Source organism: Centruroides vittatus, unplaced genomic scaffold, assembly GCF_030686945.1.
Source record: "Centruroides vittatus isolate TY-2023 unplaced genomic scaffold, ASM3068694v2 contig_1506, whole genome shotgun sequence".
Lineage (NCBI taxonomy): Eukaryota > Metazoa > Arthropoda > Arachnida > Scorpiones > Buthidae > Centruroides > Centruroides vittatus.
This window is the reverse complement of record NW_027120931.1, coordinates 7,165-120,671: the sequence shown is the minus strand read 5'-3', so window position 1 is coordinate 120,671 and position 113,507 is coordinate 7,165. Positions and strand designations below refer to the sequence as shown.

Here is a 113,507-nt window from a genome sequence, read left to right as displayed (position 1 = left end):
CTCCACCATCCAGGACTCTCTTCACACCGACCGCCCTTCCGTTGACAAACACACCTTAGAGTGTGCCTTCAACAGGAACTCTGCGGTGTTCCCCTGTCTCGCACCCGATTGTAATAAGGCATTTTTCGGCCTACACTCTCTCATGTCGCATTCGGGCATGGTCCATAACTTAATCCTCAACCCTCACTGGACTTGCAACACGTGCCAAATCTCTTTTAAAACCCGTCTGAAACTTCTGGACCACGAATTCTCCGCGCACCAAATCGATTTTCCTTTTGCAGCAATCCCAATAACTTCCGATGAGTTACCGATGGGTTCTCGGGCGGTAGATTATTTCGTTAGAAAAGGTGTCACCAAATTCCCCTGTCTCTTCGGCTGCGAAATCGTCACCGACAGGAAGGACTCCCTCATCGGGCACACGCTTACGGTTCACGAAACTCTCCTAAGAATAATTACTAAGTGTGATGCCTGTAGCTTTAACACCATCGACAGCAATGAATTCTCTAGCCATAAAGCCAAACGCTGTCCTATAGCTATCCGGTTTTCCAAATTCGGCCCTAACTTCGAATCGCCTAAAAGTTCACCTTAGGGATGCCGTCGGCCTCGTCGGTTGGAATCTAATTAACGTCAGACACTTCCTCGAACTCCGCGATCTGCACTTGGTCCCCGAAGTCATTAACAACGGCCTGAAGTGTTTGAGAGAGACGTCAGGTGCAAACATCCCTTCCAAAAGAAGCAATATGGCAAGATGCCAAAATCTAACCAAGCCGCCAATAACCATCCGATTGGAAGCCAAATCGTAATCTCCAATGCCAACAATGCGTTACATGGTGGATCCGTCACCACACAGCCCGATTCGCCTCCGATTCCTGCACCCCCGGCCCAGGATGCCGACTCTCGCCACATTTGTGCTGTTGCTACAACGGCCTCTGGGACGCAGCTCCCACACTCCACGGCTTCTCCTCCAGCTCTGACTCCGTCCAACCTTGACAGCGCTGCCTCTTCCTGCTCCGTTTTAGCTGCACACGTATCGCCTACTGTGATCCCTCCACCACCGTCACCGGCCGTCCTCGTTTCTCGTTCCCCCCAGTGCTACTCATCGCAGCTCCCCCTCGCCACCTAGGCCTCTTAACGCCTCGGTTGTTCAGTCTCTCAACAATCATTCTAGGAGCTCCGCCACTCCATCCCCCATCCGCCCTCAGGATCCGTCTTCCCTCAATGGTGCTCCTGACTCCCGCTGGCAACTTCGCAATCCGATCCTCAAATCCGCCGAAGAATGGGAGACGGCTTGCTCTGCCATCACTGAGTTAACCAACGCTCATTCGATCTGCGAGGAAGACTCTTGGGAAGAGGTGGAGCGGAAGGATCTTGTTCTCAGAGACGCACTTTACAGCTACATTTGGTCCTTAACACATCCCGCCAGCCAAACCGTTAGTTCCATCCCCCGGCAGAATGTTACTCATTCGAGTCCTACTCCGCCGGTCAACGGTTTTAGGGATGTCAATCCGGTTCAGCAAGAAATCATGGACATCAACGCTCGCTTAAATCAACGGAACCTGACCTTTCGGCAGAGAGGCGACTTGCTAAGAAGACGCAGGAAACTCCTCTCGGACCGCTCGGCCTCATTCTGGCGCCGTAAATTCAACTTCAGGCCGAAGCAGGTATTCGAAGAGTTGATCGCCGGGTCCACGTCTCCTCGTTGCCTCCTTCCTTTATCCAACATAGAAGAGACGTTCCATGAAAGGTACTCCATGGAAATCGGCAGTAACACACAATCTGCGGAGTATATCAGCGATGGCCTTGTTCAGTTACGCCCCATTTCTCTCGAAGACGTCGAGCACGTCCTGAAGAAGACCCATGGAAGTTCCAGCGCTGGTTACGACGGTATCCCTTACTCCATCTGGAAACGCTTTCCCTCACTTAAATCGTGGCTACTCAACCTCTTTTGCTAGATGCTGGAAAGAGAAAAGAATTCCGGAGGCCTGGAAAATCTCTAAAACCATTCTGTTATACAAAAAAGGGGACCTTAACTCTATTAACAACTGGAGGCCCATTACCATTCAATTGACAATAGCCAAACTCTATTCTGCCTGCATCGCCCACAGCATCAGGGAATGCTGTATTTTAAATAACATCATCTCCAGTAATCAAAAAGGGTTTATGCCGACCCCCGGTTGTATCCAACACGACTTCCTGATCCACTCCGCCATTCGAAAAGCAAAAAGATGTAAGTCATCTGTATACATCTGCTCTTATGACTTCCAAGATGCGTTCGGTTCCATCGACCACACACTGATCCGTAAGTCGTTGAGTAATCTAGGCTTCGACCATGAATCGACTGATATCATCATGAGTCTATACAGTAACATCAACTTCTGGGTAGAAACCCCATCGGGTAAAACTCACCTCATCCCTCAGAATCGAGGAGTTAAACAGGGAGATCCATCCTCTCCACTAGTCTTTAATCTGGTGTTGGAGAATATGTCAAGAGCTCTAAACAAGCTACCGAAAACCAGCCAGGGGATCAACCACCTTCTGTATGCCGACGACCTCACCATCATCTCGGAAACACCTCAACACTTTACTCAGTTACACGATTCTGTTATCAGCTTTACCACCAATTCCGGTCTCTCCCTGAATGTTCAGAAATGCAAACTTCTCGCCTGCAAAGGCACAAAAAATTCTAATAAAGGCATGCTCTCTAGTCGGGACCTGGACATCTCTCTAAAAGTCGGCATTTTCACCATCAGGCCTATCCCCTCCAAAGACTCTTTCCGTTATCTCGGCAATAGTCTCGGTAAGCTGAGGAACGGTATCTGGGCCTCCTTTTGGGAGCTGCTGAAAGACACAAAGTCCCTTCTAAACAAAACTGCCTCCAGCCCTCTGCTGGTGCATCAAAAACACCACCTTCTCCGCACCTTCCTACATCTGTAAGAGACAACCATTCTTTGGTCTACTCTACGGTTGATGACGAATCACAACCAGCGTCCGTTATAAATGGCACCCGCCACGGGTGCCATTTATAACGGACCGTTTCGGACCGATCAACGTGACGTTGATCGGTCCGAAACGGTCCCGAAACTGGCATCGGAACTGTCGTTTCGACTACAGATCTCACTTCAGTCCCTACATGCCATAGTTCAAGAAGGAAGAATTGCGCATCATCGAACTCGGCAAAGGGAAATGGAAATAAAACTACAGTTACGAACTTTCTCCCCTCTCTACCGAGCGTGAATAAACGTAGACAACGAGGAAGGCCGATGAAATCTGCACTCTAACACCGAGATCGACGACTCTATCATTCCAATGGTCCCGATTTTGTCCCATGACACTAACTACGACTGGTACGTCTTGGTTATCGTGGAAAGATAGTAACTTTCTGAGGGGTTTGGAACCAAATACAGTACTTCTAAGGTACAGTGGAACCTCGGTATACGACCTTAATCTGTTCCTGATGTTTGGACTTATACCGAATAGGACGTATACCAAACCAATCTTTCCCATAGGAAGTAATGTAAAAATGATTAATCCGTTCTCATGTAAAAAAAAATCCCTCTTGATATGATATATTAATGGGGTTGTAAAATAATTTAAACACTGTTTGAGCACATTAATAAAAAAATAAATTTTATTATAGATTTTTAAAGTTATTACAGTATATTGTATTATATTATTTAAATCATTAAATCAAAATCAAATCAAATTAAACTCTCCCTAATACTAATAAGCCTAGAAGAAGCCTAGAAGTTTGTAAATTTGTACTTGTAAGCCTAGAAGTTTGACAACGGTGTTTGGAATGTCGAGCATGATTCCACTGACTATCCAAGCACCATTGTAAAACTTCTAGGCTTACAGGAAAGCGCCGCTGAACGTCCGACATACACGTTTTCGCGTTTAAAACTTCGGCCTCGACCTCGTTATTCCCTCGCGACGTGATTCCACTTCGGACATCGCCATTGCAAACATAGAACCCAACGTGGTGATCATCCGAAATGGCACGTTTCATGCCGTTTTGTCCGTGGAGCTATAATAGAGAGGTTGCGGCCGAAGTTCAAACTTTAAACTTGTACGGCAAGCAGAGGTACACGTTTGACGTTTGAACTCTAAGAAAAACACGTTGCGCCACAGTTTCACGTCGCGCACTGATTCATAGGATATTGTTGAAAAATGGCAGAAACATTCAAGAGCGACCAGCGAAAGTAAATAAACAAATTAAACTCTTTCTAGAAATTTACAAACGAATTATGTTGTTGATGCCGATGGTAGATGCCGTGAAAGAACAAACCTACTTCCACAGTGTTATGGTAAGCTATTATGAACACAAATATATAAAAAATCTGTAGGCAGTTTACATCACTTGCAAAAAAATTGAATAATTAAATAATTTCTGGATTAAAATCGTCTGTTTCTTTACATTGTTACTTATAAATGCTTACATAATCATTATTTTAATAAAATACATCATAATTTTAACGAAAAACACAGAAAAATGCAGACATTTAAACCGAACTTCTACTCGCCATGCTCGACATTCCAAACGCCATTATCAAACGTCTAGGCTTACAAGATGGAGGCGCTCGATGTTCGACGTTCACGTTTTAGAAATGAAAACTTCGGCCGCAACCTCTCTAATAATACTGGAGCGGAAGCATCTGGAATCAAGTGAAGCCAGTATATGCGCGCGCAGGACGGAAGTCTCCATCTTGAGTGTGGAAAAAACATAATAGGCTCGTTGCTTAAAGTTGTAATTCGGTGAAGTATTTCTGTTTTTATTTATATTATTAATAATTGCATTATATTATAAAATTGCAAAATGGTTAAGTTTGAGGGTAGGGATGAGATTTTTTTTATTGATAAATTTAAGTGCTACCAATAATAGCTAGTAAAATCGTTATTAAGTCTGTTTCCTCTCTAAATATGACAATTGACTACACCTCTATCTCCTCATCCCTTTGACTTTTAACCATCAAAATGTAATTGCATTAATTTCCCTTTTATACAAGCTATTACCACGCTAAATTTCGTATCTTAATCATTACCTCATCCTAAGATATTAAACGAAATAGACGCCAACATGCGCTGTATTTACAAAAAACTCGGAGGGTAAAATTTGACACGATTCCAATACTTTTCTTTGTTATGTCGGCTATATGTAACAGCCGGAAAAGTAAAAAGTGCATTTGAGTATTGTATCATATTGAAAAACATTCTTAAAATTATCATTAGAAAGGATAATTTCAAGAATATTTCCAGTATGATCCTCAATAATCCTTTCCAGGGATAAACAGTGGAGTGGCCGCCTTGGTTTCTCTACCGACTACCCTGTAATAGTGGATAGCAGCTCAGTGCCCGATAATCGTTTGCTGGATAGTGGAAATATTAGATCGATCAACTCCAATCCCAGTCTAACCAAAAAACGTACGTTGGATCACATAGACAGTTTATCTGGGAAGAAGAGCAACCGCGTTAAGACCACTGATCCTACTCCAGTCCCTACACGCCGTAGCACAAGAAAGAAGAATAACACCACTTCAAGCTCGGCAAAAGGGAAAGAAAATAAAACTTTGTGTATTGCTACTTGAGGCGTACTCTATAATTTTCAAAGTGGTATTCTAGAGATTCTTACCTAAAATTGCTTCAAATATTGGAATTTTTGTTTCTCTTCCTTTCTTCTTTGTTAAAGCAATAAAAAGTTAATAATTTCAAAAACATTTTAACAATAAATTAAATAATTTATAATAAAAAATCCGTTTTTCATTACTTGCTCTGGGGACCATCCCTGTGAAATCCCTGGGAGTCTTTGTCCAAAAGAAAAAAAAAAAAAAAAAAAAAAAGACAGAGAATCCCAGGAATTTTTCAGGGAGTGATCCGTCTGGATACGTCGGGCCCTATCCGTCACCTCCCGGCCGCTCAATTGTTGGCCTAACCGAACCCATAATGGGCTTGCTAAAACAGGCCATCTAAGCGTCCTCAGGGCGGAAAGAGTTAGGGCGTCTTTCGCTACTCGCCGTTCCCGTTGTAGGCCTGGCTGAATGAATGGAAACAACAACAGCAAAAAAAAAAAAAAAAAAATTCTTTTATGAATCACGGGATAGAAAGAGCTTTTTAAAAGACTCTTTTCGTCTTATGGACACTAAGAGTATCTTTTTAAACAAGCCCACTATGAGTTTAGCCAGGCACACAATGGGGCGGCCGATGATAAGGGAAGGAGGGACCCGACATATCCGGACGACCATTCCCGAAAAATTTCTAGGGCTTTTTGACCGTCCGGATTTTATTCCAGGTCCCTCACAGCAGTAAGCCTCCACCTTAACCTATCGGCCATTCGGTTGTCTTACGACGGAAGAGCTAAATAAAATGCCGAAAAGTTACATATTTTAATTTAATTTTTTAATCAAATTCTAAGCTTAAAATCTTAAACAAAAAATGACGAATACTCCTACTAAAAAAAAAAGAAAAGAAAAATGTACAAGTTTTGCAACTTGGCAACATTTCGCACTTAACTAATTTAATAACTATTAATTCCTGTAGACGGCGGAACGATCGATTTAAAAACCAGTGACTTTCAAAACGCTTATATACTTTTATTTTAAATTTATTTACTTGCAATATACAATAAAAAAATATTTTTAAACGCATTTAATATTATTAAGTGAAAATATTATAAAAATATCGAACTCGATTAAAAAAAAAAAAAAATGTTGTTTTAACGTAACCATAGCAACAGAATGTCAGTCGTTCAGTGTAGAAGTTGGGAGCTAACTGAATTATAAATAAATTTGAAAATATTTAATTATTTTAGGTGAGATTCGCAGAAAATGCTTTATAATATATAAGCTAATAAGTCTAGCAAGTATTTATTAATTTTATATTAATGCTATATTCGATGCGGATGGATTTCTCAGAACGTATAAAATGACGTTTTTAATCCATGTTTCAGGTCATTGACATATTATTTATTTATTTTTCTGTATTTTTACAGCTGAAACATTATACAGAATGCAAAGGGAAGAAGTTAAATATGTTCAAAGGTAATTGAGATGATTTCACCTCAGAATTTCTGTATATGAAATGCAAATAATTAACATTTGCATAACATTCATTATTATAAGTGCACACATACAAAGCTAGGTAAATGACACAGATAAAAACCTTCAAACCGTACTGGCAAAAATATAATTTAATACGAATACTTTTCGATCCGAATAGGATCCGCGTCGGGTGAAAACGTTCCGTAGAATTAGAATGGCGAGCCGTCAAATTTAGATATTTTGAACTGGTTGGAATGGTAACTATTAGAACAAGTATACAAAAAAACACACCTAAAACGTTAAAATGAAAATTAACAGATATATTTGTTAACAAATGGTGAGCGAACGAATTGATTAAGAAATTGAATTGAAAAAGTCATTTTCTTGGAGAAAAAAGTTTAATCTTAACGGTCTGGACGGATGCGTTTACTGTTTTTATGGTCTTTAAGGCAATTTTATCCAAAGGCAGGGAGGTAATGACAAAAGGCAATAGAAAATCAAGCTAAATTGACAAAATGTTAATACTTTAAACTGGGAAATCGGTTGCAGGATGAATTTTCTGTTACGTTATTTTGATAATTTATTGTTGTTATTCGATATTTGCAATTTGCAAGATAACATTGTTTTAATTTTATGAAAATAAATCTTTTAATTTTTTATTTTAAAATGCTCTTGTGTGTAACTTTTGAAATTTGTAACAATTTTTTGTCATGTACTGTATTTATGTTTCTGTGTTTGTTGTTATGAACAAACTTTTTCTGAATAACTTTAACAAATTTTAGATAAATTTTATTTCAATATACATGATGATTATGATGATACGACGTTGTCTTCATTATTTTATTTTAGTTGTAAATGAAATGAAAAATGGTATCATGTTTCACTATGTCATTTTTCACTTATGTAATGATGTGTTCTTGATCGTTTAGTCCCTGCTGTGAATGGCTACTAGAAATATTTGAAATGGAATTGTCTCAAAGATCCATAAAATGTCTTTTTTCTGGGTTCTTAAAATACCCACCGAGGAGCACAAAAGCAAGAGTTGGTGCTTCACTTGCCATTACCGAGATAAAGGAAAACTTTTTATGGAAACTGTTATTGCAGGAAATAAAATATGGGTTTACAAATTTATTTCAGAGTCAAAAAGAAACTCCGTGACATGGAAACATCCTTATTCATTAACCGTCAAAACTTTGTCAATCATCTGCAAGATAAACAATGATGACTGTGTTCTGGGATTGTGAAGTCTTCCTGCTACATTTATTTTTTCTGCCAAATGCAACCATTAACAGTAACAGATACTGTGAAACTCTTGACAAATCATGTGAAGCCATTAATTGAAAGGGATCAGCATGGTTATGTGCTGGAGTGAGACTTCTACATGACTGTACATGACCTCACACAAACCAGACAAAAGCTTGGTTAGATACTATGTAGTCCTGATCTAGCTCTAACACATTTTCATCTGTTTGGCCCATTCAAGAACTTAGCAGGAAAAAGATTCAAGGACCAAAACATATTGCAAACCACAGTTGTGCAGTTCTTCACAATGCTTGGGCAGGAAAACTACTTGGAAGGAATGTTCGAACTTGTTAAACACTAGGGTAAATGAATGCTTGTGAAAAAATAAACATTAGTATGTAATGTTTATTGAATTTTTCCAAGATTTTTTGTAATAAATATATTGTAATTTGGATCTGTACCTTAATTATCAGACAAGTCTTGTATTTATTCATATAGACAGATATATATGATATATTGGGTTGATGCAAAAGTTTCTGGAATTTTGTAGAGAACTAAAATATTTGAAATTATTCTTCAACAGATGGCATCTAGAAGTTTCTTCAGAGGTACATAAATGAAGGGTATTGAGATACACAGTCATAAGGAGATATTCTGTGTGGCAATACTAACTTTTTAAATGTCAAGTTTGCCAGATTATTCTTGTGATAAAATTTGCACATGTATGCTATATGATTATCAATTTGATATAAACCTTCATTTCAAGAGATGAAAAATGATACCTGTATGTCATCTTAAAGTACAAAAGGTTATGGACCTCAGTGTTATGGATATCAGTCAAACAGCATAGGCAATGCCAACACCAGAATGGCATCAGCATAAGGTTATGCTCTGTATTTGGTTGGATGTTTACAGACTAGTTCATTGGGAGATTTTTCTACAAAGTACAACTATAACATCTGAAATCTACCACACTCATCAATGAAAATCATTATTGAGACAAAGATACCAACCGGTTTGCCTACTCTGGGATACTCAGATTCAAGTTTGGATTATCATTGTTATTTCTAAGGGCGGGTTGGTTCAGATACATTTAGTCCCATCTCTCACCAGGTCTTTTCAATTGTGGTTCTGGCCAAATGCATGATGGGGATAGAATAAGATGGTCTTAATGCCTGTAGTGTGGAATTAGTTAAAAGAGAAAAAAAGATTTTCACTCATTAGCATTATTTGTCAATAAATGCATATGTTTACATTGTGTAAATAAAAAATATTCAATGAAAAATGAATTTTATATCTAATTTATAAATAAAATTCACTCTCTAAATATTATTTAAATTATTATGTAAACAAACCGAAGAATAATTGATTGAATTTATATGTATATATATATTAAAACACTGTTTAAACTACAGTGACCTTTTTAAATTCTAAAGCTGGCATGGTCTACTTTTTGATAGTAAAGGACCTTATGATACTGTTTTGATATGAAATTAGAACAGAACACTAAAAAACATTGGGTTTTATGTAAAGTATACATTCATAATGGAAATCTGAATACTAGTTTTAACACTTACAGCCTTAAGACTTCTGTTTACTAGGCTTATTGTAAACTTCTTATGTTTAAAGCTCCAGTAATGTAAAGGCACAGGTCGTTTATGCCTGTTCTAAAGAAAAGAATGCTTCTTAAATGTATTATCATCTTTTTAGTTTGTTTGTGATTTAATATTTTAAACTGAATTTTTTCTATTGATTTAAAAATGTTTCAAAAATTTTAATTTTTAGATTTGTAAACAATTATCTATTCTGTTGTAATTTTATATAAATTAATAATGCATTGATAATAGTTTTACCAATATATTAAGTAAACAACTTGAAGGGACTCTGTCATTGGCTTGCTTACATTATCTAGACATATCCATTATTTTATGCTGCATTTTTTTCTTCATTGTTTCTAGAATGAAAATTGTTTTTTATTTACATATAAATGACACAAGATAATCAGAAAATAATCAATTTTACATAAAATTCTCTTTTGCTATTACATTCAATTTTTTTTTACCATATTTACTAGTAATAGTTTGTTATATATAAGTTAATACATATAGTGAATTGTTTTATAACATCTAGTTTTATTATTCAAGTTAATTTATTGAAATTTTTCATTGCTAAGCTTTAATATTTTTTTTTTATATTTTATTAAATATAATAATAATATATCTATTTCTTTACATAAATAGACGAGTACGTCCTGGAAGCATTGATGTACACCCAACAGAGAAGGCTTTGATTGTGACGTACGAGTTAGAAGCTACTGTAGTTGGAGAATTGGGTGATACTATGTTAGAAGAGACAAAAGAATGTCAAAAGATGTAAGTTTTTCAATGATTATATTGTTTAGATTTTATTAATGGGAGCATTTGATAAAATATTTAAGTTAAAAAATTGATATAAAAAGATAGAAGAAACACATTTGAATAATGATTAAATAGCCTTCAATTTCAAAATATTGAAGACTGATAGTACATGATTAATTATATGCTTATTTTCAGTTGTTCTAATTAACATAAAATGTGCGATTCACATCAACCAATTAACCAGTGTGAATATGAATAACATTTAAGTGACGAACGTTTTCGTAACCCCTTCTGGGCTCTTCTTCAGGCTTCTTAATTCAAATTTAGGGAGGAGAGGTGTCTGTTGATTGCATGCTATACTAGACAATGGTATTTAATTTTCAATCATATTTAGAGGGGAATGCATGTGCAGAAGTTCTCTGCATTCGAACTCATCCTAATGTTCGATCTTATTTAAACATCTTATGGAGAACATGTGCACATATGGTATTCAAAATTCTTGCCGTTTGATTTATATTCGAATGTTACCTGCCAGCCTGTTTTGAATTAAGAAGAAACCTGAAGGAAGAGCCCAGAAGGGGTTACGAAAACGTTCTCCACTAAATGTTGTTTGTATTTACACCAGTTGGTTGATGTGAGTTGCACATTTCATATACATCCCAGTGTGTGTGCAGTTAAGTGTTCTAATTAACAATTCATTCAAGAAACTGTTAAATAAGATTGAAAAATTATACAGTCAAATTCCACAATAGTAATATTTATCAGAACAAGAAAAAATTGTAAAGAGATTTATTATCATTGTGATTAGAAACATCCCTTCCTAGTTAAACATTGACTGTAAATGAGGTTATTTCTATAAAGTTAGATAATGTTAGAACAGAAAAACATATAGTATTAGTCTCCTCTACTACAAGATTTAACCCCATATAACATTATATGGGGGAATGTCTTAGTGTTGCAATTTTCATAAATTCTAAAGTATGAGGATTTATTACAATTATTTTTATTTAGTAAGATCAGGTTCTGGCAGATTTCAGGTTTGGACTATAATGTTCTGACTTACTACTATTTATAATTTCTTGAAAAAACTGGAAATAATAAATTTGAGCCTAAAAAATGTCAAAAAAGGGTGCTAAACTGCTCTAGAAAAAGTTAAAATTGGATTATTTTGTTTACTGTTAAATGTTATCAAAAAACTTACTCAAAAGCTAAAAAAAGGACAAAACATGATAATTTATTTTAAACACTAAAACTCACACCTTTAAAATCCAGCAATGAATTTAATAAAATAAGAATGTTTTCAACCAGTTTCACTGACCTTCTTCAGTATATTGATAAACAGATTTATCACAGTAGAGGATAGCATTCAATTGGGAGAAGTTTTATGTCAAGCTAATATGAATTGTGTAGGGAACTATATTTCTTATTGTTCTGGAGGAATTTACTGTTATATCAAAAATTGCTGTACTGAGATTTGACTGTATATACGTTATTTACTAATTTTTAATGTTAGATATTTAATGATCTTATAATTTTGTATTAATGGAATTTTATTTTCTTTAGAATAAGGGTTAGAAGTTTAAATGAATCATCTGATATTTCTGCACTTGCTCAAGAAATTGTAGAAAAGTTTCCAATTATTCCACCTATTAAGGTCAGGGAAGTGGAACAGTTATTGTATTATCTACAGAAAAGAAAAGAAATTTCAAAAGGTATTTGTTTTATTCTACCATTTAATAAATAAAAAATGAATATATCATAGTGTAGTAATTTCTCATTTACAGTTAATTTTTGATCATTTAATAATTCTTCTTAAGCATGTAAAAAATTACAACACAATTAGAAATATAAACTTTTATTGATTGAATTTATAATGAGTGTTTTCTAATATTTTTTAAAATTTATTTTGCCCTCTAGTTACTAAGATGGTCTTTTTCTATGTCTATTGAGGCTTCAGTGAAAGAGACTCCACAATATATTTGAGATAGACATTCCTTGTTTTTGGCCATCTGGATTTAATCCCAGTTTTCCCAGAGTGATAGGCTGATGTCTTAATCACCATGGCCATTTGGCCGGCATGATATTTAGCTTATGAACTTATTCTGTAATTTTTAATTTGATTTTGAAACAGTAGAAATAATAAAAAATTAGATATGATAAGGTTGTCAAAAACACACAATATTATGTTTGCAATTCTTATAGAAATATAATTTTATGAATATTCTAATAAAATAATAATCCCTTATGCCAGAATGTATCAGTACCTAATACAGGCTTTATTATAGAATATAAATGCTTTATTAAATATGGACTAGAAAGGCTATAATAATCAATTGAAGTGTTTGCTTTTTAATTAATCTGGATATTTGAGATTCAAACTTTTGAAAGTTAACTGTATATGGTTTTAATGATGATAGGTTTATTTTAACGGTTAGCTAAAAAATTTTTACGTGTTTATTTTGTAGTTGTTATTAATTGTTTCTGAATAATTAAAAGAATTTTAGTCTACAGTTTTGTTTATTAAATGTTAAAATTTTAATTTCATATTTTGAAAGATAGATTTATTTTATTTATTGACTTATTCTGAAACCATGTCTTCTTTTAATTATTTTTTACTTCACAACTGGGTGTATAGGTAGACACTGGGCATCTTTAACATCACTCTTTATTCAGGAATATCTTACACACCGATATGCGTTTTGGTGCATAAGATATTCCTGAATAAAGAGTGATGTTAAAGATGCCCATTATCTACCTATACACCCAGTTGTGAAGTAAAGAAGATTTATTTTAATTTGATACAATTTTATCACATTAAATTGTATTCTTTATTACAGATTCCAAAAAGTCTGATCTAGATGGAAAAAATCATTCAAGGAAAGATAAGGAAGGATTAGAGAGCACTGAAGTGAATGAAGTAGCAAGTATAAACCAACTGGATAACTACATTGATCTACTGTATGAAGAAACAGCAGAAAAAATACGAGGTTCTGCATTAGTGTTACAACTTTCGAGAAATCCTGATAATTTAGGTGTTTTATCAACAAATGGTAATTGATCTTTACATATAAATTTAATGATTTTTTTTTCATTTATCAATATTAATTTCAATTATTTGAGATTTAACTAACTTTATAAAATAAACTCATAGAAGTGATATTTTCCTCATTAACATCTGCTGTTTTATATAAAATAAATAATTCTATAAAAGATGTAATTAATTACATTATTTTAAAAACATTCTAATGATATACATATTTAGGATTAACATATGCAGAAAAGCTCTTCCATCATTATGAAACTTTTTTTCATATTTTACTAAAAATTTCTAGAATATGTGAAAAAAATCTGTCATTTCAAAACTAATTTAATGAGTACTTCATTAAAACTGTTCAAACTATTACATTTCATTTCAAAAATAATCTTAGAGTAAGTTTATTTTTTCTTGCCATTTAAATAATTGCATTTATTTACTGAAATGTTTACTTTATAATAATTACTTGTGTTTTATGCTTTATGAATTTCAAGTTTATTGTTTGTGTCAAATGCTAAGAAGCATTTGTAATCAAGTTAAATGATCCATTATATCTAAAAATTTTCAATTATAAAAAGTTTCATAATAAATTGTAAATACGTTTTAATGAAATTAATTCAAATATTCTGAAAGATGAAGATTATTAGTAAATTTTAAAGTAAAAGAAATTTATACACTAAATTGTATTTAGTAACATATAAAAAATATATAGAGTTTTGGCTTAATATATGTTACCTTGTACTGTACGTTCCTTTGAATGAGTTAAACTAATTGATAATTAAAAACTTTAGTACTTTTACCAATACCACTTTCTTTATAAATATTAGAAAATTACTGTATATTTACTTTTCAATCCTATTATTATTATTGGCCACACACAAATATAATACTATTAATAAAAAATTAAATTAAATTAAATTATTATTATTATATTTGTTAAATTAATTTAATAAATATAATAATAATAGCATAAAATTTATTCATTTTTTAGAATTAGTAACATCTTATTGAATAAAATGGTACAAAATTATGACAAAGGGGGCATACTTCATCTTTACATTTTGTATTAAATAATTTCTTTGAAACAAAAATGTTCTTTTCTTATATTATACAAAAGAATATTATTGTATTGTATAAAACGATTGAATTTAAGATAACTAGAACTTAACTTTATGCTATTTTTTATTTATATCTGTATGTAGAAACTCTTTTGGGTGCACTTGCAAGAGTTCTAAGAGAAGATGGCAGGAAAAGTATTGATCTGAGTACTAATATTGTGTATATTTTCTTCTGCTTCTCTACTTTTTCACAATTTCATTCAATAATTGCACAATTTAAAGTAAGTTTAATATGATGATAAACTTGTAATTAAACATTTAGTTTTAAGAAATTTCAAATAATACTTTTAAATACAGTAGTTCTAATTATTGATTTTCCAAGGTAATATGGATCAATGTGTTTTGGATAATTAAAATCTTGGATAGTACAGAATGTTTGATACAAAGTAATTGACAAAATACAAGAATATTATTATAAAATCAGTTGTATGATGATTACAATTAAAATTTCTTTAATCTTTTTTCAAATTTATATTGTTGTGCAAAGTTAATTCTTTTTACTTCTAGAATACTTTTCAAGTACCCTACACATTTTCTGGCTAAGATTCTTGAAATAAACTGTACTGTACTGTACTATATTCTCTTGTCTTGTTTGGCAAAGTATGCTTTCTCAATTAACTGCATTATCTGAGGTGAATTGAGGAATGCAGAACCTTGGTTAATTGGGACATTACTGTATAATATTTCTTAAAAATAACTTTTAAAAGAATTCTTTAATAGAATGTAATAAATGTATTCTGTTAAATGATATATCTTATTGTATTTTTATGTAAAGAATCTTTTCATCAATAAATTTTATAAGATGGTAAAATCTATTCAGAAATAATAAAATTATAATTAATATTAAAAGCAAAAGCTGAAAGGATAACTAAAGTTCAATTAAATAACTTCTAAAATTAATTATAAGGTTATAAACAAAAGTATGAAAACAGTGACCTAATTATTATCTATGATCTCTTGAGAAAAACGAGAATTTGAGAGCCAGTTGACAATAATTTGTCAATTTGGTTTTTATTTTATTCAATTCGTTATCTTTTACCATATGTTACATTTCCTTTGTAATATTTTAAATTTAATAATGTAGATTATTAAGATAAAAATTAATTCTAACTAAAAATAAAATATTATAATTTGTATTTTTATTACACACTAATTAAATCCATATTTAAATAAGCAAATTGTAGTTCATGTAAGAGTAAAATAAAATAATGTGATTATTCTGTTAATGAAATGCTCTGATCTTTATAAAGTTTTGCATCTGTATACATATAGATGCAAAATTTTATATATATGTGAATCTGTGTGTGTACATATGCATTTATACAGAATTTTAGAAAATATGTAAATAAATTGAAATTAATTAATTATTGCAGATTGGTTCTTTATGCATGGATCTAATTGATTATGAATTGAAACGACATGATCAATGGAAAGATGACTTAGCCAAGAGAAAGAATGCTGATATCCTTTAAATTATTTTAATTTTTAAATAAATAAAATAAATTTAGTCAAAATAAATGTTAAATATAACATAATAATTGTATTAGAATATACATTCGTTATCAACATTATATTTATAATACAATCAAACCTCCGGTTTTGAACAATTCGGTTTATGAACAAAATTTCAAACTCTTTTTTTGCTCCAGTTTCCACAATAATGGAGTTGCTGAACAAGCTACTCAGCAGAACTGGCTACTGATTGTCAACTTCCTATACTCCTTTGTAACTTCCTCCTTCAAATAGAATATCTATTTGCCTCTAAATATTTACCTCTAAATAACACACACGTTAAATAACAGATGCAATCATCCATAACCTACCTTAAAAAAAAAGTCCCACCTTCAATATTCTGAAATAATTAATTACATACAAAATATTTTAGAACTAAAACAAAGAATCAGTTCAAATACTCTTTCAGAGGACAAATTTTGATCTTAGGTGCCAAATAAAGACTGGCTAAAAATAGGAATAGCAGAGGAGGACAGGTTGTGAAAAGCTGAACAATATTCATTATCTGTTAGAGAAGATTAATCTGGTTAAGTTGTCAATCATCATTTATTGTCATACATATTAATGTTATTAAACTTATGACTTATTGTTGGAATTAAGCTGATGGTACCAAGAAACTAAACTTTTCCTTAGTTATTTATTTGTTTGACAAGAATCTTAGTACAGTACTAATAAAAAAGAAACAGTTTTAAGGTTAAGACTACAGTGTTTATTTGGTGAAAGTTTAAAGATTGTGTTATGAAGGTGATTTCCTAACCACTTTAAATTGTAGGAAGATATTTGGTTTTCTTGAATTTATGACATAATTTATGATCTTAACAGCTTTGTGGTGGCTGAAGTAAATTGTAATAAGTCATTTATTGAAAAAAGCAAAAATGTTTGAAAAATTACATCTACTCAATAACTACAAAGCAGACAAATCATCATATTGATTTTTATTAGTTGCTTAGATCAGGGATGGGCAGCCTTTTTCTATGAAAGAGCTGCATTTCAAAACTTTTGAACTGACACGGGGGCCACACATAAGGAAAGAGGGGGGGGTAAATCACAATTCTTTATTCATATATAATTATAAATTAGCATAGGTATACTTAATATAGCTTCTGGCACTGATCTAAACATAATATATTGGAAATATTTGGTTAAATATTAGTTACTGCTAGTTTTAAATTAGTTTCGATGTGTCTGTTAGCCTGTTTCTTGTTTTAATTTTTACTAAGTTTATTGTGGAAAAACTATTCACAAACATAAGTTGTAGAAAATAACGTTTGAATTTTTGTTGAATACTTCCTTAAGCTGGGAATTAGATATATTTATACGTATTTTATGCCACACAGGCTGCAAAAAATATTACTGTGGGCCATATGCGGCCTGAAGGCCGCAGGTTGCTCATCCCTGGCTTAGATCATAAATGACATTATAAATGCAAGAATATCAAATACATTTCTTACCCCTTGAAGTGGCTAGCAAATTGCCTTTGTAACTTGACATTTGAACACTCATCTCCTAAACCCTTCTGTTCATAATAACAGTTTCATTTTTCTTTTTCATTACTTCTGCTCAGGTCATTTTTGATGCGTTAATAATTAATCAATGCACATCTTAATCCACGAATCAATGTTTACATTTTGTCATAATTTTTATGTTCCATTTAATTAACATATCCTGTACAATCTGTTTTCTATTTAGAATTCAATTAAAATGGGATTTTTACAACTGAAAAGATAAATAGCATAAAATAATATACTGTATATATATTTTAATTATATATTCTACGTATAATTTTTGGTAATTTTACATTCCTAATGCAAATTTGATGTGTTCGTAATCCATTGTATTCTTCACTTTATAATGACCAGATTAAAGTACAATATGGCTGCCAGCACGTATCTCTAAATAGTGGACAAACTTTTTCATCCTGACAGTGTCTACTATTTGGAGGTTAAAGCATTTCTTTAAAATTTTTAAAATATTTTTTATTTTCTACTATCTAATTTTATATATATATAATCCTGAATTATCAAAATTCTTCTAAGTTTAGCATTTAATTAGGCTGCAAATTCCCATTGTCATCCATCTGCTTGTCCTTCCTTAACCTCGAGAATGGTTTTAGATAGATGAAAATCGAGACTAGATATGGAAAGTCTAGGGGCATGAGGCCCTGATTAACTATATACAAATTTCTGGTCTAGACCAGAAGTCACAAGACTTCATTTAACATACAGTAGAGCGTCGATAAGTGGAACCAATTGGGGACTGGGGTCCTTCCAGTTAATGATTTGTTCCAGTTTCTGACTTTGTACGAAAAAATACATTAACCTGTCCGATGTTCAAATTTTTCTCCATTGCGTATCGCTTCGTGTTGAATTTTTCTCCGTTGCGTGTCGCTTCGTGTTGAATTTTCGTCGATTTTAAGCCTAACGAAAATTTTTATAATAATCATCGAGGCTATCGTATCGTTAAAAATTATTTCTGCATTTTGTACAAACATGAAAATTATACTTTAGAAGTAAATTTAGTATCAAAAACATTCGATTCAGCACGACACAGTCCGACTGAAAATCGTTCCACTTTCCGGCCATTCCACTTACCGACGTTCCACTTATCGACGCTCTACTGTATATTATTATCTGTGAGGTTACATTAAGTTTTTTTTTCCCAATTCTTTGCAACTCTATATTTTTTTTTCTTTTTATTGTCGTTGGGAATACATATATATGCAAAGTTGCAACTATTGGGTTGTTCGGAAAGTAATTTCGTTTTTTTCATGGGGGGAAAAATAATTTTCTTATAATATATAAATATTTTATTGAATTATATATTGACCATTTTGATCAAATACCTGTTGCCATCTTTCTAGTAGTAGCATGATTCCACATTCATAAAAGTTTTGATTTTTTCTTACAAAAAACTGATCCAAGTGATTTTTGACATCCTCATTTGAAGTAAATGTTTTACTGTTTAAACACTTTTGTAAAGACCGGAACAAGTAATAATCCGAGGGTTCCAGATCTGGCAAATATGGTGGGTGTGGTAGTACAGTACATCCCATCCAAGCTGTAACAGTTTCTGACAAGTTACCAAACTTGTGTGAAATTTGGCATTATCATGGTAAAACACTACGCTTTGTTTGTTGATCAATTCTGGCCTTTTCTGTTTGATGATATTACTCAATTTGTTTACTCGATGGCAGTACACTTTCGAATCAATTGTTAAATTGTCTGGTAAAAGCTCAAAAAATTTTCTTTAAAATCCCACCATAGAGAGCATCTCCCTTTAATAACATGTGAAACCCATATATTGAGCTTTGAAACGAAACCAATTCGTTTCAAGTAATCATAAACGGTTCAATTCAACAAATTTAATCTCTTAGTGATTTCAAGTGTTGTTATTCGGCAGTTTTCTTCAATTGGTACCTTTATTTTGTTTTCATTGGCTTCAACAGGCCATTCATAACGTGGTTCATCTTCAATATTGAAATTGCCAGAATGAAATTTTGTGAACCAGTTTTGGCACTGTCTTTCTCTCAACACATCTTCTCCATACATGTACCGCAACTTTTTTCTTGCTTGAACAGCATTTTGGTTTTTTGGTTTTTTGGTAATAAAAAAGCAAAATATGCCAACAATGATGCTTTCGATTTTCCATATTTGATGGGACACCAGAAAAAAACAGTTGTACATAATCAAACAAAATTTTTTACAAATAAGCCTTAAAATGTCAGCTGTCAAAATATATAATGAAAATGTGGTTTAAAATGAAATTGGCTGGTAAAAATACAACTAATTCCACTAGTAATAAAAAAACGAAATTACTTTCCAAACAACCCAATAGATTGGAAATTGGGAAGTGAGCGAAAATTGAGTTAAAGATTTTATCTAGACAGACAGACACTAAAGAGCATATAATAAAAGCAAAAAAAGTGTACTGTAAGTTTTTGTATCTTAATTATATGATAGAAATAATTTGAAAAAAGACATTATTTTTCTTAATAAATTTATACTTGAAGCTGAAAAAGATAATCTAGCTGCAAAAAAAGATTATGAAAAAAGTATTAAAAAATATCAAAGTTTAGTAAGAAAACAAGATCAGCTTTTAAGAGGTAAGATTTTAATAGAAATAGTTTGTTAATATTTTTATTTATAAATTTTAATATTTGTATGAAGTTTTTCATTATTATCAATTTTAATTTATTTAATATTTTTTCAATTATTTAAGAATTTTATGCATTAAATAATTTTGATAATTTCGTTTTTAATAGAGGGAAAGATGCTGAACATAATGTGTGTTTGTTATACATATACATATCATGTTTAACAATTTTCTTTAAGATAATAATGAAATTTAATTATTAGACTATTGTTATTCAGTTCATACCAGGTTGTTCAATAAGTTTTGTCGTTCAATAAGAGATGGCGCTATTAGGTTTGTCATTTTATTACTCTAAAAATAATACTACTTTTTTATAAACACGTGTGAAGTTTCATGTAGATCTGTCAACTCATTTCTATATTTGCAGCTGTTCAAAGTTGACGTGTCAGTGTATTTTTTTACAATGGAAAAAATTGAATATTGTGCAGTGATAAAATTCTTATTTTTGGAAGGTGTAGCACCAAAACAAATTCATGAACGATTGGTAAAAGTGTATAAGGACTCTTCACCTTCAATTAGAACAGTAGAAAGATGGGTTGCTGAATTTAAACGTGGCTGTACAAGTCTTGAAGACGATCCACATGAAGGACGTCCAAAAAGTGCATCAACACCAGAAATCGTAGCAAAAATACAGCATATGGTTTTGGAAGATCGTCGATTAACTGAGAGAGATTTAGTAGAAGCCCTAGGGATCTCATTAGGCAGTGTGAGCAATATTTTGGCTGATGTTTTGGGTTACAGAAAGCTGTGTGCACAATGGGTGCCGCATTCGCTAACTATGGAGCAAAAACACATTCGAATGCAACTTTCTCAGCAACATTTGGAGCGTTTTAGAAAAAATAAAAAGGATTTTGTGCGTCGTTTCATTACTATGGATGAGACTTGGGTCTACCATCATGATCCTGAATCAAAACAAGAGGCTAAGGAGTGGTGTGAACCCGGTACTTCGGCTCCGAAGCGAGTTAGGGTCCAGAAATCGGCCAAGAAGGTGTTAGCATCAGTTTTTTGGGATGCAAAAGGAATTTTGTTCGTGGATTATCTCCAAACTGGTAAAACAATAAACTCAGACTATTATTGTAATCTTTTGGACCAGCTGGATGTAAAAATTCGTGAGAAAAGACCTGGTTTACAGAAGAAAAAAATCATTTTTCATCAAGATAACGCACCCTCTCATACAGCTCAAAAAACCATCGCGAAAATCAGCGAATTAAAATACGAATTGTTGCAACATCCTCCCTATTCGCCAGATTTAGCTCCCTCTGACTTCTGGCTGTTCTCACATCTTAAAAAATTCATGCGTGGGAAACGATTTTCATCGAACGAAGAGGTAATAGCAGCCGTGGAAGCGTATTTCGACAGTCTTCCGGATTCTCACTTCAGGGATGGAATCCATAAATTAGAAGATCACTGGAACAAGTGTATTGAAGTTCAGGGAAATTATATTGAATAATAAAATGTATTTCAAACCATAAAATTGTGTTTTTTTTATCGAACGACAAAACTTATTGAACAACCTGGTATACTGTACAACTCCTTGACAAAAAATTAGAATAGTCACCTAACTGAAAGTTTAGTGTACATTTTCTCATGAACAACACAGAGTACGAAAATTATTTTTGACACTACATAAACAATGTCTATGTATATTTATTATACCCATTAATCAGATAAATTAACTTAAACGTTTTTTTTTCTTACAAATGGAAATGAAATGACAAAAAAGTAGAATAACAATAAAGAAATAAATTTCTTGTATAAACAATACATACAAAATGTTTATACAATCTGTCCTTTCTCACGCAGATGAGGGATAAGACAGTTCCACGGCAGAGTCGACCTTTTATTTGAGGCTTCTCGTCCGCCTCGTCTTATCTCTCGTCTGCGTGAGAAAGGACAGATTGTATAAAGACATATTTTCTATGTATTATCAGTTTAACAAAATGTAAATAAAATTTGAGAAATAAATTAATTGCCTATGCTAAATTTGAGAATAAATTTATTTTCATGTCTTTGATATGCTAGTCTCAATCAAGTATATATAAAAATTGTGTGTCAAACATACTATCAAATATTTTATTCTTGAAATTACATATTTTATCAGAAATTTTTTATCATCATCAATATAGCATACATTTTGTGAAAATGAAAATAATATTTTATATACATCATCTGTAATTAAAATGAGAAACCATTAATACATTTATTGTAAAGAATTAATATACTAAATAATAAATAAAACTCTTGTTGTATATGATTAGTAATATTAATTTTTTAATGTGTTTAGTTTGGCTTTTAACATTTCCATATAATCAGAATTCAACATTTAAGTTCAACCTTGTTAATTCTTAATAAAAAAACTAATTACAAATAGTATATTAGGAGTGTATAGTTTAACCAACTTATTAATATTGAAACTGATTTAAAAAATAGTTTATTTTGCAATATAAAAATATATTATTTGTATAGATACTTTCCTAAAAATTAGTAAATTTCAAATTGATTAATTATGCTTAAATTTTTTAGTTTCATATTATCTTCTTCTGAACATTGCCGAAGACACAAAAGTGGAGATGAAAATGGTGAATAAAGGAGTAGTTCCACTGTTGATTCGAAGTCTAGATCGAGATCTTCCCGAATTACTTATTCTTGTTGTCTCTTTTCTGAAAAAACTTTCCATATTTGTAGAAAATAAAAATGAGATGGTAACATATTTTATGTCTATTTTAGTGTATTTTAGTAAAAGATTTATCTGTTGTATAATGAAATTTTCCTACATAAAAAATATTTAAATAATTTATAAACAAATAATAAAATACATAATATAATTTTCCTATACATAATATGAATGATATGAATTCAAATATATTATCCATGAAAAACTTTACTTTATAAATGATTTTATTGTAGATTTATTTTAATGATTTATAGTAAAAATTACAAAAAAAAATCCTCAATTATATTTTAAGTTAACATAATCAATAATTTTCAGATAAATATTATGATTAACTGTCACATATTGATGTTTTTAACGGATATAGAGGGATATACTTGTTTTATGTAAATTATTTTTACAAACATGATGTGTATAGAAAGAAAATTATGAATATAATTTAGCTACTATAAGACAAGCAGAATAACATTGACTAAAATCAAAATATATTGTTATCCATAAAAAAAAAAATATTTTTTTTTTCTTGTAAAATGTTTTAAAGATTTGAACAAGGTAAAGTTCTATAGAATTATATCTTAAGCTATATACTTCAAGTAATATTAAGTTATTTGGCTCATATAGCTTTATAACTTTTCAATACAATAATTAAATATCTAAATGATAGACAAGAAGACAATGATGAGTAAGAAAGTAACATAAAATTATTTTTAAAAATAGATATGATTAGATAGATACAGAGAAGAATAATTAACTGAGAAAATTACTTACGTTCTTAGAATAATAGTAGCAAATAAAACTCTTGATAAATTTTACTCAGTGAATTCTATGATAGTGTAATGAAACAAAGAGAAAATAATATTCAAGACATAGAATTTAAATAAACATTTTATTTTGAATTAAAACCTGTTATAAAATAAAGACATAAATTGAATTGAAATAAATAATTTTTTCTAATACAAATAAATGATAAATATTATTAACAGTTAGTAAAGAATTTACTTTGAATTACTAAAATGTAACTGAAATAAAACTTGCATACAATTAAAATATTTTATTTTTGATTAGGCTGAACACTGTATCATAGAAAAGGTGGCACGGTTGGTGCCAAATGAACATCAAGATTTATTAAACATAACTCTTCGTCTCCTACTTAATCTCTCCTTTGATTTAGATTTACGAAATTCAATGGTGAAGATTGGCTTGTTGCCGAAACTTGTAAATTTGATTAGTAAGTATACACTATATATAATTATTAACTAATTAACAAATTAACAGCAAAAGTTTTGTTATAGTAATAAAGATTGTACTATACGTTTTCATATGTATGTTTTTGAAATAATAATGCCATCATAATTTATTTTCTTACAGATGTTGAAAGACACCAAACTGTTGTTCTATGTATACTAAATCATATTAGTATGGATGATCGATGTAAATCTATGTTTACATATACAGATTGCATTCCAATTGTAAGTGTATTGTTTTCTTTATAAAACATTTAACAAACTAAATTCCATCTGTGTAAATAAAAAAGTTGTTATAAATAAAGATTCAATTCAGTTTAATTTTAATTTTTTGACATAGTTTTTTTATGATTTGAGTAGATTATCTTATTAATAAATTTGAGAAAAATCATGAAAATTTTTATAAATATTTATATTTATCTACTTCATAATAAAAATTATTTTTAAAGTTATCTATCGGAATTAGACTTGCATTCACTTACATGAGGCATTTATTCATACAGAATAATTCTTCTGTATAATTCTAGTAGGATATTAATGCAATGAAAGTTTAAATCTGAATGATAAACACACTGATTCATATTATTCTTAAAAATCTAATCACAACATTCTGTAAAGTGTTAAAAATTCAGAAATTAATCAAGAAATAGCATTAACTTTTTTATTTATATTGTAATCAGGTATTTTTTATATTCACAATAACTTTATATTACAATAATTTGAAATAAATTCTTGTGTATATGTAAAAACAAATTTGATTAAAATAAGAAAAGTTTCAGAAATAAAATAAAAATTTTTAAAATATAATATAAATTTTTATTTTTATTTCTTCTTACATGTAGATATGCCATCAAAAAGAAAATATTCTTATTATGAACAACAACATATTTTTATTAAAATGGTAAAAATTGAAGTTTAAATAAGATAACATAATACATGAAAAAGACATGGACATTTACAATGCTTATATAATTGTATGAGAACCTTGTTAGGTACATCAATAAAAAGGAGTGCACAAGAATTAGAGGACACCTATCATTTTTTTAGATATTATTTTAAATTTCATTACATATGCTTCATCCAATATGCTTGAACTCTTAAGTTCTCTTAATATTAACTTAATATATAGAAAATCTAGTTTGCATTACTTGAATTAAAAATTATTGATAAATTTTTGGACTTTAATAAAAATGACTCTAATGTATCTAATTTTTTATTCTATTATGAATACATGAACTTATTTGGAAGTAATTAATTTTCTTAAGGTTATGAAGCATATATTAGAATCTCCAGAAGAAAGAATACTTCTTGAATTAATTGCACTGTGTATCAACTTGGCTGCTAATAAGAGAAATGCACAATTAATTTGTGAAGGAAATGGATTAAAACTTTTAATGAAACGAGCATTTCATTTTCAAGATCCTTTGGTGATGAAAATGATTAGGAATATTTCTCAACATGATGGACCAACAAAAGCTCTCTTTTTAGTGAGTAAATTTTGTTTAAATAAATTTATTCTGAAAATGAATACATTTTCTTGTCCTACTCTAAAAGGTAAAAATAATTTTGAAATTTTTAAATTCACTTTTTATGTGAATAGAACATTATTAATTATATAAAATTTTGTATTTAAACTAAAATATTTACTGAAAATTTATGTAAATAAATACATAAATTTTTATTATCACTATATAAAATTGAAATTGATGAACTTGAAATTCATTAAAAATAGATTTAAAAGCAATTTTTAATGAACACATATAATTTAATTTTTATCGAATTAACAGTGAATTTAATGTATATCTATATATATAAAAATGAATGTATGTCTGTGTGTGTGTGTGTGTGTGTTTGTCCTTCATGCATTACCATACCATTTATCCGATTGCCATGAAACTTTGGGAAGTTGTTTAATACATTCCCGCGAAGGTTTCTGGCATATGTGAAGACCACCATTTCCCCCCTTTCAAAAATATATTTATATATGGATTAAGGCTTTTATGTCCAACAGATGGCGCTAACTTCAGACGACCTAAGTTTGCTTCTCTGTGAGGCATTATGTTTTGCTGTGAGAATGGACTAAAGCAGATCATTTTCTATCTATCTATATAAATAAAATATAACGTTCATTTGTTCCTACCGATTCCTTTGAAATTTTGACACCACGTTGCATTCGAATACGCACGTGTTTTTATATAATATACATGTCGAAATTCCCCCCACTGGGGGAGAGTGACGGGATTAAGGCTTACTGTGAAGAACTCGGCTTTTATTATACTATTTTAGATGCGTTTTTGATTGCGTTTTAATAGGGTACGTCAAGAGAATGTACACTAAGAAGGGATTTTTTGAAATTTCCCCCACGGGGTAAGTGTTATACATTTATAATAAATACATTTTGAGCCACAACAACGTGTGGCCGGGTCAGCTAGTATAATTATAAAATAAAGTAAGATAATTATATAAAATAAATCTTGTTTACTTAAAGAAAAAATATTTTGTTTATTTCAGTTGCAATGTTGTAATTTTATTAAATGCAATTAATAAAATTTCATTCAAAAGGAATAAACTACCGTACCTGTTTAAGTTAACATTTAATAAATTTTATAGATAAAATTAATACTTAATACAATTTAATAGTTCTACTTCATTGAATGATACAACTATATATTCAAATATTACAATTGAATGTTTTGCAAAAACTATTAGTTTTGGTATTTTAAAATGGGTCAGTAACCTTTTTGTTACTAAGGGTGCAATAAAAATTTTAAAAACCATTGAGGACACAGTTTAATTTTCAAAAAAAAATCACAATGTTGTGATAAATAAACAAAATAATTATGTTTTGAAATATGTGTGACCAAAGGGTTGGCACTACAATACAATACAATACTTTTATTCAATCTTTACAATGTACAATGCCAGCACCGCTGGGCTTAAGATGTAGTATAATACATTGTAGGATGTTTAATTTACATTAAAGTAACAAAGTTGAGAAATTACAAATGGTTGGAAAGATAACAAGCCACAACAATGATTATTATTTACAGTAGAAATTATAATAATAATGAATAACAATACTATAATATACATTATGCATTAAGCATTATAATGCTGAATAAGGACTTCTATATATGATTAAAGGCAGAATGTGCGTAAGAAGCATTGATGCTACATTGCTGATTGAATAAGAATGCACATAAGCTGAACCAGTAGCCAATAAGTAAAGTTCAATGTCTCAGACATGGAACAGTGCTGATGTTGTAATATTTTTTAATCAAGTCATGGAAGTATTTATAGTTTTGTTTCTTAAGGAGGTTCTTGTGTCCCTCTTGCCAAACGTCTCCATTTTCTTCTACTGATGTTTTTAGGAAGAGTCTCTCTCTCTCTCTAGTCCAACACAGTTAAAGATGTAATGCTTGCTTCCATCAGGGACGCTGCAAGTCGGGCACAAGTTTGAATGATGTAGTTTAAAGCAATAGAGGTATGAATAGAACCTTTTGTGACTGGTCAGGAATTGAGTGGCGTAGTGGTTGATGTGCATCCAGTCATTGTGTAAGTAATCGTCAATAATAGGTATAAACTTAAATGTTATTTGATTATGGTTATCCATCCAATCAGTTTGCCATTTCTTAATGAGTTCCTGTTTTAGATTTGTCTTGATCTGCCTTATTGAAATTTTGGAATAATCAAGCTGCAGGTCCATGTTCTGAGCTGCAGACTTTGCAAGCTCATCTGCTCTTTTATTTCCTACCATGCCAACGTGAGCCTTGGTCCAATTAAAATTGATAATATTGGCAGTAGTAATGGTTTTTTTGATAATGTAGTTTGCAAGCAGGTGATATGTTGAGTTTTGCAAAAGATGTAGGCTGAGGCACAGTCAGTAAAAATAGAGAGTTGAGTGTTGCTGAATTTGCTGTTGCTCCATTGTAGGGCCCTAAGAATGGGTAATAGCTCAGCTTGAAAGGCAGAGCAGCTAGGCTGTAGCCTGTAACTGTTCTTGTGAATTTTGACATTTTTTTGATAGGCCACGAAGCTGCTTCCCACACGTGTCTTTTTTGGAGCCATTAGTAAAAATACTTATTTCTGTATAGTCGTTGCAGTTAATTGTAATTGTTAATAGATGGTTGGGGCTGATGGTATCCTTGAAATCTACAGGTTTCTCTATATCTCTTGCTTGGAAAAAATCATTGGCTATGTTAATGCTATCCTCTCTGAGAATATTCCAGATCTTTGCATAGTTCTCTATTAGAAGGTTGATAGAGGCTTTTTTTGTGATGACTTGCAGGCTAGTCCTAGTTGGTGGCAAGTCCTGTAGCCTTTGGCAATGTACAGAAGTGCCCTCCTTTGCGATGATATTAGCTTTCTTGAGATGTGTGATTTGTTAATGGCTGTTGCCCATGCACTGCAAGCATATGTGATAATTGGTATATATACCATGTCATAGATGGTGGCCATGGCTTTCAAGTTCAAACCCCATGTATTCTTTGCAAAGCAAGCCAGGTTTTGAAATATTCTTTCTGTATTGTTAGAAATATACTCAATATGGTTTGTCCAGAGAGGCTTATGATCCAACAGGATTCCAAGATATTTCCACTTAACAGCCTTTAAGTGATTTTTTAATTTTTATTGTGTTTCTTAATTTAATTGTTGGGACTCTCTTATGAAGGTGTTTTTTGCCAGGTTTGGTAAATATAATGCCCTGCGACTTGCTGGGATTGAAGTGTAATTTATGCCCAGAGCCCCAGTGCTCAATATTGCAGATGATCTTGTTGCCTCTTAACTCCAGCTCTGTTTGGGACTTGGCCCTATAAGAGTGAAGACGTTGTCCGCATAGGCAGCGGTGTTGTCCTGCCCGAAATCCCGAGTTAAGAAATTGTCAAATAGCACGTTCCAAAGAAGTGGGCCGCATGCTGAGCCTTGCAGACACCCCCTGGTAATTTTACGTTCGAAGTAATTATTGCCAGATTGTAGAATGGCTTTACGGTTAGAAAAGTGATCTTTAAAGATGTTGTAAATATTTGTGGGGCATTCAAAGTTACAGAGTTGATGGAACACAAGCAGAATCAAATGCCTTGCTGATGTCCAAACTTATGCCCATAATGTACTTATTATTTTGCAGGTATGACGAAACATTGTTAATGACCATTTTTATTGCATCTGTTGTAGATTTCTGTTTTCTAAAACCATACTGTTTTTTGTTTAGCTTGTTGTTCGTTTCTAAGTTGCCAGTTTTGCTTTTCAGTCAAAAGTTTTTCCAATATCTTTCCCATCATCTTTCCCATCACCGGAAGAAGTGAGATGGGTCTTACACTGTCTGTATTTGCAGTCTTGGGAATAGTCACTAGCCTAGCAATCTTCCAACAGTTGGGAAATGTACCATTTTTCAAGCAGTTATTGTATATATCAGATAAAATTTGAGGGTGATTGTCCCAGATTGCTTGAGCTATATACTGCTGTTATACTGTCCACACCTGGGGACTTTTCCTTGTTTAATTGTTTGATGACAGTATTAATTTCTACATAAGTAAATGATGGGTCATTCTTTGTAGTATATGGTTTATTCGTTTCTGCTCTGATGATTCTATGCCATTCATTGTCATCCGTTTGTATATCATCCACACAAAGCTTGTTGAATTGAGCATTTGTGGTTGAGGTAAGGTCGTGAGTATAATTGCTTCCAGTATGAATGGTATGTATGGCATTGTTAGTTTTAAGCTTGCTAGTGGATAGCTTAGTAATAAATCTCCAAGGATTTTTGGAAGCCTTACTACAGTAATTTCTTCATGAGGTGAACTTTGTCTCTTTAATTGCCGATTTATAAATTTTCTGGTGTTTGAGAAATTCTCTTTTTAGTTCGGTTCTATCTGGTTCCTGATGACATTCCTGATAACTTTTCTTAAGCTTGTTATTCCTTTTCCCGAGTATGGTTAGATGAATGTTCCACCAAGGAACGGGTTTTTTGTTCATGCATAAAACTTTTTGATAAAATTTTCATTTGGCTATTTTATAAATAAAATTAACTTTTGTTTTAATACAATAGCCAAATAAGAAATTATGTGATATATTATGAGGTTATCATTAAGCATTTTAATATATTAGAAAAATTATATTACTTTATAATTATAATTGATTTTTTTGATACCCCTGTAATGAATAAAATAAATCAAAGCCATTTAATTCACAAGCTTTGTTCAAAATTATTTTAATGTTACATTCACAATCAGTAGATCAAACTTAACCATAATTATGCACAGATATAGTTGTTAATCAAATTGCCTACAATTGATTTAGATGTTCCTATTGAAAAATATTCTGTACAGATTCTGTATGTGAGAATTTGTGATTTCACTTGTTTATTACTGTCCCTAAAGTGATTAGTAGGGCCCTTCTTGGAAAGGCTTATTCTTAGTTTTATCAACAATAGCAATATTTGTTATTTTGAAAGATAACGGAGAAACCGTTAAGCATTTTGTATGAGTTTTATTAGAAATAATATATTTGAGAAACATAATAAAAATATTTTGATTAGTCTAAATTCTGCAGTGTATCACTGAATAAACATTAATAAAAGCTATCTATAAGAACTTAAATTTCATTTTTTAATTGTTTCCTTATTATGTATATGTATAACTTACAAGTTTATTTTTTTGTCGTCATATATGTATTTTGGAACTTTAATTCAGGTAAAGTTGTTACAATTACTTTCCATTTATTTTTATAGTAAGTCACAAGTTTTTTATTTTATATAAACAGTTTGAAGGTATACAGCTTTTGAAATTTAAACGCTTTTAATGCATTTATTTATTTATTATTATTATTTTGAATAAGATTCAAATTTGAAAACAAGATAAGATGAAATTATTCAAAATCTTACATTTCAAAAGTGAATCTAATTACAACTTATTTCTACAATTAGCCTTCGATGGATAGTCTTAATCTAGAAACAAGTTAAGGTTACAGGGAAAATTACTACAGGTGATAAAATAGAGATTTTTTTGATTTTCTGATTATGAACTCCTCCTCGTGTTGATAACCAATACACCGTTATAAAGCCCTATTAATACGTTAAGTCCAAGTAGATAATTTATAATCGAGTTTAGGGTGATTCTGTCTTGTCTCTCTTGCAAGTTTGAATGTCCACAGAATGTTGCAAGTATTGTTAAGTCAAGCTTTTAACTAAGCTTAATACACCATAAAAGAAAGAAGTTATTCTTGACAGAGGCAAAATATATTATTGTTTTTATGTACGAGAAGTTTTTACATTTTTACAAAAGGAAATTTAAATTATTAAATGTTTTATTTTATTACTGTGCTGTTTAGTTTGTTTTATATTTTATCAAGGAATGAATATTTCATATATTTTAAAAATTGTTGTTATATTTAATATATTATAATTAAATGAGTATTAAAGTAGTAACAATTAATTATAAAATGTAGACTAAACAGAATAATTGAAAATTTGTCTATATTTTACTCACAATTTAATAATTTTAATTGATAAATTATTTTTTTAGGATTTTGTTAGTAATCTTGCTGAAGCTATACAAAAAAGTAGCAATGATGAATTCGTTTTGGAATGTGTGGGAGTGTTAGGCAACATTACCATTCCTGATCTTGATTATGAAAGATTGATAAAAGAATATAATTTAGTTCCCTGGTTAAAGAACAAATTGATGCCAGGTAAATTATAACTTAATTCAATAAAATGTATGTACATGTACGCAGCTTCAATGAACAGTAAAACGTATAATATTCGTAAAAATTAAGATGTCATATTGTTTTATGTTTTTGATGATAATTACGTTTATTTTTATCTTTTAATTTATTAATTCAATTTTGTAACCATATTATTATTAGAATAATTTAACTTCTTAACAATAATAATATTTCATAATCTGTATTTTTTTTATTTATTTGAAATATTGCTGTAACATTTATTTTTATCAAGAATTTAAATTATTCTTTACAGTTGAGACATAAATTTTTAAAAGAATTTAAACCTTATGTAATTATACGAAATTTTAAAACACGACTTATGAAATTCTCAAATAATTACACTGAATAAGTTATACTTATTTAGATTTAATGTTGAAAAAAGACTTGATGTACTATGTAAGAATTTTAATTTTTGAATTTATTCAAAATAAAATATAAAAAATTTCTTTTTAAATGTTTATTTTCAGTCGTTTTAAATTATATAATGAACCACCTCTAATAAACAAAAAAAAAACTTGTCTTATGCAACTATGCAGCTCTGTAGTTAATTTATTGCTGAAATATTTATAATTTTATGACCAATAATTTAATCATATTTATTTTTTGCTAAGATAATGATAACTATGTTTAAATGTTGTTTTACTTATATTTTTAATTCTGATATAATACTGTATTTCCTTGATTAATCCACATTTTGGGTATCTGAAGTTGAGGTATGTCTTATAATTGATGACATCTTACATTTGCGATCTGAGAAACAATCGGCAGTCATCACAAATAGACAAAGTGATATGTAATGCGCTAAGGATAGACATTTTCAGCTGTACTGAAAATGAGTTTTGCCAATAACAAGCATTTAATTAGAGTTTTTTTAACATTTGAATTGTCTACAAGATGATGTGATGCAGTATTAAAACAAAAAAATCATTGTATATCAGAATAGTGTAGAAACAGAGCAAAGAATTAGTATATTTAATTTTCAATAGAACATACTAATTTCCTTCTTATGTATATACATATTAAATTGCAAAAATTTTAACCTATTTAAATTCTTTAAATTTATTGAATTTTTTTCGAAGTTAAGTATGATTAAAAAGTATAAATTTTATTAACATATGGACCGTTTATTTTGAAAGTGGAGTAAGTCCATTTTTTCTTCTTTTAAATTATTTAAAGGTTAGTCAATTCAAAAATATAAATAAAGCATACTAAGTTTGGCATTGTTTTTATGACTTTAGAAGTATGTAAGTTGATTACATAGAATTTTATGTGAATATTTAACTAACCAATATATTCTTTCTGGGTCATAAGTGGACTAAATGGACTTGCATTCATAATTATTCAACTGTAAAAGTCAGTAAATTTCAATTACCGTATATCTCGGCAGATAAGACGATAGTTGAATCATAAAAAAAGGCCCCCAAAATCTGGGGTCGTCTTATAGGACAAATACAAAAAATTAGATTGAAATTTATATAAATTAAAACCATTATAAAAAAAAACGGACAAACCATAATTATTTACTAGTAGAGAGTAGGGTATGTGCACAAAATAGAATAGCCCATACGATGTTTTTGTGAATAGTCAAGGTCATTACCCGAATGCCGAATCAGTGCGAATGCTTGCAACAGTTGCAAGGCAGTGCTGCCAGATGTAAGAGAATAAATTTGTTCATTTGAAAAATTACAAATAGGACATGATTTTGTATATGCTATACAGTATTATTATTCAGATGATGATCGCCGATCTAAACTAAATTCATAGGCCGTTGGGGGTCGTCTTATAGGACAGATATAAGCTAAAACTATAAAACTTTGATGAAAATTTATACCTTGTCTTATCTGAAGGTCATCTCATGTAAAATTCAATTTCACTTGAAATGCATTGTGTTTTATTCTGATTTTGTTTATAAATAATAACAATAAAATAAAATACTGTTGTTTATTCTCAACATCAAAAATATTTACTGATTGTTAAACTATTTTTTGATAAGTTTATCATTACTATGAGCTCATCATTAGACACTGCTTTTCATTTAGGCTTGTTATGTGGATTTTTTTTCATTTCATCTATTTCTATTCCATCAAATTATGTTTTTGTTGGTAAAATTCATAGTTTTGCTTCTATCTTATTACGGGCTGTCCATAAATGATGTCCACACGGAAGGGGGAAGGGGATTAAGACAAGTCAGACAAGGAGGATTGAGCTTCAGTGGACGTCTGGTTTATTTCGTTAAATTTTATATAGTTTTTGCATTTTATTATGTTTATTTCAAAATTTCTTGTATGTTTCATTTCTACTAATGATATCTATCATTTATAAAGTGATGGAAAGTTTTAACGAGGGTTGAGTCATGTTGGATATCCGGAGGGGAAAGGGGTTACAAAAACTTAGACAAACCGGAACAAGAGGGAAAAGTAAAAATTTCAAAAATAATACAGACATAATTCATGGACAGTGCATAAGTGCTTAATCAGACTGTGGAAAATGGACTTACACTACTTTCATAATTAATGGTTATGCAGTGTCATTTACTGACAAATTTTTAATTGATCAAAGTGTGTGGTTATTTTAAAATACTAAATGTAAATTGTTTATAAATAAAAAGTTCACACTAAATTATACATAAATTATGTGATTTTTCAATTTTTTCCAAAAATGGACTTACACCACTTTCAAAATAAACGGTCCATATTATGAATATTTCTGAATATTGCTTACAGCTCGGTAATAAAGTATAAAAATTTCAAAAAAAAAAAAAAATTGATAATCTGTAATGAATAATAAATTTATTCTATAGGAAACTGTGAAGACGATATGGTTCTAGAAGTGGTAATATTAATAGGCACTGTAGTTACAGATGAAGCTTGTGCTCGTCTCTTAGTGAATTCTGGAATTTTGAAGTCTATTATTGATCTTTTGAATGGTAATTTATAAAATTTATTATTAATAATTTATTTTTAAAATTAAATTTTATAAAATCCAGTATATTTTTAGCAAAACAAGAGGATGATGAAATAGTACTACAGATTGTCTATGTATTTCATCAAATGACAAAGCATTCTAATATCAGGGATTTGATAATTAAAGATACTCGTATCCTTTCATTTGTATAAATATAATTTTAAAAATAATTATATAAATTTCAAAATATCAGAATTTTTTCTCACTATGACTTTTTAAATTACAATATAATAGTACTTAAAAGTAATTTTTAAATTAAAGCATGAGATTGCTATGCAATTGAAAATATTTGATTCTTGAAAAATTTGAATAGTTATCGTTGAATCATTGACTCATCATTCAATAGGAAACAACTTAATATTTGATTAGAATTATTAAATAATCAAGAAATATAATTTATGTGTATTTTTTCTTATAAAAATTTATAAAATTATTTCACGCACACGCACACGCACACGCGCACACACACACACACACACACACACACACATATATATATATATATATATAATAATAATATAAATAATAAAACACTTACATTTCAGTTTTTGTTTTTAGGAAACAGATACACGACTATGCATTTCTTCTTATCTTTCAAAGATAAATAAATTGCACTAATCAGGCAACAGAGTTGGTCTGTATCCATTGATTGACTTATTTTCTATATTTGTGTATTGCAGTTTTGGTTTTGTAAAATATATCTTCCTGTCTTTTATTTCCTTTTTGCACGAGTGATTCATCTAGTATAATTAATACATAGAATTGTTCGTTTTTATAGCTTTGCCATTTAGCACTCTTTAAACAAATATGATCTTTTTATTAATAACCAAAAAAGATAGATGTTAAATATTTAATTTAATTACAATTCTTAATAGCTACTGTTAAATTTCTTATTATTTAAAAAGACTTATCAGACCACAGTTTTCAGTTGAAAAGATTTATTAAATCAATATGTAGTGAATTTTAGTGAACTTTCCAACCGAAAATTGTGGTTTGATAAGTCCTTTCAAATAAAGGCAAATTTAAAACTGATTATTAAGAATATTAATTATAAAATACAGGGAAACCTCCATTAAAGGACACACTCAAATAGTGGACACCTCACTTAATGGACATTTTTACAGTCCCCGGACCCTTCAAATAGGACATTTATGATATTTATCTCTAAATAGCAGACACTCTAAATAATGGATTTTGTCATCCATAACCTACCTTATGAAAACATAAATCCTCCACCCTTAATATTCCAAAAGAATTAATTACGTGAGAGATATTTTAAAATGGAGAATTCAAATACTCTTTCAGATGACAAATTTTGATCATAGGTGTCGAATAAAGACTGGCTGAAAATAGGAATAGGGGTGGCAGGTTATAAAAAGTCGAACAATATTTTTTATCTGTTAGAGAAGACTAATCTGGTTAAGTTGTCAATCACCATTTATCGTCATACATATTAATATTATTAAACTTCTTTCTTATTGTTGGAATTTAGCTTATGGTGCAAGAAACCTTAAACTTTTCTGAAGTTATTCATTCATTCAGCAAGAACCATAGTATAGTAGTAATGAAAGAGAAACTTAAAATGGTTACAACAGCATTTATTTGGTGAAAGTTTAGAGGTCATGTTACGAAGGCAATTTACTAGGCACTGTAAAGTGTGGGAAGATATTTGGTATTCTCTCATTTATGATCTTAACAGCTTTGTAGTGGATTAGATGTAATTTTTAATAAATCATTTTTGGATAAAGGCGAAAACATTCAAAAAGTTACACCTACTTGATAACTTCAAAGCAGACAAATTCCTGTATTGATTTTTATTAGTCACTTAGATCGTAAATGATGTTATAAATTAAGAATTCTGAATATATTTCCCACCCCTTGAAGTGGATAGCAAATTACCTTTGTAACTTGACATTTGAATGAGATTCAATTAAAACAAGATTTTTACATCTGAAAGGATAAGTAATATACTGTATAATATATTTTAATTACGTATGCTATGTATACTTTTTGGTATGTTCACATTCCTAATGCAAATTTGATGTTTTTGTAATTCATCATATTCTTCACTATATGATAACTGGGTTAAGATTCAGTATAGCCACCATCATGTACCTCTGGTTAGCAGGCACCTCTAAATATCAGGCAAACTTCTTGGTCCTGATGATGTCTGCTGTTCAGAGGTTATATTGCATTTAGTTTAATATACTTTTCTTCACTTTGGAACTTAACAAAGTGTAGCATTTAATTAATTAATTTTTTTAATGATTTGTTTACTATGTTAAATTATTTTCACAGATAATTTATTTTTAATTGGAAAACTACTAGGAGATTTCACTTCAGCAAAGATCATAACTGTTAAATAGTCCCTGTCTCTAATATAAGGTAGAAGTTATGGGAAATAAACATGTAGAACTATTGTATTACCTGTAAGGAGGAATGTTTTGCTTTCTCTCAATCTTACAAGGGGACCTTACGGTCTCGGAAATTCAGTTTGGGATGAGACTTTGCAGGTTAGTAGTATACCTCAAGGGTGTCCACCCAGAAAAATTTTAAAGCGCACTAGCCAGAAGATTCTGAAAAAAAAAGGCTCTAAAGTTTTAAACGCAGCTCATATACCAATCGATTTTACAGCATGGCAACGTAGCGAAATGGCTGAGTCTGTAGCGAACTTTCTTGCCACGCGGGTGAGCCGGGTTCGCTCCTACCGCTGCCAATTTTTTTTTTTTTTTTAATTATTTTAAAAATTATAACTTTTAAATAAAGTTAATGACCTAAAAATATTATTAATTAAATCATAAATAATTCTACTTTATTTATGAAATGACTGTTACAGCTAATTAAAATGTGAATTAAAGATAATATTTTATTTTTAAAAAGTTACATACAAAGTTTCAAATGCATTTTTAATGGAGGTAAATTAAAACTTTAATTACGACTATAACAAATTTTCGGGTAGGGTTTTATTTATATAAACATTTTTACAATATCGTCTTTATTTGTCAATTTTTTATTTTACATACAATCACCAGAATGATAATTATCATAAAAACATTGAAAACAAAAACTATTTTGACATCTTGCACAATTTTTGAAGGACGATTGTTTACACGAACAACCTTTTTTTAAAAGATCTGTTGGAAAACATATTTGTTTGTTTACAAGGAGCAACCAGTAACTTTGGTCCCCGAGTTCAAAAAACAGTAAATGAATATGCGCAAAAATATAAAAATATCGTAATAACGTCTTCAAAATCTGGGAAACTAGCAACAGGACTTTATATTGACTTTCTCAACCGTTGTTTAAAGTCTTATGTGGGAAAAGAACAGTTTCTATTATTGACTCTTGGGATGGACAAACAAAGCTCGAATTATATGACGAAATCTTTCAGCATGACGAAAAATCACCGACTTGTACAGTTAGTGATTCCATCAAAATGTACTCCTCTTGTTCAACCTTGTGACATATATTTTTATAGACAGGTAAAAAATCTAATAAAACGTATACAAAATTGCGCATATCTGATTGAAAATAATAGAGAAATAAACTCCCGTGAAGACTGTATAAAAATACAATCAATAGTGCATCATCAACTGTCATCGCCAATTTTTAATGAAATGATCCGGTATGCCTGGTAGGCTTCCAGGCTTTCTGATGAAAGAGAAATTTTTATGAATGTAAACGAAGTATCTCCAATTTAAACTAGTTTTAGTTTAGATTGGAGGCAATTTTCACAGTTTGTGAGTTTTGAATATACTAATGAATATTTTTCTATTGATGATCTTATACTTAATTACAACAGAGATTTTTCTTACTGCTGTCAAAGCAACAATATCTTGAGTCAACTAAAACTACCCAGTCCTTAACACGGATGGGCAACTGGCGGCCCCTGGGCCGCATGCAGCTCGCATTAAATATTTTTTGTGGCCCGCGTCACATAAAATATGAATAAATATATCAATTTCCCAGCTTAAGGAAGTATGCAGCAAAAATTCAAACATTATTTTCTACGACTTATGTATGTGAATAGTTTTTCTGCGATGAATTTAGTAAAAATTAAAACAAGAAACTGGCTAACAGATGCATTGAAACTAATTTAAAACTAGCAGTGATGAATATTTAACCAAATATTTCTGATATATTACATTTACATCAGTTCCAGAAGCTGAATTAAGTATACATATGCTAATTTATAATTGTATATGAATAAATAATTGTGATTTACCGGCACTTTTTTTTTTCTTTTCTCTTGTATGCGGCCCATGTCAGTTCAAAAGTTTTAAAATGTGGCCCTTACATAGAAAAATGTTGCCCATCCCTACCTTAACATACAATAATTAAAGGATAAATAATAATTATTTTATTGTAAAATATATAAATTAATGTTAATTATCCATGAAACTAAATATATTATTGATGATGATATGATGTTTTTACTGCGTACAGTTTTTGTTTCTATTTTCTGTTGGTTGACATGGGATGCATAATAAGAAACATAGCTGTTTCTATTACATTAATAGAGCCAAGTTCAAAATTGATGCTATCACTTACAACTTTTTGTAATTCAAATGAGTGTTTTTATTTCTTATATTGTAGATCAGATCTATTCGTAATGAACTGAGATTGATGATATTGCTCAATATGTGTTGTTTGTAAATCTTTTAGAAAAAATTTTGGTCTATTTTAATTTATTTTGCCATAACATTTTCAAAGAAGTTCCAGCATATTTAATTGATTTAATGCATGATAAAAATTTAGAAGTGAGGAAAGTATGTGACAGCACATTAGACATTATAGCTGTAAGTAAAAGTTTTATATATTTATTAATTAATATAATGACCATAATACACACAGCAATATTTATTTGTGGATACTTTAACTTCTTTATGTATTTTTATTTGATTTTTGTTGCACTAACTTACCGTTATGTAGCTTTAATGTGTATTTGATTATCGCAGGAAGCAAGTCGGGAATGGGCAAAGCGAATACAATTAGAGAAATTCAGATGGCATAATTCTCAATGGCTGGACATGGTTGAATCTCAACAAATAGAAGAAGGAATGGAACTTTATACTGATGATCAATTTGAACCTTACATACAAGACAGTGATTTCTTAGATAGACCAGATTTGTTTTATGGTAAGCTATCCTTTTTTATTTCATTTATTTTATATCTTTAATTCAGATAACCTTGTAGTCGGATTAGATGCAGTTATATTTTGGTCCATTTTGTACATAATATCAAGTTAACATATTGCTCATGTAAATAAATACACCATCATCTTTTGAAATTAAGAAATTTTATTAAAGATATAAAGGATATAAAATATCTTTTGTTAATTTATGAGCACAATAAAATCTTCAGAAATGTTGATAGAAGATCAAAACACTTGAATATTTGAATTTTATAAAGTATCAGACTATGGAAACTTTGATTATAGGAATGATCTGGCGTTTTCTGTTGGTATTTCTCTACATCTAATAGCTCTATGACTTCATTCATTTATTAATCTTTACAAAATCAAACCTGTTTGCTTTGAGAAGCAGGATTTGGAATAAATGAAATATAAGATGAATTTTAGGAAATTATGTTCAATCTATTAATATATCAAAATATGGACTTAAAATATATTTAAATTGTTACAAATCTTTCATATGTAAATAATAAAGAAGATAATTATAGTTTTAAAGTTTCAGTCTCAATATCCAAACATTTGAAAAAATCGTTCAAATTTGTTTTGAAAATTTCGGAATGGTGTTATAGAAGAAAGAATCCAGCCATTTTACCCGAGGAAGGACACGGAATTTGAAAAAATTTTATTCTTTAAAGATAACAACTTTTTCAATGCTTGGCTTCAGATGTAAACAAATATGATACCTCAGTGACAATTGTGCTGCCTTGATGGTCATTCTACAACTAACGGCAGAAGACTCAAAACATGTCTTATCCAAGAGTTATCAAATTGTGGAATGTCGGACGGAAAACAGTTTCAACTATAATAAAATAACAAATAACAGTGTAATCAAAATTATTATCATTTTTTTTTTAAAGAATTAATTTCAAATCCTTTCTTAACTAAATTTCAAAAATCAAAAATTAAAATCATTTTCTATAAAAAAAAAAAACTGTTCAAGACAGTGGTGCACTTATGATTTAATCTTAGGGGAGCCTAGTTCAATGGATAAAAAATGTTTAATGCAAATTCAATAAAATTTCCACCGTATGTGACTGCTAATTCATAGGTAATATAGAAATAGAACACATGACTCAATAAAAATAAAAAACATGAAGTTTAATTTGGTTAGAAAATTTACTATTGCTTATTTTCCTTTTGGATGCCAGGCACCCTTGGCTCACCTCCTTGAGCTATCATTCTAGTAACACTCCTATGTAAACACAGTATTGACACACTACAATTCAATTTTTATTTTTAGTTTAACATTTTTGTTAGAATTTCTTGTTCTTTCCACAGAATATAGATTCAAAAATAAAACTGAATTATAATTTTTACAATATTTAATAGTGTCAGACAAAAGGAAAAACTTGTGTGTGTTAGTGTTATAATACAGTGTATTGCATAGGTGTTTGTGTGTTGTAAATATTTACAGTGATAATGTATAATATATGCTTATTTTAATAAATAAATAAATTTAATTAGGTGCCCATGACAGTCTTCTCAGCGATGGCAGTCTCTCTCCAGAACTTCTTGAAACTGAATTTATAAGTAATAAAAATACAGAATCTGCAGGAAGACCAAGATCAAGATATAAAAATAGGTAAAAGTTGATTTAAAAAATTCATTGTGTATTTAATTTAATCATTCATTAACTAAATATTAACCTGCAATTGTTTGCAGTCGTGGTGATTTTCCTCACTTGCTAGTTTTTTCACAGGCACTTTTCACCAAATTGATTTACTTAACATGAGGTCATGAAAACACAGCTGTTCTGTCCATTTGTCTGTGTGAAAATTTCGGTTAAAAAATTTTTTCTGCTTATCATAAGTATTCAAAAAACCACTGTGGGAAATCTTAATCTTACTCATGTGATTGCATATAGTATTTCTATATTGTCACATGATTGTATGCATAAAATCTAACTTTTCCACTCTGACATAATTTTTGGTGTCCTGACATCATCAGAAATGATGTCATAGAGGTCTCACGATTGTCACAAGAGGTAATCGTGATGTCATGGATGCTTGTCAGCTGTGCATGACATGATGATGTGTGCTCTGCAAATCATTATAAGCTGGAATGCTTGTCTCTGTAAGTTAGCCTAGGGCACTATGCCCTTCAACAATTCAAATGTTTTTATGGGTTTATTTTGCATCTGAAATATACAGGTAAATCATTTTCTGGTCTGTCTGATAAATATCCCCGCCCTCCTGTCATTTATTTCCGGCTTAACTCATTTCATATTAGCCCATACTACTGCAAAGTTTGTAGGGCTTCCTATGGAAGCCCAGTTAAGGGCATTGTTCTGTAAACAAAACAGTATCTTATAAACTAAACAACCATATTATCATGAAATTTTGCATGTGCAGAGAAGACACATCACAAGATTTTTCAGAATTGTCAAATTTGAAGAAGGCCAATTACTTGTAATATAATTACACATGTAAAACTGTCAGAAAATCACCACCTTATACTAAGCAGCTTTGCTGAAAAACCACAGCTAATTATGGATTAATGATGTGAAACTTAAAAATCTGTGAGAAGTTTCAATTAACTGTTAATAATAAGGTTGGTAGAAGCTCAAAATAGGAAATCAACACCTTACCAGCATATAGATTAGCACTTTTAGTCTATATAGATTATCCTCAGATTCTTTGCATTAAAATGGTAATTTTGTAAATGTATTTTGTACCGATAAAAATGACCTAAAGATGACTAGATCAGACCTTAAGTGCTAATTTATAATAAACCTATATGCTAGTAACAAGGTGCTGCTAATAATAATTAAATTTATTATATGAAATTAAGTGGAAAAAGCTTAAATTTCATAGAGATGAAACTTTTTGTGAAATATCTTGTAGTTTAGTATGTATATATGATGTAGGATACATTTAATTAATGTTTAACTGCATAATATTGGACTAAATTTCCAGAAAAATTTAGTAAACAGTTTGTATTTTATATCATAAAAATTAAAAAGCAAATAAGGATATTTTCCAAAATATTATAATCTGTTTTCCATATGTTTTTGTTTGTGTTTTTGTTTTTTTTATCGTAGACCACAAGTCAGTAGTGCCAAGAATCAAATCCAGATAACATGCAGTCAATTGCCTGTGAGTATTGTATTATGGATGCTCATTTTGTAGTCCACTATTTTAAAGATGCACTCGCTTTGTTTAAAACCTTAATCTAGCTGCATGTCGTAATTTCTAAAATGTAAAATCTAAACAAAATTTTAAATATATATAAAATTGACATTACTCGGTTGCACAACTTATTGTAAGAGAATATTTAATAAGTAATTATATTTTAACAAAGAGCACTTAATTCGTTGAAATTATAATTTAAATATCTCACATTCACACAGTAGTTTTGTAAGAAATTATTGATAATGAAATAATTATAAGTTAAAGAAATTAGATTATTATTTAACATATATTAAGTCCTCATTTTATAAATATTTATTCAACAAATTTTCTGTAAAATGTTTTAAAATTTCAGAAAAAGTAACTAAAAATATTAAAAATATACTAGCTGGCTTATGCACGTACACGTACAATGCTTAAATATAGTAATATATTTTAGATTACCTTAAATAAATTATTATATTTATTATGCATCTTTAAAATATTTTCCTGACGTTTTTATCGACAAGAGTATTTTGCGATTTATCCGCAGGGGATGGACAAGAGGTATAATTTACATAAAATCTCAAATAGATGGTAAAAAAACGAATATTAATTTATCTTTATCTTGGTCTCGCACTAAAAATTCTGTAGAAAATTTATTTTAAGAAAATGTTTTTTAAAATCAACAAAAATATAATGCCAGAAATAACTTCCGGATTACGTTTTTGTAATTAAAAAGTAACAAGATGATTTTAAAGAATTGCAAAAAGAATAACAATACCATTCTAACTCAAGTGCTGTACATATCTATATACAGTATCTCTATAGAAAACATCTCAAATATTTAATGAATCATCATTAAATGTTTGCTGATGCTGAGAAATGTTTATTAAACAAACATTGACGTTTTCAACCCAATACAATAGGTCAGAGGTGGGCAAGCAAGAGTTCAGTGGGAGCCGAAATGTAGGTTTTGCAAAATGCATGGGAGCTGCAGTTCTGTACCGTCATGGCGGATAGTATAGTAAGGCAGGGAAGGATAGGGTGTCCCCCATCCGGGTCGAGAACTTGTTTTAAAAGAATAGATTTGAAATGTCTATTTAATTTATTGCACCAATTTGGAAATAAATTACTAAATATTACATATATATAATTACATATTTTCACAAAATTGTGGAAATAAAATTGTAAAAATAATAATAAAAAGCAGAAATTAACACTTTCGGCAAGAGCCGCACGTAACTCAAAAAGAGCCGCATTTGCCCATGTCTGCAATAGGCCATCTTCAGACATCTCAAATATTAAAAAAGAAGGTTAATTTAATTAATTGCTCATTGCCAACAAAGTTCATTTGAACCAATTTGAGCATTGGATAATATATCCAGAAATCTTTGTCACTGGTGGTTTGATAAGAACAGTACCCGATGGTTGTTTTTGACTGACGGCTAGATGGCCAAGCAGTTAAGGAGACAACCACCACTCTTGGAGATCCGGGATCAAATCTGGACAGGTTGAAAACCCAGGAATTTTCGGGGGGTGATCGGTCTGGATATGTTGGATATTTTAATAGGTCTACATTTCACATTCATACATTTCTAGTTACTGTATTGAAATCATCGGTGTAAATTACTATTGATATAAAGTTTTGTTTGATGATAACTTTCAAGAAATACATTCTTTTTATAAAATGAGGGCTTAACACATATTACATATATCAATATTGACTATTAATCCTAACAATTTTATCTTTAAAAGGGTATCCTTAATGCTTATTAGTATATATATACTAATAAGCATTAAGCATATATATTTATTATAAAGTTTTAAAGAACTAATATATCAATATAAATATATTTCCCAAAACTAAATTTGTACTTGAAATATTAGCATGCATGCATAAGTAAATAGAATTTGTTTAACAGTTAACTTATAAGTAAGAAAATAGTTATGAATCATTTTTAGAAATAAAAATATACTAATTGGATCATAGAAAATAACAAAGTTTGGTAACGTTTATACACAAATAAATGAATGGGATAGCTTCTTAGTACTGTGTCATTGATTCATTATATTCTTTTGCGTGTTTTTAAGTATACCGAAAAAGGTCATGTAATTCACTGAAAAAGTTCTATTAAAGACTAGCAGATATACCCAGTGCTGCCCAGGCTAAAGTATTAAAACTTTTAATATAGTTTTAATTTTAGTGTTTGTCCTTATTACTGTTTTGACCGGTTAGCACTGAGTATCTGCTAGTAATTTCATAAAAATAAACAGAAAAGGAAATTCAAAGAGCCAACATCTGTTCTTCAGAAAAGTCCAAGGGGAAAAATTACCGGTTTATCTATAAGAAAGATAAACAATAGCAAATCCACAAATGGAAACACCAAATAGGTTTAAAAACTACACTAATTTTGTTACAACATATTGAATAATTGCTTTCATTGCAATGTCAACAAATTTCATCATTGGCTGCAATTTTCAAAAATTGTAGACATATAAATTCCCACTGATGAACACCCTTCAATCTTGAGAACAGAGTTAGATAGATGAAAGTCAAAAACCAGATACAGAAAGCTTACAGGTGGCAGGCCCTGTTAACTATATATGAACTTCCAGTTTGGAACATAAGTTGTGTTATTTCAATTCAACAATTTCCCCCAAACGGAATTAGATAGATGACCGGCACAATTCTATTGTTAATAGGATACAAGACACTACTAAAACTGAGAACATTGTGACAAAAAATTGCAGTCTGGCACTGTGACAATGTCATAATTGCTCATTTTTCTTTCGATCCTCTCTTGATGAAATCAGTTTTGTTTTATTTATTGTATCTTCATAAAGACTTGTTCCATTGTATTTTACAGAAATATTTGTGACGATTAAAAAAATTTCTCTCAAATAAAAAAATATAAGATTTTTAAAATATTTTCAAAACATTCATTCATCATAAGATTTTATCCATAAATTATCCATATTTGGGCAAAGAGACACATTAACAGAAATTAAAAACAGTCGATTTTAGCCAGTCACACATCATTATTTATATCACGTGTTAATAATTAAATTGTTTTATCGATTTACTTATAACTACAGTCGACTCCACGTAAGTCGACACCCGGATAACTCATCACCGTAGGTTAATTAGTCAATTTTCTGTGGTCCCGGCCGACTTACATAGGCATTAATGTTATTAACCTTAAAAAACTCGGTTTACTCTACATCGTTTAATTCGTCACCACTGGATAAATCAACGTACTTTTTCTGTTTCACACTTTTTTGACGTCTGATAAGTCGACTTCCCTCCTGAAAAAATGAGTTCACACCATACAATAAGCTGTGTGGTGTGAACTCATTTTTCGGGGGGAGAGTCGACTTATCAGAATTCTAAAAAGTGTGAAACAGAAAAAGTATGTTGATTTATCCAGTGGTGACGAGTTAAACGATATCGAGTAAACCGAGTTTTTTAAGGTTAATAACATTAATGCCTATATAAGTCGGCCGGGACCACACAAAATTTACTACGTAACTGACGAGTGATGAGTTATCCGGGTATCGACTTATGCGGAGTCGACTGTATTTCCAAAATGGAAGTAACTGAATGTGAAGTTAAATATGTTGGGTTTTTCATTGGCAGTTGGTCTGCATGCGATGTTGCAGATTCGTCTGAAAGAAATCTGTAGGCTTTTGTAAATTTTTGGATGTTACAATTACACAGTTAATTCATTCCTAAAGTTTCCACACAAGTTGATAAACTGTAAGTCACACAGAGCAATAATGTTTACTTTACTCTCTGTACTGTAATGTGTCTTTTCTTACCACCGTGGATATTTTCTCTGCACTTCATATTTTTAGGTATTATTAACTAATATAAATCTTAAATATAAGTTCTAAGTATAAATGAGAATCTTTAAAACGTTTGACGATGCTCATTCTCTTATTACGGTATATTTATTGGAACGAAAACAATATTACAATGTACAGTGATTGATCTTCTAATTTTATATGTAATTACCAAGTTTGTTAAACATTTGTTCTGGCACTATACGAGTCTTTTGATACCATGTCTGAAGAAATCTCGGCCCAGTCTCTTAAAGCATCCCCCCACTGCAGCTTCCAAGTTGTCGTTTGATTGGAAATGTTGACCTTGCAGAACATCCTTTGGCCGAGATTAAAATCACTGGACTGTGTGTGTGTGTGGTGAATGGTCCAGTCATTCCCAAGTGAATTTCTTTGAAAGTATCTTAATGTTTTTGCCAAGTTGTTAAGTAGGATCACACCTTTGGTCAACATAAAGACATTTTCTTCTGAATAGCCACCTTTAACTTTGTCAAAATTTGACAGTTTCTTTGCCCACTCATAGCTTGTCCACGGTGCATCCACTTTTTCAACTTGTTTGTCTCTATCTTTGCAAAAATTGTGCCAAGATACGAACAAACCCACTTTCCACACTCATGGTTGCAACTTATATCAATTCTATTTTATAGTCTGAAGGCATATGAGACAATTATAGGAAGGATGTAGCTATATATCAGCTGGCATTAGCTATATTGCAGCTGCATATTTATGAATCCACATAACTTGAATCCACGGAGTTACTACATTTTAACAAATAAAGATAATTTGAAATTTTTATCTGATGAATCCAATTGGTATAATAATGTAGTATATTTATCGGCATTTATTTTTATTAAAAAATGCTATGTGAATTAGCCTCGGGCAGTTTGCCCACCTGCGATCAAGCAAATAAATCTGCTCAACCGCCAGTAGTTGGTTTCAGATTTGTGCCTGACCGTATAGAGTTTTCTGGGTTTTCTTTGTGTCCACTTTCCCATAGAAAATTCTCTCAGAAGGCGCACCTTTGGCAAATTGCCATTATGTTGCCTTATCCCATCAACCAATCTAGAGAAGAAACAGCAGAGGCATAGTTTAATTATAGATATCATATATATGTTCATCCAGGTTTTATTGAAAAAGGGACGAAAAACAGTTAAGTGAGCAACAAATGTTTATTAACTCAAAACTGCTTAGAAATGACTGGCTCGGTTGAGAAAAAAACTTCTTTATATGATTTTCAAGCCAATTAAGTTACAGATGATAAAACAATTCATGCAGTAAATGACAATACTGTAATTATTTTTACACGTAAGCTTAATCTTATTTAATCGAAAGAAAAGTTTAATTAACTAAGTACTGTCTTCCAGAAATTAAAGTGAGACTTTTTAATGAAATCTGTAAATAAATTAAACATAAATTTGTTTAATTTCACATTAATACTGGAAGACGGTATTTGAAGTCACAGTGTTTTGTATATCTGTAAGAAACCATCCTGAAATTTTATTGATTTGAATAGTATAAATGCTCAAAGTTTTGTGAGAATATAATTTTAATTTAATTATAACTTTTAAGAAAATTATCTCTGAAATTAAAATCCATTCTGGTATTTATATTCACGATAACAGAAAGGTTATTATATAAAGATCTTTTATGCTTTTACTTAGTGTCAAAATGGAAGAAGTACTGCATTACCCATTCTACCTTTCAGTAAAAACAAAGCTAAAGAGAATAGCAGGCAAGTTTGAAAAATGTAGTGACAGTAGTTGTAGTTGTGCAATCGGGAAGAATGCCAAAACGATACGTTCGCAACAGTAGAAAATTACGACACGACGGGTCCTTAGCTCTAGTATGCACTGCATGCTGTCTGGCCAAATCGTTCACCATAGAAAATTTAATATTTTAAATTAGCAAAATGCACAGTTTATCGTAGAATTTGGTACGATGCTCGTCTGTTAAAACAATATTTGGTAAGATCGTCCGATCGATACGTAATTGGATTACTCTCGAACGTGTTAACTTCAAATAACTGCTATAATCAAATGAATCCAATTGTCTTGAAATCTTTTGTAATTTCCAATTTAGATTTTTCATATTTTTTATATGAAGAAAAACAAATTTAATTCAAATCTTGAAAGAATATTGACATATCTCGGTTCCTTAACATACAAAATTCCTCAAAAATGAGAAAAAGTTTCTGTAATAGAGTAATGAAAACACTTGAAAGCTCAAATGCTTTCTGTCCTTAATAAAGCAATTTTATTTCACTGCCAAAACTAAAGAAAGAAAACACTTCTACAGATAATTAAAAAGTCTGGGTTAGCTCGGGAATTTTCGGGGGTTACCCCACCCAATATATAAAATCCCATTCTTTGTCGCTGGATTTTAAATCTTAAAATTCAATTGGATTCAAATTAGAATTAGCATATAACAAAAAGATATCTAATGTCAAAGTTACACACGAGAGAGAAATATATGGTGCATCAAATACAGCCGACCCTTGATAATCCGACATGCTCGGTAGTCCGACACACCTCCCGTCAAGGTCACCGTAGTCCCCGTCCCGTTACGTGTCTGCTTGCACAGAAGGATGTCGTGACATGAATCTCCCCACCCAATTCTTACACGATGACACACATTTCTTGTGTTTTCCGTGAGCGGTTAGCAGTTCTGTACATACTGTGTGTACATTTATTGGCTTCCATATTTCTTTTAATAAACATGTTTTAGTTAACCGAAATGGGTGTTTCATTTCCATATTAACCTAGGCAGCATTTTACTCATAAAATGTAGGGATATTGTAGGCTACTTCTAGCAAAACAATACCAAATATGTAATCACTTTCGGTAATCCGACACCCCTTTGGTCTCATACCTGTCGGATTATCAAGAGTCGGCTGTATGAAGCAATACCGATTATTATATATATATATATATATAATAAATAGCCTGAATATTTTTTTACAGATATAGTGCCGATCTAGAGACGCTTCGTGAGCACATGGGTCAAACTCCATCTCCTAGCATGTTCTCTTTGCACTCGCCATCCAGATCTCTCATGAATGGAAACACTATCATGGATATTAATCCTCATCAGAACAGATTATTTTTTAATTAATTAATTTTTATTTTTTTAATATTATATGCATTTCTAATTTACTAAAGGACAAAATTGTTAAATTTATTCAAAATCTATTACAATTATTATTGTTATTTTTAATAGTTTTTAGATATTTACTATCCGACATTTTCATCCGAATCGTATTTTAATATTTATTTTGCTGTTTTTCACGGCCGTGCTGCGTCAAGAAATACGAAAGATTGATTTATAACCGAACCGTGGATAACACGTAAGTTAACGATGAATTTTTATATTGTATCCCTCTGCGATATTTTAAAGTTTTATCTAAAAATTGTTTGTCTCGGTAATTTTAAACGACGTAGTAATGTGTCGTCGTTACTTTACTTTAAAATTTACGGCAGAGTTGCTAACAAATTGTAATTATACAAATTGTTTGTGTGATTTTGTTACCAAAGACCGATATTGCAGACAAACAGAATTCAGACCAAATAGTTTATGAAGTGATACCGATAGGGCTCACGGAACATTAAAACAGTAGTATAGAAGTGCAAGTTGTAACGAGCAATCTTGAAAAAATGAAAAAAAAATGGCGACAGAAACAATAACAACTCGCCATCTTCTCCATTTTCTTTTCATAAAGATGACGATAGAGAAGATTTCTGTCTTCTCTATAAAGATGAATGAAAGGAAAATGAAGATCTAGTTCAAGCTGTAGCTTTTGATCTTTCCATCCTTCCTTTGAGGATATTATAGAACCTGCATTTCTGTGCTACTAAAAACTGATATGGATAAATTAATCGGTAAATCTTTCAGATCAAATATCAAATTTCAAAATACCAATTCTAAGATGATAGATTTTTAACTGCATAACATACCAGCTTATAGTTATTTTATTGTATAAAGTAAATATGTTAGTTTACAATACCGAATAATGATAAAACTGTACGCTTAAAGTGAACGAAAAGTGTAATATTGGTTGTGACGTTATAGTTTGTAAGCGAAAATCTATTTATTTAACGATGCACAGAGAGATAATATCTTCTATCGTGCATTTTTCTGTGATATTAAGATTAGTATTTAAGTAGTATTTTATAATCTGTTTGAATACAGAATCAATATCCTCATACATTATTATATTTTTAAAGTTCCTTAGATGCTTATGGAAATTTTAGAATTCCCTTTTTGCCTCGTACCCATATATAAACATAGAACTAACAGCAATTAGGAATAAGATTTATAAAGTTTGTAAGATATTGAGTTTAGACGAACGACGACGACTTTTATAGTTTGATTATGACGATCCGATTCACGCCGAAAGATTGTTTCAAACCGTATTAGAATTTTGGATACAAAATGAACGTGTTCGCAACATTTTGTATTAAAAATATTGTATTTTTGAAGAATACGAAAATTAAGCTGCGGGTGTTTTACATCAAAGTAATAATTCGGCTTGTTTTTTCCGACGTACTTAATTGGATAAATTATGTGTTTAATTACCGTACAAATTTTTGGAAATACTTGAATTATATATAATATTTTGATTTGTTACGTACAACTTGAACAATTTCTTTCAATAAATTGTGAATTTCAAAAAGAATAGGTTTTTTGTGTTTTTATATGTTATATTTATCAATCTTTACAAGAATCCTAAATTCACAAATGTGCAAATTATAAGAAAATTTAAAAATTGAAGTTTTAGCCTGCTATACCAAAAGTGCCTTAAGATTTTGTCGTGGAGTCAAAATATATATGATTTACATCAAATAACCCAATTAATTCCTAAAATAAAATGCTACACAAGTGCAACTAAATGACATACTAGATGTTACACACACTTATTCCACTGACATTCAAATGAAGTTTGAGCTTTTTTCTGTGGGAAGTCTATAGAAAAAATGGAATCCTAAAGATTATTGAATCTGTAGAAGAGGGCAAAGTCTACAAACATTTGATTCCAAAAGGCTATACTCACAGAACATACACAAATATGACACCAGTTTAAACTCAATATAATAACACAACTAAATGCAAAACACACACATTTAAAGCAATCGACGCGTATGTTGTCTAAGTACTCGTATTCATTTGGAGTTATACGTCGACTGCACGCAGAACTAGGACGACGACACCAAAGGAAAAGAAAAATACAGACAAAATAGTGCTTCAAAGGAATATCGGCTCTTCTTTGTTAAGATGACGACAAGGTCTCACGGTTATAGGAAATCTTCACTAAAATACAGTGAAAGTTTTTCTACAGAAAACAAGAAATATCACAATTATACAAAACAATAACTCTTGCACAGACAAAAACAGTATGGCACTGATCTAGATCTAGATCTAGATCTTACACAGTACACAAAGCAGGCAGTCTTGGGCTCAGAAGGAGCTGCACACCCTAATGGTCTCGGCCACACTCACATTGACAGAACCGCGTCAAACCACTGGCCGACTCAAGGATACCTTTTTGGAAAGTCGGAAGTGTCTGCAATTACAAGATCGTCATAAATAAACAGAATACAAAAAACTACAGAAAGCATGTTTTAAAAGATGCAACACTTGTAGGTAATGCTACATCGTGCACAAGACGTCAAGTTTAGCGCAGACCGATTACTTAATCAAAATAACTTACAATACATCAAAAGCTCATGCACGAACAAGCTACTACACACCCAGGAACCACACTTCCAAAATATACTTCGAATGTGCCATAATCACAGATAAAACAACCAATTACGACAGACACAAACAGAACAAAATCACATATCATAGATATAGCTGTACAAATTATATAAACACTCGCAACGTACAGAATATATACATGGAACTCTGCACTTAATTGTTTTCAAAGTCTTTAAATCTTTAGTTAGTACTTTTCTAATCGTTAGTCAAACATGTAAAATTTGTAAAGAACATTAGAATGGAAAGTTTAAAATTGTAAATTAAAATACGGCAATTGTGTATGGCGAAATTACCCAGGCTCAAGAATGCAGTTTCGAAATGACGCAGCGTTCTTCCGACATATAAAACACGAACGGGTGAAAAATTGTAATTTAAAAAAATTCATTTTACATCTATTTTTACAAAGGAAAAAATATTGAAAATTTATTTCATCTGTACAATATATATATATATATGTGAGTGTGTGTGTCTGTGTATAAATATATACAAAAGGCAGTTATAAATTTCAAGGTTGCTCCTCATTGGTTAAGACGTACAACAGTACATCTCCTTCCCGCCGCTGAAGAATGGTTGCTCCTTCCTCTAGAACTATCGTATCTGCAATAAAATAAAAAATTTCGTATAATAATCTGTAATACAAATGTAGTTAAAACCTAAAATCCTGAAAAATATTGGCCGCGCTTGGTGGATGGTATATATATATATATATAATATATATATATAAAGGTTGAGAAATACTGGGTCCCGTTATAGATACAATGCTTTTGAGGATTGAAAAATTCATTTTAAAAGCTATAAGACAAGACACAAATAACAACTACAGTAGAGAGTCGTTAATCGGAATCGCCGGTAATCGGAACGATTTTCAGTCGGACTATGTCGTGCTGAATCGAATGTTTTTGATACTAGATTTACTTCTAAAGTATAATTTTCATGTTTTTATATTCTTCAATATATTTATTTTGTTTGTACAAAATGAAGAAATAATTTTTAACGATACGATAGCCTCGATTATTATTATAAAAATTTTCGTTAGGCTTAAAATCGACGAAAATTCAACACGAAGCGACACGCAATGGAGGAAAATTTGAACATCGGACAGGTTAATGTATTTTTTTGTACATAATCGGTAATCGGAACAAATCACTAATATGAACAACCTCAGTCCCCAATTGATTCCGATTAACGACTCTCTACTGTACTATTAACTCAATGAAAATATTCATAATCTTAATGTAATTTGAAGTCTGATTCTCGTACCACTAATATAAAAGCTGTCGTCTGTGTGCACGTCAACTTCAACTTATAACTCCTGCAATTTTTGTCCAATCCAGACGAAATTTTCGTTTTATTCATTTTATGTTCCGACGGAAAGTTAAGCTACTTATTCTGCGGAAATATTAGCTACAGAATAAACATTTTATCGATTTCAGATCGGTGATTGCACTTACATTGCAGTGACATCAGTGACCAAGTTATCCAATCGGAAGTAACAATCTGACGAGCCCATTATTTAGAAAGTGTTATCATTCATATAATTAACGTACATACAATTTGTCTTTGTTTTATTAACATGGAAATTAAAAAGACTCACTATTTTGTTGGGAGAGCGTACGAGTAAAATTGGTCGGGTAAATTCTAGATCTAAAAGAATAAGAATGACAGAGACCCCGAAGGCCGTGAAGTCTGACTCGAGCAACGTCGAGTAAGAATGGCGTCTCGAGGACTACAGAAACGGCATCACAGCATCAAACTTCAATTCTTCGATCACTACTTTCTCGTAAAAAATATTCCGTCATGCTTGACGGGAGAATTTCTAGTACCGATGCTAACAACATCAACCTTTCCTTAAAAGATCTTCCTTGCATAAAATAATATAAAATTGCTTTTCCTTTTGAAAAGCAATTTTATATTATTTTATTGTCTTTCCAATGTCAGGATCTTGTAAACATTGGAATAAAAAGAACGTAAAAAGTGTACACACATTTTAGTGTTCAAGTTATGTTTAAAAAGATTATTGCTTGCCAGAATAAAAGAACATGCAAAAAAAAAAAAATACTTTTGACAACAACAGTTAATTTTGAAAAAAAACAGCACAGAGCATGCATTTAATATTAATCTGTTAAAATAGTACATGGGATGATCTAACGTAAGATAAAGTGCACATCTTTTTGATGGCTGATCTACGATGAAACTAACAGATGGGGATTTAACAAGTTACTTGGGGTCCTTCTGGGATTAGGGGTCCCGAGAAACTATTTTGGATGTAGTATTATTAGGCCGTGAAGGGGTACCTTAACAGCTCGAGCCTCAGTGATCGGGTATAAAAGCCACAGGTCTGCCATCATTGCTTTTGTTTTGTGCGAAATATTGAAATATAAATACTTTATATGATAAAAAATCTAGAAGTTATACATTTTGATAAAGACATTATTTAAACTTTTTGGACACGCAAGTAACCTTTGTATCGTGTGTGACACGAGTTTCCTCTAAAACGAGGTACAACCCTTCCAATTAAATATTTCGGTACTCAAAGACTAAATCTTTTTTATCTTTATACAACTTGTCAAATAAATTTGGAAAATTAAAATAATTAATGCATATTACTACGGGATGATCATAATTAAAAATTAGGTCCTAGAACGCTTGTTCCTTAATTATGATCGTCCCTTTTATTGCCTTCTCATAATAATAATTTACTAGGTTTTATAAACATCGAGAACTTACCTTGATCGAGATTGTCCGTATCGGTTATATCCGATAATTTACTTGTATTAAGTACGATGTGATGTGTTCCTACTGGTAAATCCTTTCCAGATATAACTATTTGTTGACCGTCTTCGGTTTGTGCGACCAAGTTTGTATCGTTCTGTTCGTTAGATAACGTAATCTGAAACTGTTCGTTTTCACTCATTTCTTGATTTGGAAGAGTTATTTGATATTGATTTGTACTGGCTAGATCCTGTGATGTGTTGTCTACGGTCACTTCGTATTCATTATCGTTAGAACTGGCCATCTGTTGGTCGGACAGAGTGGTTACCTCGTACTGTTCGTCTATGTTGCCGTACTCTTCCGAACGCATTACTTCGTAGTGTTCTTCGACGCCGGCTACGTCCGACAATATTTGATAATTCTCCTTTTCTCCATTATTTGAACCGCGTGTTTTGTCTCCCGTCTCTTCTCTTTGTAGAGTAATTTCGTATTCTTCTCCCATATTTGCAAACTGGTCGAGCGGTATCGTAATACCGTGCAACTTTTCTGCGCCGTCGACTTCCGACTGCAGAGGTAACGTTATTTGATATGGCTCTCCTTCTGACCGCACCACGCCATTAGATTCGACTGGAAGTGTAATGTATTGTTTACCGTCGTCCGAACACATAACTTCGACGGGACACTGAAGTTGTTTCTGTATAAAATTATTCGGTAACGTTATATCGGTACCACTTTCTGTAGTTAAAATAATTTGGCCGTCGTTAGTGATGTTATCGTCTTGTTCGTTATTAAAAGGCACTGATATTTCAAATGTGTCGGGTGAGGTTCCTTGCTTAATTTGAGCTTGACCTGATACGAGTGCATCTTGTAATTCCTGATTTCCGAGACCAGCAACCGCTAGTAAAACTTCTGCACCTAAAAAATACATTAGAAGATTTATATTAGTAGTTAAAGAAATTTATAAATTTTAAATAAAAGAAAATAAAGAAATAATAATTCACTCTCAACCTATACATGAGTCTGATTAAAGTTTTGTTTGATTTTGATAACTGTTTACGGTACACATACAGAATTGAACTGAGGCTAAAATTCAATGCATCAATTGTTAATCAATGCTAAATGACACCAAGTTGTGAGTCATCATGCTGCAGCTTGCAAACTGTGTGGGAATTAAGTGTCCGGTATATACTGGGCAGTCTATTACCCGACATGTATAACATTGTCTCGATATGTCAAACATTCCCTCCAAGCCAATTGCTGTTCGAACTTAGGTATATAGGCAGGGAGTAGCTGTGCAGCTTATAGGAAACAATGATAAAGAGAAAACTAATATTTATTATTAACACTTTTTAGTAAAAAATATCTGCTATCACAATCACTGTGTAATTTATTTTTAATTCTTAAAACTTACTGTACAATTGCATAGTCGCACAGCTTAGAGGGAACCGTGTTCTCCGTTCGTTGTATTGGTAAAAGTTTTCAAACGTTGCTTACCTTGGGTCGTAGTTATGTCGGGAATTATGTACGATTCTGAAGAAGGATCCGTTTGCTTTGCAGTATTTTTTGTAATTAACATCGCATTTACAAAATCTGCTTTTTTCCATTCGTTTTCAAATTCACTATGTTTCTTCCTGAGATGTCTCTTTAACGAATGTCTCAATTTCAGAGAAAGGCCACAATATTTACAAGAATAAGACTGATTACTGTGAAACATCCTGTGGTGACTACGAAGCTGATGTTCCTAGAAATAATAAAGATAATTAAACAAGAAAACAGACAAAATAAATCACATAATAGTTTAATTACTTATTTTAAAAAATGACTACAGCATTTCTTAATATCTAAAGAATTAAGAAGCCTTTAATTCTAGTTAAAAATTAATCACACTTAAAAAAGATTCAAAAGAATGGAAGAATTGATATTAATTCTTTTTTTAAATTTTCTCCGTCCTGCAGTCACAAAAAGGAACTTTTTCATGCCCATCGTGGGTTTGTCGGGCTCGTAGTAAAGGCAACCACGTAATTGAGGGACAAGTCTCAACACGTCGGAGTCAATTTTTGAAGATTCAATGCTGGCCCGAACACAAATTGAGCAGCACCTTGATATCTTTGCATCAGATATATACACAAATGCTTCATATAGCATCTGTATATCTGACATTAATGAATTTTAATTATAAAATAATGTATAATGAAGTGCATTAAATAATTAAACAATAAAGGTAAGTTCAGTCACTAGATTTAGAATAATTCTAGATACTTTCGAGCCAAAATAATAAACATATACCCTCTACTTTCAATTCATAATGAATTCAAATGTACATGATTCCAGCTTTGAAATTTTTTGAGTACAAAAACAGATATTTATTTTATACATATTTGAAAATATGATTTGAATTCAATCTCACAAAGTTCCAAATTGTAGTGAGGGTGAAAGAAGGAATATATATTATACATCATCCATTCATTTATTATGCAACAGCAAAGTATACCTACATGTACAGTACACTGGTTCTAATTCTATACTTTGTCCAGTGAAAGATGAGATGGATTGTAGTGGTTAATTGTAGCCTATCGTCGGTTGCATTATGTGTTGTTCACCCAATAGCCGTTTAAAAAATGTTATGTAGAAATTTTACTACTGTGTGAGAACCTAGGGGCAAATATTTTAGGCTAAATAGATAATTTTAAAATTTGTCAAACATTTGTGTTAGTCACAGATAAACTTTCAATTTTAAAGCAAGTTCCTGAGGAGAGATGCTGATTTTGATATCAACTCCACAAGGAAGTTCCTTGTTGCTTCTCTCCTCAGATGACTCGAATAGCCCCAGATGATTGGTCAGATGAATATCCTATAAATATGGTTCACACCAACGTCCAGAGAGCCAGAATGGAAATATAACTCTCTAGGAATGTGTTGGAATGAAAAAGAGTTAGTTTTCCGCCAAATGCGGGAAAACACGGCCAGCCCCGTCGACGACTCAAAAGAAAAGAAATGAGGTATTGCATTTGACTAACATGTAAGCTCTCTCTCAAGATAGATTTAAAGGAATTGAATATTAGATTGTCGAATGAAAACTTTGTTTATTTTTATTCTTATTATTGTTATTCATGTATTATACCATAGACATAGTTCGATAATAATAAACTATTTAAGTGTCTAGCTCCAGCTCCATTGTCAGATTGAAACCCCATCCCACCACCCGGATAAAAATCAGACTAATTAGAAATAATTCTCTTTAAATGCGAATTAAGATGCATATAATAATCCTAACTGGTGTCAGGCTCCTAATGTAGATGGAGATTTTACGATCTCAAAGTCTTCCTAACAATCTCAACCATCTTAGTGAGTGGGCTCCCACAGCCCCCGATCTCACAACTGTCTTCTAACTTAAAGTTATGTTGCATTATTTTATACTAAAACAAATGTATTGTTGTTACATGAAATCAGATAATATATATTTGGAATTTTAAAATAAAGTCCTCTCAAAACTCACTGTTTATTTTGGTAAAATGAAGAAAATTTAAAAAAAAAAAATGACAGTGATATGATTATTCAAGGATGTGTTGTCATTGCAAAAGAGTGAAACGTAATGGCATTAATGAGATCTACATGATACAAGATTACACGAGACTGTTCATAAAATAATATTTGATGAAACACTTGCAAATAAATTGGTATATAATGATATATATATATCATTAAGACATTTGTAATTTATTTCACTGCACTAAAATTATCTTCAGATACATCTAGTATAGTAAAAAGAATCAAATATTATAGCATCTTTCACAAACGTGGTACTCTTCTATGTCTAGAAACTAATATGTTAAATTTAATCAAAGCTTTATAAAAAGGTAAATAAAAATTATAATTACTTTCACAAAAGAACGACCGCAAACTCCGCAACCGTAAATTCTACCTCTCGTATGCTCGAGCATGTGAATATACAAATATTCTCTAGTACTGAAAGATTTCTGACAGACGGTACAGATGTGTTTGCGTTCTTTATTATGAGTCTCCTCGTGCTTCTGTAAGTTACCTTTCTGAAAAAATTCCTGAAATAATAAAACAAGCAATTTTATATATAATTATTATGTATTACATTTTGTACTATAAAAAATAATTCAGAACTTATTTCCAATATCTTGAACAAAACATTTAATTGTCACTTGTAAAGGATTTGACAAATATCTAAATGCATCCAAATACCTTAGCATTTTTGCACGAGGGCATTCAATTCATTTGATACATTAATGATTGCACTTGCATCATATGATACTTTTATCAAGTATAAATACTTCATTTTGCTCACTTTTTTTCTTGTATATTTACTAAAACTTATTGAGTGCGTGGTTTCCAAAAAACTATGACATAATTATTCATTTATCATATAGAAGGATATGCATTTCTTTCCTCCTCTTCAGCCCAATTTTTTAAAGTTCCAATGTTAAATGGGAACTTTAAAGGACTGGACTGCAGAGGGGGAAAAAATATCCAAAATGCAGATCCTCCCAATATGAAAATGACTAAAAGTAAGTAAAAGTGATTTTGTTTTACATGACTTTTCAAGGTGATGCAAAATGAAATCGTTTTTACTCCTCTTAAATTTAACGTTACAAATTATGCAGTCGTAAATGTACTTATTTAAATCCAGAAAATGGTTTTAGATGTTGCTCTTTAACTTTTTCATTAGAATTTTTACGTTATCTCTGCTCATTAAAAAGCTACAGCATAAATTATCTTAAAAGTCAATAAAAAACCTTCCGTTCAATTTTCCATACATGATTTCCTATATTAACTAAATTAATATATCTTTGGTACTTTTGAAATGAAAAGGATTCAACAGACTTTTGATTCACCTTATATATTAGGCATGCAATAATTTAATTTGTTTTAACAAAATATACTAGTTTTTAATTAGCGGGGTGTTATAGTCATCCAAAGTACTGTTTAATTTTTTCATTAGAGCTGTTATCCGTTATTAGAGATTTATTTTTTAGGTCTGGGTATAATAACTTTCTGATTATCTGGTTAGAGCTGTAATATTTTTACTATTTACAAGGGCAGTTTTTTTATCAAGATCCGACGATCATTAAAACAAAGACAAATGTAAATAACTAAATGAATTTATTACCAAAAGTTAGGTACAAACATTGTTACTTTCCGACATAATCACCGTGAAGATTGAGGAATTTGTTATATCTGTGGACGAGCTTTTCCATCCCCTTGTCATAGAATGTTGCCGCCAGTGGATTGAGATGGCCTTAGCAACATTGTTTTGAAGGTTGTCATTAGTTCATTAGTCTCAAACCTATGCCCTGCTAGCCATATTTTCAGTTCAGGAAAGAGGTGGAAGTCTTCACACATTAAAAAGTTTTAAGCTGGGTGGAAGTCTTCGCCACCTTTAAACACCCAGCAAATAGCCCCGATTTAGCACCGGGCAACTTCCACCTCTTTCCCGAACAGGAAAAGTGGCTAGGAAGACAGAGGTTCGATATAATGACGATCTTCCAAAAAACAGGGCCCATCTCGAATCATTGGCGGCAAAATTCTATGACAAGGGGAATGATATAAGCTTGTCCACAGATATGACAAATACCTCAATCTTCACGGTGATTATGTCAAAAAGTAACCATGTTTGTACCTAACTTTTAGTAATAAATTCATGAAATCCATAAAGATTTATTTCAATTTTTAAACTGTAAATAAAAATAATAAGGAATTACAACAGTTAATAGTTGACTACTACAATCCAGTTTCCTCCAGCTCATAGCAATTTTGATTGAATTTAATTCAGTGTATGATAAAAAATAAGATTCTCCCCCCTCAATTTCTGACTAAAAACAAATGTAATAGATAATTTATGTAAAAGTCTAAGGCTATATAGCTGATTCTATTTGATGATTATACAGGGTGCATAGGAAAGTCCCTTTAACCAGAAAATTCTTGTGAACAAAGAGAGCTACAGCTATGCAAGTGAGGTAACGGTATAGTAAAGCGACTACGGGTGTAGGACAAGATAATAGGAACACCTGTGAAAGAATGCAAAATATTTATTAGTAGGGAGTTGGGCCACCATTGGCCTGAATTACAGCTTGTATCCAACATGGGCTTGAGAAATAAAGGTAGTGCAGAAAGTTTAAGGGAATTCACAGCCGTTCCTCCTACAGAGCGGTCTAGAGTTCAGATAGTGTGTGTGGAGGAGGAAATTGAGCACAGACTTTGTTCTCTAAAAAAACCCCACACAGGCTCAATGATGTTGAGATCAGGGGACTGAGGACACCATGTGAGATGTTCCACTTCATAATTATGCTCATCCAACCATGTTTGAACACAGCGAGCCGTGTGTACAGGGGCGTTGTCATCTTGAAGTAGAGAACGTTCTCCAGGAAACAGAGTGTGAAGCATAGGGTGTAAATGATCTGCGAGAATACTGTGATACTGCTCGCCTCTGATCTTCTTCCTCGGGACTATGAGTGACCCCAAGCCATGCCACGATATCGCTCTCCACAGCATCACAGAGCCTCCTTCACAGTCGGAACCAAACAGTCAACATGAAATGCCTCTGCTGGTATCCGCCAGATGAACCAGTTTGAAATAATGTAAATGATGATTCATCAGACCAGATGACCTGTTCCCATTGCTGATGTGTCCAGTTTCAGTGGTCTCGGCACCACTGTCGTCTCTTCATAGCATTCTGCGGCGACACTAATGGCTTTGGGATGGCTACTCGGCCATGAATGCTCGCAACATGCAGCTCCTGTTGAATAGTTTTGGTGGATATGGGCGTTCATCTGCGGAAGTGTAGTCTTACATTTTTGGGTGACTATCCTCTTCAACACTCGTCTATCCCGGTCGGTCAACTTCAACTTTTGTCCACTGTTCTGCTTCACAGAGGACACCTTTCCCAGTTTTGTGTAGGCTGTCATAACCCTTGACACAGTGGACCTTGAAACACCCATAAGGTTGGCCGTTCTAGACACGGACGCTCCAGCAAGGCAAGCTCCAATAATCATGCCTCTTTGCATGTTGGACAGGTTGGACATAATGGCGCTTTGCTGGGAACAGAATTTTCTCATGCAACTGTCACACTGCCAAATGCTCAACTGATACCTTCCCTTTCACCACCACTGGATGGCAGACTGTTGCAACACATGGCGGGGCTGCATTAGACGGTCAAAGTACAACACATTTTGAAAGGGGTGTTCCTATTATTTTGTCCTATACCTGATATGCCTGACCTAATGCAAACGACAGCAGCGCCCCTAGTGGCAAAATTTGGAAGATAGGCAGTGCAATTGAAAATGAAAACAGATAGAGCTAACTTTCCAATTAGAAAGTTTTAGAACATCAATTAATTAGTACAAAACGACGTGTGGTTCACACGGATAAGATAAATTGTCGCCCGTATACCCAAAAATGTCCGAAAGCAATGCACGCCATTTTGTGTAAATGTTTGAAAGGAATAGCCATAGGTATAAAGAAATATGCACAATTTATTGCATAAAATACATACTTACTGTCAATACAGTTTGATAACATCACACAAAAAACAACGGAAAGGCAAACTGTCACACAGTGATAACAAGTTAATGTCGAGTATGTTCGAAAAGTTTGCCATTGCTCACGATACATGCCATTGTTATCAAACTGTATTGACTTAAGTACGTATTTTATGCAATAAATTGTGTGTATTTCTTCATACCTATGGCTATTCCTTTCAAACATTTACACAAAATGGCATGCATCGCTTTCAAACATTTTTGGGTATACGGGTGACAATTTATCTTATCCGTGTGAACCACATGTTGTTTTGTACTAATTAATTGATGTTCTAAAACTTTCTAATTGGAAAGTTAGCTCTATCTGTTTTCATTTTCGATTTGCACTGCCTATCTTCCAAATTTTGCCACTAGAGGCGCTGCTGTTGTTTGCATTAGGTCGGGCGTGCTCGCTTTACTATACTGTTACCTCACTTGCATAGCTGTAGCTCTCTTCGTTTGCAAGGTTAAAGTTATTTGTATTATTTTAAACTTACTTGTAACAAAAAAAATGACAATATGGTGTGATGCCTTGAAGTCTAAAGATGAAGGTTACACTTATAAGCTTGAAAATAAAGTATATTCAGAGGATGAAAGGGAAGTAATTGATGTATTGCCAAACTGTGAGATAAATGATAAGGAGAATTTGTCACTTCAAAGCTTTAAAATATTGTCGTTTCAATAGATCTGGATTGTGAATTTGCAAATTGGCCTAAAAATAAAAAGGGTGCGTTCAAAGATTTTGTAAAATACAAACATATGGTTAATAAACTGGTCCAGGAAGACCTTTCAGTGGTTTGTTGTTAGTGAAAAAAGAATTGAGCCGAGTCCTCTACACTGTATATTCCAGATAATTTCATTTTAATTAAGCTTAAGCTAATTCAGTTTTTGTAATTAATTACTACTAAACTATTGTGATATGATAATTTAATCAGAAATGGACAAAAATTATTTCTCTAATTTAAATAGTAATTTATATCACTGGGTGATTCAAATGCTTGGATAGGAGAATGAATACATTCTCCAAGTTATTCTTACGTGATTAAAAATGAAAGCTGATCATGACATATAGTAAGGATGTGATAGCTGCACATCGTGGAACCTTCCACATCTTAAGCAGATGCACATGAAAAAAATAGACTTATATTTACATCTACTGACTTTTTCTTTATGGCATCTTCTAAACAATAATGTGAACCTAATAATCTAGGGTTAATGTAAGATCTGCACATTGTTATAAGAGACGTTTAAATTGATAACTTTTATAATTATTATTGCATCAACATATGGATTCATGCTAATTAGAGCTTTTTAATATGTAATTTTGCTATTTTGTATGTTGAAAATTTCATAGTTTACAACATTATTTGAAAGTTCAAAATTAATCAGGGTGAAGAATGTTTTTCTTCAACTCTACATTCTTAAATCAAAACATTTATCTGTCTTAATAATAATGTTGTTTTTCAATTTAGTAGTAAATTATTAGAAAAATATAAACTTACCTTTCCACATTTTGCACATTTGTAACGTTTAACACCATCGTGTATCATAACATGAGTGTCTAAAGATTTTCTTGTTTTGAACAGTTTATGACATGTTGGACAAGGAAAACTAGGCGCTCCGTGTACGGCGTGATGCTCGAGCAATATATCTTTCCTATGAAACTTCTTTCCACAATAATCACACGAAAATTTCTTTTCACCGTGAAGATTTCTAAAAGACAGCAAAAAAACTATTTTAATTTTTATTGTTATAACAATTTATTTTATGCCAAATTTTAACTTTTCTATTTACTTTATTAAATTACGGATAAATAAATATACGATACACTCTCTTAATGAAATCAGAAAGCAATCATTTAAATTCACTCGAGATTCTTGTATTTATATCAATATTAGGAGTAAAGATATGTAAAGTTTCAAAGAAAATTAACTTCATACATTTATTCTTTAACATTAGAAAACATATTCAGAATTTGATGCTTCTAGTCACAAAATAATTCAGAAATAGTCTCTAAAATATACAAGGGAATGTTAAAAGAATGCATTATTTATCAGAGTTTTAATTCCTCGATCTATATCTATGATGTAAGCCTCAACATACAAGGTGACTGAGTCAAAAAACAGATTGAATATGTTATCTGTTCCGTGTTTTTAATTTTTAACTTATTTACAACCGAATAAAAGAAACCTTGTTTTTGACTTTGCTACATAGATGAAAGAATAACTGATTTTTGTGTGAAAATGCGGTTTAAGCGAGTAATATAATGCAAATATATATTTAAATAAATCTTCTTTTCTGCAGTCTGTATGAAATTATATTTTAATATGCATTTCTCACAATGTAAATTTAGAAATTTGGATAATCTATACAGGCTAGTAATCTAAATAAGGAAAAGATCAATTAATCATATACAATGTGCTACATTTAAAGTCTTAAAAAACATAGCTTAATAGTAAGTTTTTAAGCCATTTAAAATCCATTTCGGTTATAAACTATAATAATTTAAAGCTTAAATCCATTGATAAGAAAAACTCAAAATTGTTTAATAACATATTTCTTCTTCAGCTTGGAAATCCAAGTAATTTTATACATTTTTTTGGAATATTATAATGATAAAATCAAGAAAAATATTCAAAATTTAAAAAAAAAGTTATAATTAATAATAATAAAATGAATAGCTTTTCAGTTTTCTGATGATGGTCATTTAAAATGACTGAAAATGTTTGCATTAAATCAGTATATTGGTTAATTTTCTTGCTGCTAAAAGGTTTTCGTGGCGATTATCTGCGGTTTTTTACAGCAGTTTAGCTTGATTTAGCGTATATAGCATATAATGATTTTAAGTGCCAAAATGTTATCAATCATACTACAATTGCTGCATTGTATATCAATCATTTTACACTTCATTTCTGCATGTGGAATATAATGTAGAGAAATTTCAAGTGTAAAAAAAGTTTTGCACAGTAATTTATATAAATGTACAAATTTTGTTTTTCATTTGTCAAAGTGTATGTTTCAATTTTGCTTTAAATATGAATGTTTGCAATAGTCAGTTTTAGTAAGGCTTGTCTTTTATGAGACTGCACTTTAACTAGAATTTATGGTTTATATATGTAACAGTAAAAACCCGTTTTTAGTGAAAACGCGTTTTCACTAAAAACGGGTTTTAACTAGTTGAAACTAGTTTTTACTGTAACATATATATTTCATTCTTGAATAATTGAACTTTACGTATTTAAAACTTGAATAAAATAATCTACTACATACTATAAATTGCACTGAAATGAATTCTATCAATTGCAATAAAGTCTTTCTGTGTGCACTTAGTGCTTGGCAGAATTTATTTTAAGCATAATTTACATATTGGATGGCCAAGGCTTTAAAAACTCCGAAACTCTGAAAATAAACGTGTGTAAAATCCTCAATTTTTATGGATATTTTGATTCAGAAATGGCAGATCCCACTTTTCATTACATGACCAAATCGTTGATAGACACGAAAAGCACCTTTCTATCCTGTGGACTAGTGTCCACAGGATAGAAAGAATGAATAAAGCATACAAATAAATCATTATTTAGACCCTCTACTGTAAAACTACTTTTTAAATAATTCAATATATTAACCACCATTATATATTTATCACAAAGTATTAATAAAATGAAATATTTGTTATGATTTATATTACTATATAATTTTTTAAATTTATGCCTTGTAGATAAGACATATTTAATTAGGATCCATTGACCTATTGTTATTGTCTCTTTTTTTCTATAATTTAATGAAAATTAAACATAAATATATTTGTTAATATGATAATGATAATAATTACCATCAAATACATTTCCATAATTAAATTTTCTTACTTGTGAACGTTTAAGCTGCTGGTACAAGAAAACATCGATCCACAAATTTCACAGATCAATGGCATCAAATTTCCGGACTTCTTTTTCTTTTCGAGAACAGAATTATTATTTTTGGCTCTTTCGCACGGATGTTTTAAGAGAGAATCCTTCCGATGAAATCCTTTTCCACATTTGGAACACTTCAAACAGAAATAATAGAAAAATCTTTCTTTTTAAAACTGTTTACAGATAAGTAAAGATTTTTCACTTAATTACATTCAATTTACTTTGTATAATTAAATTAACTACCCAACTTTGTATAATTAAGTAATAAAACAAATCTTTCGACGTGTCGGTTCCTTCTACATGTAAATGGCATATGAGAAACTCTTCTCGAAGAGTTTAATATCTTGTTAGTAATATCAAATCATTTCTAAATCATGTATTTAGATGTTTCAAAATGTCTAAATGTTTGTAAGAAATGTTTAACAGAATAGAGGAAAATATTTGGCAATTCTTTCAGAGGAAAGGTGATAAAATATTTGACTACGTCGTCCTTCTTTTATCATTATAACTTCTTTTTCTGGAATTTCTTTTTAAAGTTTAAATAAGTAAACTGATAAAAAAAAAAAAGATAAAAGAGAGGATTTTTTCACATGGATAATAATTATACATTTGCTTGCACTTCTGGAGAATGATTATGTAATGTAAAGTTGTGTATTATATAAATATACAAAGACAAGATACAATTTAGAATATTAAATAGGAGCTTAAAGAATCTAATATTAATTTTTCCAACATAAATATGATTTATAATTCACATATTTATCATTTGTAAGATTTTTTGGCTTCCTAGTTAATGCAAATGTTTCACGTTTTAAAGTTGCAATTTTGGCTCGAGACTAATTATTTTAAATTTATATTTAAAGTCAAAATTAAAATTGCAAGTGATTATATACAGTCCTATCTGAAATTATTAATTAATGCACATATTATAAGACAAACATTTCCAGAATTACAAGGTTTTAATTTTACCACTTTTATTGATTATTACTGTAACTTGGAAGGTAGCATTTATTAAATTTAATAATTAGAAATAATTTGATTTAGGACTGTAGAAGAAAACACTGATCCAAAATGGAATTCAAATCATGTGAATCCCGCAGTTTCCAAATTATTATGATTATTAATCTCGAGAAACTGCAGAGAGATAGACTAATAAATCTTATAGTGTTTCTTATCTTATAACTTATATTCAGGTTAATTTGTTATATAAATGTATAACTCACATGTTTCAATCCATTGACAAAATTTATGCTTAATTTATAACAAATATATTACATTAAATAACATAAGATTACCTTATAGATTGGTTCTCCGTGAATGAACTTGTGTCGCTGTAAATTTGCATGATTAGTAAAAACTTTATTGCACATATCGCAATTCAGATCTTTGCCCTGGCACACATGAAGACCTAAGGAAACCCTATTCCGAAATCGTGCTCCACACGTTTCACAAGCATGAATATGTGTATGTTCATACTGATGACGTCTGAACTCTATTATATCTGTAAACACCTGTTAAGAACAACATTAAACATTAATATATACATATATTATTCGTACACATGTATGTGTGTGATTTCTTAATTAAAGTGATTAAAAAATTGTATAATAAATTATCAATTCTTCCTAATTTGTGGGCACTAAAAAACACTTTCTTCATATCCACAATGAATTCAGCTAAATGCCAATTTATGTTTGGTCAAATGTGTGTTAGATATTGCCTGTCAGGTTATGAGGAATAGGGTCTGACTCTGACCTATCTGAGACAAACCATCTGTGAAAGTTTCGGAGAATCTAACCTTAACTTGAATCTGAATCCCTGTAACAGTAGGTGACACCAGTGTTTGTAGATGAAGATTTGTCATCACCCAGAGCAAACCGCTGAACCTAAAGAGGTAAAATTTGGTACATAGTTAGGGTACATCATGAAAATGCACACTAAGAAGGGATTTTTTGAAATTCTCCCCTGCGGGGGAGAGGGAAAGGATTAAGGTTTAACCTGAAGAATGGCTTCTACTGTACTATTTTAGATGCAATTTTTTGTTTTTAACTAAGTTTAATCTTCATCGAGTACTTAGGTGTATTAAATTGATAACATTTCAGACATTGTTATAAATATTTTTATATATTTCAATTTTTTAACCAAATGTTCAAACCATTTTAAATTCGAATTTGATATTGCATATTGGTTCAATTATATAACGATTGCAAACATTCTGTAGAATTGATCAGGTTGAAAACGTTCATTTGAAGCAGTAAAATGATTCTCAGCAATAAGGGATATGTGTTATATAAATATTGCTATGGTTGTCGAAGATTACCATTGATAGTAATAACTAAATTTCCAAATGTACAATATTTACCAAATCATCCAAATCGTTTGCCCAAGCAATGCCGGGCTCATTTGCTAGTTCAACTATATATTCACAAATAAGCATTCGTGCGAGATAAAATTATCTTTACCTTATCCAACAGAAGTTTTTATATTTTGCCTAATTGAAACAGAGCATTAACGAAGCTTCTTCTACGAGGCTTACAGAATTGTGTTCATTCTCAAAATCTGTTTGATCGATTTTGATTAAACTTTGCCATTTTCCATTAATTGCAATGCGGAATCCAAAAATGCAATAAAAAAGGAAGATCCATGACTTTGTTTTCAAGATATAAGGTCGTTTCACAAGCACACACAACAAAACGATGTTGTGTGATGTTTCATGGTCACTAGCACGTCTTGTATGGGCTTATAAAATCAAGTTCGTTCTCAAAATTTAATGGATCAATTTTGATAAAACTTTGCTATTTTCCATTAATTGAGACGAATCCAGAAATGTAATGTGGGTCCACTTAAATGTAAAAAATCCAGCAACGAATAGCTCAACTTTCCTGGCAACATTTAAAATTCTGGTGGTGCAGCTGTTACAATATGTCATTAAAAAAACTGTTTAAAAACATTTAACATTTTTAAACATTTTAAACATTTTTTTTAACATTGTTAAAAAAGCATTTTTAATTATTTTAAAATGGCAAAAAGCTTAATTAGATAACAAGTAAAATTGTCATTAAGTCCGAGCCTACTCGAGATGTGACACAAGACCACCCTTTATCTCCCCACCCCGTCGACCTAAACCACCAAAATTTAATAGCACAAATCTTTCTAATACACAACCTTCCTGCAAAATTTCAGAAAATTTCAAAAGCACAGGAGTTACTAACCTTCAAAGAGGGTAAACAATTATGCCACACACAAACATGCACACATGAAAATCCGTAGAAAAAAAGCTCTGAATGTTTCTGGATTTCTCAACATTTCAAGGTCCCCTAAGTCCAAAAATATAACAATCTTAGTGGTAATTTTTTGGCCGATTGCCATACATTCCCTCTGTTATCTAAAACAGAGCAGGAAAGTAAAAATAGGAGTCCATGACTTCGTTTTTGATATACAAATGTATTACAGTGACAGTGTCCATGCTTTCTGATGCAATGAGCACACCTGAAGAAATTTAGGCCTAAGAGTCAAAAATGAAAACAGTATTACATGCATCTAACAGAAAATAGGTGAAAAAAATGAACAAAACGCTACAACAAAGCAATCGCTATCGATCGCTTTGTTCTTGAATCATTTCTCCATACCTAGCCAGTGCAAGGATTGTCTCTCATGTGGCCTGCAGGTACAAGGATAGCCTCTTTTGTGGTGGCAAGTGCAAAGTTCACCTGTCCGCATCCATGCACTGTACAAGGATTGCCTCTTCTGTGCCTAACAGGTGCAAGGATTGATTCTTTCCTTTTGGCTGTCTCAATTCTATCACAATATGTCAAAGTTACACGATGTCCTAGTAATATGAGACAAAAATGCTACACATGATATACGATAATAATTTCGCAACCCTTAAAATGTGTAATAAATTAATTTTATTGTAAAATAAGAGGAAAAAATATTCTAAAATTAAAGGGGATAAACTATGAAAATCATTTTTGTTTCGAGAATTTGATGATATTTCTGGAAATTTCACCAATTATTACAAATTTATGAAGATCATTTTTTATACATTTTAATGCTAAAATGTATATATTAACATAAATAATGTGTAACAATAAAAATCCAGGATGATGAACTGTTTAAACTCCTATTACTTGAATATATATATATATATTTTTAGAGACATAATAAGAAGGTTAAAGTTATTTTTATGTTTGTCTTCAAATAACATGTATTTTTTCATGAATAATTTGCTTAAATTACTAATAAAGATATATTTTACAGTTTAAAATGTTATCTTCAACAGAACAGCAAACAATTTTGTTAACAGAAAGTTAGATATACTGCACTTTTTTAAACCAACCGTCATAAAATTTTACCTCTTTTAAAATGTTATTTTAGAGCTGTAGAAAAGTTTAAATAATACTTAAATATATATTTTCGTAAGATAAAACAATTACCTCTTGACAATTAGGACATTTTGCTTGACCATTAACTTCAATTTCTTTAACCTGGCCACACATTCTCATATGATTGGTAAGCGATTCCACAGATCTTAACCACTTTCCACAAATGGGACAAGAATGCTGACCAGTATGTACAGGAAGATGCTTTAATAAATATGTTTCTTTAGTAAAACTTTTGTTACAGATGCTACAATTAAACTGTTCAGTAGATGGCTTCATAGCACAAACATGGTTCATTAATATATCCTAAAATAATCAGTTATAATAAACAAACAATAAAATTTTCTTTGTATAAGTAAAAAATATATATTTATGATGATTTTTTTTAAAATTATATTTTAAAAAAGTAAAAAAAATCTTCTTAAAAAATTAAAACTTTAAACGTTAAGACACATTTTATCAGAGACAAAACAATACTAAAGCTTAGTTCACACTGTGTGAATAGCAAAAGCGAATGATAAAAGCGAAAAGCAAGTTTTATTCGCTTAGCGAAATTGACCCATACAACCAAAAGGTGAAAAGTGATTGCGAATTTTAAGGAGCCAATCATTTGCAAGTGAGAGAAAATGTCATCTCGAAAAACAATATGGCCGCTTCTGATGTTCCGTCGTTAACCACGTTTGTTTATTTATTGAGAAAGAAAGATACATCGAAAAGAAAACGATGCTGGGTGAGAGAAATATAAAAGGTCCGTAATTTACTCTATTGCGTGAGAAAGTTTCTGTAGCCATCTTGAAAACAACAACAACCACGTGACAAATAGTGGGAATACGATTGGTGGCAAAATTTTTTTGCTAGTGAAAAAGCCCAACAGTTCCAAACTTCAAAGTGATTCACGAAATGGTAAAATTTGCCAGAAACGATGTTAGATCTGACGTTTTATTCGCTTTCGCCAGCAAATCACGTTCAGTCTGAACTAAGCTTAAGGTTTACAAAACATTAGCATTTATTACTATGCATTTCATATAAAAATATGTTCAAAAAATATGGAATTGTACTAGCAGCCAAACTAAAAAATAAAATCAAAAATAATGTTAATATTAATAAAATTAAAAATAAAGAAAAACTAGATGAAATAATACTGGTATAAGAGTTAAAATGTACACGTAAAAAGCCAGTAATTTACATAGGTGAAACAGGAAAACAACTCAGGGATAGAGTAAGATAACATGAAACAGTGATTCACTTAAAAAATAACCAATTGCCATGGGCAATTTTCATTGTAATAAATATGGTTGTCTAATTAATAAGAATAATGTTAAAATAATTCACAAAGAAAAAGATATGTATTTACGCAGACTCAAGGAACATTTTGCGATTGTAAGTGCACATAGCACTATTAATCTAAATAATGGAATGGAGATGGATGATGTATGGACGGATATGGTGAGGTTAAAATAGCACAAAAACAGACAAAGGCTGGTAAAATGATGCCTCGAGGGTTGGTAAAACAGATCGGTTTGTGTTTAGCATAAGAGGTTAGTTTGTACAATGTGAATCATTTAAATGTTGTATTGTTTTGATCTATCTATATGTTTTCCCCTAATTTAGATCTGTATTACCTGAAGAGGGGTGCAAAAGAAACAAAAATTTGCATCTGAAATGCATAGTAATAAATGCTAATGTTTTGTAAACCTTAGTATTGTTTTGTCTCTGATAAAATGCAATTATAGCTATATAAAAAAAAAGCAATGGTTATCTAATTTGTCTTAACCTTTAAACTTTTAATTTTTTAAGAAGATTTTTTAAAAATTATTTTTAAAAATATTTTCTTTCTAATATATAAAATATACTAACCTTAGTAGAATAACTCTTTTTACAATCGGAACAGGTGAATTCTCCAGTATGTTTGATCTTATGTTTCGCTAAAAGTTTCTCCGTATAAAATGACTTTTTACAATAATTACAAGAAAATTCAAAGTTCCCATCACCCTGCGAATTTATCATTGCTGGGCAGTTATGTTTTATCATATTTTCCTTCCTAGCAAAAACTTTATGACATCTTTGACAGGTGAATTCTCCCGTGTGTTTTCTGATGTGCCGAAAAAGATACAGAGTTTTATTAAATCCTTTCCCGCACAAATCACAATTGTATAATCCTGTTCTCTTAGAAGAAAATTTGTTCTGTAATAATGAAATTTGTCTTAACTTATCTTCATTTTCTTTAGATGTTTTGCATTCGCCTAGCACATTTTCAGATTCCTCATCAGTCTGTATTTGTGAATTTTCAGTCAAACTATTCATTTCATTTGAATTTAATTGCGAAGATTGATCGTTTTCTTGAATATCCAAGACATCTTTGACAACCGAATCCACAGTTTGAGAAGTATCTTCTGAAATATAAAAAATTTTAAATACATAAAATATGTGAGTAAGTTAAATGTTTAAGTTCTTCATTAAAATTTATTAGTTAAAAAGAAATATTCATTAATCAATAAAATTAAAGTTGTGAATATTGTCTTGGTCTTTTGTAAATAAATGAATTAAATGTACAATGAGATAACATGACTAAAGGTAATAAAAATGTCAGCTTGCTGCTTTGAAGAAGCTAGAAACCCACAACATGAGTGAAAAAATTGACCTCTTAATGCCTCCAAAAAGAATTATAAAAGAAACTCAGCACAAGTTAAGAATTTAATTAATTATTACTGTTCTAAATCTATTATTTATTATAATAAATAATATATGTGTATTAAGTGAAAATGTCTGTTATATAAATACGAATTTTCATTCTTTGTGTGCGAATTGAAAGTTTTTAGATGTGCATAAATTGCTTTTCATCATGTCTCTTACTCCCCACCATATTCTACACAGCATTTTATCCTCCAAAATTACTTCAATCGTGCCACTGGCTTTCAAATTTACTTTCAATATGCTCTCTATGGACAGAAGCTCTCTCGTCTCCATCCTGGAAATGCCATCCTCGAAGCAGTTCCTTGACTTTCAGAAATAGAGTAGCCACAAAGTGGCAGATATAAACTATAAGGTAGATGGTTCTGCTGGCGTACAGATCCACTGGTAAATCGGAAACATCCCGACAAGCCATTTCTTACTTTCATAAACGTATCTTCAAGTGCTGGCTTTATATAAAATTTTAAAAGTCTTATTCTAATTCAGGCTGTAAGCCACTGTGGAATGACTCATGCAAAGGTGGTATTTGGTCTGCCATGATGTGCATTTTGCATTCGTATTAACCCTTTCCATGCGGTTATACGCATTTAGGTGTATGTCACGTGACTTGCCGTTAATTCGTGATGCGGCATAAGCCTTTAGGCGTAATTAATCAAAAAATTCGATTATTTTTCGTTATATTCAATTTTCCTGCGATCTTAGCTTTGATTCGCTCTTCTGTACGTCGATTGACTTTGTTTAAGCCAAAAAGTGTTTTCTGACCATTCCTGGGCCATAAATATTTTGGTAAAATGGACCCCCTACCATTCTACAGCAAATCTTTCCAGTTAACTACACAGTTGACTGAAAACAATCATGGGAAACTCCTACAATTTTATTGGGTATCTTCTGTCTTTGTTGACATTACTTTAACTAATCACAGACTTGTGAAAGGAAAATTTGCCGCGAAAAGTCCCGTCTACAACCTTCCACGTAAAATGTAAACGATCGCAATAAATCCGTTTTTTAAATCGTTTTTTAGCATTAATTAACTAATTTAATGTACTTAGACATTAAATTAGCTAATTCTACAATATTTTGGCTAGTAAATATGTTTTTAAAACTATCTAGCAATAAATATTTCCAGGAAACTCCACCTCCCTATAGTAAATCTATGGAAGATCTTCTTGCTCTTAATTCGCTTTAAAAATTTTGTTTCTATGCCTATTACTCTTTAATTGGTAATTTATATTATGACTGAATCAACTTCAACGAATGAGAGTTTTTTTTTAAAACCATTTGGTCGGGATTTTCCCCCGAAGAACCAATCCACATGATTAAAGTCAGAATGTAAACTAACGTTAAAAGATAGCTATATTCATCATTTTAGAGCCGTAATTCTACTAGTTTTCATGTTATTTGACTTTATTTAGACAAGAAGATTTCTTATCAAAAGCGTCTATCTGAAAAATTTACCAAAAAACTCATTACTTCCGGATATTGCGTAATTGCAGGAAAAAATTAACTAATCGCTTATTTTAGTGTATTATTGTATAAAGCATTGAAAAAATATAAAAGTGTCAAATATTCACTATTTTAAGCAGAAATATATGATGATAAACTTTAACATGTTGCTTTACAATAACAATCGACTCCTCTCCCTGCTTACTGTAAATAATGGCAATAACTTCTCCCCTGCTCTAGTTAGAGAGCTACGGTTTCTTTTATTTAAAAGAAAACAGATGTATCTAACTAACAAATGTACAAAGTTTAGCGATTCTCTGTAAATTAATTATTTTTCTTTTGTTCGTAAGCTTCAAATTTTATTATTATTTTAAATTTCTATTAAACTAAAAATTAAACACTTCTATTAAAATTCTATTAAACTGTGATATGTTCTTAATCAAACACAAAAAACAGATTAAACATAGCGTGATTTTGAAGCGGAATATCGCAATTTAAAAATTATCCAAAAACTGCAAAAAATGCACCGCATGACGAATCCATTCAATTATTTGCTGTAGATCGCCAGCATGGAAAGGGTTAATTAAAATAAAAATTTTATATATTATGTAACAATGGGCAATTAATTATAGAGTATAAATAAAAACTCTTACAGGGTCATCAAGTACAAAATATTTACAAAAAATGACTTAAAATCTTGTAAATTTGTTGAACTTGATAACATTATGAGACAGTTTTTAATGATTAATACTTAATTCTTTGGTGTGTCATTATCTAATTATTGAATAACACTACAATATTAAATCTATGCTTCCATTTATAAAACTCTTCTAATGAAGGAATTAGAAATGACTAAATAAATTATAAATGATACTTTAAAATTTAAAAAGTTAATAAAAAAATACAGAAATGAAAATATTTTGTTTTACTATTATAAATTTGAGAATCGGCTTCTTGAACATATTCAGATTCTGAATACTTATAATCATCGTCATCGTCGTCGTCGTCATCATATTCATCATCATCGTCGTCGTCGTCATCATATTCTGATAAGGCCTTATCACCAGTTTCATCCTAATTTATTAATTTGTTAAACTTATAAATCTTATATATATAATCCTCCAAAATTTTAATTAAATATGTTTAACCTTTGAATAAATAAATTATTTAATTATTATTATATTCAAAATATAAAAATATTAATTTTAATTTAGTAAAAATGTACTTTAAATAATTAAATTTTCTTAAAAACGTTTGTAATTTGAAGAAAAACAAAAATAATTTGGCATCTTCTCAGCAAGTCCTTCAGGACTGTAGGAATAAAAACTGTATGAGTTGATTTTATAGGCTCTTCTCTATGTAAAACTATATTTCTATATGAGAAAGATTTATTAAAATGACACCAAATTATTATTTATGTCTAACTTAAATTATGAATATTTTTAAGTAAATTTTCACCATGGACTTTTATTGTAATTAAATTTTTTATTAAAAGATTTAGTTATACTTACATCACTTAAAACTAATGCTTTTCTGGTTCTTCTGAGGTTATATTTTCTAGACGCCGACTGAGAAATATTTCTGGATACGAATTGATATTTCTTATCTTTGAAAGTCGTATCGTCAGTGGTTGCCATTTCGCTTTTCCGTTTCCTTCCCTTGTTACTATAAGTTTGAGTAGCGCAAGTAACCGTTCCGGGAATAGACGTTTCATCTTCGGGAGAAATCTAATAAAAGTGATAGTTTATTTATTTTTTGAGAGCCATCAAATTAATTTTAAAATATACATATATTCTTGATGATATAATAGACAAATCATGCTGGCTAGATGACTGAAGTAGTAAAGATGTCAATCTGCTTCTATAATGGTTGTATTTTCAGAGAGTTGAAGTCAAAATCAATCAATTGGCATTCGGTTCATTTTAAGTAAACAAGTTCCTATTAGTTAACTTAAACTTTGACTCGCGACTCTTTGTTGGCGAATACAGTCACGGGAGATCAAATTTGAGTCAATTCACCCCATAAATTTTTATAGGTGATTCGATTCGGTTTTCGTGTGTCTTGCTCCTCACATCATCTGGCAACTAAAACTTTTGGAACGTGGTTAGTATATGAATACATCATCAATGGTCAAGCCACATGGCTTCAGCATGACTGTACAGATTTATTCAATTTGAACTTGTATGAATCACACAAAATATGAAATGTATAAAATTCAACATTAGTAAATAGTATTCCAACAAGACAGAAAAACCACTAAACCTGGTAGTTTAGAGTGTCATAGCAGTCAAAATGATCATGCCATAACTGCTGTGTTTTAATTTCATCTGCACCAAAATGTCTCGGACCCGACTAGGCCATATATTAAATCTAGCTAAAACTGTAACAGATACAAAAAAAAAAGACCCCTCTTACAACTTGTAGAATTGCGGAACTATACAAGAATTAAGAAAGCGTAACGGCTGTAAATATAAAAAATATATTTTAATTTTTTAAATCTCTTCTTTTTCTAACAGATTTCTTTATTGTTGTATATTATTTACCATACTAGATTTTAAATGTAATGTTTACGGTACAACATTCAGACTATAAATGTAACTGTATATAACAAAAATGTTTGTTAAATGGGTTGCTCAACTTTCTCGGCATCATTTAAAATTTTGGTGATGCCAGCTGTTATCATATTTAATTTAAAAACTTTCTATATTTTTTAATTATTATAAAATGGCAAAAACCTTAATTTTGAGGGTAGGGATGGGTTTTATAAAAAAAATTGTAAATGCTAATAATGAGTAAAATCATCATTAAGTCTGACCTTACTGGAGATACACACGATCCCCATTATCTCCTCACCCCCTTGTCCTTTAACCACCAAAATTTAATAGTATCAGTCACCTCAGGGTTTAAGCTGTTGCTAGTTTTTTGCTAAAATGCTACAAGAATTTAGATTTAACGACAACTTTCTTGGCACGTTTCACTAAAAAAAACTAACATTTTCCAAGTGGTTAAAGCATCTTAAAACATCCCATCGTCACTAGTTAAAACATCTTTTGGGTCATCTAAGGTCGCCCACCATCTTTGGCTGTTTCATTGGTTGACGCAACAACTGAGGTAGGGAGAAGGTAATGAGAAGATGTACTTCTTTTTTAATGCTTCATGTAATCGGCATGCCTTGTAAATGCTGTAATTCCATCATATTTAACACTATGTGAGGTTCAGCAAATGATGCAACGAGCTGAACAAATATCATCATCATGAGTTAACCAAGTTTTAAATTCATTCACTTGAGTCGAGTTTTCCTAAATGTACAATTGCATGTACTTATTCAAGGAAAAGAAGAATCAAACAAGACTAGACTGATTCATCTTGAAAAATCAATCTTTAAAACTCAAAATGGCAGTAAATTTAGCACGAACAATTATTTTTACTTAGAATCATGCAAAATGCATTTGAAAATTTAATGTATTACAATATCATTTGTGAATCATAAAAACTTTAATGGTTAAGTTACAATGGGAAAGTTGTTTCATCATTAAAAAAGCACTTCCGTATAGGGTGATACTAATTTAGCTTAAACACCTTAAATACTTTTTTCAGCAACACTTTATCATTATAAGTAAACATAATAACTATTAAAAATACATGCAACAATTTAGACAACTAAATCACAATGGCAGACTTTTTCAATAAACGTATGTGGAAAGTTTCCAAAGGATAACCTCCACTAAGACTAATACCTTACTTCTGTCTTATGTAGTCTGTTTTAAACATTTCTGTAAATGGCCCCAAGATGGGAATTTGATTTTCATTCGGCATTTGTTGCCTAGTATGAATCAAAACCAAGAAAAATTGTTCAGTAACGTATGATACTTGTAGGCTGTAACAATAGATTTATAGTTATATTGGTAGTGCGGTACACTGTGATAATGTACAGTATCTGTGAGAATAAACAATAATGTATTGTGTATTGTTCTGGGCATCCTCATGGATGAGAAATGACAGCTAGTTTCTAAAATTCTGCTACAAAATTCTGCTGAAAATTTTTTCCCACCTTAAACCCTGTCCCCTAATAAACAAACCTCCCTGCAAAATTTCAAAAATTTTTGACAAAAAGCACAGAAGTTATTAAGCTTCAAAGAGGGTGAACAAAATTGTGCTCCCCACACACACACTAACATCCATACATTAGAAATTACCCCAAAAATTTTTTTGCATTTCTTGATATTTCAAGGTGTCCTAAGTCCAAAAATGTAAAAATCTGGGGGAATCATTTTTTGCTGGATCACCATACTTTCCCTCTGTATAACAGCCAGGAAAGTAATATTGTTCTTAATTTGTTTGGTGATTAAGATGCAATACTTTAAGCATTTTTATATTCCAACACAATAGTTTGTTACTTATATATTTTATAGTTTTTTTTAGTTAGGCTTTAGGATGTTGATTGGGAATTTTGAAGTGATATTATAACACATAATCTAAATTATCAAGAATGTAACTAAAATCTAAAATATCTTAGATTTGAAAAATATATTTTGCTAAATAATTGTAATGATTTAGAGAATTATATAATAATATATTCTTTTTTCAACAACAATTATTACACCAACTATTCTATTTTTGATTTACTTCTGTTTTAGACAGTATTTTCGATATTAAAAATTTCTTTACTTAACACTAAGTCTCATGATCCATCTTCAAAGCCATTGCTTCTGCTTAAATATTTCAAATTTCTTTATTTTAATTCCATATTTTAAACTTAAATTTTCTTTTTGTTTACTTATCTTGTATGTTCTTTTTTATTCGTCTGTTATTAAGAATAAAGAAATGCTGCAGATGAATAAAACAAAAATACATGAGATAAACAAACAAAATGAAAATTTTAAATTAAAATATTTAGAATAAAAATGATCTCTCTGAAGATTAACTGAAAGTTTTGAATGCTAAGTGAAAAGAAATTAAAATATTTCTATAACAAAAATGGGTTAAGATTATAAAAAAATATGGTTAATTACCTGGACTTCTGGTAATTCTTTCTCCATATCTACATCAATTCCACTATCACCTTGTAATGAATGAACAGATTCCTGTTCCATTTCATTCGTTTCATTTTCTAAATTATCCTTCGGAGTATTATTTTCCGTATTGTTAACAGTTTCTTGCTCGTTATTTTCTGATGTTTCATTTTCACTTCTAAGTTCAGATTGTTTTTCATTAGGTTTTGAATTTTTAATCATTGTTTTTCTTTTCATAAAGTGTCTTTCTTTCAGTAATAATTTTTCTTCTGCTCTTTTCCTACCTCTTTTATTGCTTGTTGGCTTATAATGATTTTGTAAATGTCTAGCAAATTCTATACAGTCAAAAAATTCTGAATTACATTGAGAACATGTCCACTTTTGTTGTTCTTTTGTAATTCCTAACTCTCTTGCACCCAAGTTTTTAATATATATATCGTTAATATTTGTTTCTTCATTTGTAGTTTCCTGCAATAATGCAAAAGTTAAAAAAATATTCATTTTAATTAATAAAAATTATTGAATGTAAATATTTTCTTAATTGCTCCATTTTTGTACGTAAAAATTCTAAAATAACATTTTTACTGATTTACTGATGAAGCTCCTACTTTATTTTTATAATAAAGTGCAATTGTCTTTAGCTGTCCAACTCCAGCTTCTCACTCCTTCATTTTATAATAATACTTCATATAAACAATATTTTATGTATCAAATTACACACAAAAAAAATATTTGATCAAGGATAAGGGAAGGCAGCATATGCTAAGAGGACATTATGGACAACAAACAATAAAAAGTATTAATACAAACTAGTCAAATTTAAATTTTACAGAATTATTGAATACAGTATTGCCCATTATAATTATCTTAAAAATATTATCAAAAATCTAAGTTAAATAAAATTTTCCCACTGTAATTTTTAAATGCAATTAAAACTTAAAAATCTTTATTAATGTATGAATGGAATAGTAGACATTTTAAGAGAAAATATGCCACATTATATCAACTTATAATTATTTTTATTACTAGGAACTTACATTGTATATGTATGTGTGTATATGTATGTGTGTATATGTGCAATGTAATACTTACAATATAAAATTTGATAGAAATAAATTAATATCTCTGTTATAATTAACAAATACAGTCTTTGACTGTATTTGTTAATTATACCCTATTATTATGTTATTGATCTGTGCAAAGTTGATATTAATGCAAAGCAGATTTGCAGTCCTATGAATGAGGATAGGCATTTCAATGTTAATGAATTCAGTTAATATGTAATACAAAGCATGTCATAGTCCCATAAATTCAATAAGAATTACAGTAGAGCGTCGTTAATTGGAACGTCGGTAATTGAAATGGCCGGAAAGTGGAATGATTTTCAGTCGGACTGTGTCGTGCTGAATCGAATGTTTTTGATACTAAATTTACTTCTAAAGTATAATTTTCATGTTTTTTATATTCTTTAATATATTTATTTTGTTTGTACAAAATACAGAAATAATTTTTAACGATACGATAGCCTCGATGATTATTATAAAAATTTTCGTTAGGCTTAAAATCGACGAAAATTCAACGCGAAGCGACACGCAACGGAGAAAAATTCAACAGGAAGCGATATGCAACAAAGAAAAATTTGAACATCAGACAGGTTAATATATTTTTTCGTACATAATCAGAAATTGGAACAAATCACTACTTAGAACGACCCCAGTCCCCAATTGGTTCCAGTTATCGACGCTCTACTGTATATTGTTTAATAGAAAACACAATGTTTCCAGGAAGCCACACAAGCCATATGACCAGGGGGTGTTTAAAATAGACTACAATACTTATAATGTCAATGTTGTTGTTGCTGTTGTTGTTGGCAATGAAAGAATATGACACACCAATGATATTCACTCCAACTCAAAAATTGCACTTTCTATTGTAGTTGGTGCTTTATGTACTGTAAAAATGCTGACTGATTAGTTAAAGACAGTTGACATGTACATTGGAAACTGAAAGTTAATAGGATTGGAGATTTTCAATTAAAATTTTTAGTTTCGTTAAATAGTCCTTATTTTTAATTGCTTTAATAATGGGAAATTTGAGCAACTGAATTACAATATTAAATACTGTAATTATTTTGAAATTTTAAAATTAAAAATAAACTGTTTTCATTGAAATTTAAGCAAATAAGTTACTTTTAAATTTGTAAAGCTTCATGTATATCCGGATAATAAATTCAATTTAGCAGCTAGGTCAGCATGTTATATCCAGTAGCTTTAATCATAGTTCCATCAACTCTAACCAATGTTAAAATTGTTTTTCACTATAAAAATATGCATCCATAAGCACATTTCTAAAGTAATTCTTTTTACTTCTGTGTCCTTAATATAAAAAGAAAAAAGAAAACATTGTCTACTTGGACTTTGTTTATAAATAGGACTTACTATACTTGTGTTGTTTCTGATTAGCAAAGAGAGGATTTCTAATTACAAAATATCGTAAAAATAAAGATATTTTGTTTTACCTTTTGTCTTGCCTTTGCTAATCAGAAACTACCCCAGTATGGTAAGTCCTATTTATAAACAAAGTCCAAGTAGACAATATAAAAAGAAAAATTACAATAATTACAGTGATTTCTTTCTTTAAGTTATCTCATTAAAGTATATCTTTAGAGTAACACATAAGTTTATTTATTTTTAAACATACCCAAACAAGATAAAACAGTGAAATAATTGGGAAAATATTTGAATTTTGACATCTGATGGTATGACCATCAAATTTTATAAAATTTGCTTAATACAAACACTGTTAATATAAAGTGCCATTCATTAATTTTTAAGTTCATTCAACTTTGTATTAATGAGGTTTCACTGTAATAATTTAATATACTCCTATCAAACTTTTGTATTATGTAATGATAAATCACAATTACATACCTCAGGCTTCTTGACAGATTTGTTATCTAATTGAGGTGATGGCATAATTTTACGCGGCCTTCCACGTTTTCTTTTAACAGGCGCACTTACATTTTCACTGCTATTTTTATCTTGATCATTTGATTGTTTATTGCTATTTTCTAATGGTTTTTTTGTTTCCAATAATGCTGGAAAATAAATATATATTTTGTATAATATTACAATTATAAAATTTAAATTATTATAAAAAATATATATGTTAATATCAGTTAAATCATTATCATTGATTTAAGAAATTACCAATATTTAAAAACAACTTTTGTTTTATTTCTAAATATACAGAATTAAATTTAATAATGTTAAAAAGAATTAATTAATTAATAAAATTAGAATAAACATTTACATTTGTGCCTTATTGTCATGAGTTGATAACTTAATAATTAGAAAATTTACAAAAAAGTATATGGAAAAATAAAAATCAAGTTTAAGTCATTTTATTCGACTTTACATCAGTGTGCCACAAATATTGAAGTCGTAATATCACTAGAAAAGCGTTAAAAGCACATAAAATCATATTAAAATATGTACATTTACAGTAAACGTTAATATAATCATCATAAATCCTAGAGAAGGAAACACGAAAACATCTGTGTTTCTGTGTTGTCATCTTATTTACCGGTCTTTAAGTGCTCATTATTGGCGTTTTCCATGGTAGTTTCAATATCTATTGTTTGGCATTGTTGTCAGCGCCACTCGATATTGGTAAATTTAACATAAATTACTTTATTTTCTACTATTGCAAAATAATTTTAATAACTGTATTTGTTATTTAACCTTAAAAAATCATCTTATTTTATAATGTCTTAGAGAAACCACATTCACAAATAAGAGTCCACAATGTACTGTAAATATCACCAAATTGTAAACATGTACATTTACAAATATGTACTGTACTTATGTACAATACAGTACATGTATTTGTAAATTTAGATTACTTTTTTCTGTACTGTATTAAAAACTAAAATTTATTTGTTTGTAAGCTTAAAATAGATTCTTATTAAACATATATTATTAAAAATGTGGGGGGCACTGCTTGTTGCAAAGAGTGTTGGTGAACTTTTTTGTGAGCTTACTTGGAATTTTAAAATTATGGAAAATATCGAATTTTGGATAATGGTGTTTGAGTTGCTGTTAATATTAAGTGGTATTGAATTAAATCCTGGTCCGGTTGATCGTACTCCGCCGCATTCACAGATCCAGTCACCGATATCTACTGTAAAGCGACGTCATTCTCCGAGCAAACCTTCCTTGAAGTCGGCGAAACTGGAGGATTTTTTCTCTTCAAAGATAGATTCAAGTAAGTCCATTCCTAGGGAGATTATTTCATATTTGGACGACCGATTTGATAAGCTTTTTTCGACTCTAAATGAAGTTGTTACGAGGATTGACTGGTTGGTTAATTTGCATAATGAACACGACCAACGATTAACTCAGTTGGAGGTTAAATTAGAGGAAATTTTCAAACTTAAAGATGACATGCAGCGAAAAAACAGTTTGATCTTGCATTCTATAGACAAGGTGTCGAATGAAATGAGAAAGAAAAATATTTTGATTAAAGGTTTAACAGATGACAGTTCCGATTTGAATAGGAAAGTGCAAAACCTGTTTTCTAAATTGATAGGTGAATCAAAGTCAATTCCAACAGTTAAGATAGTGAAATTTAACCGATCAGATACTGTATTGGTGGAATTGCAGTCATTTGCAGACAAGAAATTAATTTTTGGTAACGTTAGAAAGATAAAGGCACATGATGCATTGAAGAATATACAAATATTTGATGATTTATGTTGGCGTTCAAGACTAAGACGGAAAAAGCTTCTGCCTTTTCTACACGATTATAAGCTGCAAGGCAGGAGAGTTCGACTGATGGCTGATGTTTTGCAGGTTGGCGATGAAAGATATACTTACGACCTAGATAGAGGAGAATTATTGAAACTTGATTTTTTAGTGGAAAATCGAATGGCAAATTCTCAAAATCTTCATTCTCCGATCCGAGCAAGTGTACAGTTGGATTGAAAGTTTCAACATGGAATTCTCAGGGTACCCTCCTGACTAATCTAAGTGATAGTGGTTTTGTTAAACATATTTCTGAAACTGATATTTTGGGATTAACCGAGACTTGGTCTACAGCTCCACTGTGTTCGAGATTTAAAAGCCTTAACTGTAGATTAAAAGTTTTTGAGGTAATGGCTACTAAAAGTTTAGGAAGAGGTAGACCTTCCGGCGGGTTGCTTCTAGGTATAAATGAAGACCTGGGGGAAGTAAACTTGCTGCTGTCATGGCAACATATAATGGTTGTTAGAGTGAAATTTAACCGGAAGAAAAATAAAGGGCTACGAGAAATGATGGTTATATTAGCATATCTTCATATTCCTATCTTTGAAACTTTAATTGCAAAATTGGAGGATTTGATTTCTGATTATACTTCAGATTATGATCTTCTGCTGATGGGTGATTTTAATGCACGAATTGGCTTGAGTATGGACACTATTTATCATGGGGATGCGATTTCAAACATCCGACTATCAAATGATAAAATTTGCAATAAAAGAGGAAACTTACTTATTGAACTAGTGAAAACTTATAATTTATACATAATAAATGGTCGATATCCTTCTGAATCACCAGCAGACTTTACTTACACTTCCAAACTGGGTGCTTCAGTAATTGATTTAGTGATCCTGAGCGAGAGTCTGGTAGAGAAATTGAATAATTTTTTTATTTCTGAAGATTATATGTCTGACCATCATTTGGTCATTTCTGAAATCCTGATAGATACTGACGAGGATAGAAAATCTAACTTGATTGACAAGAAAAAAGGACTAATCTGGAAAGAAGACAAATCCAGTTTATATTCTGAAACAGTTTTGGCCAGATATGTAAGTATTGTCTTAAGTGATGGAATAGAGGACAGTTATTCTGCTATTCTGGATTTGATCAAGTCATCAGCTGAACAATGTAGAATGATAACATACCTGGGAACGACAAAATTACCGTCTTCAGTTTGGTTTGACAGAGACTGTAGAACAGCGAAGAAAATGAAGAACAAGACGCTGAGGAGGTTTCGAATGTCCCGTAGTAATGAAGATCTAATAAAATACTGTGATTCTAGAGCAATCTTTCGTTCTTTATGTAAGACTAAAAAGAAGAACTTTTGGTCAAATATTAGTAGACAGTTGCAGTCTGCGCGATCTTCTGTACAGTTTTGGTCTATTGTTAATAGATTTAACAGGAGAAAGAAATCCGATAATCAAATTCCTCTTCACGACTGGGAACGTTTTTTAGAATATAACTTTTGTCACCCAAGTTCTGATTCAATTCTTGATTTTGACCATGATAATTTCTCTCCTATTTTAGACGATCCAATTTCACTCTCTGAGTTAAAAACTTCAATTTGCAAACTAAAAAGAAAATCAGCCCCTGGTATGGATGGTATAAAAAATGAATTTATTATGCACCTACCTGATGAAATATATTTAGAATTACTTAAACTTTTTAACAAGATTAAGGAAACATCAAAATTTCCCGAGCATTGGAAAAATGTGTTGTTGCAAATGATTTACAAGAAAGGAGACAAACTAAATCCTCAAAACTATCGTCCAATAGCGTTGTTAAATACCTTTAGAAAGTTGTTTACCGGAATTTTGGCAGATCGGTTGAATCAATGGATAACAGAATTTAATGTTATCTCCCAGTTTCAAGGAGCATTCGTTAAAGGAAGAGGGACTATGTACAACGTCTTTATACTTAATGGTTTAATACAGTATGTTTTGTCAAGAAAAAGACGTAAAATCTATTCGATATTTGTGGATTTGGAAAAGGCTTTCGATAGAATCAATTTAAATATTTTATGGAAAAAGTTACATTTATTAGGAGTTTCAACTCCGTTCATTAAGCTACTAAAAAATTTATTTTGTAACACAAGATATCATGTGAGAGGCACTCTGGCAAATACTAAAGGTGTCATTTCCGGTAGTGGGTTGCCTCAGGGGGAACCTTTAAGCCCCCTGTTGTTTATATTATTTATTAACGATTTACCACAACTGTTTTCTACCTCTGAAACTTCGGAATTTGCTCTTGGAGAATCTGTTGATCTGCATTGCTTAATGTATGCTGATGATGTAGTTCTGCTAGCAGATTCAAAAACGGGTTTGCAACGAAAGCTTTCTCTGCTAGTTAATTATGCTAAAAGAAATGATCTTACAGTTAACTTACAAAAAACGAAGGGAATGGTTTTTCGCAACGGAGGCAGACTACTTAAATCTGATAAGATATTTGTGAACAATACTGAAATCAGTTTTGTGCCATATTTTAAGTATCTAGGAATACATTTTTCTTCGTCGGGTGCGTATAATCATCATTTCGATTTAATAGCCAAAGACATACAGAATAAGACAGGCTATATGCTTACTCTACAAAAACGAATGAAGCTAAGTTCTATAAATAGTATCTTTAAACTTTTTGACGCCTTTATTGGTTCTAAGATGACTTATTTATTCCCGGTCTGGGGACTGGAGTTTCTGTCTAAACTAGAAAAAGTACAGATGAAATATTTTAAGAGACTTTTTAAAATAGAGCGTTCAGCTTCAAGCTCTGCAGTTCGTCTTGAATTGGGAAGACCTCCATTGGAATTGAAATTTGTCAAGACTATTCTTCTGTTTTGGTCAAAAGTTATGGAGTTACCCTCATATGACTTGCGCCAAATTACTTATAATGTTTTGCTAACAGCAGTCAAACCTGATAAGAAAAGTTGGCCTGCTTCAGTTAAGAATATTTTTGATAGCTTGGGCTACTCCTTTTTGTTTTCAACACGATCAGCTTCATTGTTGAGAACTCACTTAAATGATATAATTCAAACTAAGTCAGACCAACTGTGGAATCAGGATATATCGTCTACTTCAGCTAAACGAGTTAACTTGTTCGAAATGCGCCAGGGTTGGTGTACAAAAAACTACTTAAACTGTGAAACTAATTTTTCCACGAAAAGCCTCATTATGCAACTTAGACTTAATAGATTTCGGATTATGTTAAAGGGCTATCGGATAAATATATCAAGAGAGAAGTTTTGTAGTTATTGCAATAGTAAAGAGGAAGAGAATCTTTTAATACATTTGTTTGGATCTTGTCAAGTGGTAAACCAACTAAAATGTTTAGTACTAGGAGAAGATTTCAAGTATAATCATTTGAAAAATGACGACATGTCAAAAATTACTTTATTTAAGATTTTCTCCTTCTTCTCTAAATCTTTAGAATTCTTGTGATAATTTATTTTTTATGTATATTTAATAACATTATGTAACTAATTTGTTCCTCCATTGTAAGAATTAATTTAAATCAATAAACATAACTTAACTTAACTTAACTTAAAATATTATTAAAAATGCATTTATAAATAAAATACAGAACTGGGAATGGTAATTTGTGGTTTAGCCTAGTGACAAGTAAATTCGACTTACGTCGCCTCTCCTAGAACCAATTACCGACGTAAGGCGAGGTATACCTCTACCTGTAATCCAAATTCTCAAATAGTAATTAAATAACTACTCAATTCTAATCTCCAAAACATTTTAATAAAATTATTATTTGGTAATTTTATTATGTCAGATTTATAAACTTTTGCAGCAAATATTTTCTTGAAACTTTATTTTTTTTGGAAATAAAACTATACAGTAGAAGCTTCATATTCACAGAGATTATATTCTGTAAAATTTCTGAGAATGTGAAAACCACAAATACAGTTAAAATAAAAACATGTTTTTCAAATAAAGAAATTTTGCTGTCAAATTTCTAATCATTTTATAATGTACTGTACCTTGTGGTAGAATCATTTCTGGTTAAATCATGAACAATCATAGCTGCTGAATTTCCTTCTTGTAAACAATCTAGTGCTTCAATTTTATCTTTAAAGACCTCAATTTCTTTGGTCTTCTTGATATTTTGCCAGTAGTCTTTTTTGTTTAGATGTTACTGTTAATATGTAAGGATAAAAACTAAAATCTGTCTTAAAATATAACACTGATATTCATAATGCATACTAAAATAAAATACAACGTTCACTATCCAGTAAGCGTACATGCTAAAATAACATAAGCAGATAATATCCACAGTCTAACAATCAAAAAGCAATTCCTTATTGTGGCATCATCACGATGCCAGGCTGCGATTTTTAATCATGTTTTAAATTTATTTAATTTAAAATATATGCTCTCCACCTAAAATTAATAGTGTCTTGCCTCTGTACATCATACTTTCCCATTAGCAATAGAGTCGTGCTGGTCATCTATCTAACTTCTTTCAAAGGAAAATTTTTTATACGAAATAATGTGACTTCTAGTTATAATCAGAAGTTTATATATAGTTAATCGAGGACTCCTGTCTCTAAGCTTTCCATATCTGGTTTTGACTTTCATTTATCTAATTCCATTCTCAAGTTTAAGGACAGACGAATGGACAAACGACAGTGGAATTTATAGGTCTACAATTTTTTCAAATTGCAGCCCAACAACATTGATTATAGTAGAGAACATTTAAATACCTCTTTATTCCATTGCTTCATTATTTTTGTTAATTTCAGTATGATTAAATAAATTTTAATTTCAAGAATACAAAATATGGTTCAAACACAAACCATGAACATATGAAACACACAAATAAAGAATGTGCGAATAAGAAACTTCTACTGTAGATTGCTAGAAGTTGCACTTTGTAATTCTTTATTAAATTCATTATAGAGTTCTAATGATTTAACGTTTATTTAATAAATTTCTTAAATTTTTCTTTCTTATAATTATTCTTGCTTAAAAAATGTTAAAAAAATAACTAGTAGTTAAGCAATATATAAGCAATAATACTCAATATTGTTTATTGAATTCACTAACTTTCAGTAACCTGACAAAAATTTATAAAAAATAAATATCGTATTTCTTTGATTCTGAGACACATCAACATTTTGAAATCGAATTTTAAGATCTTTTTTTTTTTAATGAAAGAGAAATTTTAAAATAATTGACTTAATAAAGCTTTTTAAGTAACAGGTTAGTAAAACAATATAAAATGACATGAAATAGATAATATTTTATAACTTTCCATGCTCTACTGTACATGTTAAAAGAAAAATTATTGCAAGCAACATAATGTCATCTTAAAGCCATTTTATACATTAAAAAGGAATTTAAAATAAATATCTGTTACCAGCAGAACTCATTTAAACTTATATAATATTGAGCAGAATGTTGGTACAAAATGCACCAAATGATCTATTTTTTAATGTAGTAAGTATGGTTGCTGTATATTCAAATTCTGTATGTACCGTCCTTGTAATCCAAAGAAATGATTCTTGGTAGACGACCTTACAGCAACATTGCTGTAAAGTCATCTACCAAGAATCATTTCTTTGGATTACAAGGACAGTACACACAAAAAGGATCTATTTTTGTTTGCAGTTGGAAAGTAAGATTTACATCTCTATTTTAGACAAGTAGGAATGAGTTTAAAAAAAAAAAAAAAAAAAAAAAAAATGTGTCTGAATTGAGGAACTATGTAATAAAAATATCATTTTTAAATGTTTGATATATATTTGTTGTTTTATTTAAGAAGTAACAACGACAGCAGCAGTTCTTACCTATTTTTTTCCCATAGGGAACTGAATATCCTACTTTCAATTCCTCTCCTGCAATTATGTCCCTTGTTGTACTAAAATAAATACTTTTGTTTAGTTGGTAGGCAATAAAATTTTTATCTTCTTCATCTTTAATTGATAAAAGACACATCCAATTGCATCTATTTTCATCAGTTGTATCAAGAATATTGAAATGACCATCTTTTGAAAATATCTGTTTTTAAAAGTTTTAAAATTAATTCTTATTTTTAAAATAATTTTCGATTATTATTTTATTAAAAATTCATTACAATACATAAATAAATTAACTAAATACTTCCTATAAATAAAAATAAAAATACCATTAGAGGAAATTTAGACTCGACATCCAATTTATCATAAAATGGTGCTTCTAAGGGTCCAAACTGCGTTCCTGAAGGAATATTTGTTTTAGTAACAACAATTTTTTGGCCATTTTCTTCTTTTACTTCTAAGTTTTGTGGTAATGTCAATCTGGCTCTTGAAGGAACATCTTCATTTTTAACTTTCTTAACAACTTTTAAGAATGGACATAATGATGTATCGTGTTGCTCTCCACAGACATCACATTCTTAAAACAATTATAAAACAATTTTTAAAATTATAATAATAATCCTATTTGTAAAATTTCTATAAAAGAGATATGTACAGTATATATAATTTTTATGTAATTATAAATATACATTTAGAATACATTACAAATTATAAGTATCCCTTTCTTAACGAGAAATTTGATTAATGCATGAAATTAATGGTGGCAATCCTTTTATATACACAGCTAAACAGAATAGCTTAAAATAGATACCATATTTTGATTAATGCAATTTTGACATAGGCGGTAGGATCAAGGGATTAATTAATTAATTAACTGTGTTAATCAAGGGATACTTGTATTTATTAAATTTTATATATAAACTTAAGGCAACTGTATAAATCTTAAAAAGGTATGAATTCTTGCAGGAAATTGTGTAAATTAATACACAAAACACCTTTAAAATTTATCAAAACAGAAATTAAATTAACTAATGTTTTCGAGCATATTAAATGGTTATTCATCAGGCTATTTGAAAAATTTGAACAAACAAAAATTCAAACTACTATTTAAATGTAATGGAACATAAATACAATTAGTTGCAAATATTATGCATTACATAAGTTAATTAAATTTCTGTTTTGCTAAATTTTAAAGGTGATTCATCCAGTATTTCGAATATATATTTATTTTCGTAGCTGACAACGAACCAATGAGTTTAAAAGTATTTATATTTTAATAAAAATTTTGAATGCTTATATTTTAAACTATGATTTTATCATTTTACTATTACAGGTATACCTCGCCTTATGTCAGCAATTGGTTCCAGGAGAGACGACGTAAGTCGAATTTACTTGTGTAGTTATGACGTAAGTCGAAACTATGGTGGAAAATGCCAATAATGAGCAATTAAAGACCGCTAAATAAGACGAAAACACAGAAACACAGATGTTTTCATGTTACGTACTCTAGGATTTATGATAATTATATTAACATTTACTATAAATGTACATATTTTAATACAATTTTATGTGTTTTTAACGCTTTTCTAGTGATATTACGACTTCAATATTTGTGGTGGACAGATGTAAAGTCGAATAAAATGACTTAAACTCAATTTTTATTTTTCCATATACTTTTTTGACAAACGACGTATAATCGAGAACGATGTAACTCGAGGTATACCTGTATATGGGGTCATTATTTACATGTAAAGAAGGATATTTTTCAAACTTTTAAATACAAAAATAATCTATAAAAGATACTTCAGTTTTAATTAAATTAAACTGATCAATAAAGTCAAATGAAATTATTGAAAATCTCACCTTCTAGTGCAGCAGCTTCCTTTGAACTGGAATCAACCTTATTCATTTCAGTTTCTGTTATAAAAATATTAAAAAAATTGATAAAATGATACAATAAATATAAAATAACATATTAAATATAGCATACTTATTATTGGCTCAAGTTGAAAGGAGTTAAAAAAATAAAATAATAATAAGTTAAGTCACAGAATATTCATCAATAACAATAATAGAAATCTTTACTAATCAGCACTCATTTTTAAATTAATAAATACTTTTAATCTTTTTAAAAACCTTTTTCAGGTTCTTCCATAATAATATTGATTAAAAACATCAAGCTTCCTTTAAATTAGATTTGGATAATAAAATTCCATTGTAATTCCTTTCAATGATAAATGTTATTGATATTATTTAAAGGTCTTTAAAAAGACCCAAAAATACTCATTAAATTAAAAATTGGTGCTAGTTAGTAAAGATTTCTATTCTTTGATGTTGACAACTTGCTTTTTAAATTCATCAGTAAAATTAAATTAATAGTTTTAACAAAGATTATTTAGATATAATATATGTAGATAATTATGAAATTATAACTAGCATTTCAAATAAAAAAATTAAGTAATTAATTATACTTTTAAATTAAAGCAAAATATTAAATTCAAACAAATAATTTGGCATTTTCATAGCTGTCATCAGCCCCATCTACTAAAGAATTGTCATCTTCAACATTACGAGTCATTTTCAACATTACGAGTCATCTTCATGCTGTCATCTGTCAACATCATCTTATATGTTTGGATGGAGTAATGGAGTAATCAACTGTTAAGAATTCCTCCACAGTCATGAAATGGTCAATAGAACTACAGCCTTTAAGCTGTTCTAATTTTTATCAGACATGAATATCTATCTGATCAGTGATAACTTGAGAAATGGAGATGATATGTCTTTTTGTTAATGCAGTATGGATCTATCTTTGGCAATTGCTTGCAGAGTGATCTCTCTCACACATTTGAACATGTTTAAGAGAAATCACAAAAGATAAGTCATCATTGATGCATTTAATGATCTGTTTAACTTGGTGTTAATGATAATGTGTTTGAATCACTTTATAATGCCTGCATCTAGTATCCGCAGCATTCCAGTACAGCTGGGTAGTAGAAACTCGATCCTGACATTGCTAAGGGTCTCTTCCACACGGCACATGGCATTATCAAAAAGCAAAAGCACCTTTCTGTTATTTCTCTTCAAAGGCACATTAAATTGTATGAGCCATTCTCCAAACTATATAGCAGTCATTCAATCTTTCTTATTTCAATCAAAAATTGACATAAAGTGCTGCATTAAGTTTTTGAAACACCAATGTTTTCACTTCTCCCAATAATAATGTCTTCTCTTTTGTCACTTCCATTACAACTGACATAAAATGCAACTGTAATTCTTTCTTTGAATTCTGTGTTTTGATCCTGGTTGCATACAGTAGAACAGCATACTTTAATCTGTATTTGACACATCCTACAGATTGTATTCTTCAACGATGGTAGACAGTCTTTGAAGGACTTCAGCGATGACATTTCCATCAATTTCTGTCATTTTACCATGCTTGGTTACTTAGAAAAGATCCATATGTTGTTTAAAACATGCTAGCCATCCATTCTTAAAATTAAATCCAGTGATTTCCATCAGACTTCTAAATATGATGTTTATGAAGAAAGACATTTTTCCAGGAACTAAATTTAATAAAAACAAACATGTTCGGACTGCTTGATAAGCTTTCGTCAGGTTTCAGAACCCACCATAACTTGAACCACTGATCATTAAAAGCAAATGCTTAGTCAACTTGGGTTTGTATAGAAAACTCATCAGGTTGAGTATTAGACTTCTACCAGTAGTCGACTGTACAGGAAAGAATGACTATCATTTGTCTTTGATCCCCAAAAACTCGATTGCCCATAGAAAAATTTTTGTTTTCAAAGTTTGTCAATGGTTCTTTCCCAGTCCCCTTCCCTACTAACAATGTTCTGTTCTGTGCATTACACCTAAGGAGAATGATAAAATTCTACTACAGGGTTAAACACAGTGGGCTGTTTATTGTATGTTTAACTACTTTTGACCACAATACTGTACTGTTTATATGGCCTTACAAAAATATTACATTTTGTCTTGTGCTTACCTTCTAAACTTCCAAAAATAAGTCAAATTTGTAATGAGTGTACTGTACATGTGCAACCTTATGCGCAAATGTGAGCATTTCATAGATTCAGACTCGGTAGTCCAATTAGTCCGGACGAAAGAAATGAATCTACGTTTTGACTCGACTACCGATTCCAAATTAAGCACCGTACGAGTCTGTAAGACTGATACACTTATTATTTATTAAATGATTTTCAATCAGACTAAAATAAATTTCATAATAGTATAAAAATTTCTCTCTACATAAGCTTTTAAATCAATTCAAGTTTCATCTTTAATTAATACATATCATAAATCAGTACATAATCAGGATTTGGAAAACATTAAATATTCTCTTAAAAATTTACTTTTATAAGATGGTTAATGTAACCCTTGGTGCCAAGATGGCGGCTCGTCTCTGATTCCAGCAAGGAAACAGTGAGACGCACGTTCTAACCTAACCTAACCTATTCTAATAAATGACCATAATTATTAGCAACCAAATTATTAAGTTAGGTTAGGTTAGAACGTGCATCCCACTGTTTCCTTGCTGGAATCAGAGACGATCTGCTATCTTGGCACCAAGGGTTACATTAACCTATAAGGTATATATATTTTTAAAAATGTTTATAATTAATCAAATTTAAAAAAGAAAAAAACATATCAGTAAATTTATGAAATTTTCCGATATATTTTCTATATAAAAAGCTATTTCTTTTCTAATTATTTGTCAACTTTTTATTTATTTATTTATTTTTTGAAAATTTAAAATCCAAAAATAATCTATTTCGGGCAAAAGTTAAAAGGAGAAGTCAAAACGAAATGAACGGAAATCCTACCTTCCAGTTCAGCAACTTCCTTCGAAGGTGAATCAACCTTATTCATCTCAATTTCTGCTTTAAAAACGTTTAAAAAGCATCAGTAAAATATTGAATCCTTCCATAACGATTTTAAATAACAATAAATGGCAGAATATTCACCAGTACACGTCATTTTCATCTCTAAATTACATCCCAAAATCAATTAATTTAATAGCTTTAACAAGCATGTTTTGAAATATTTTTAAACGTTAATATTTTATTAAATTAACGTATCAAAGTTAATAGTAATAGCATATGATATAATATTTAAAAACATTTAATTTACCTCCGTTTTCTGTATTCGCTACATCTTTTACGAATACCGTAAACATGGCGCCATTAACGACATCTCATTAAACAATTGCTCATGCGTCGACAGAATATTTTTTTAAAAATAATAATAATAGTTTTTAAAATTTCATCGGAAAATTGTATATTATATTTTAATTAAAATTAATTTTTAGTTGAAAATTTTATCAGACTAGTTTTAAACAATATAAATAATTTTTTTTTCTTTTTAACTTTCCGCTCCGTGGGCACCAAGAAGGCCTCTTTTAGCAACCCCATTATGATTTTGGCCAGACCTATAATGGGGCCCGACATATCCGGACGGACTAACCCCGAAAAATTCCTGGAGTTTTTTCCGACCGATTCGGATTCGATCCCATCTCCCTAGAGCGGTAGGCTGCCATATTGACCGCTCGGCCATTTGTCCTATATAAATAGGTTTATATGGTAGCATATATATCTTATTATATGGAAGACTTGAAACATAATAAAATAGTTTAATAAAATGTTTATAAGAAACTAGAAGCTAATAAATGAGAATTGTTATTTAAATAAGATATCTAATCAGTTATTACGTTGAAAATCTTTTTATTATAATCAGGACTTGAGAAGAGCGTGATACAGTTAAAACCAGAAAAAAAATTGCGGCTTACACTGGACTGTTTTCAAAACTCTTTCTGTCCTGTGGGCACTAAGAGGGCCTCTTTTAGCAAGCCCAATATGAATTTGCTTCAATTTGGCCTGACATACTTGAACGGATCACCAACCGAAAAATTCCTGGGGCTTTTTCGATTCGTGCGGATCGATTCCGGGTCCCCAGAGCAGCTGGCTGCTACTTTGACTGCTAAGCCATGCGGCTGTTGGCTTCAACGGGCAGACCACATGTCCTCTTTTTCCCGGACATGTACATTTTAAGTCTGTGCATGGGCGTCCCAATTAGGGGACAAATAGGGCATTTGCCCCTCCTTGTGCTAGAGAAAAAATTCTACAAATTATAATCGTAAAAGTGATTGAAATATGTAGCCTTACACATGGGACGCTTTATTAGTCTTAAAATTTATTTTTTGTCTTAAAAACCAAAAAAATTTAGTAATTAAATAAGAATTTATTGATGTAATTAATTGTCTCCAAGCTTTACCTCCTGGAAAATTTTCTCGGACACCCATGGGTCTGTGTCAAGTATCCGGAGGAATTCTCAAAATAACTCTCATGGCACATATTTTAAGAATATGTAAGCTTTCTGAAGGTGAGCATGTAAATAAAGTAAAACAATATACTGTCTGCATTGATTTACAATGTAAATTACACCAGTATTTGCTAGCAAATTAGTTTTATTTACTGAAAAAACTTAATGTTCCATATTTTGGAAAAAGTATCCTCTATCACTATGAATCTAGGTCCTAGACCTTGTCCCTTTCCGAAAGTCATTAGAATATATGAATTAACTAATACAAGTTGAATTGGTTTCTTCATCACTTATCAAAAGAAATGTTCATTAATATTTTTTTCTATACGTTTTTTACATAAAATACTAAATTTTAAGAGCCCATTTTAAGATGTTATGACCAGGGACGGATCTAGGATTTTCGCGGCTTAGGGCTTATTGAAGTCCAATGGGGCTCTATTTTTTTTTTAGATTAAGAATCTTTAAATTGGGGATTAAACATCGAATTAGCTTCGTAATTATGATAATTGTGTTTTATTGTTATTTTTCAAGAATGTAAGCAAATTTATTGTTAAGAATATATTTTATTTACGGTTTTCCGAAATACGTTTAAATAATTCAAAGTATTTGCGATAGATGGCGGGTCATTATTCTTACACAAAAATACTCTTACAAAATATGAATGATTATTTCAAACGAAAGATGACGCTGCGGATTTTGAACTCGAAAACATTATTTTTCGTGGAACACAGTTTTAAGTGAAATATTTCATGTTTTATTAATTGAAATGCTTTTTTAATTTTTATTATTCTATTATACCTTTAAATGCTTCTTCAACATCAGAATCAAATTTGCACTAGATTCAAGAAACGCTCTAATTTAAAAATTCCCAATTTTGGATGACTTCGTATTTAGTAAATTGTCGGGTAATGTTAAATTAATTTCTTTTTATCAAGAAAAATAGGAACAAAACTCTAAATGGGGCCTCTTTTAGCCTACTGGATTTGATTACAAGGTCTGTACATCTGCCAGAATATTTTGTTTGTGTTATTGTTATATACTTAACATGTTGATTTTAGATTTTTTGAACCGTGATATCCCACTACATTCGATTTGTGTTTGTTTTATATCACAAATTTTTAGTTAACGAATCTTTGATTTAAAATATCATCAAGGTTTAAGAAAATTTATTAAATGTTATATTTTAAAAAGCCCAAAAAATAATATAAAACATCGGTTAATGTTACTTATGGTGCCAAAATGGTGGCTGGTCTCTGATTCCAGCAAACAGAAGAAAGGAAACAGTGGGGACACAGGTTCTAACCTATTCTAATAATTTGGTTGGTAATAATAACGGTAATTTATTAGAATAGGTTAGGTTAGGTTAGAACATGTGTCCCCACTGTTTCTTTTCTTCTGTTTGCTGGAATCAGAGATTAGCCGCCATTTTGGCACCATAGGTAACATTAATCAAAACATCTAATTAATTTGCTAATTAATTAAATTTCAAAATCAGATATAATATAGTTAAAAGATACTAAGATGTTTTTATACATTTTTTTAATTCAGTTTTCATTATTAATTTATTTAATAAATATGAAAATTTATAAATTTTCTCTGGGGAGCATTACTTAAAAGATTTGTAACGATAGAACAGCTGGTAAGAAACGTGTGGTTTATGGTTTTCGTAGTTATTTGAATGGACATTTACAAGCTAAATGTATATTTTATTTAGAAAATAGATATGTATAATTCTTCATTTTCGGAAATTCCAGAAATTTATATGTACAGGAGCTAAAAATGAAATAGAATCCAGCATCGCTGTCGGGAAATTTATAAAAATCATTCAAAAGTTAGGTTTTCGTGTTGGATATTTTAAAATATTTGGAATCTGACCTCACAGCTTCTTCCAATTATTAATCTGGAATTGCTGGCCGTAGCTTATGCTAAATTTAGTAAATACGAACCCGAACTTTTTCCGGGACTTGTATATAATTGAAAAAATAAAACATTTGTATTTTCCATATGTGATAAAATAGTTATTACAAGAACGAAAGAGAGCATTGACATTTACTGTGCTTTTAATGAAATTTATCCATTTCTGAAAGATTTCAAAAAATAATATACAGTATTTGATGTTCTTTAACTATGGTTTTCTTCAATTACAAATTAAAAATCCGATTAACCTAAAGTTACTGGATTTATTATGTAAAAATATCAAAGTAATTAATATTTTTTAAAGATTTCTCATACACAGTTATTAAAAAATATTCCATTCGTAGGAATTGCAACTGATAGTAGCAATCACAAAGATGTAAAGATATTTCCAGTTATAATTCATTATTTTATTCACAAAACTATTGGAATTGAATATAAACTTGTCCAGATGACATCAGTCTCAAACAAAAAAGCAGCTACCGTTAAGGACTCATTAATTGTTCTCAAAAACGTCTTGCTTTTGAAGGAGACAACTGTAACACAAATTTTGGGTCATGTCGAAAAAAATAATATATTTGCATTGCTAAGACAAGACATTAAGCATTTAGAAGGTAGCGGATGTACAGTGCATATTGTATTCAACATGTTGTAGATTCTTTACTCATTGATATTAAGCGCATTCTTGTAAAAATCTTAAAATATTTTTCTATTTATACCGTCCAGGTTGAAAAGTTAAATATTGTACTTATATGTATGATGGAAACACCATGTATTGTATATACAGTATTGCACTTCAGATGTGTTTGAAAGGCTTTATTTTAAATTAAAGATTTCCTTTGTTGTTGGAATTTTAATATTTTTAATTTCATTAACTTTTTTCATTGAGAAATGAACCAGCAACGAGCTCAATTTTTCGTTTGCAATTTCTCAATTGCTCAATTTCTCGGCTACATTAAAAAGTTTGGTTGCGCTATCTGTTATCGTATTTTGTTAAAATATTTCTTATATTTTTAACTATTATAAAATGGCAGAAAGGTTAATTTTGGGGTACAGACGAGTTTTATAAAAAAAAATCTTTTTACTTTTTTATTGTAGCCATAAAGCAATTCGGATCGCCATTTATTATGTAACGGGTGGTACGAATTTTACACGAAACCATTAAAAAGTTTTGTGTTATTCAATAATAATTATCCTGTTGATGCGCAGAGAAGTTAGATTCCATCGAGTTTGTATGGTGATCGATGAGTTAATCTCAACACCGTATAATGTGGCTTACCTGTTTTGAATACAATACCAGCAATAGTGACAAACAGCAGTTTATTGTAAGTTATTTGTTTTACGAAGAAATTACTTCGCCAGTCGAACGAACGGGGAAAAATAGTATGCCGAATTGATAAAGGTTGGATACCGAGCAGCAATGCAGACTACTGTCTGTTGGGATACATTGATAAAAAGTGTTAAATGAAAAATAAGTAATAAATTTCCTGTGGCATCAATTATAACGTTTGTATTAACTATTACCGGTAAATACGACACAAAAGTCAATGCAAATAATTAATATAACGATTATTCGTTATTTACAGTGAACAGTGCAAGAAGTGTTGTTCAAATTTTGTTAATTACCTGTGTTAAATGTATTGTGTTCGTTAAGTATTAAGTATAGTATATCGTTATTTATATACAGGAATTAAACGATTCGACACAATCAAAAATCAAATAATAGAATCAATAAAAGGAAACACTTGAAATTTAATTTTTATTAATAATTTATATCAATACAAGTGTTTCAGTTTTTATTAATAATTTATATCAATACAAGTGTTTCAGTTTTTAAATAATAAATTTTAAGAATAAATGTTAACAAAAACCGAATATTGTTAACAAATGAATGTAAGGCGTTGAATCAACTTCAAGATGGTAAATGAAAACGGAAGATGGCTCGATCTTGCAACCATGTAAAGAGTTTTTAAAACGGTTCGGAGGAAGAAAATGCTTCATCTTGTTAAATTTTGTGTTTATATTTTTAATTTGAAAACATCCGAACTTTGCATTTTGTTCCTTCGATTCTTTTCTGGTGAAAACTTCGCTGTCACCAAATCTCTCTGTTACGTAAATAATACTCAACGCCATTTTATGCAAAACCGCATCTTCCAATGAGCAACGAAGCTTACTTTTTTGATTTTGTACAAGAAAAAAGCAAACTCGAAAGTCTGCGAAAGTAATATAAAAAGAGACTCGCACAGTTTGTCTCTTCCTGAAAAAATAGAAAAACATTTCGTAAATCAAAAATATTAAAAACATTTCATAGAATTATATAAACATTTTATAATCATTTAAATATCAGTGTACTTTCTCTTAGCGAGAAAAACATATAAATAAATGAAAAAACCTAGTTATTTATTGAAATTCCGTTGTTGTATATTATTAAAAATAGATGAAACGATGCCATAAACATTACACAAATGAATTTCATGACTTGTAGTAAATAAATATAAAAATTGTACTTAATTCTTAAACAATTTTAGTCGTTCTTAAATAAAAATAATTTTAAAAATCATAATTAAAATCATCAACGCCAATATGTGATATGTTCACTTTAAACTCTCAATTTTTACATAATATAATATTGTTACATTTGTAATTTTTAATAAAACGCAGTGTTTTCAACGTGAATAAATACAATAGGCCTATTATTTTTTAAATTTTGAAAAAAATGAATTAAAAACGAAAATCATAAAATTAATGTGATCGTGAGTGAGAGTTTAGAATGAAATGAAGATCTGTTCATTAAACTAGACAAAAGTGAAAGATATTTTCTAACCTCTTTTTTAGATTTTGCAGATAATTCCTCTTCTGGTAAACTTGAATAATCGACATCCATAACTGAAAATCAGACGATATTGTAAATTAAGCATACTTGTATTTTTTTAAAATAAAAATTATGGTTAATGTTACCTATGGTTCCAAAATGGCGGTTCGTCTCTGATTCCAGCAAGTAGAAGAAAGGAAACAGTGAGAACGCACGTTCTAACCTAACCTAACCTAACCTAACCTAACCTAACCTATTCTAATAATTCGGTTAATAATAATTATGGTAATTTATTAGAATAGGTTAGGTTAGGTTAGAATGTGTTTCCTTTCTTCTATTTGCTGGAATCAGAGACGAGCCGCCATTTTGGAACACTAGGTAACATTAACCAAAATGATTAATTATAAATTCAATAACAAACAACAATAAACTATAGCAGAACGGATACGCTTCTCAGACATCCAGTTACGTTACCCGTCACAATTTCCAAATTATCTTAAAATAGGTTAAAAAGACTAAAGATATGCAATTAATTGTATGTTTAATTATTTATTAAAATGACTGCGTAATTACTTAAATGCCTTTGGAACTACGAATATTATCTAATCATTACGTAAACATTTTTTATGCAAATGAATTTAAAACTTTTATAACCGTTTAATTATGAAAAAAGTCTGAAAGGCGTTGAATTATAAAAATAGTCCCATACATAACCTTAACTATTTATCGATATGATCTTACCTTTTTCAACTTCAATTGCTCCTCCAGCATAATTCTTATCAAGTTGTAAATCTTTTACAGTGTCAGAATTAGATTGTAATGTTTCTTTGTCTTCTTCATTTCGATTTCCTTCTTCCTCAAATCCGTTACTAAATGCATTCGAACGATGAAAGTCGTCAGAAACTTTTGGCGTTTCATCGATTGATAAATTTGAGGTGCATGGTTTAACATCTCGAGAAGTCAATGGTTGACTTTTTTCTACTAATTCAGATATGTCTGCAACACAATTCTCTTCGGCAATTATTGATTCGTTGTTTTCAATGTGATATTGGTTCAATAAATCAGTTCCGCCGATGTTGACATCACACTTTTCATAATCGACGATGGTATCGGAATGAATGCTACCATCACTTTCTGATCCATCCTCTCCAGATTCAGGTTCCTCTTCTTCATAAATTACTTCCGAAACCAACGAATAGCGCTCGAGTTGGCTAAAATCTCTAAGCAAAGGCCTTATTTTATACTCTTCATAAACATCCGATGTGATTTCTTCTGAAGATAGAGGAACATTTAGATTTTTCTGTTCGGCAGACGAAATCAAAGACTCACTCTTTTCTGCTAAACGAGACAAGTCTGCAACCGATTTTTCTTCTTCGGTAATTACTGATGCATTGTTTTCAGTACTACAGTTGTCGAAACATCAATTGTGCCGATGTTAACATTACATTCTTCATAATCAATGAAGATGGTATCGGAATGAATGCTACCATCACTTTCCGATCCATCCTCTCTAGATTCAGGTTCCTCTTCTTCATAAATTACTTCCGAAACCAACGAATAGCGATCGAGTTGGCTAAAATGTCTAAGCAAAGGCCGTATTTTATGCTCTTCGTAAACACTCGACGTGGTCTCTGCTGGAGATAGTTCTATCTCTTGATCGGATTTCTGAAAATTAAAATTTAAAAATATTTATTAAGTATTAAACTTAATAAATTTGTTCTCACCTAAAATGAGATGAATTACTTATAAATATAATCTATAACCGAAATATTGCATCAAGTTTAAAAACTAAACAATATGAAATGAATTTATGTGAATTGTAACTTATAGGCCTATTTATTAATGCCTTTTAATATAAGAAAGTCGTATTTATCGATAATCATCTTTCAAACGACAAAAAAATGAAGAAACTTGTCTGAAATTATTTTATTAAGTTTATACTTACATCAGAAGATTCTTCTGTATCATCGGATTCATCAAAAATATCGGAAAATGTATTGTTTTTATCTATACATTCCCTGACTTCCGGTTCATTGTCACCCGGAACGTCCTTTTCTGAATTAAGGGCCGGATAAATACTTTGTTTTAAATCACTTTCCGAAATTCCACGCGTAACAGCCGATTCAGAAACTAATGTATAAAAAAACAAAAAAAAATCAAAAATTCACTTCAAAACAACACATTATTACAATAGAAACTGGCTTAAAGAGAAAAAAACTATCAAATTATAATGAAAAAGAAATTTTTCAGGTTTATTTGAGCATATTCATTTATTTATATGGTTTTTTTTTCCTATTTATAACTTTATATCAAAGTTTAAAAATTCATATATATTGTTATAAACGTTATCGACATTAATTAATTTTTCTTTTAACAATTCCTCGAAATTGAATTATGATTGGAAAAGCACGAAAGTTATCAATATATTACTAATGTACTGTACATGAATTGTTGTATTAAATGTGAAGTATTATAACTGAAAAGTCAACTGTCAGTTTGACTGCAAAGTCAACGATAGATTTGAATACTCAGGAACGGGAAGATTTAGGGCCTTTTTATTTTCTTAATTCATTTTTAATTATTTGTACAGATTTTTCTACGCTTTGTAATTAAAATTTAATTATACAGATTATGGCTACCGCTGTCATAACCTACACTCCGAGGCATGGGCTTCGGAGATAAACTATTTATATTCCTCCTGTCATTGGTCTTTTCGGCAGTTTCGTGAAATATGACTGTTCGTGTAACTGTACTTATGTTAACACTAATATAATTGAGATTTTTATTCCAATATTAATAAAATTTACCATTAGGAGGCAGATGATTCGGATCTGATAAAAAGTTGCCCGTTTGTAATAACAGATTCGAGTCTTGTTCTTCTGTTGAGGTATTCTGGGCAGAAGACTCATTATCGGGAATCTGTGCTTCTTGCTGATATTCAATTACTTCAATTGGCGGCTCAAATTCGGATAATTCTTGCTGCGGCCCTTGCTGCAGCTGTTGCACTGGCTGCTGATAATACATTCCTGGTTGCGGTACATGAACAACCATTTCTGCGGGTTGCCAATAGCCATTCATATTAGGTGGTGGTCCATAATTAATTATATTATAATTTGATCCGTAACCAATCGTATGCGGTGATGGTCCATATCCAATCAAATTAAAATTTGGTCCATAACCAGTCATATACGGCGAGGGACCATACCCAATCATATGAGGAGGGAGCCCATACGCAATCATTCCAGGAGATTGAAGCTCCTGTCTCATTGGTCCTTGTCGATACATTTGAAACGCATTCTGAAATATGAAGCATGGAATTGATAAATAATAAAAAATACGTTAGCCTATTAGTAATGTCTATAATTAGAATATTGTAGATAGGTAAATTAACGTGTCTATTATAATTTAAGGAATCGCCATCGGTTCTCAAATGTTTGTATTATTAATGGTAATAATATAATAGGTCGATATGAATTCGAGTCTACCTACTCCAACATAAAGATAATTTGTGTAAAGTAACTCAGAAAATTTTAATGTATTATAATTGAGTGTAAATATAAATTATGATAATTTGTCATTGATAGCATCAATACGAAGCTTTACATTACATAAATAAAGAAGACAGATGTATAATTTGTCAGTTGCTGACGGTCTACAACCGTCGGTTGTTTTTACGATCGAATTGTACTATTGTAACTGGTTTTCATTTTTGGTGTTTTATTTAATTAATTTGTGGACTAATTGTATACACAATGCACTATATTATTGGTAATATTTTTCAGTCTGTAAACTGCGTGGTTTTTTTACATATTTTATTACCATTTGTCTAATCTTCAATGGACCAATGCGAGATCTGAGTATTTGAAACGCATACCCAATATCAATTAACTTCAGACTACATTTGAATATTTTGGTTCGGTACTTTAGTGACCGCATTCTTTCTCGTGATGCGATAAACCCTTTTAGTTACAGCCGTAACTAATAGTCTAACCGTTTAATGTATAGATAACTTTGGGCTAGAAGCGTATCTAATTTAATTAATAACAATTTTTGACATTATTAACTGTAAATAAACTAAGAACATTTGTCATTTTAATAAATTAAATATTAATTAATCATTCATCTTACAAACAAGTATAGAATTATGATAATATTCAACAACAGTTATTGTATTATGTAAAATTAAATCCTATTTAAAACTTTCTTTACAATAAGATACTTTTCATAATATAATGTGAACTGTTACACTCACCTGATTTCCGTAATAAATGTTATTACCAAAAGGCATATAACTTTGAATAAAACCGCTTTGAAAACCTGTAAAGAAATATTTCATAATTAATATTTCTTGTTTATAATATTTTTATAATACAGTATACCTATTTCTGTTAATGTTACAATAAACTATAATTGATCGGTCTTGTAAAAACATAGGAAAAAACTTTAGTAACAGCAAATAAGTCTTGCAAAGGGCTGTTATGTATAACAGAGGAAAGGTATGTCGATGACCTCCAAAACTTTTACATTTGTGTACTGAAGAGACCGTGATACATAAAGAAATACGAAATTCTTGCTGGGTTTTTAGTATATGTGGATGTTAGTGTTTGTACGAGAGGCGCGACTTGAAGCTTAATTAATCCTCTGCCTTTTGTCGAAACTTTTTGAAATTTTGCACGGTGATTTGGGTACGAGCGACATTGATACTATTAAATTTCGGTGATTAAAGGTCGAAAAGATGAGGAGAAAGAGAGAGAAAATTTGTTATATCTCGAGTGTTGTTGCACTTAATGATGGTTTATATACATTATTATCATTTACAAATTTTTATAAAACCTATTTCTTCCCTGAAAATTAAGCTTTTTGCAATTTTATAATCACTGATAATATGAAAATTTTTAAAGAAACTTTCGTAACAGACAAGGCAACAGAAAATTTTAACCTTTTTGTCGGAATTGATATGCAGCTCATTGCTGGATTTTAATGCATTGACATTGCTATTATTTTTAATTAGCAAGTCTTTTCCAGAAGATCCGATAGTTGGTATATAATAAAGAATTAATTACTTAATTAATATTTGTTATTATTGACGTGTAACGTATCGACCCATTAGTTATTCTTCCTTAGTCATTTGCTCACAGTGACTTGTTTGAGTTTTGAAGCTGACGTAAAATTTTTAAATTTTATTTTAGTTGCGATGAACAATAATAATCGTGGTTTAAATCTAAAACGGGAGCAAAACAGCTCTACTCACCTCCACTTCTTGGATATTAATATAAGATTTAAACAAGGAAATATACACACAAGTGTATACTTAAAACCCACTCTTGGTTCAACGACCCGTATAAATATAAGTTGTCGGCGTTTAAGGCACTAATCGGAAGGGAATTTTTATATTGTACCAACATTTAGGATCGTCTCAAAGAGATTAATACAATTGCGACGAATTTAGGTTACAAAACCGCTACAATTGAAGGGCTGGTCAGATGTTACATAGAAAATAAAGATAAAAAACATACTAACTTTGATAGAATTAATAATAAATTCACATACAACAAGCGATTGAGTGGTGTTGCGAATGAACTAGCATCTTATAAAAGCTCGAAAATGATGTATAAAAGAGCACCCAATATTTACAGTTTACTACGAAACGAAAAAGACGGACTAAAACAGAAAGAGAAATCTGGAGTATATGAAATACCGTTTAAAAACCAACAGTTAGGAATCACAAAAGAATGTGTGAGTGTGACTCGAAGAAACCTTGCGGTACGACTGAACGGACGTAAGTACAACGTTGAAAAAGGCCACAACATCTTAGCAATTATGGCACAAACAGAAGGAACAGTTGTAAAGTGGGAGGAAGTCATTAAAAACAGTGCACTCTCATTCATTGCGTTGGAAAAAGTATAAATTTACAAAAGCGAAATAAAAGAACGATTCCTAAATGCTAGGGATGCCAACGCACTTTAAACGGCGCGGAAATTAATAATTTAGCGTAAAACAATTTTATTAGCATCTATAACATGTTTATGAATAACTTATAAGATATTCTAACTTACTTTGATCATTCATTTTCTCAAAACTACGCTTTCGAAAAGAAAATCTTCGAACAATTTCACTTTGACAATTGCCAAAATTATATTCTTAGCATTTATTGTTAACGCAACAATAGAGGTTTCCAACAAATGAGCATGCGCAATTGTCCGGCACCATCTTTGTGGTTTGTTTACGATTATTCGTGTTTACGCGCGCTTTAGCTGGTGTTCTTGTGTTGTTTATTCGTCACGAATATCACTATGGTGAAATGTTGGGTATAACGGTCAACCAAGAACAAAAGAAGATCATTTTTTAAAATCCCCGGCATTATTTGTCATCAAGGACCTCAAACTGAGGAGATTTCACGACGAAGGCAATCTGCATGGCTCTCGAGAATTAACCGGAAAAATTTCAATACATCAAAGATATAGTTGTAGTTTGCGTTTATTTGTAGGACAAGTTTTGGTTAAACGTTTTCGGTAAAAAGTAGAATCAGAATTGGCGTGAATCACTTAGCGGATGAAGGTGTTTGCGGGGTGAAATTCTAATTCCACTGCTTTTTAATTTGTATATTAATAGCTTGATAGTGCGACTTGCTAAATCTGACCGACCTGAGATTTATCTTTCTGATTAAATTGAGATACATAATGTATGATGACGACACTGCAATTCTGCCGATACTCCACAAATGTTGCAACAGGAAATTAAAATTTGCGATTACGGATTAACTACAAATTTTTAAAAACCCAAAGTAATGGTATTCAGGGAGGGAGGTCCATCCAGAAAGTGATGGTTTTTTAATAATCTACAACACCCTATCTCACTGACAATTATTTATTAACTTTGCTTTTCCTCTTTCTCCTTTGCAGACACCAATGACCTCCTCCGACAGGGACGCAACGTTGATGGTACTCTTAAGCTGTCCTATTTGTTATAATTTAGTCCGACCGCCTGTATATCAGTGCAGCAACGGTCATATTGTCTGTTCCCAATGCCGACCGCGGATTTCCACATGCCACACCTGCCGTGAGCCGCTCGGCCATATCCGAAGTCTCATCGTAGAACAGATCGCATCAACCTTAAAACTCCCCTGTGCCAATCAACGTTATGGATGTTCAGAACTACTACAGGAGAACGAGCGAGAGGCTCATCAGCGTCGCTGCCCTTTCAACCGTTGCCATGTCCTTTTGTCGACTTCGGTTGCTCCCGGGAGGGGATCTGCCTAATCTACAAACTCATCTATTCCAAGCCCACCCACAAGTCCCAACTCTACAACGATCCTCTTTACTTTTTTTTCGGAATCAGCACCGAATTAACTATTCCCGGCACTTGGGCAGTAATCCTAAACTGTTACAACCAAAAATTCCTCATACAGGTGTCAAAGCAACACCCGGATAGACTTTCCTTTTTAATAAAACTGCATTTATTAACAAATCCTCCGTCGTCTACCATCTTTACCCACTTTATCGCCTTTAAAAAGGGCTCCCACACTCTTAACCTTCAAACAGGGTGAACAAAATCGCGCGCCCTTCACACACACACAGAGAAATCTCTAAATTTTCTTGTATTTCTCGATGTTTCAAGGTCCCAAGTCCAGAAAATAAAATCCTTCAGGTTCATTTTTTGACCGATCGCCATAGTTTCTCTCTGTTTCATATAACAACCGGGAAAGTAATTACTAGAGTAAAATAAATTTTCTAAATTTTATATAAAACTACAGTATAGGTTTAAATAACCTAAGCTAAAGGTAACGTTTAAAAATAAAACTTATAAATTAATATATAAATTATTTTTTATATTCATAAACACCGGTTGATTACAGGCCGATATTACTAACATAAAAGCCGTCGTTGGCGTGTGTGTGAATGACATAACTCCTGCCATTTTTGTCCAATCCAGAAGAAATTTTGATGATATTCGTTTTGCGTTCCGACAAAAAGTATAGGCTACTTATTTTGCAGGAATTTTAACTACATAATAAACGTTTCCTCGATTCGGGATAGGTGATCGCACTTACGTTGCAGTGACGTCAGTGACCACGTGACGTTCATATTTTACCACGGAATTTTCCTTTATTGCACTTTTAAATATTTTTGTTAATGGCGTATTTTAAAGGTACTTTATTAAATTTAAAATTTAAACTTTAAAATAACAGCCACATCTCGTGACTTCTATTAGAAATGTTTTTAAATGTGTTTCAGTCGTGATAACATGACGTTTTATCCAGTAGGAAGTAACGATCTAACGGACTCGTTAGCTTCAATTTCTACTTTCTCATAAAAAGCATCAGTCGTGCTTGACTGAATAATTTCTAGTATTTACAAAATTTAATTATATGTTTATGTAATAAATTCATTTTAAGTAAACAATATGACATTTAATATCAATCAATCTTTTTATTTTTAATGTACAGAGTTATTATTATGTTTACAATTATTATGTTTACAATTATTTGTAAATATATGAAAAAAAAAGAAAGGAGGATATAATAATAGTATGCGAACAATAGTATTTTGTAAATTATAGGTAAAACAACAATATTTGTAAATTATAATAAATAATTTACAAAGCAAACAAAAGAAAATAAAGAATGAACATCAAGTTGCAGAACAAATCCGTTCATAAATAGCGCAACTTTGTTCAAAGGTTATAATGTCTATAGGCACATGTCCATGTCACGTGAAGTTAAGTATTGCATATAGTGAAGAGTCCATGAAGGATTACTTAGTGTAGAACACTGTAGAATCTTCAGAGAGAAGTCACTGAAGCAATTCCAGCATCATCACTCCGCCCAGACACTGCCCCCAAATACTGTAGGCATCACGCAGAGCAGATTCTACCAGAGGAAAACATGCTGATAAAGGCCAGTGGACAGCATGGGCTCCACCAGAAAAGAATACACTATAACATGTCTGCGCCCACAAGCCATCAAGGCACACCACCATATGACACAAAATAAAAAAAGGTTAAACACAAATACCTCACGAATTACATTTGGAAGTAAGCTGAAACACTATAGTGAAGAGGCAAGTTTTGAAGAGTCCTAAAGAGGCCCGTTGAGGCTAATATGAAGCACGTCGAAACGCAGAGATACACCTGCACTAGACATAAAACACAACACTATAAGGTGTCTAACTTCGATGAGGTAAACACAGCACAGCACATACAAGGCACTTGAGAACACTTTAATCACACTGACGCACAATAGAAATGAAGCACGATGGGACACAACAGAAAGAAACATCACACAGATGCGGAGCATGGAAGCATTTTGAAGGACACACTGATGAAACACTTAAGAGCACTTTAAGGCACATTAAGCGATAAGCACAAAGCACACACTGATAAAGCACTTGTGAACACTTGAGACACATTTTCAAGCATATACTGATGAAACATAAGAGCACTTTGAGGCACATTTTGAAGCATATACTGATGAAACACTAAGAGCACTTTGAGACACATTTTGAAGCATATACTGATGAAACATTAGAGCACTATGAAACACATTAAGCGATGAGGACAAAGCACACACTGATTAAGCACTTGTGAACACTTGAGGCACATTTTGAAGCATACACTGATGAAACACTAGAGCACTATAAACACATTAAGCGATGAGGACAAAGCACACACTGATGTAACACTTGTGAACACTTGAAGGCACATTTTGAAGCATATACTGATGAAACATAAAAGCACTTTGAAGCACATTTTGAAGCATATACTGATGAAACAAAAGAACACTTTGAGGCACATTAAGCGATGAGGACAAAGCACACACTGATAAAACACTTGTGAACACTTGAAAACACATTTTGAAGCTTACACTGATGAAACACTAAGAGCACTTTGAAGAACATTAAGCGATGAAAACAAAGCACACACTGATGAAGCACTTGTGAACACTTGAAGCACATTTTGTAGCTTACACTGATGAAACACTATAACACTATAAAACACATTAAGCGATGAGGACAAAGCACACACTGATGTAACACTTGTGGACACTTGAAGGCACATTTTGAAGCATATACTGATGAAACATAAGAGCACTTTGAAGCACATTTTGAAGCATATACTGATGAAACATAAGAACACTTTGAGGCACATTAAGCGATGAGGACAAAGCACACACTGATAAAACACTTGTGAACACTTGAAAACACATTTTGAAGCTTACACTGATGAAACACTAAGAGCACTTTGAAGAACATTAAGCGATGAAAACAAAGCACACACTGATGAAGCACTTGTGAACACTTGATGCACATTTTGAAGCATACACTGATGAAACACTAAGAGCACTTTGAGGCACATTTTGAAGCATACACTGATGAAAAACTAAGAGCACTTTGAAACACATTAAGCAAAGAGGACGAAGCACACACTGATGAAGCACTTGTGGACACTTGATGCACATTTTGAAGCATACACTGATGAAACACTAAAAGCACTTTGAAGCACATTTTGAAGCATATACTGATGAAACACTAGAGCACTATGAAACACATTAAGCGATGAGGACAAAGCACACACTGATAAAACACTTGTGAACACTTGAAAACACATTTTGAAGCTTACACTGATGAAACACTAAGAGCACTTTGAAGAACATTAAGCGATGAAAACAAAGCACACACTGATGAAGCACTTGTGAACACTTGATGCACATTTTGAAGCATACACTGATGAAACACTAAGAGCACTTTGAAGCACATTTTGAAGCATACACTGATGAAAAATAAGAGCACTTTGAAACACATTAAGCAAAGAGGACGAAGCACACACTGATGAAGCACTTGTGGACACTTGATGCACATTTTGAAGCATACACTGATGAAACACTAAGAGCACTTTGAGACACATTTTGAAGCATATACTGATGAAACACTAAGAGCACTTTGAGACACATTTTGAAGCATATACTGATGAAACATTAGAGCACTATGAAACACATTAAGCAATGAGGACAAAGCACACACTGATTAAGCACTTGTGAACACTTGAGGCACATTTTGAAGCATACACTGATGAAACACTAGAGCACTATGAAACACATTAAGCGATGAGGACAAAGCACACACTGATGTAACACTTGTGAACACTTGAAGGCACATTTTGAAGCATATACTGATGAAACATAAGAGCACTTTGAAGCACATTTTG

General features: G+C 30.8%; 2 protein-coding genes across 5 annotated transcripts; one reads left to right on the top strand and one right to left on the bottom strand.

The window, feature by feature from the left end:
- The first annotated feature begins 6,638 nt into the window (after positions 1 to 6,638).
- Positions 6,639 to 51,861, top strand: Kap3 (kinesin associated protein 3). 4 transcript variants are annotated; one of them, XM_067262677.1, is made up of 20 exons: positions 6,646 to 6,802; positions 6,983 to 7,031; positions 10,514 to 10,645; positions 12,194 to 12,342; positions 13,468 to 13,680; positions 14,867 to 15,003; positions 16,156 to 16,243; positions 20,298 to 20,396; positions 22,970 to 23,148; positions 24,183 to 24,345; positions 24,486 to 24,586; positions 25,627 to 25,848; positions 31,879 to 32,044; positions 34,881 to 35,006; positions 35,078 to 35,176; positions 39,758 to 39,843; positions 40,003 to 40,183; positions 41,704 to 41,821; positions 43,280 to 43,334; positions 50,150 to 50,290. In XM_067262677.1, the coding sequence occupies exons 2-20, from the start codon at positions 7,000 to 7,002 to the stop codon at positions 50,153 to 50,155; spliced, it is 2,352 nt and encodes a 783-aa protein (XP_067118778.1). In that variant the 5' UTR covers positions 6,646 to 6,802; positions 6,983 to 6,999; the 3' UTR covers positions 50,156 to 50,290. The 4 variants fall into 4 exon arrangements, 3 of the variants coding, with proteins under 3 accessions (XP_067118777.1, XP_067118778.1, XP_067118776.1); XR_010879690.1 differs by lacking the exon at positions 43,280 to 43,334 and adding an exon at positions 51,410 to 51,861 and having other exon boundaries at positions 6,652 to 6,802; positions 50,150 to 50,532; XM_067262676.1 differs by lacking the exon at positions 43,280 to 43,334 and having other exon boundaries at positions 6,639 to 6,802; positions 39,761 to 39,843; positions 50,150 to 51,861.
- Positions 51,862 to 53,338: 1,477 nt separating this feature from the next.
- Positions 53,339 to 96,450, bottom strand: LOC136968694 (PR domain zinc finger protein 15-like). Its single transcript, XM_067262702.1, has 19 exons — positions 96,392 to 96,450; positions 96,226 to 96,246; positions 96,085 to 96,138; positions 93,101 to 93,154; positions 91,567 to 91,814; positions 91,229 to 91,439; positions 83,569 to 83,735; positions 80,639 to 81,106; positions 77,138 to 77,353; positions 76,556 to 76,700; positions 73,350 to 73,885; positions 71,547 to 71,798; positions 68,406 to 68,621; positions 67,066 to 67,244; positions 64,702 to 64,912; positions 59,534 to 59,713; positions 57,150 to 57,396; positions 55,671 to 56,570; positions 53,339 to 53,540 (listed from the first exon to the last, which is right to left on the bottom strand). Exons 1-19 carry the CDS (start codon positions 96,435 to 96,437, stop codon positions 53,449 to 53,451), a joined length of 4,443 nt encoding a protein of 1,480 aa, XP_067118803.1. The 5' UTR covers positions 96,438 to 96,450; the 3' UTR covers positions 53,339 to 53,448.
- Positions 96,451 to 113,507: the final 17,057 nt, after the last annotated feature.

What these genes read in the sequence shown, in the direction of transcription:
- Kap3 (XM_067262675.1), top strand. Translation starts at nt 7,000, where the DNA reads ATGCAAAGGGAAGAAGTTAAATATGTTCAAAG. An exon ending in GAAGTTAAATATGTTCAAAG is followed by an intron (nt 7,032 to 10,513) that starts GTAATTGAGATG and finishes TTACATAAATAG; the next exon opens with ACGAGTACGTCCTGGAAGCA. An exon ending in ACAAAAGAATGTCAAAAGAT is followed by an intron (nt 10,646 to 12,193) that starts GTAAGTTTTTCA and finishes TATTTTCTTTAG; the next exon opens with AATAAGGGTTAGAAGTTTAA.
- LOC136968694 (XM_067262702.1), bottom strand. Translation starts at nt 96,437, where the DNA reads ATGTTTACGGTATTCGTAAAAGATGTAGCGAATACAGAAAACGGAG. An exon ending in AATGTGCAAAATGTGGAAAG is followed by an intron (nt 59,714 to 64,701) that starts GTAAGTTTATAT and finishes TTATTATTTCAG; the next exon opens with GAATTTTTTCAGAAAGGTAA. An exon ending in TACGGACAATCTCGATCAAG is followed by an intron (nt 53,541 to 55,670) that starts GTAAGTTCTCGA and finishes ATTTTATTGCAG; the next exon opens with ATACGATAGTTCTAGAGGAA.